We start from the raw sequence: 144,179 nt of genomic DNA on the forward strand, positions 1-144,179 counted from the left end.
TTTAATCAGGTGGCTCGCACTTTTACAGTAGTGTAGTTGTAGATTTAGATTTAGTGTAGTGTAGTTTTAGAGTACATGAGGACAGCATCGGATCCGATACCTCATGCTGGTATCGGTGCGTCCCTGTTTGTAATAATGGATTTTCCATTCTCTATTAGATTATTGGCATACATATGTTCTTTAATGCAGACGAGTATCTGTTTATAACGTTAAACAGATCCAGACTTTTGACCAGAGGGTCAGTGGTATGATGATTTTATTTGTGCATAGGAAATGCTGTTAGGGAAAGTAGAGTGAATGTTATTCCTTATCTACAACACATCTCAGTGCATTTAAATGATACATCTGAATTGAGTAACTGCTGCTGCATTGTACTTTCCAACTCATGCATGTTGCACTTGCCCATTCAAGAAGAGAAACTTTCTGCCTTGCCTTAGCACACGAACAAGCTGCAAAACGATTCAATTAAAGTCTGTCACAGTGTTTCTGTCACCTGCTGCTGTTTGATTTTCAGCTCGTAGAGCGTCAACGCCAAACCTACTGCCTCATATGCCGCCGACACAAAAGTGGCACAACAGCACAACCAAATGGAGCACTGCCATGGAAAACACCTGCACTGACGCAATGGATCGTCATACAAGGGTTCATATGCTATCTCACAAAAAGTTGTTCAGCAACGGAAGCGATCAGTGTGCCTAGGCAACAAAACTAGGTGGGTAGGTTTAGGAAAATATTGTGGTTTGTGTTCGAATAAGTATATTTGCAACATAAAATACTTGCATTTGTAACGTAACTTATGTAGCTGCAGGACATGAACAGTAGTTGAATGAAATGTTCAGCAAACTGTGATTTATTGTGGTTCCTCCCTTTCAAATCACATGTGTGAATATGTGCCAGTGGCAACATGAAATGACATGCATATTCATTATAGAATTGTTTAGGCGATCAACAGATGCAACCACTTCTAAAGATATGATAAATGCCAATAGAGTGCTGCAGGGACGACGTATTTTTGTTGGCCAACTCCGGAAGTTAATATCACACTGGTTCCCTCAACAAAAAGTATTTGGGACTTTTTCATTGGATTTTGAAATATGTTGAACCTCAAGATAAAGATAATCTTCACAAATGAAGACCACTTTTAGGATTTTTGCAGACTAGTCAGCATGTTGATGTTTTGTATACTTTAGCCACTTGTCAGCAATTGCCTTTTTTAAGACACGTAAAACCTAAAAAAGGTATTTACTAATGTAGCCCTGTCAATTTATGGTGGCTTAGTTATAGGGCTCTGATGTCAATGAGAACTCCACCCGCATTTTAAGAAAATGTAGTGGATGATAGCCTGGGAGCTACTGACACAGCAGTCTCCCTCTGGTTGCTGTTCTGGTATAAATCAAAAGATTGCTGGGATTTGGCGTCACATTTCAATTCTATATCAAACTAAAGACCCCTCACTGTAGCTACAACCACGCAGGCTTCACACGTAGCAGTAATGCTTCCTGTGCACTTTAACTAACCATCCAATGTAATGGCACTAATATTGCAACCGTTCCCATCCACCTGTTACTGCATCAGCTAATGACAAGGTCCCATGGGTTCAACTTAAGGAAAGGTTCATTCCGCACGCCTACCCCAGAAACCCGAGCCCTGAATTTTAAGTCCACCGAGGGAGGCTTTCAACCCAAAGCGGTCCAAAAAGGATCTACAGCTCTTAAACTGATTTCAAGCTCTGAGGAGGAGCCCAGCTTACTCGCCAACCCTCAACACTTCCACTACCCACTGGCCTGTCTTGCAGTCAACATTCCTGACTGCTGAATATATTTAAGGTGATTATTTGCACATTGCGTTGGTTATTAGTGTATCTGTTTACTTGGCATATTTTCAGCCAAGGCTCTGAAAAGAATGGTGACATTGTGACACTTTTATTTGCATTGTGGCGATAAAGGCTTTACGGCTCTTCATTAAAGGCAATTTGCAAACCATTTTGGAATGTTTTTCAGTCCATAATGTAAATCGAATTAGTTTAGCTGCAGTTGTGACCACTGTGTGAGTGCTGCACTGGACTGATTTAATTATGTTATTGTCAATATTGTTTTAAATTAACACCTGTTAGATTTAAAACAGGGAATAATCAGCCAACTAGATAAGATCAGAAGAAACTCAAGCTGCGGACAGTTTTAAAGATGACTAGAGAAATCCTATCCTTGGACAGCAAGCACTGTAACGTTTAGTAGGCTGGCCAGAACACAGCCAGAGTGTGTTTTACATTAGGAAATAAAAGAGTGATACTGTGCTTGAACCTGGCAAGTAGTAACCTTTATGGTGGTACGAGAGGCGGTTGATGTCAAACTCACACAGCCGTTTTTCATTCTTTTAACTTTTTCATCTTTCAGTCAAGCTTGCTCTCAGGAGATTATGTTTTTTTCTCACCATTTCCATGACGTAAAACCTCTATCACCTGACATTTGTGAAGGAGTCAGTTTTCTGAAAACATTCCCATCCAACAAACAACATACCTTGCATTTGATGACCGGTTAGCATGTGTACTCAAGCACTTACGAGCATATCTCCTCTTTTATTTGCAAAATGAGAAAGGTGGGAGAGGTGGGGAATTGGATTCCTCCAACCCTGCTGTTCTTAGTCAGTGCGGCTGTAGACAGCTGGGCGCCCACTACAGTTAAGATCAGAGGCCTTGATAACCTGGGCCCTGATTTATGGAGAGCAAGCGGCCTCTGCAATCACCTAATGAGGTAGAGAACGCAGAGTGTTTACATGTTTATTAGATAGCCAAAACCAGCTGGGGACACTACCTTCCTCCACCTCTCTCTCGCTCTCGCTCTCTATCCCTCTATCTCTCTATTTATCTTTCTATCTATATTTCTATCTATGACAACCATGATCTTTCATCATTTTGTTGATGGTCATAACAAAACAATTTTGTACAAATATTTGCAAAATGCAGCAAAAAGTTATGAAATGTATCAATATTGCTCCACATAGGTGAAAAGGGCTAATTTAAACCACTTTTCCCCCTATTGCTTGTATTTAGTCCAATATGTAGTTCAGTATTTAGTTTAATAATATCTGCCCTTTACCTCAGAGCAAAATGAATATAAAAAAAACTAGAGCCTAGAGGTCTTTTAATACAAAATGTACACAGAGTACAGACAAAGGATACACACAGACACCTTTTTGAAAGAGAGTTAACATTACTTAAAGTTATAAATGATCGCATGCTGAAACAGTTCAGGCCATCACATTGATTTGGACAAAAACAGAGAAGCAAACTGTGAGGAGTGAATGCATTTGTTTCATGTTAATATGTAACAAACTATGCGAAAACAAATATACTTTGATTTAATACTTTTATACATATCAAAAATGAAATGTTATGTCTATTAAAACCTACTATGATGTTTTTCTCACTTTTTTAGACATTATACTGTCTTTTTCATGATTTCATTCAACATACTATACTAAGACTATTTGCGAGACGGTTTAGTATGACATTTTTTGACATTCTATACTATGACTTTTTATGACTTTTTTCACTTTACTATACTATGATTTTTTTAAAATATACTATACTATGAATTATTTTGTATTTTTTTCGACATGCTACACTGACTATTTCCGATATGCTATGTACTATGACTTTTTATGAATATTGTCAACATACTATACTATGATTTTTTTCTATAAAATAAAATTTCAACATGATATACTATGACCTTTTTTGACATATTTCACAATGAAATTTCATGACTTTTTTAATTATACCTTACTATGACTTTTTTTCAACATACTATATTATGGCTTTTTATGATTTGTTCGACATTATATACAATTCATTTTTTATGACTTTATCCGACATACGTATGACTATTTTTCCACATATTATAAAATAGCTTTTTAAAGTTTTTTTTTGTCAAAATATACTACGACTTTTTCATCATGTTATATAAAGCTTTTTATTATATTTTCAACACACTCTACTATGACTTTTTATGATTTATTTTGACAAACTATGCTATTACTTATTATACCATACTTTACCATGATTTTTGGGATGTTTTTCACAATTCTATACTGTGGCTTTGTTACTATTTGTTTGACATATTAGACTTTTTAAGGAATTTTTACAACAGAATACTATGGCCTTTTTGTGCCTGTTTTAGAAATACTATACTATATTCTTTGTATAAACTAAACCTTTTTTTGTCAAACTATGATATTAATTTATTTAGACTTTGTGTTGCACATCCACTGCATTTCCTGTCCAGTGCCCCACCCTCTCACCTTAAACCTCCAGCACACAGCCCCCCCCCCCCCCCCCCCCCCCCCCCCCTCCTCCTCCTCCAATGCTGTGCCTCAAAACAAACCAGGTGAGGAAGGAATTCAGGAAGATCAAGGAGTGAAAGGCTGAGCTTGAATCTGGGGAAAGTAGCACAGCTGTGGAAAACATCCTGCATGGTACCAGTGCCAAAAACCCTGCACGGACCTCAACAGCTACAGGCCGGTGGCACTGACATCGCACCTGATAAGACCCTTGAGAGGTTGGTCCTTGTCCATCTCTGCCCCCTGAGCCCATCAATGAACACATGCCTTCAACGCCATACAGCTCACGTTTTTGTGGAACAAGTTGGAGCATACAGGGGTGGACCACGACCTCACAGCCAGAAAACCCAGGACTACCTCACAAACCGACCACAGTATGTGAGGAAGTGGGAGTGGGAGTCTGGCTCCCTTCCTTTTCACCCTTTACACTTAAGCCTTAACACACAACTCTGCTAACAGTCACCTACAAAAGTTCTCTGATGACTCTGCAATCGTTGGCCTCATCTCAGACAGGGATAACAGGAAATAGAGAGAACTGACCCAGGACTTTGAGGGGTGGTGCCAGTGGAACCAATACACAATGAACTGGACTGGACAGACAAAACAAATACTCTTTACAAAAAGGGACAGAGCAGAATATCTGCTGAGGAGACTCAGGTCTTTTGGAGTGCAGGGAGCACTAGTGGGGACCTTTTTTCAACTATGTGGTGGCATCAGCAATCTTTTATGAAGTGGTTTGCTGGGGCAGCAGCATCTCGACTGCTGACAGGAAGAGACTCAACAGACTGGTTAAGAAGACCAGCTGTGTCCTGGGATGCCCTCTCGAAATTCTGTTATTATTATAATATAATTATACACTCAGGTAAAAAGTAATCCAATTGATCCCTGTATGCATATATCCACTTAAAATAAGGTAGAAGACACAACCTGTCATTATCTTTATGGTTACAAGGTAACTAGGCTGGTTTGATGTCTTTTGAGGTACAAATAACGATTCAGTTACAAAGTAAGTGGAATCTGTATTTCATGGGTTATAGGCATATAACTGATATTTAAACTGGTTAAAAAGTACTGGGTTGGTTATAATCTATACCACAGAGCAAGGTAATAATGCAGAGTCATAATGCAAAAGAGATCATTTCTATAAACCATCTGAAAATTATTATAATTACAGTATAGTTTGCCAAATATATACAACCAAACACATATTGGAAAAATAGTATTGCCTATATCCCGTAGATGTCATGCCTGATTACTAACTGCTAACACTTGTTTGGCCACAATTGTGATTATTCGGTTACATATAAGTTTCACAGAGACATACTTTTGCTATTACCACAGACATACAGTTATGTGTATTTTCATGTCTTGACTGTTCGATCCAGATAAAAGCAGCTGTAGACTATAAACTGGGTAATATGCTTTAACAGGCTGCAAACCCTCGGCAATCACTTTTTGGCAAACAATCAGTTTTTTGGCATGCCAGAGCAAGCTGTTCCTGCTGACTTACAAACACAATAAGGGATTTCCAAAAGGTAAAAGATCTTTCATGAATGTGTTGAGTGAAGCGGCACAGTGGCAGACCGACTGTGCTCGTTGGAAATAGCACAATTGTCTACGGCTAGCTAACTTGAAGACGTTTACAAAGTGATGTCGACATTCAAACAAAATCTTGTTTTAACATACAACACTGATTAAATAAAAACAAGAAAGATCAGCTGATGGCGAAATTGCGTGGGAAAACAATTCCCCTTTTTTCTACTCCTGCCAATAAATAGTAGCCGGTTAATAGAGATGCATCCATCGGCATGTAACAATGAATATGTGCTTTCTTCCTCATCAGTCCACCACAGGCTATATGATCCCTAGCAGACCCGATTGTCTGCTTCCACAACCAGACTGCACCACATACCTTTTGGCGTTCTCATTACAGGAGGTCATAAAAAGTGTCCTCATGAGGGGCTCGTCTACCTCGGGGCTTTTTATTTCAGCTACAGCAGACTGGAACTTACATGGCACTGCCGCTTATTGGCTTCATACACTGTAACTTCCACATTTAACAGTTTTATAACCACAATAAACAAGCAACTTACAGTATCTCCGCCTATCTTTGTGCTGGTAATTCACTTTGTGTGTTTATGTATGCATGCATTCATATACAGGTATAGACATTTTCAGTAAACCAGTGCTCACTGGAAATGAGATCTTATAATCCTTCCTGCTGGCAAGTCTCTTAAAAACTAAAAGGAGCAACAAGTGGTGATAAAAGCAGGTACTTGTATCATTTCACATGTATTATGACCGCTCTTTCAACAATGTTCTCTAGGTTACAGTGATAAATGATTGAATAACACGAGTGTATACACACACGACACACAGACACAAGCACAAAGTAACACACTTTCCCATCAGCATCTCTGGAATCCCTCAACACCTGGGAAAAACTCTTTGTTGTCCAAAAAAGTTAATGCATAACAGGCCGCTTTCTCTCTCTCTCTCTCTCGCACAATCATTCTCCATTTGGCCTTGTAAAACCGTTGCAAATCAAATAAGCTTTCCTTCAGGGCTTTGTAATTGTTGTTTTCGTTAGAGAAACACTGGTTGTGAGCACTATAAGAGCTTGTCTTTTAACTTGACAAAGTTTATGTGGCTGCTTGGTTCATGTTATCTGCTGCTGTGTACTGGTGGTGAACACATTGTTCATAATCCTTTGCTCTCCAAAGGAGGTTTGTAGCTCTCCCGACTGTTTTTGAGAAATTGGTGACCACGGCTGTAATATTACAGTGTCAAGGTCTTCTGACCGTTCTCTGCTTAGGCTTTTGTCAAACTTGAATTGTTGTCTGCTTCCTTTCATCCCCTGTTCTGTTGCCTGGATGTTCTGAATTTGTCCTATAAGAAGGAGGGAACATAATCAAGCACAGTGGCTTGAAAATTAACTTTTATCAAATATAGATGTTTATCTGCTTAAGCAAAGACACACAGTAACATTCAATATTTCCACAATGTTGCTGTGAGAATGGCCACTACCTCAGGTTTGGTTTCTCGGGATGTGTGCTGTATATACATGACAGAAATACCAGCATTGGACAAGCAAAGACACACATTTTGTTGCTTGAATTGTGAGGCTCCACCTGTTACCTAAGCACAACAGCTAAATTCCTTAAAGGCTTCACAAACGCACTTTAAGCAGCAACAGATTTGCATACCTGCTGGGTATACACAGTTACAGTAACACGCAGTCAATGCTGGAGGAGCTCAATCATAAGACACTGTCCTCTCGACTTCTATCTTTCCTCTACTCCTTTTCCCTTAGATGGCGACCGGCCGGCGCTCCTAACCAGCCCGACCCCAACAAATCACTCATTTTCATACAATTACCTCCCGCTCCCTTCCTGCACATGGCTGGGTGCAAGTGTCGCCCGCCTGCCTGCCATTGTGTGCTTATTTTAGATCCATTATTTGCTCTAACAAAAGTGCAATGGGCAGAGTCACTTTCACATTAATAGTTTGCACCCAGAGGGGAAGTCTTCCCCCTCATCATGGATCAAAGGTCTCCTCTATTGTATCTAACTTCCTGTTTCCCTTTTTAGCTACTGTGTGTTGTTTTTTCTCACTTTCTCAACCTGGACCGAACTACACAGGCCGTTCAGGGCATCAAATTGGACACTGCTGTGAGTGACAAGCATGACAAGGAGCCCTTTGACCCTTTCTGTGAATCACAGGTGATTTGTGGAACTAGGAGTAGGATGGAAGAGATGCGTTAAGTAAAAGATCACGCTCTTGATATCATGTGTCCACAGATGGGAGGTGAAATCTGTATTCCATTGTTGTACTGTCAGCAGAGGTGTCTGAATTTGACAAAATGCCTCATCGCCTTTCTCCGCTTCAACTCCCATGGATGGTGAATGATAGAGGGTGAGCAGGTGAGTTTACTGTGACCTCGGTCTTCCAAAAATAAGCTTTTGCAGAGTAGAATGGGTAGTTGTGCGCTCTTGACAGTGCTCTGATAATCTTACCCCATCATGACATAAAGGTAATGCCAACTGCCAAAATCTGCCTTATCTATATCACATCCACTACTTTGGATGAACTATCTAGCACAAGAAGCCGTACAGTGTAGCACACTGAGAAGACCCTTGTGTCACAAAGATAAACAAATCACATCTCACCATTGTACTGTGAACAACTGACCCAACACATGTCTCCTATGAATCGGATGGACACGTTTGTAGGGGAGATAAAAGGCAATAAATAACCAGGCAGGAAAAGGTCACCATTAGTGCCGGAGTCTAGAAACACACTTAGATGTAAAGGATAATTCCAGTTTATTCATAATAACAGGACATGACAAGAAACACAAGCAGTCAGACTATAATACAGGTTTTAAACAAACTTTAAGCAAAACTTATCAAAGTTATCAAGTCAGGTCTATTGCTTCCATAACCCGTCTCAATCCTGGACCATTACTGTAATTAGACAACTTCTTTGTGATCCGTTTACAGCATGCATCATTTTTGTCTGATGAGGAAATATTTTCAGAAAAGGACACTGCAAGCTTGGCTATTGGATGGCATCAAGGGGCCCCAGTCTTCCACGGACCCTTCAGAACCAGTCAACACTAATTTCACCAGGTTTTATCCTCAAAAAGAAGCCTTTAATAAATGGAAAATGTGGATGCACACACTCTCTGCAAACATGTTTCACACACACACACAGTCGTCCGTATCCATATACACTCACAGATGTGATCTGCAGAACACACAGCAAAGCAGTCATGCTTTCTGATTTAGTCATAAACAAATATTAGAATTGGACTGAGCAGAAGTTACAACTTGGCTCAGTGAGGAGGCATTTCTCTGAGTCCAGTGATCCTGTAATTATTGCCACGCAGAAGGTGAAAGGATTGCTGATTGCTGAGGGGGGGGACCTCTTGGTGGGGGATGGGGAGGGATATAGTAGCTGAGGCCAGTTCTGCGGCTATTGGAGTGTGTCATCATCCACCATATGACGTGTCCATGTTAATGCAGAATGTCCCCCGTGGGACAGCAAAGGGACTGAGCCCTGCAGACTTACAGAATGAGCGGTTTACTCATGATACCTTAGGTCAAATATTCTCCTCCCAGCAGTCAAAGCTTCACAGATTTCACAGAAACTGTTTCGAGAGCCACAGCTAATGCTATAATGGCAATTTAAAGTACATCACAGATTTAAAAAAAAATCTGTTGTGTGATCTGGAAAATCGGATTCCAGAGCCATGATTATGTTTGTTGGACTGATCTCGCTGACTTGCTTTTTGCACACAAAGTGTCTTTCTCTTTTCCGCTCAAGTGATGACCGCACAGCAGGCGTCATGATTTGGTGATTGGTTCCTATTGCATCACCGTAGTCAGTTGCTGGATTCGAGCAGCCAACAATGGCCTTTCTTTCAGGCGACCGAAATAAGTTTTCTGGTGTCCCTGTCCACAGCAGTATTGCTTAGCTCTCATATGGGTACTCCTGCCCGTTTAATCCAAACTGGAGACGTGCCAACTGCCATCCACTGTAGGTAATACAGTACCTCACACAACCCCAGTTCAAAACATCCAAACTGTCCCTTTCAGTTGCCCTTTAAACCAATCTACCCCTCATAAAACATTATTTTTACAAATCTTAATTTCAATTTATGTCCTTTTTTGTTGAAGCACTTCTCACACCACTTTAACTTGAACGTTGTGGTAAAGCACTTCTTGGCATTGGCCTGAAAACTTGGCTTTCAACACAGTCTAATTTTCATTACAGCGGCTATGCCCACAATGCGTCATGGACTATGCTCATCTGATAGGCTGGATCTCCATCGCGCCGTTATCTGCTGCAGTCGCCGGCGTTGAGAAGGCGAGTTCTCACTGTAGTTCTCGTCACGTCAACACAGACACAGGTCGGTTCTTTGAAACGGGCGTTCATTGCTTGCACACAGAGTGTGTCTCTGATGCTTCCACTTCTTTAGTCACGCCGTGAGGACTACGAAGCAGAGGTGCACACGGGAGACATTTGCTTTTAGGGCTTTCTGCCAGAAAGGGATTGTCTTAAACCAAATTTGATCTTTTCCTAAACCTAACCAAGTTGGTTTGTTTCCTACACCATCAACAAATTCCGTCGTATGGGTATTAAACTCATAAAATATTAGTTCTGGGGCGGAGCGTAAAGCACAAACATACTCCATGATGTAACTCAGTTTAATCACATCATATTTTAATTTGATCTTTACATCAAATATATTGTTTATTTATTTATTGCAAGGTCTTATGGAATCAATTATCAAGTATGCATCATGTACGTAATGCAAGCATCACTTGCAATATGATTATGCAGGAATATTCAAACATGTAAACTTTATAATGGTAGCTTGATAAAGATTATGCCAAACAAACAGCAGCTTGTGTAGCCATTATTTGAGATGACACCTGTACTGCTCACACTTTTATCTGGTGTTCTAGGTGTAATGGGACTACTGCAACACAGCTCTTTAGCAGGCACCATGAGCATCTTGCATGTAAAGATGGACAGGACATAATTCCAGCCCAGTATACCCATCATTCATATCATTTCTCAGTTACCACAACACCACTGAAAGGGAGATTATGGCAAATAATTCACACCTTTTTGTACACAAACTATAATAAACAGTAAGGCTAAATAAGCTGTAATGAATTCACCTGGACCTGATTTTTTTTTTTTAACCCTTTCATACGCTAGCTGTCTCTGTGCTGGACACTGCTTGCTTTTTTAGCCTCTGTGCCAAAGCCAGCATGTCATTCTTTGTTACACATGATAAGTTGTTTTAGCCACACTGGGCTCTGCCTGGAACGAGCACAGACAAATTGACTTTATCCTCTTTTGTAAAGTTCAGGGGTCTGACAGACACACAGATGAGGAGGAATATCTCTGAGCATCTGTAGGCTAAGTCAGGGACTCATGAGGCATCTCGTGGGGCAATGTTTAGAGAGTATAGAGCGGGGGTTGAGGGGCAGTGGGGGTTAGTTCTGTGTGGAATGGAGCAGACTGAAGGGGGGGCAGGTCACTGTGCCTTCAGGCAGGTGGGGGTGGGCTCAGGAGTTAATTGGTAGTTTGGGGTTTGATGGTGAACTCTGCTGACAAGTCTGTGTGGCCAGACCGAGCTGCATATTCACTGTGTCGCAGGGTATTGCGGCAACTGTCACAGCTCACCAAGCCAAAGAGATAGAAATAGAGAAAGGGGCAGTGAGGGGAGGAAAGGGGAAGATGTGGGGGTGAAAGAAGTGCAGGACTCAAGAGTAAAGATGATTCACTTCATTATTCCTCATATCATTTTTCATAAAATACGGAAAGTGTCCAACGCTAAATGCTGGCATTTGGTTTATTGTAAGTATAAACTGTAAGTATAAACAGCTATGACAGTTTCAAAGCCAGCTATAGTAAGTAGGAGAGAGGGAGCGGTGGGGCCAGAATGAGGTTCCATGGAAGCATGATGCTGGGGTGACTCAGTGAAGCCCTGGCCCTAATTGTGGCCCAGGGAAACTATTGTAGCCGGGGTGCAGGTCACCCCGGGCCCCGGGAAGGTTACGCTGGCCCTCTTAAACCTGTTGTTGCCTGGCGCTCACATAAAAATTACACCTCGTAAATATGTACAGCTAGGGAGTGTGTGAGGCAGGACGGGGTCAGTTACTTTTCTCAACCCTGCCCTTTAAACTTTCAGTCACCTTGGTCTTGTTGCTGACTGTCTGTTAGGTTGTTCTCTCACAGCCTGCGTGGCAGAATGGAGACAAACAGCTGTGTATTTACTGGCTTGTCTTATAGGCAGTTTTTTTGGCACCTAATGTTGCTCCTTGGCTCGGATTCTCTTCATATTGCCTGCCTCTCATGCTGGTGAATTTATACCAGTGGCAATGGTATAAATTCATTGCCACTGGAGGATATACAATTTTTAAGTTTTTGAGAAAAATACCATGTCAGGCTGTGGTGCCATGAAAGGAGTTCTCCACCAATTTAGCTTTGCACTTTTGTCTTTAAAATTTCAAAATGACTGCAGCAGAACCAGAGATATCATCTTTGTTTTGCTGTTAGTGCAAATACACTTCTGACTAATGTAGACAACAGTTTTAATGCTGTGTTGGCATACACAAAACATCATGTGGCAGTGTTTATAAGTCATTTACTATATTACAAGGGCATTATAAAAGTCGTTTGCACAACAGTGTGATGAAGTCTTACTGTTGTGCTGTGGTTTTATTGGATGAATTACAAATGCATTTCATGCAAAAACTTAAGAAAATCACAAAGAATATTAGTTAATCATGATGCAACAACTTCTCCCAAAATCAATTACTCTCTAAATTACTATCCAGCTATATTGAATGTATGTTATTGGATGATATTCCTAAATATCAATGTCATTTTAAGTCCAAAGGGGAAATCAGATGCCGTCCATGAAGTTTCCTCTGGCTACGGGACTGACTACTGTATGTGCATACATGTATAGCATGTGTAGAACAGGCACTCTGTAATAAGGCCTCCTTTGTTATTAAGGGTGAGTAATGGGGATACAGGCAACAGAGCGCCCAGGGGAAGGCATCAAAACCTTTGTCAGTCTGATATTGTTTTAGAACGTATTTATCCAGCTTGAGCTTCATTACTCTCTCTCTCTCTCTCTCTGTCTCTCTGTCTCTCTCTCTTCTCTGCCAATTCCCCCCTTCTTTGGTTCCCAGGGACCTATGTGGGAACAATAGATGTACAATTAACGTGGGCCAGGCACGGGAGAGCAAGCGTTTGATGTTCCTGTTGAGTGGCCTCCTTGCTGAGGGTAGAAAAGCAATGGTTGGCTGTGCACAGGCTTTACTATGTGTTTTCCTTTTTTTCTGAAGCATATTAGCTCCCAGATTATTACAATTCAGGCCATAAATAAGCTGATGGCAGCTGCAATATGCCAGAAATAATGTTTACAAAGGCAAGGCATCATTATCTCCCCAAGGACCTAAGTAGGAAGACAAGGAGTGGCAGAAAAAAAGGAAAACAAAAAATGCTTTTAGCCCCCTTTATGTTCTTTTATTCTGCTCTTCTTCACTCTCATTTCCTCATGTCCTACTTCCTCTCTCATGTAGTGTGATGTAGTCATGCCAATACCTGAGTAATGGTAACACACTAGTTCCTGGTGCATATCGGTAAAATACATCTGCACAGTGATTTGACTGGTATGTGACAACAATGAGGAGGTGATGGACCTATCCGTAGAGTGTCAAGACAACAATCTCTCCCTAAATGTGGAAACAAAGGAGATAATTGCTGATTTGATGATGGCCAAAATGTCCAGCCACCAGTTTAAATCAAACGTGTCCCTGTTGAGTTTGTGGATAACTTCAGAATCGTAGGTGTTCAGATCTCTGCTGGTCTCTAAACATCAGTTGTGTCATTGTGTCATCAAAAAGGCACAACAGAGACTATACTTTCTGCGATGCCTTAAAAAAAGATGAACGGCCTAAAAATATGTTTTTTTTAGCCCCAGGCAGTTAGAGTACTTAACAGCAAGCACTTTAAATAATACAAGGGTTTCTTTGTTATCTAAATATATGACACAAAACTTGAACTTGGAGTTGGAGTTGTAGTAATGATAAAAACAATGTAAGTGCAGTGCTCTAGACAGCCCCATGCATATGTCATGTTGGCCGTATTCTAATTAAGGAAGGAGATATTTATAGTTTACATTTCATCTACCCATTGAACATTGATTAGAAACCACGTCAACACTGGGAGAGCATGCAAAATTCACAGCTATTTGGGTCTGGCTGTAAAAGTAACCACTGAGCATTACAGTGTATCAAATCGTCACTGTCCACAGAAATATCAAATAAAAATGATCGTCGAGTCATGAATTGGTTTCGGTCAGCATCAGTATTTACATTACAACGGAGGCCAAGTTTACAGGCCTCTGCCACGAGAAGTGTGACGGGTTCAATTGACACTTCCACAAACATGTACTTATCATTACTTATCATTACTCTCATACTAGCTTCAGAAATACAAAATCAAACTTAATGGGTAATTGTTCAAGTATAAATTTAAATGAACTGAAATTTAGCAGCTCTTCCTGAACGGGGATGTGTGTCGTCGCTTGAGCTGCTGCAACAATGCAAAGATGCAATTTGGGCAAAAGAGAAAAACACAACGCCAGTGTGTATGTGTGTATCATATGTGTGTATAATAAGCACAACTCTCTTACACGCGCACACAAACTTGTGCAGAACACACTTGCACACAAAGAAATCATGAAAGAAACATGACGCGTAGACTTTCGACACAGTGGTGGCAGGTGCTTGTTCTACATGTAGTTGTAATGTCAGTGTCTTTGATCAGTGGGACTGCTGATGGAGGTGAAGGTTTCTCATACAGAGATACGGGGGAGAAGAGAGACACCGTGTCACATGAAAGCTTGTTGCTTTTTTGGGAAAGCAAATTGGATGGAGTGAATACTGAAGTGTGAAGTAATGGTGAGGGTGTTGAATCTTCTCAGGCAAAGCAAATGTGAATCTGCATTGATGCTACCACTCTTGATTATGTGGTATCAATCTTCTCATCTAAATTGAATAAGATTCTTCCATTTGTTATAAGCAACGGAACAGATATTGTGGGGAGAGAAAAGGGGATCGGATATGGTGAAACAAAAACATATGTTGATGCGTCACCGTGTCCTTGGAGCGCTGGAGAAAGAAAATAGAGAATAATTGAAAATAACTTGTCTGTTGCTTTGTAGCTCGTAGCATCAACATAGCATAACTCAGAAAGCAAATGAGTGAATTTCCCAAAATGTCGAACTATCCTTATAAGTCGGGAAAAGATTGTGGTTTGGGTTATATTTTGAAAACATCGACGCATTAGTGTGAACTTCTTCAATATTCAACCAAGACCTCATTCTTTTCCCAAACTTAAACAAATGATATGAGTTAGCAAAGCACAACCATACATTGTTAGTCGTGCTTTAGTGTTCATGAGCAGATATTGTAGAAGAAGACATTATCAATGCTTAAGGACATTGACCGGTTGGCAGATACAGCACTTCAGTATAAAGATTTGTTGTTACCAGTTCACAGATTTGTTTAAATTATCAATTAAAAAATGTAATCCAAGTGACAATGTGCCCTATAAAACATACGTGTGAATGCAAATTATTTGTATATCAATGTAATTCAGGAGCTTCATGGCTAAGGTGAGATACCTTCTCCATTGTACATCCAGAAATGTACAACTTTACAATGTTAACCCATAAAAAAGAGGAAAGGGATTACTTTAAAAGATATGATTTTTTTTTTAAAACACACAAATGCACACAAAAAGTGGAATTTCATGGATGGAGGTGGAAGGATTTTTTTCCCCTTTTTTTCTGCTGCGGTCAATGTCTTTAAGAGTGTCTAAGACTTTCCATTTGGCTGTCACTTTAGATCTGCTTCTTTTCTCCTAAGAACTCATCTACTCCTCTTGGCAGCTAATGGAGGTGGTGTGGATGTGTGGCACTAAGATGGCATATAGGGAGGGTGGCCATTGCGTCAGCATGGAGGAATACCTTCCAGTGATGGCTTTCAGTATCACAGGTACAGGAGGGGATTTTTACAGGTGGTGAAAAATCAAAAGATACATCTATCTTTAAATGAGGGTAGCAATGTAGCAACGTTGTTGAATACTTTAAGCATGTAAACAGTTACACCTGTGCATCAAATGACAACCATCTATATAATGGTTTAGTTGCTCTGACAAGGTTTTTATTATTTATGTTTTGTTGGAAGCAGAGGTAAGAGAGATAAAGCTGTTTGATCCTGTAAAACAAACAAACTCTGATAGAACGACAACAGTACCGAAGAGTGGTGAAATTTATCGGTGGTGCCTAAACAAATTGCCAAGATGGAAAAAACTCCAATATACTCTGCATCGGATTTAATGAAACGGATACCTCTCATGGAATTGCTGCCAGCTGCAGAGCACCATTTAGAGCTGAGAGGGAGAGAGAGGATAAATCAGAAGTCAAATGCCAATACGCCATCGGCCAATTCTCTCAACCTGATGAAACACAAGAATAATCAGATTTGGAGACGCTTTTTGGTAGTGGAAGTTCCTGGGGAGTGGGAGAGTTGGGTGATGATGTGAGCAGAACGGACAGAACAAGGAGCGCTTTTTTCTGACTGATTGACAGTCCCAAACAAGGCTGTTCTATTGATGGGGGGAATGGGGCAGGGGAGGAGGGGGGGGGGGGGCACTGGATCTTGTCCCCAGACGTGATCCCAGCAGCTTGAAGAGAAAACACAGAAGAGATAAAATGTTCTTTGTGGAGGGCTGAGGAAGCGTTGGTTGATTTGTGGGTCAGATAAGGCGAGAGAAATTGAGAGGCTGACGGACAAATTAGTCTTGTTATATAAGGTTCATGTGCCTCTTTGTTTGCTTTTTTTGTCCACAAGGTCAACTGAATGTGTGTTTGTGCCCATTTATGTTCTTCCTCTGTAGTAATTTTGTTTACATGCATTATTATAGCAATTAACTAAGGAGTTTCTTGGTGTATTTGTGTGTGTGTGTGTGTTGTGTGTGTGTGTGTGTGTGTGTGTGTGTGTGTGTGTGTGTGTGTGTGTGTGTGTGTGTGTGTGCCTGCAAACACATGCGTGCAATAGTTCTCTGTATGTGGTTGTTCATCATGGTGACAAACGTGTTGTCTGTGTTGCCTGTCGCAGGTATTTCATCACCTTGTTCATCACTTAACACAGACGTGGACAGAGAAGCTTGAAAACAACAGCAACATATAGCTTCTTCTCTGTCGAGCCGAACACGAGACATCTCGGCTGTTGTTACATTTCACAAACTCTGCATTTTCACTCTTATCGCACACTTGCCATCACGTGGTCAGCTGCTGACTGTTTGCATACATCTTACAATGACATGCATTTATCTGTTAAGACTAAATGAAACTTGAGACTTGTCCTGAACGGGGTATGTAACAGTTGAGGACATGATTCATCCATCACAGGCAGAGCATGTTTAGACAGGAGAGTTTGTTACACCAGTCATAATATTCTCTGAATGCAATGAAGTTATTATCATGCGATATTTGTCATAATTACCTAGCAAATATTTGCATTTAAAACAATGAAAATAAACCTACACCTACAGTGAAGATAAATAGATACCCCCCCCCCCCCCCCCCCCCCCTCCCCCCCTTCCCCTAAAAGAAGACCAAATATATGAACCTATACATTAAGACAATGGATGATGTTTAATTAGTTTTTCTTGATTAAAGCATATTAGATTCATGCATTAAACAGACTTACATCAAGTATCTGCAAATGCATGAATAAAACAGCTGTTGTTTACTTATGAACAAGTTTATGATCCCAAAATAGTTTTCACACTTTTCTCTAAATTAATTATTTCCAATAAAAACAATTTAAACCTGGACTTTGGGTAGAATTACAATTTGATTTGTTCAAAGACCTTGTATATTTTCTGGGTTAATTATTAGGCTCCAACTTTTCGTTCCATGAATGCTTTTATCAAATTACTTCCATGTTTTTTTATTTTTCTGGAGTTATTATTTTTGCTTAAGTTGAACTGAAGGCTGTTACACCTCGTCTTCTGATAGCTTGGTAGTGATTGCTATTGTTACTGGACAGGAGCCCTCCTGTGACAATGCAAACACACTGTCAACACAGTGACAACGTCAAACTGTGACGGGGGGCTTTCAGATTACGTCAACGGGCCGGTTGTTTGTGTGACTCTTACTGATCCATGCTCCTCAGCTCTCTGAAGGAGAGAGCAGCAGTAGCAGCGGAGAGAGAGGGCGGGGGACAGCAGGCTAATGTAATGTGGAAAACACCGGTGTATTTGCAATAACGGACGTCAATTTGCTGAGATGATTTTCTTGTCTTTCGCAGTAGATCTCTGATGTTGTGTATTTTGTCCGGGTGTTTGGATTTCCAAATGTTAGTGTGTTTGTGTCTTTGTGTGTGTGTGTGTGTGTGTGTGTCTGTGTGTGTGCGTGTATTTGTGCGTGTGTGTGTGTGGGGGGGGGGGGGGGGGGAGCATGTCAGCCATACAGTATATCATGCTATAGCAGCGCCATGAAGGCAGCACGCACCCGGCACTGTGTTTCCATGGAGCAGAGACAGACAGCAGGCCTGAGCTCGATAGAGTAAGAACATCTAAACTAACCGTTTAAGGGTGTTTGCAGGACAGCAGGCATGTATTCTATATTTCATTCTTATGATTTAAAAGACTTAATAAAAATAACTTATTTCAGAATATTCAGAAGTGATTGTTGCATGCATACGACTGCAAACGCGCCGTTTTTTAATCGTTATTCACTATTAATTCAACTTGAATTATTATTATTTGAAATACAGTACATTTATTTTTATATTTAGCATATTCTTAAACTGCACTCATGGTTTGTAAAAATGGTCTAAAAAGTTGTTTTGCAAATTGACGTCATATATTTTCAAATAAAAAATCCAAGACAAGAAAATTTACGGTAAATCACCTACTTTTCCTAGTCATAGTTATTCCACTAACCTAAAGTAAAGAAGAAAATAAAGGCGTTTTTTTCTCTACTCTATTTTTTATATTATGTCAACATTTATATTTTTGAAATGATGTGGCCTTTACTTTAATTGTATTATTATTATTATTATTATTATTATTATTATTATTATTATTATTATTATTATTATTATTATTATATTAAAACTATAAGTGTGTCCTGCAGTTCCCTAGCGCCATGCAGTGGTGGGGGAAATATTTTCAATACGATTTCATCCTGTTGGATTCCTTGTTTTCCCACTTAAAGTCAATTGATAGCCCTACAAATATGAATACATCCAATTCTATTTCAAACTATTTGTTTTTAGTTTTGTCTTTTGTTAATTTGAATTATCATACAGTTATAAAATATAGCTATTATCCTCCGACTTTAAAGGACTCTAGATGCATCTTGTCAAAAAGAAAATGAACTTTTGTTCGAGTCAACTTTGATGTCAAGAATCAAAGGCATTTTAGCACAAAATCCGTTTCAGGAGGAAAAGCCTAATAGCCTAATTGGGTCTATCAAGTAGCCTAAAATTGATAGAATAACATCCCCTCGCGCAGTTCAAAGAATGCCCAAAGAAAACTGTGACACTCTTTTTTCTTTTCTTTTTTTGGTCTAATGACCCCAGCAATTTTCTTTCACCCCGACTCGTTTGCCGGCAAGGGGAGGAAATATTACATGGGACCATGTGAGGATGGTTTTTCTTTGAAACTGTTTCTGCAGGTCGCTCCTGAGGGGAGTTTGAAAACATGTCAGCCCTAATTAGCGCTTCAGACATCACACTCGTGTCCAGCAGTTTTTTCCTGCTTGACAACAGAATATTACAATTATCTTTTTTTTTTTTTAAATGGAAAATGAATCCGTTAAAAAGAGATCATTTCTGAACACGATTTCTAACGTGATTTTACAAGCACGTCTATTTTAGTATTGTTTTATTATTTATTTAGCTTGGTTTAAAAAAAACAATTTGTAAATGTTGTTAGATACGTTTTTAATGCATTTAATTATTATACGTCTTAAATGTCTATTGCTACACATTTTCTGAATATAATTTGAATCTTCTAAAAACGTAATCTAAAATATTTGACGAAGTTTCACACCGTAAAAACAAAAATGTCGCCATGTATGAGAGTGAAAATGACGGAGCTAAGCTAAATTAAATATTTCCCCGCCGATCATTTAGAAGAAGAGAGAGAGAGAGAGAGTAGAGTTGCGTCGCTCTTTATTTCTGCCGTATCTGAAGGTGTTTAACAAGTTGTCTTTATTTCTATCGTTTATGTAAATAATTTCACACACCATGCTTGCCCACACTAAAATATCATTAAAATGATTCTAAATATTATTATTGATCCAAATATTTTTTGAATTAAAAATCTTTAACAAGCATGTTAGTTGTAAAGCCGACATTTATAAAAGTGTTTTCTGATTCATATCCAGGCAGATTTAACATCACTTAATTCTCAGCAAAACACAATATTTCAATACCAGCTCTATATCGCTTAGAACAAATAAAACCACCATTCCTGCTGTATTTTTCACTTCTTGTTCATGCATGCAAAATGTTATTCCTAGGAAAATGGAATAGACTAGTGTCATGGCCATTTCAATCACATTACATCAGTGATGATACCAGTATCATAGCAATCATTTACCCGAGTTCCCTATTAATCACCTTCCATTAGTGTCTTTTACTGGGCGTTCAGAGGACTTGCAGTCCATGTTCCATGATAAACGAGGCATCAAGCCAACCACAAAAATACTATAACTAACTGCCTTTTGTTCTTGTGTCACTCAAGAGTATTTTTCATTTGGTTTCAGAACACAGGCATCAATTAAAATATGTTTTCCCACCATCAGGATTGGACACGGTACGGTGTCCCATGGGATCCTGAAGGGTGGTGTAGGCAGAGGGACGGAAAGGGGAGAAGGGAGACTCATGTGCAACACTTTAAAAGAGGAGGGTTCTCCATCTTGCTTCGTCAGGGGGCCTGCTGACATGGGGAAACATCTGCTGCGTCGAAATAGAGACTGATGACTCAAATCATATGCTGTCAGAGGGTCTGCCGGCTTAGCTGGGTAATGTAATGGTGGAGACTATGGATAGACCGCATCCGTCTGACCCCGTGGCCCAAAAGGTATGGGCTCAAAACATACGAAATATAACCTTTCCTCGTTCATACGCTGGTAAAAAACGATCTGGCACATCAGAGTGTTTGTGTGTAAAGATAAACTGCATTGGTTCACTGAAAGTTGATCCGCACATGTCAAAGTGTACCTCACCTTGCGTGCTCGCAGGGACGACCACAACAAAAACACATATCAGCAAGGTTGTTTGTTGTCTGTCTCTAATAATCAGCCTCTCTGCCATTTGATCTGGCAGCTGAGAAGTCTGTCTCTGTCTACTGCATGTTCCTTGTTGTGTTGGTCCACTTGAGTGAAAATGGAATTTACTCTGCAACAGCAGCTCGCTGATGCTTTTATGATTAGGACAACTAAATTAGAACCAGAGAGAGCAAAGCAGCACAAAGACAGACAGAAACCGCTCGAGCGGCCAAGCGAGGATCACTTCTGCCTGCTACCTTTTCTCGTATTGACGCACACAGAGCCAATAAAACCTTGCTTCAAAAAAGATGAATGTTGTCATTGTTATTGTAATGATAATCACCATACACGGTGCTCATGGCACGAGGAAGCACACCGTCCCTTGATAGCCTGTCGGTTGTTCTGATCATCAATGCAGACAGGCACATTGGACCGAAGAATGTTTCAGTACATTTCTCAACCATAATAGTGTTGATTTACATGCAATTGCGGATCCTCCATGTGAATAACAAAAGAAAGCTGAAAAGCATGCAGAGAAAGCGGAATGTGTGCTTATGTTCTCGGTTTCAGTCATGCCAGTAAGCTGATTTATCTTACCATAAGAGGCAGATCTTGAGAATATGCAAGGGGAGAAAGATAATGGATCATTATTATGTGTCCCTCACTCTCCTATCTCTCTAATGACTGCAGGGCTTTGCGATTCTGGCTTTGATTTGGATCCCATTCTCCAATGTGACTTGAGTGGACTAGCTGAGCTAAGACACAATTTTCAGGAGATTGCAGAGTAAGTGCCTTTGGCAAGACCTTTTTATTTATATGGCACTTGACTTCCTCTATCTCTCTCTCCTGTTCAGTAGAAAGAGAGCAAGAAGGGGAGAGGAGGAGAGTTTTTCTATACGTTATTGATTGGGTTTTAAGGGATGAAAACCGCTGTGGAATGCAGGTCGAAACAAATATTAATAGTAAAAGCAGTTTGCAATAATGTCTTCAGTGATCCTCTAAAAGTAGAAAGTGTATAGTTAGTGTGGTGTTCATAGGCAGGTGACTGAATGTGTTCGGTTTCTTCCCTCATACTGGCCCCACCTATCAGACTATCAAGTCCAAACTTGTGATTTCTGCTATTTCTTAATGACGCTCAATTGTTTGAAATGTGATGAAATAGCAGAAGGACGTGGGAAGAAATACATTCTTATCCTCTTACAGATGGTATTTTACTCCAGATTTCCCAAAAAATAAAATAGAATAAAAGTAAAATTCAACACGAAAAAAAAAGACTTGACAAACAGCCTCCTGTCTGAATATTCTACAGAGATTTGACGGATTTCTTTCACTGTCACTGTCTTTACTTTTACATGACTATCACCCAAATGGCACTTCTGGGACGACTGTGGCTAAGTGGATAGCAGGGCCGTCTTTCAATCAGAGGGTCGGCGGTTCAATCTCCGGCTCTGCTAGTCGCATGTCGATGTGTCCTTGAGCAAGACACTTAACCCCAAAATTGCTCCCGTAGCTGTGCCTACGGTGTAGAAATGTGATAGACTCTGAATTGTAAGTCGCTTTGGATAAAAGCGTCTGCTAAATAACTGTAATGTAATGTAATGTAATGTAACTTCTATGTATTTGTATTAGTTTTTCCCCCTATCGCTATTTATATGTCTTACTGTCACATGTGTGTCCTAAATGCCTCCTTAGAACAAAGTGAATTCAATGATTAATAATTAATTTGACTGGTCACAAGTTAATTAAAAAAGAGGATGGGAAAGTGATCAAATTAATGTTATATTAAAGCTTCAGTCATAAGTGTAGCACGTGAACTATTCCAATATGCAGATGCTTGTTCATCTGTTGACTAACAACTCTCCCTTGTGGGCATGGAGGACATTGCACGAGTAAGGAAGAGTTTGAAAATCACCTTCACCTTCTGTCCTCTCTTTAATTAAACGGCATTCTGTCTCTCCCATGCAAGTTCCATCTCAGCTTATATGTATGTAATGATTAAACAAAATAATAAGCTATGATCACAAGCAGAACAATTCAACAACAGGCTGTTGTTTAACACAACACTGCAATTGCTAGCCATCACAAACAGGAGTGTATAATTACCTGCAAGAGTGGCAGTTTTCCGTCAGCGCATGTTGCATTGAAATTCACTGTGATTAGGTCACAGGTGTGCCGTCGGAGGGTGTTTTACAGCCGGCAAACATGTCTCAGCCAATCACAGCAGCAGACTGGCTCCTCTTAATAATTAGGTCAAGTAATGAATTAAATAATGTACCGATGAGCCTGGAGAGGCCGTGCTTTACATCTCAGAGGCGTTGATAGGCCTCATCATGATGCCAAGCGAGGGTGGAAAGTGTGCGATGGCTTATTGGTTTTCGGAATCAGCAGAAACACTCCAGTATCAAAGAATATATATGACAACAATGTTTTATTATGAATCAATAATTATATTTTATTCTGAATACAAGATGCATAGCAAGCCTGAATATGTAGATATTTTGTTTTAGAATATTAATATTTATGTCCTTTCATTAACAGCAGTGCTACTGGGTAAGTGATGTATTGACTCATGATGAAGAGCTGTTACAAGCTTACAGTTAAGCTTCTACTACTGTCAGCTTTCTAACAGCCTTATGAGGAAAATATGACTAAGCCAAATCACATGGCTAAATATGCTAAAGCCACACCGACACACATCGGTTTGCTACTTGTTTCCCTGCCATCTAAGGACAGGCTTACTGCTCAATTAGTTTTACAATAGTAATCAAGATCAGAAAGACAATCTTGCATTGTTTCAGACTTTACAGTACTCGCCTGCATGGCATGTTAAGAGTTATTAAGAAGGTATTCAACTCAAAAAGTACTGAGTTTAAGCATTGTCTCTCCAGCAGACAGATGTACCAAACAAATCATCTTGCAGTATACGCAGTGGAAAGCCACATTTCCAATAGAATTTCCAAAATAACTTCAAACTAACTATATAATATGCAGTTTCATCAAAAGATGTTTTTTTTCTGTTTAAAACTTTCCTAATTAGGACTTTCAAGTCCCATTTTGATCTTTCAACTCTCCAAATTAAAATTCTAATTAGAGGTAAACTTTTATCAAATACTATAATGAGTCAGTGAAGAATCGGTGGGAGATTCAAACGTGGCCAACTAATATGTGACAAGAATACTATTAGACACTCAGTGAATCTAGTACACCAGTAGACTCCTTATCACATATCTGTGTCACTGATTACAATGAAATAATTCCGGTTCATTAACATGTTTTGCTATACGCTGAGAAACATTCCCCTGATTCACAAAATTCCAGTCCTCATCCATGGTTTCCTTCTAGACCTACGTTCCCCACTCAGCCTTCCTTGCTTGAGGCATAAAGTCATCAAGGATTAATGTCCTTCAAACTTTTATATCCAACATAAATGAAGATTGTTTTCTCTCTTGCGTTTTGATGTGTGCAGAAGAGGGGCGCACAGGGACCGCTTTGAAGTCCGCAGAGCTTTTATCTTCCTCTGTTTACATTGGCTAAAGTGTTAAGTGGAGTTCTCGTTTGGCTTGAAGGATGTAATACCCTGCAATGAGAGATTTACAGGAAGGGGAATCGCAAACTCTGTGTGCTCCTTTCGGCGGCCCCCTTCTAACAAAAACTATTTATGCAAATGCGGAGGCTGTGGATGTAAAGCACTCCCAGACAAAATCAGATGTTTCCGACCAGGCTGCCGTGCTGAGTTGGCAGATGTTCTGTCGCTTCAGCAGGGACCCTTTAAACAAAAGCTGTCGATGGCTCTCTGCGTTGAGTGTAAGCTGCGCCAAGAGCTGCATTTCCTTGGAGCCCATCTGGAAGATGGCGGAGGATTTGTTTGGCTGGAGCTGGCCTTGCACTGGAGCACCAGGAAAATGTGGGTACTGATTGAAGCGAGTACTGATGACCGCATAACTGCAACTGACCTCCTCTGTTTATTATTATTATTATCATTTACATAGACAGACAGTGGTACTGTTAGACCACATTTAAATTGGGGGGGGATTAGCCTGTTTTTGATCACCCAGACATCGACAGTAATTGTGATGTCTTTTTGGAAAGAATCTGTCAAGTTTTAGAAATTGTATTTTGTGTTTTTGAACTAAATAATTATTTTCACTTTAATATGTTGGGCTGGTGGCAAAAGTCTATAGGCGACAAAGATAAAGGCGGCCCCTTAAAGAACAATAATAATAGAGTTGTTTTAGTTGTAATTGCATGGGAGTTGATCTATTGGATGGAGGCTCATGTGGAGCACAGCTGCAGATTGAGATCATTCCGCCTCTCCAGAACCACCACACCTCCACCGTACAACTGTAACATTCTCTGCAAATGCAAACTTGCAAAATTTTACGTTATATCAAAATGTAATCACTATAAGAGTACATCAAATTAACACAAATAATTAATCCTTTAAAACATATGTACATTAGTGCCAAAAGAAACGAGATATAGGCTTGTGATGTGTTTATCTATTTGCCAATCATATCTGATTGGAGTAAACCAGTTAACACACAGTTCTCAGTGTGTGCATCTGTCCCATTGACATATTAAGCATGGCAAACCTGGCGAGAAAGCAATTCATGAACTTGTCACGTCAAATTAAAGCAGGAGCTCTCAGTCCTTTAACCTCCCAAACTCACGGCTTGCACATCAGATGGTGATGACCCTGACCTGTACCACCCACAGCTCTCACAGAGCGCCTGAACCCTTGCTGACCTGGCTGGCATATCAGGGTTGAGGCAGAGATATAGGACCTACCACGTTGTCCATCCCCCCCCCATATGACCGCCGCCATGACAGACACCAGACAGTGTGTGTGTACGTGTGTGTGTGTGTGTGTGCTGTATGTCCCCTTTCCCTCTCTCTTTGAAGTTCAGAAAAAACCAGCAGCGTTCACCACCATCCACAAAGCGGTGTGAAGCTACAGCCCCCAGCTGCCTCTACTTCAGAGGGAGAGGGCATGTCAAAACAGCACATGGATCTGCCCTGCCAAAGTCACGCCTGCAAGTGGAGCACTCTCATGGGTCATCTGGAGTGACAGAAGGGCCCTGATCCTTCACACACCTCTGCTCTGTTTTGGGCCGAGGGGGGACAGGATGGTTGATTCTGTGAAGATCTGCACTCACAGCAGCATTTGAATTACGCCAAACATGTTACTGTGTTTCGTGAAGTATACCTGATGATCAGCCCTTTTTGGTGAGATTAGAGGTGTTCCACTCGTCAAATATAATCATTTTGCAGTATTTCCAGCTAGTGAGTGAGCTCTGGCCTTTGTGTTGCTTTCAATTCTGCTCTTTTTGTGTATCGATTACATTCGCTCTTATAGTAGATCTACGAATATAATTGAGAATTAGTTATTGTAAATTAGAGTTGTTGGCATAATGCTTTAGAATCTGTTGATCTGGTATTGTCTAAATATGACTCTAAAAAACATTTCCATTACATGTCACCATTCAGTTAAAAGAGGCCATTTCGCTCTCTTACGGGGGGCTTTTTTGAACAACCTTGTCGTCTTGCAGGGTGCACTATTGGCAGAAAAGCGACATAAAACGTCATTGACTTCTAATTGTGTTTGCGCTAATGTTACGTCAGGCCAGACCCTGGCCTCCTTCGTCCAGCCTGTAGTCCATTTGGCTGCAGCAATGCACTTGGCAAGCAAGGCAACAGGTGAATGGCCATGGTCTAATAGGCCAGCTGTGGAAAACACATTGCAGTCAATTAAGGGTCCACTGCCTCCAGTTGTGATGGCCATTAGACAGCCCCACCACAACAAGTGACTCTTCAGCTACCCAGTCCTTTTAATTCATGGTGTCCTCGAACTGCCCGGTCCCTCAAAGACTGACTTTTGTGTCGTTTTCTTGTCCACCAGGCTTTTCTAGGTTCTATTAAAATGCAGTTTTCCACTCAAGGATTTTATGTGACCCTGATGGTCAAATATAACCTCCTTCACCTACCTCTTTATCTCTGTTGTCCTCACATATTCTAACTCGCCCACTTCACCACACAAAAGCAGCATAGCTCTTACTTCCCCTCAAGAGGACAACCTTTAGAATGATTACATACACACAATAAACTAATTTAGTGCATAACATTTCTTTGGCAAATGCATTTACTATATTTCATGTCTAGTCCTTCACAATGCCCTACCCTTTAACACACATGCACACACACACACACACACACACACACAAACGTAACGGGCAGTTGACTCTCCTAAATTTGAGGCTGTCCTTAATTGGACTAATATCAAAATCGTGCAAAAGAGACATGAGTCAGTACGTCCTACAAGTTTATGAAATCAAACTTGAAACATGCCGCTGTGGCGTGGAGCTTGCAGCAGGCTTCAGTTCTCCTCATTGTGATTACAGTGGGACGGTAATGTGGCACTCCTGTTTGCATGAGTGAGCCCACCACATCTTATGTAACTAGACTACCTTGTTGAACAGGAAGGACAACAGCCGGGTGATACAGTTGTCACTCAGAAGTATGATTCATTATTTTGATTAGCTTCAAAGAACCAGTCAGTAAAGGTCAGGTTATCATTCAGTCATACTCACAATGACAGAAGAAATGCTTGTTATGGCACAGCCTGAGATGTAATCTCTTTGTATGTTGTGATATGAAAAGTGTGTGAAAACTATGATTCACATCTATTCACAGCACAGAGTAATAAAAGGCTTATCTTCACGGCTCGATAGATTATGAGTATTCCTGAGGCAAACTGCATTCACAGCATTTTGTCTTTGAGCTGTCGAGCTCCAGCCTTTACAGCTGAAGTGATCTACATCATCACTTATCTAATCACGGAGAAATATCGAGAGAATTTTGAGGGAATTCAAAATAAATATTGAACTCATCTGATTTGTGTGTGTGTGTGTGTGTTTCTAATACTTTTGATTAGCCTTTTAATATACTGTATGTACTTTGCAAGTTGATTATCAGTATCAAGTATTCAGATCCTATACTTAAGTAAAAGTATACCTCGCTTCACAAATACTCTTTTACGAGGAAAGGCCCGGAAAATGTACATGATACTTATGCGAGTACATAATTGTTTTGTTAGTCAAACCAATTTTAACTGAATATTTTTATTTTTTATATTTAGTTTATAGAAATGCATCATATTTTATAAGATCATTTATGTTATATTATCTATGTCATATGTTTTGGATGACATTTTAACCTGAACAATAGATACATGTGGTGCAGTAAAAAGTACATTTGTACTGAAGTGCATTACTTGAGTATATACTGATACTGCATACTGATTATCAGTATTTGATTACCCAAATAAACAAAATGAAATAAGAACATAGCTTTCTGTGGTTTAAAGTATTTTGGATCAAAACACAACACAACATCATTTTCAGGAGTTTTAATAATTTACTAAAAAAGAGTGTAAAAGTAACAGATCTCTCCCACTAAAGTGGATCTGTTTGATATTCAAAGTGATGACAGATGTAACATTGTTTTGCAAACTTGCCCTCGTCTGTACATTTGTGTACACTTACTTGGCAATTCAACCTCTTGGCTGTAATTAAATGACTTTTGTACTGTATACTGTATATCAAAAAAAAGCTCAGCAAAAACAAAATAATACTTTGATATGAATCACATGAAAGTAAACCAACCAGCATGAAATGTACAGCTTTAAGAAAATTCCCCAAAACACAGCTGAAAAGTGTATATACAAACATGCTAGAAATCTAACAAAGAGCAGACTGGGTGAAGCTGAAGAGACGGGCCTTTCTATTGGTTTGCTTGACATCATTTCGGAGAGCCAATGAAATAAAGCATCGTTCTTAAATATTTAATAACCTTGCAATGTTCAAATACCATGGTCTTCTACTGCCTATTTCAAGTTTTTTTTTAGCAGAGGAGGAACACTTTATAAATATAGAGTATACTGTATCTCCTGCATCAATTAGTTTAATTTAAACTCATTAAATAAAAAGGTAAAATGTTCAGTATCTGTAGAAAGTAAAAAAAAAAAAGATAAATGTTCATACTGTGTCCACTTTTAAAGAGATGGTTGTTTCCATCGTCCTCATCATTAAGTGCCTGCTTGGAAGAGGTAATATATATATATATATGTATATTCATATATATATATTTATATATTTATATCAAATTCTATGACATGATATAATTTGTATAAATATGGCATCTTTACAATTGCATTAAAATTACATTTTCTTTTTTTTTTTCAGATCCCAAGACAATTAACAGTCAATTGGGAAAAAGGCCTTGTTTAAGTTTCTCCTTTTCTTGTTTTAAATATTAAAAATAAGTCTCAATTCTTTGCAAATGTTTGTCTTACATTATAAACAACACTTCTGTCCTAACTGGTCAAATATTTTCCATTGTGTTCATATCCACAACACTTTGGAAGGTGAGGAAAAAGTGCCCCTTTCAGAGTAAAAGTAGAAGTTTTCATCAACCGACTGCAAGTCCCGAGAAGCTCAACAGTGCAGTTCTATACAAAAATGTAAAAGCGCCATTGATGTAACAAAGCCATGTGTTTGTGTAGTCATGTCACTTTGCTGGTTGTACAATATGGAGTTATGTGGCCCTGCACAGACGTCCCTTTTCACAGGTGAAGGTGTAAAGAGAATCGTAAACAGCTTCTCTGTAACTATCCGATGCTTCTTCAAATGCCACTGAGAGGTGTAGCCCGAGTGGGACATAATGCTATTTTGATCAGGAAAAAGTAACTGTGATATGTCAATAAAATGGGCATAGATCCATCTGTTCTCCCTCTCAGGAAGTACCATAACTGACACAGGACCAGTTGTGAAGGTACAAACTGTACTGGGTTTGCCGGGTGTCGTGGTTTAACACGTTACGTTATTATTCAGAGCATTTCTCTCTTCTTATTAATTACATTCCAGGCATGGGAGAGTCTGACTTGCCCTGTCTTTTATTCAGCCATTAAATCCATGTCAACCCGAAGCAACAAAAGAGCTCTGGTGCTCTCTGGTGCCCAGAAGGAGGAAGCGTAGGCACAGAGGAAATGAAGGAAACCATCAGCCCCCCCCCCCCCCCTAGAGTCGTCCTTGAAGTCTCACACAGTTAAAGCATGTTCAGGATGGCGTTGTACATTTGGATCAGTACAGCCAAGTGGACAGGCAGGCAGGACTGGCGGTCATGGGTGGCAGGGGTACACGTCAGCCAGGAGAGGGCGTTGTACTGCTCCAATACAAACCTGTGTTTGAAAAATAAACAATTTTAGCAACAATTTCTGACTTTTTAGAGATATTTAAATTATAAATATTGCAACGGTTTATCCGTCAATTTACATTGATTTCCTTCATCATAATAGTATACATAAAAAATGGGTTTTTCACTCCCAATATTGATATTGAACATTTATTAAAGGTTCACTATTCAACATTCTGAACATTAATATAGCAGCAAACAACTATTTGCTGTGTAAATATAATGTCTATCTGAGCAAAGAATGAAGCTGCTCACCCTCTTGTGTGTGTGTCGTAAGCCGAGCTTCTCTGTGCTTTGTTCACAGTTAGCGCTGTTAGCATCGTTAGCTGTGAGTTGCCCACCTTAACCGTCGCAATATTGAGAGCCGTCGAGAGGCAAGTAAAATACTCTCAATTTCACATTTAGCACTTTTCCAAGTATTGATATTATCAAAATATTCTATTTTGATAATATCTTTATTAATAATCAATTATTAATGAGAAATTCAAATTGAATCAAGACCATTGAAACAATAAATACAGGTTTTTGTAATGTTATGTGAAACCATTATTATCATCTTTTTTCAGTTATGATACATACGCAAATTATGATACGCTATTACTGATAAACAAACAACTTTAACACATGAATCTGTTCTTCGCACACATTGCAATGTCAAGAAAAAGTATTTGTCGTTACTGAGGTAATACATGTTACTTAATGAAAATGTAACACTTACTCATAAAGAACAGATTTTTTGAATACATAGTTGAATAAGACCATGGGCGAACGGCTTTGAAGGCTTTGTACTCACCCTCCAGTATCTGCTTTCTATACAGCAGGTGATAAAGACATCTAAAGGGTCAACATGTGTTATGTATTTACCTGAGCACATCCGAGGTGGTCTTTGAGTCTAAGGGGTGAGGGGACCTCTTTGTCTTGTCGGACACCAACTCATCTGTTTGAGCTATGGAGATGTGGTGGTGGAGGGAGGCCTGAAGTAAAGAAACAAAGGGCACCATGTCAAATGTTGAAGCATTCCTGGCTATACAGTATTGAGCAGCTGTGTGTGCATCTTTAAAGTTTAATCACACAATTAAAAGTATTTCTGGACAAATTCGTCTTTCTCTGTATGTCTTTCTCTCAAATGAAATAGTCTTTGTCTCTTTAACCCACACATACACGCACACACACATCCACGCACACACACGCGCACACACACCCACACACACATGCAGTGTTTTGAGTACCTTGAGGAAGAGTGGACACTGGCTCTCAGCATGCGGACAGGAGGCCCAGAACCAATGAGGAAGTCCATTTGCTTGTGCAGTGGAGACGTAGTAGCCCAGAGCCAGCGGCTGCTGCTTCAGCTCTTCTGGTGGACTGTCCCTGGACAGCAAGCGCTCTCCCTGGTTCTATGCACACAGGTGAAGGCCAGTTATTAATTACAAACCTTTATTGTGATCCTTTCAAATCCTCGGACATTTTATTCTTCCATCTACATCTTTCAATTCTAAGGCTTCGCACCGGCATGAGTGGTTTGTATTCCTTTAACTCCTTTAACAAAAACATGTCATTTTCATGAAAAGAGTACTGACAATACCCTTTTTTATGTTGTAATAAAAGAGACATCTGTAGTTCAGCAATTGCCATCTGCTAATGATTTGGTTTCCAATGTTCTGAGCTGTGCTTAAACGCAGAATTGCATGCAATCCTTGTAGATCAGAAGATATATAGTATACTGTAAGTATAGTTTAAGTTATACATAAAGCTCCTAAAGCACCATTTAAAGAGTAAAAATAGTAATTTCAACCAACAAATATCTCATGAGCTGATATTTTTTTCCCATCGAGTGAAAGTTTTTTGCAAAATAACTCCCTACATGTTTGCATTTTTAGCCTGCAGGTCAATGCGGTAATGACATACACAGCTAACATAAGTATGCGTACCAGTTACTTTGACCTATAACATGTTATTGTACAGCTACACACTGCTCCCACAGTTTGTCAGTACTCAATGAAATATTGTGTAGTACAGGTTGTCAACATGTCTCTTCTCCTGTGCCTCCAAGACAAATTCCTGTGCATCTATTATACTTGGCAAAACGATAATTCTGATTCTTGCTCGATAAATAGTTAAGTGTCAGTCAGCAAGGACTGCAGTAAAGAAGCTGCCATACCTCAAAGTACAAAATCTGAACCTGAGGTATGCATCATAGTTCCCATAAAATATTTATGTAATTAACAGTTGTACATAGCAATCAAAATACTTATTATACTGTACATGATATACTCTATAGGTGATATATGTTTTTTCATTGTATAGGTATTTCGAGGTTGCCTAGCTAGATTTATTACATCTGATTACACCCTGTATGCTTCCTGTGCAAAGTCAAATCAGTACACAGCCTTCCTTCCCTCTTCAAAATCAATGTCTACGTTGTAGGGTGTAAATACAGCAGCATGTTTTTTTTCCACATGCAGAGTATGTCATTATTTTCCTTTGTAAGAGGGATCATTTGCAACAGCTCAAGTCCCTTTAGGATGATTTCTCTCCACCGGCTCATGACTCACCTTGGTGTGCTGGAAATGTGATCCCATTCCCATCCCGGACGGAGAGCCTGGCGAGGGCACAGGAGAGGTGTTGGGGGACGGGTGGAGGTTGCCTGTGATCAGCATCATGTCATGGCCAATGTCGTTCTCCAGTTCATCAGGAAAGGGCAGATCGAACATGTCGTCTGAGGGGAGAAAACAAGAGATAAAAGCAATGTCAGCACAGCCCCAATGAGCTTTAGCTTGGGTAATTAACATCAACACATCTCCAGTTTGTTGTCATTCCACACCAACACAGTTAATATTCCCACAAAGGGACAAGGCTAAATGGAACTTCGTCATGTTTTGCACAAGCCATTTGTGACTGTGGGGGAGAGATGTTTTAGCACAAAGATGCCACCTGTTGGTACAAAATAATATCTAAATCATTTTAAACAAGGGGTTATTTGCATTTGTCTCAAGACAAAATAGGAAATGTTACAATAATAACACGGTATGACTGTTATTTTGCTAGTTATTACCATTATTGTCCTCAGTAGGGTAGGAGCTGGGTGCCAGCTGGGTGGTGGCAGAAGTTGGGAAGACTAGGATGTGTGTACAGGAAGCATCCTGAGGTGTGTTCAGCTGCGACGTCTGCAAGTTCAGAGCAGTGCTGCGTCCGAACACTGAGCCCATGGTGACCGCATCTGAAGGCAGAGAGAAACACAGCAAAGGAGAGGTGTCTATTTGTACAAGGTCTTAAAAATACAGCATGTTTTTAAATCAGCTGTAAAAAAAATACAAATGTAACGGCCTAATATCACATTAATATACTACTCATTTACAGTTTTTCTCATCTGCACAATATGTAGAACATTTTGTACCTAATTTGTGGGTTTAGGTTTTTTTGTAAACTAAGCAATTCTAGTGCACTGCAATATCTGATATTGTTCTTTTATAACCATAAAGATCCTCATCATTAAATCACAGTTTCACAGAGTGGACAGGCTACTAACCAGGCATGATCACAAAGGAGCCCTGTGGCTCCATGGCTACCAGGCAGGCACTGAGGATGCTGGGGGAGTCCGCAGCTGAGATCCCACACATTCGACAGGCCTCCTTCAGCTGGCGCCCGATTGAATGGAGGGAATGCTCCCCGAGGAGTGAGCTCCAGTCTGGTTGAGAGAGAGAGGGTGGGAGAAACATGTGCAAATGAGAAAAAATAAATAAAAGCAGGGATATTTAGCGATATGAAATGTGTTTTAGTATATCACTCTCCAAATAACAAACAGGTATTCATTACATCTTCATCAGTCTCATCAGTAAGTTTTATTCATCAGAGCCCGGTTTCTTCTGCACGGACGTCACTCACCTTTCAGCTCTCCGTGCCCGAGTCTGCCTAATCGACCGATCACAATCCTCCATGGCAGTGAGGTCATCTGGATGATGCCAATGCACCATTCCCACAGCTTCTGCAGTCCCATCTTTCTGGCTGAAACCTTGGGACGTCGCGCTCTGAAGTGAAAAACAAACAAAACAATGAAATACGTCGAGAGATCGGCGCACTATCTAACAGTAACAAAAGAAGAACTATTAAAAAGGACAACTGTGCAGAGAATCAGGCCCATAAACCACTTTCCCACACCTGTTGGGAACATCAATGTTGATAATACTGGTCTCCAGGAGCTCCCCCTGCTGGTCAGTGCAGGACACAAGGATCCAGCGCTGGTCATGTGATAGGCAGTATCCGACAAAGAGCACATTGTATTTGGGAGGGAGCTCTGCCCATATCTCCCCTGATTCTGGCTGCTTGGAACGGGTCGGACCAAGGATGAAGGGGGGAGTGTACAGCTGCAGTGGGCTGGGATGCTGGAGGAGGAAATTCAGATTTCAAGAAAGGAAAGAGGATTCATATATGCATGTGCAAGTATATAACACTCATTTTCAGTGTATACTATGACACAAGTTGCTCAATTCGCATGCCTACCTCTGGACCTTTAAGCACGGAGTTAACAGTTGACACTGGACCAAAGCCAGTCAGGGACTTGATGTGCGTTAGTTGGGGCAGCAGACGTCTGCATTGGGAATAGCAGGAGAAGGACAGGGAGCGCAAATGTTGCAGGTAGAAATGGCTCTCCCCACTGGCCGGCTGGAGAAGGTACTGGCACGGCACCACCTAAGCAAGATGGAAAGAAAAGATGATGATCACAAGAGCAAGAGTGAATTCTATTTGATTCTGTTCAGCATAAATCTCTGACTTCTTACCTGTAGCACCAGTGCAGGTCTCATTGTCTCAGGCAAAGTCTGTAGCATCTCTGTGTAGCAGCGAAGTAGACCTAGTAGCCAAATGCTACTGGCTTCCACTTCGTCACCCTCTTCTTCCTCTCCCCCTTCATTTCTCGCTCCGTTTGAGCTAAGAAAAGCATCCACTATGTAAATAACAATAGCTGGTGGGTTTGCGAGGCTGTCCATTGTGTCGGCCACAGTGGGGATGCCGATCCTTGCCTGCTCAGCCGTGCTGAGAAAGCAAGAGAAGAAAGAAGTTGTGCTTTTATTAAAATAGTTGAAATGTGTGGGGCACAAATCGAGTCATTTTCTCATTAATTTGGGTCTTACAGTTCAGGGTTTTCTGCTGGTGTGTTGGCTGGTGTAGCGGCACTGGAAGGCCCTTTAGAGTCGCTGGGTGCACCTTGGGTTGTCTCCCCTGTCTGGTTTGAGGTTGCTGCAGTCGGGGTCGAAGCATTTCCTGTACTGACAGCCGATGGAGCTTGTTCACCTTCAGGGCCCCAAGCTTGAGGCTGCCCAGAAGAGGCAGGCTGGGTTGAAGAAGTGGGGTTTAAAGGAGGCTGAACTGTGGGAGGCAACAGAAGACTGCTGTCCAAAGCAAGGGCTGACAGCTGGGGACCTGCAAGAAGGAAAATAATCATTCCAAAAAACTGATTTCAAAAATAGGATAGAGTGCAATAGAAGTGCCTGAATGATATTTTATTAATTATATTAGATTAGTCCGTTTGAATATTCTTACCAAGCTGCTGCTTGCAGGCATAAGCGTAGAGTTTAAGTTTGCTGAGGTTGTCGGTGTGCTGCTGTCCAGCCCAGGGTCCGGTCACCCACTGGTCCACATCCAGCTCCTCCAGCTTTTCTGGTTCTACTTCTTCTCCCACATGCACAAGGCCGTCCCTGGACACCTTGGCAAGAGGACGGTGCTTCCCTAGGCGGCACGTCTGGAAACGGAGTCAAAGCTTCTGTTAATTCCCTCATTAGAAACACTTATGACATCATATTACAATATGTGTTGAAATTCTACAATACTTCTGATTCAGATTTCAATCTCTTACCTCATAAACAGAGCTAAGCTCCTGGAAGAAGGCGCGGGCCGCAGCCAGCAGAGAAGGGCTACTGGGACACAGCACCACATACGCCACATCCCGCTGACCCCCATACGGCTCCAGCAGCAACTTCTCCCAGAAAGGTAACGCCAAAGGGGACAATGCCAAGAAGTCCCTGTCCTTGTCATAGCCCAGTAACACTGTAGGGATGGGCAAGGGCTCTGGAGACTCCTCCGAACCTTGGACAAATAGAAAAAGTAACATTTTAAGTTAGTTACAGTCAAATTATGACTTTTCTGTGCATTCCAGACTACCACTTTAGAGGTTTATAGCATGACAGGTAGCATCCAGTAAACAACAAAGAATGTGTTGACTCACCGTAGGAGCCTCTCCCGGCCATTTTATGGAACTGCTGCCAGGTGAGTGGACCCTGAACATGCTGGATGTTTTCCCAGGTCCGTCCTGTTCTCTTCTTCTGGATCGCATCCTGCAAGAAAGGCTGCAGAGATAGCAGCATACGGACCATGTCCTGGGACGACAACATGTTCATGTCCACCACTGTGGAGATTGGCAGACACACAAACAAAAAGGATAAACAGATGCACACACATGTTAAGTTAACATGATTCCATACACAACAAAAACAAATGAACACACACAAAACACATCTATACATAGATTAGATAACACAAAGGCAGCTGGACATACATTAAAATACTATTCTCACTAAAGATCTGTGAAGTAGGGCTGTATTTAAGAGAGTTGATCACACAATGTTATCCCGAGGATGCATTCAATTATTTGTATGTTGTATATTTTTCAAACCCCTTCTTACCATTTGTATGAGGCCAGGAGTGAAGAGCTGTACTTCTGACAACAGCTGCATCTACTTTTCCTCCTGTGGGGTTATCCACATACTGCAACCCCTGCTCCAAGGCATTGTAACAGTCCACGCAGGCATCACTCCCATCCGCCCACTGCTTTTCAGACATCCAGCTTTGGAGCAGTGCTCCCTTGCGGCCATGGCAGGAACAGCTGAGGGGGAGATGCAGTGATGCCAGGGAGGAAATAGGCTGGGAACAGTGCTCCTGCAGAAGGACCATGACTAACGGAGAGGCGGGGGCTGCGTCCTGTGCACGCTTGGCCCTGGGGTCACCCATAGTTGGATCCCGCCGGCAAAGAGCCAGCTTTCTCTCGGCCGCCCGGCCGACCTCAGAAGTCCGGCCGTAAATATCCAGCTCATCCTCCAGGAAGAGGCCCGTGCCATGGGCCAGCCGCCTGTTCACAATGGCACTGAAGCCACACATACAGCGGTACTGATCTTCACAAGTGGAATCAGGGATATACACCCCCACATCTGCTCCTTTGACATTCATATTGCAGGCACAGATACAGCAGCTGTCAAAGTTGCGATCCTTGAAGACGTTGAGTACGGAGTCTGAGAGCAGGAGGATAGCATACAGGCTGTGGGCCTCAGGCAGGGAGGGTCCTGGCCGAGCTAGGGGATCTACAGAGCTAAGAGGCAGGCTGGTGGAGGGCGTGGAGACCGGTGAGCTGAGCTCAGTACCATCTTGCTTCACTGAACCCTGCCCAGAGCTCGCAGCGTTAATACCCCTTGGCGTACGAGGGGTTCGCGGAGTGGGCACAGAGAAGCGGGGAGTGGCAGGAGATGGGAGGATGCCGGCGATGGTGCTCACAGAGGCAGTGGTGGCACTCATCTGGCCGTACTCTTGATCTGTGAGGGCGTTGACACTTGGCATGTTTCTGGAAAACACACACATTGAAGGAAAGACAAACATGATTACTTCAGATGTCTGGGCAGCAGCTCTAAGAGGCTGCTCCTTACATCCAAACAGAGCATCCTTAGAGAGCAGCACTCTTTCTAGTGACGATAAAAAGCTAACCTCACATAGTACTCCTTTAGAAACCATAAACCCCAGCACAACACTCTTTTTTATACAATAATAGCACAATTACCTTTATGGACATTGAAGATCGGTTAGTCATAAAAGCTTGTCACAGCTGACTACTCACGTGTATCCATCTCTGATGAAAGTGGTATTCTGGGAATGCATGACCGGGAAATGCTCCATTTTGGGCAAGAGGGCCCACGACGGACGATAGTAGCATTGCTCGGTAATCTTGAGTTGTGGTAGAGTCTGGCTGGGTAAGCAGGCGAGTGGCGCAAACATGGAGGAGCCTATCTGTGGCTGGACAGAGACGATATGAGTGGAAAATATAATTGAATCAATCAGCAACATAGACAAAAAAGTAAAAGAGCATAAGAGTCTAACATTTGTTTAATGTCAACAACTCCACTACCATAATAATACTGCAGTCAGTACAGATGTCTGTCTCACAACACAAGCTACAGGTATCAGTGAAACAATTCCAACAAGATGTGTGAGCATGATCAGCTGCTCAGGAGCTGACTGCCAGTCAGTCAACAAGTCCTTGTATCGACTTCCCCTTGATGAGAGTTTTAAATAGATGAAAGTAATTAATGAAAGTAATGAACTAGTCAAAGTCCTTATTATCATAGAAAAGTGTAATTTCCTCTGTTCACACTTGACGATGTTGCTGTATGGGCTGTTAATTGGGGATCGATCCACCTCTCCTCACCTTGAGATCCTCCTGCCTGGGACTGGCCATGCCCTCCTCAATCTCCATCCTATATTCAGTAAAGTGGGCGGAGGCTAAAGGCAGCAGGTGGTCAGCCGCTCCGCTGGGTGCAGGGGGCTCTTGGCTCGGAGTGTCACGATACATCATGATGGGAGAGAAGGCTGGGTGCTGCTCTAAGGACGGTGGGGTGGGAAACATTCTCTGGAGGTCTGCTACTGCTGAAAGGAGACAGATATGGAAAAGAGATGGAGAGGGGAGGAGGAGGAGGAGGAGAGGGAGGAAAGTAGTTTACAAAGGTGTAATGGGACAAAACATAAAAAAACTGTAGTTAGATAGAAATGTATTTCACTAAATACTCGTCGAAGTGACTCACTTGATGGATAAGGTACAGCAACTCTCCCTTCTTTCCCCAGAGGACGATCTTCTGTTGATACTGGTAGCTTGGTTGAGTGCTGGTTGGGGTAAACAGTTATGTGTAAAAACTAATTATTACACATAATAATGGAGGATCAGCTTTAATTGATAACATTTTTTCAGCCTCAGAATATTTAAGCATAAAACATAATGAGATAAATATACTGATATCTAATATCAGTGCCTGTGTTTCCAATAAATCATTTGAGTCAGACAGAATATCTGACATGCTGTTCGTTAAAAGAAAAAATACATATATGTCAGACTATAGTACATAAACCATGATGCCTCACCCCCAACTCTTCCTCATCTTCATCAAATATGTTGTCGAGATCAGAGATGTTGACCACCAGATCTTTCTCTCTGGTCAGAGAAGGGTTGCCTTTGGCAGCTGCATCGTCCTGACCTGATTCATCTACAACAACACACGAACAACTTTAGGTCAATGCTTTCAAATTGCCCATCACTAATTGCACTGTGAAATATCAGGATAGTGTAGAATATGTATATGATGTTGATGGCGGCGCTCATGTCCCACCTGACTTTGGAGCCGAGTTAAAAATGGACATAGCATCATTCCCATCAGGCAGTGCTCCATTGCTGGTGATTTCTTCTCCCTTGTGAATAAAAAAGGAAATAAGAATATTCTCAGATGAAGTCCAGCTGCATTGTGTTTTTAAAACTCTTTAAAACTGTGTCCTACCTTGGCCTTCTTGCTGGGTCCTTGACCCTTTAACCTCTTGGAAGAGGAGAAAGTGTACTCAATGTCTCCTTCCTTAAAATCGTAAGGATCGTCCCCAGGCTCCCGCAGTGCCTCCACACCTGAATGCTGGGACAGCCCCAAAGTGTGGATGTGGTCCCTCACCCTCTCATCCGAGATCTTAAATCTCTTGTGAGTCTGTGTATATAGTCTGGAGGAGAAAAAGAGACAAATGCAATCAAGCAATGTGTAGTAGTAGTTCTTTCTTTCTGTCTAACTTGGTTTCTTTTTTGGTCTCGTATCTTATCTCGTAAATAACTCTTCTCATATCTAATCAATGCTTTCATTGGATATGTCAATCCCCCAGTTTTTACGGTTGATGTTTTGTGTCTAGTATGATTCTGGCTCAGGCAGCAATATCCAATGTTTCCAGAAGCCTAGAATCTCTTTATCTGTATTCTAAGTTCATCTTTGCTCTTCCTCTCCCAACTTTTTGTTTTGCAAACACTGCTGTGGTTTCTCTCTCCTACCTCTTTAGCAGAGCTCCTTCAGTGGCTGTCTCTGTCTTCACTTCCTCTAATTTATCAGTGGGGATTTCACAGGGTCTGCAGTCAGTCTTATCAGTCCTCGGAGTCCTGAAGCCTCTCCACCAGCCGGCCCCGTTCTTCCTCTGCCTCAGCAGAGCTGTATACACTGCTGTCTCGCTGGTAATCAACCCCAGCCCTAAAGCCCCATCGTGACAGACAGGAATATCCACAGGCCCATCCAGGACGTCTGGGTCCTGCACTCGGGGATGTGGGCTGAGTGTGGGCGGAAGTGGAGACATTGGCGAATGGAGAAGGGAATCAGGGGCTTTTCTGCCATTGGAGAGAGGTTTGGGATACTTGCAGCTTGGCAGAGCAGCCAGAGGCTCCATGGAAGGCTCCAGAGCCACAAGACCCCCAAGGTGAGGCCCTCCTGGTGAGTCTTGTTCCAGAGGGGTCTCCTGAGTGACGGATAGACGATGGTGGAAGGGGATCATGGCTGGCCTCTTGGACTGTTTGTCAGCCTTTTCTGTCTTGTCACTGGTCTTGTGTTTGGGCAGGGAGGGAGGGTATAATGACGGGCCGGAGGACTGAGTGGGGTTGGCACTATTCTGGGGGTTGGCAGTGGATGTGGTGGTCAGATTCAACTTCTGCTGCTTCAGCCTGCAACAAAGTCAAGGTTGAAGAAAAATGAATTTAAAAAAACGAGTGAAAACCTGCTTTAAGTTAATTGTCACAGAGATCACACTGCATAGTATGGTATAAATATAATGCTGGTATTGAACAGCTTGGATGTTGCTCTGTGGTACCTGGAGCAGCTGCAGGACGCTCTCGCTCCCAGATCGTTAAAGTCCCACGTGGTTACTCCATTAGGCACTTCTTTCTTAAGCGATATGTCAGTTGGCGGATTCAATCTGCGGGGAACAAAAAGATCCATGAGGGCGCCAGATCAACTGCATTGCTGCACCTCCACAGTGATCACACCAAACATTGGAAACAAAACTCAGCGATGGTTGAACTTACACATGCTGAGGCTGGTTGAGATAGCACTCCCTCCAGGCCTGATGGACTACCTGACAGGTTAGCTTCTTCCCAGAATGCTTTGGGCTGATGCTGGCGACCCCCATGCTGTTGTCTGGCGTGGGGACACTGGAGATGGAGGTCACAAAGCCGCTGTCCGCTGAAACGATTAGGGTGGAACAGATGTTGAAATGCAGGACTAAGCATGGGATCATTTTGTATGTCATTTCCTGTATGAAGGTGCTTCTGTGTGTGTTTTACCTGAGCAGGGCTGCTGCGGTGACGTTGGCGGTGTGAGCGGCACGCTGCAGTGGTTTGGCTCCCTGCTGAGGCCCTGAGCTGCAGCAACAGGTGGAGACTGCTCCAGTGGTAGGTCCCCCTGGGCTATCAGCACTAAAGCAGCTGGGTAGGTCATCCTCACTCCTCCTAAGAAGACGAAAAGGAGAAGGGGATTAGTCACCGTTATGAAACAAAAGGGTGGCAGCTACTCATTTTTACCGGCAAGGTTTATTGAGCACCATTTGTTGGAGTCAGTTAAAACAACAGCTAGTTTTTAAGCATTTTTATTAAGCTATACCCCTTAAATAATGATTATGCCTAAAATATATTGAGCAACTAATCATTCATTAATATTTTGCTGAAGAAAAGGATATAAGAATCTATATACTTTATGCAATCTACTTGCTCCTTATCCATTAATGTATTCACACACGGTCACTGCTCATATAAAACACATCATCCTGAATCCCTCCACACTCGCTTTGTCACTATCGTTTCAGGCAGCAAAGACTAGATAGACTTTCCGTCTTATATGTAAAAGCTATTGGTATCCATATGAGGTTTGATTATAATCAGGTCAAACCAACACGGTGGGATCAGACTGATTAGGCAAAGCTGTTAGAGTAACTCCCCGGGAGGGGGGGGGGGGGGGTTTGCCTCGACTTCCCTATCTTTCCATTCGGTCTGTCCTGCTCTCTCCTCCCTTTCAGTCATTTCCCTTTTTCCACTCTTGAGATGTGATAAACGACTGTGAGGATCATTGCAGCCAAAGTACACTTCAATAGCACCCCGTCCACTAATACCTCAGCTCAAACTGCCCGGGAGACAGCACGGAGACGGAGGCTCTGCGCACTCTTTTAAATCCAGCAAACGTGTTGATTTTTTTCCATACCTACGATGACCTCCACTGCCGCGTGACAGTTGCGATCATAGGCCTGGCTTGCTTCTTCTTTTGCCTTTTCTCCACTTCCCTCTTTCTGCGGAAGTACCACGGGGTAGAAGTAGCTCCACTCCTCCATCAGCTTCCGTGTCGCTGGGTCACTCATCTTGAAGGCCTGACCTGTTAGAGTGCCGCTCAGACCGTACGGACTCAGGATAACTGCAGGTGGATAAAACAGATCGTAAGAAGGGAAAACAGGGTGTAGGGCTGAACTCTACCAAAGAAATTCTAAGTCGATTAACATACATAAGATGTTGTCGACTAATCAATTAGTCGATTTAATCGACAATTCTGTAAAACCGAGTTTCTCCACAAAGAATCACACAATAGCACCTCTTTAATTCTTGTGTTTACCAGAGATTACAACATTACACATCAGGTTTTGTAAGTTATGGCATGTTGTATTATTATAACCCATGTCTGGTTGTACTTCATTGAAGCGCACGCTTACTCATCATACTTTTTGTTTTGTTCCGTGTACATAATAAGAATAAAAAAACAATAGCCTTCTGCCATTACCTTGTATAGGTGTGCTGGAGGTCTGTGCGAGGTGGATGTGGTGCTCTGTGACGTGGTATGCAGGCTGGTGCTGGGCGATCTCCACACTCGTGCACACGTTGCTCTCCCCGTGGAGGAAGAAGGAGAAGGAGCACGATAGGTGTTCACTGGAGACAGGAGACAGAAAATGGTTTCGACCGTGAGCCCACAGACAGTACAGGAATGTAGTGGTGTATATCTTCTCTGTGTGCATCAGTGAGCTGATCATAGAAAGATGTGAACAATATCTTTCACACCATGAAAAATGTTATTAATTGGCATTATGAGTTTGCAGTGTAAAACAGAATCTCGTTGTCCAATTACATGAACATTTCCGCACAACTGTTAACATAATTGAATCGAGATGTAAATGTAATCAAAATCACATTTAATTATGTTAAATGCGAGATTAACCCATAAATCACATCTATTGCAACACAAACGTACAACGCGGATGTGCTGATCTTTCGGGCAGCGGCATGACAGACGATGAGCGCTTTTCTCCAAACAGCAATTTAGAGAACAACACTCGCAATGTGACTTTGCAAGAGCCTCGCTAAGCTCTACCTACATTGATCATCTTCATCATTTCCCACACGGGCTCCTTATTGCAGGTATAAATCCTCATTTGCTTATGACTGATTGTGGCGACTACATGTTTACATATGCAGCGCTCTCTTTATTACACAGCCCAGGCATAGTTCATCAGGCATTGCTCCTTTTTTTTTTAATCTCAGAGGAGGAATTGTTGGGGCCTTATTGCAATCTACATACCAGTGGGCGGGCTGGACATCATTAACAACCAAGACGGCTTCACTGATGTATATTTTTAATCTATAAAGCTCCTTACCACCTTGGTTTGTATATATATCAGACTGAGAATAAAGTCAGCATGTACTGTAATCTCTTTGTGATTACCATGCAATATCTCCTTTGCCCTGAGGGAGCTGGACCTCCATTTGAGCTGTAATGGATCATCAAATTCAATAAAATGGCCAGTTCCACACAGTCACTCATGGGCAGAACTAAACACAGTCTTGAGGGAGCCAAATATCTTTTGATGTTGGCCGTGGCAGCCTCCAGATGGCGCCGAGTGTACCCAAAGAGAGAAGAAGAGGCCAATTTCCCTGCTCCATAAACATTCCTGATGCTCCCGGAGAATAAATACACCCTCATATCTGGTGGTTTAAACACAATCGTGCACAATCACAGGAGGAGGAGCAGAGCTAAAGTGCATACATAGCATACACAAGCACAAGTCGCCTTCGCACCTATACAGGCACACAGCAGCGCTAGTCTATCATTTCCACAATTCACATCTGTACAATGCATGAGTCAAAATGCTTTCAATTCCGCTGCTCTCCAACCTTGTCCTCGGTGCATCATTACACATATGAAGAGCTATATATAGCTGCATGGGGAAGCTCAGGGGAACAGCTGCAAGTCAAGAGTACCACCAGTCCAGCTAACTGACATGCCCTCATGCAACCGTCAATGAGTCTATTGAAAAGCATAAAGATAAATGCTCCAATTGTCTTCTGTGTTTGCAGTGATTCTTCATGAAGTCATTTACTTATATTGATAGACACGGCTAATGGCACTTAAGACAAATAAGCTAGGAAGTCTTTTTATGGGTTTTTTCATAGGGTGATTGATTGATTGATAAATTGTATGTATTTTCCCGTGTTACACTTTCTGCTCTGGCTGCCCTGTACAGATTAAATAAGGCTCTGAAATGAAGCATCCATTAGAATTTATTTCCCTCTTGTGATGATAATTCTGTTTATATATTTTTATGAGATGTGTGAGGACTGATCGGGACTGATGCGAGTACAAAAACATGACTCCCTCAAGACCCCTCGTAAAAAACGGCAGCTCTTGCCAAATACCGGGGAATCGCTGTCGAAAATCATCTGTTGTCTCTTTGTATCGTTGTCTCTTTCTCCGTCATGGAATCAGACAGCAAAGCAGAAGAATTAGTGGCTCAACACTTTTGATATTTCAGGAAGTATTGTGTGCCGATAAAGAATTGTTCACCTTGGTGCTCTCAATTAAATCTACCTGATACATTATAAAGCAGAGGCCAAAGAAGGCCACTGACGAATATGATATCATTTTCAATTAAATATTGTGTACAGAGAGGCAATCGGTCTTCATTAACTAATGTGCAACTATTATGACCGAAGACCTATTATAGCTGCAATAAAGTGCAATTAAATGTGATTCAGGGAAAAGCACAACTATAAAAAGAGCATCAAACTGTAGGCTGACGGCTGGTAGATTGATGCTCCCTGTCCTTTTACAAAGGGCATTTTTCTGCACAGTAAGCGGGTGTGAGTGTGTGGACACACAGGGCTTCTTGCATCCTCGGGGGACATTTGTGCACTCGGCAAGCGTGCGTGCAAGTGTGTGTTTTTTTTTTTTTTTATATATATATGTGTGTGAGTACAGTGGACAGAGATGTGAGGCAGCTGTGTGTGCTGGGCTGCATGAGTACAGGTATTAATAAATGAAGAGGAGTGATGGCTGAGACTCGCCTCAGGGCTGACAGTACTGGAGAGATATAGAGAGAGGAGAGAGAGAGAGACAGAGGGAGAGAGGGAGGGAAGAGGGGGTGTGTGGTGGGGGATTGAGAAAAAGAAGTGAGTGAGAGGAGGAAGAGCAGGGCAGAAAGAAAGACGGCAATAGAAAACGATGGAGACAGAGTGAGCACTAGAGGTAGAGCAATTAAAGAAATTCATGAACAAGAGAGGAAAAGGGGAAAATAGAAGGATAGAGAGGAAATTAGGAAGACAAGGAAGGGAAGATAAAGTGTACAATGAGGAGTGAGAGCAAAACGAGTGTGAGAGAAAGAGGAGGAGGTGAATAATTCAGTGCCACGCACTACAATTGCTGCACACATATCGATGAGATCAGAGTTTTAATGGGTGGCTACTGAGCACACTTTTATGGTGAAATCAATCAGGGAATGTAGATCCGGAGAACACACACACAGTGTACGTCTGTGTGTCTATTTCATTTGGCTCCATATGTACGGTAAGCCAAGTATATGCCAGCGTTAACAGCAAAAAAAAAAAAACAGTAAAATATATGATATCATATGTGTGCGAATGTGTATATATGGTATGCATGCAGAGGGAAGACAACATGTGACAACAGACATTATGTGCATCGCATGAATGCCACTGAAAAAAAAGGTAAAGGGATTGTGTTGGTTTCATGTGACAACATGTGTCTTTGCTCCTCATCACAGCACCACCAGCCAGCCAGGCAGCCAGCAGGGGAGCTGCTTAATGTCCGACATGCATCATGGACTTGACACACATGCATCTGTGTGTACAATCACATGCACACGAAATAGGAATGGTTATCTCGGTTGTGGGGGCGCTCTCATGTCTAACCCCGTGGGAGTAAAACATAAAACAAGATTAGATTAGAGTTGGAAAGCAATAAACAGTTCAAAAGAAATGTGCACACAAAGCTTTTTTTCCCCCACTGTTAGAGGCATCTAAAGCCTATGATGTGATACCTTTGTTGAGATATCATTAACAGTCATGTGCACTAAGCAGGCATGATAGCATTTTCTTAAGACTCTCAAATCTGGGGGATTAATCTCCTTAATCTGTACCTTCAATGCTCTGTCTGCCACCACAGCAGCACTATTATGAGTTATCTTCATCTTTCTAGCTGCCTAACTCTTCCTACATGTTCTGAACAGATCTCTTGGGAACACAAGAAAGTCAACACTGCTCTGGTGGACCGATGTAGAGGATGTTTACCCTCTTATAAGATTTTATGAGCAGCATGTACACATACTCTGTCCACATGCTCTAAAAGTCCTTCCACTGCACCGGCACAATGTCTTTATTCCATACAAACTAATCCAACCAAAACACCAGTACTGTCAGACACGCAGGTGTGTGCGCATGTTCCTGCACGCACCCATTACACCCCAGTATTAACACGAGCATAAGGGGGATGCAGTTAGCTTGATGTATTATTCAGTGGCTCCCAGTGGGTGCTTTTAGCCAGTGTTGCTATCACAATGATTGTGCTCAAATACTGCTCCAACTATGTATATGGATTCATAATGAAAAGGTGCTCAAGGACACAAACTGTGCACACACACACACACACACACACACGCACACACACACACACACACACACACACACATCGCCTTCTCCATGGGCGCAAGAAGCAAAGAAAACAAAAAAAAATCAGTCTATCGCAGTCGAAATTAGATTTTTTTGTTAGTCCTGAAAAACAGCAAAAAATAACTGAATACTGGCTTTTACCTTCATGTCTGTGGTCCTAATTAAAAAAACGAGGGAAAGGGTCTGTTGGAAGGATGTTGCTGTGATGCATCACCATCCTCTCTATCGATCCGTGTGTTTTTTCTCTCTTTCTCTTCCTTTTCTCTCTCGCCCTCTCCCCTCCCAGTGGTTTTACCTTTACACGCCTCACGTGTCCTCTGCTTTCCGTCTCTAGAGAGACTCCAGACAACATGTAGAACAACATGTTTCAAAGGAGAAAATGCAAATTATTCAGTAATCCAAATATTTATCAAGGGTGAACGAAGGGATGCCACCCCTGAACTTTCACCTTAAAAGCACAAATAAATGACTTAAATAACACTGAACTAAACAGGACATCAGATACTGTCTCAGTCTTCTGGTGCATTAACATTTGAATGCATTAACATTTGAATGGCTCCAGTGCAAAGTTGTCAATCAATGAGTCTGCATAGATCTCATCTCTCTCTCTAAAAGCTGTTTACTGACGGAAGCACATATTATAGTAACCGTCAAATTCATAAATGACTGCAAAAGTGGTGCTATAGTTTTTATTGTTATTTTGCCATACACACAAATACAGAAACACACCTATTTCAGTGTTATTTACATAGTAGTGGCTTTGAGGTGGTTCCTTTGAAAAAAATGCCAAGACAGAGAGTTTTCTTCTGAAGAGAACCTCCACCTGAACACATGTTCGCCTCCTATTGCTCTGCAGAAACCAGTGAACTAGGAAGAGTTCCATCGACTTCCATTAAAAACATTACAACATCTTGAAGTTTCTCGCTCTAAAGTTTGCAGAAGTAGTTGATTGCAAAGCAAAAGTCTGGACGGCGGAATAATAAAGAGCAAGAGGAAGAATGAACGGGATGTCTTCTCCTTAAGGGTGCTACTAAAACGTATTTACTGACTGAAGTATTGAAAAACTAATTAAAAATGACTCACTCAACACTCTCTAAATCCTTGTGCTCTAAATCCAAACCCTGAGCCTTTTGTCACACCTGGTCTTTATAAGCCAGTCAATACTCAAGAAGAGTATTTTAGTCAGTCCACCATTCATTCAGTCAGTCACCTTCAAGTAATCACCTGGCTCGCAAGTGAACCAGTAGACGATCCAACACATCTAGGATCTTACACCATTTACCCATCAACTATTTCACATATTTACACTGATAATCTTTTTCTGTAATGAAAGTGAAAATTTGTTTAAAAAAACGATAACGATATATCAAAATTAAGCATTTTTTTCAGGTAATTCAATGAATAAATTGTCTTTTTGAAATAACCACGTGGTAACGTCGATTTTTGTTTGCTCCTGTGTGAACTAAATACTTGACTAAGTACTGACTATTTCCTCATTTTATTAGGAACTTTAGTGCAAAGATGATTAGATTGCCTGATGAATTTGAATTAGTAGTGCTTATTAATTCAGACAAAATATTGTGCATCACGACATCTCGATATATGATTTCATCACAATATGATTCAATTGAAAGAGGATGAATTATCATATTGAATTATCACCCAGCCCTTAAAACCATTCAATTTTTAAAAAAAGAATGTAATCTATCAAACTATTTCTAAAGCATTAACATCATTTCACATTAACATGTTTTGGCAGAAGCATGTGACTTTCTTTCTCTCACTTATTGCAAACTGGGAGTTCAAGTTTTTTTTAAGCCCCTGAAAGCACCGGGGGAAAGATTTAACCAAACATACCAATTATATATTGTTTAGTTTTTTACTTGTTGTTTGTTCTCGCCTGTCTGTTTATGATTAAACTTGATTAAATTACATTTATTTTCATATTAGGGAGGACTTTGTACAGATCCCCCCTGGCTCCCTTCCTCCCCAGCACATATATATCTATTCACTGCACTATTTTAATTGTACAAATGAATAAAAGTAAACTATCTTGGCATCAGTTAAAGTATCGCACAGGTCTAATCAGAGATGCACAGAGTGTTGGTAAAATGTGAAAGTGGTATGAGAAAAGAATGTTTTTAAAATATATATATTTTTGTTGTTGTTGTTTATATTTCTGGAGATTATGTGACCTTGTGATATGGCCTAACAGCAAATCTTTGTTGCCTAGGAGATGGCTAATTTTTCAATGTCATTGGTCCCTGGGGAGGAGAGGAGAGGAGAGGAGAGGAGAAGAGAGAGGAGAGGAGAGGAGAGGAGAGGAGAGAGGAGAGGAGAGGAGAGGAGAGGAGAAGAGAGAGGAGAGGAGAGGAGAGAGGAGAGGAGAGGAGAGGAGAGGAGAGGAGAAGAGAGAGGAGAGGAGAGGAGAGAGGAGAGGAGAGGAGAGGAGAGGAGAGAGGAGAGGAGTATTCTCGCAGGTCAAGTAAGGATTTCAGAGCTTTTTTTTTTTTAAAGTAGTTTAAATATAGAGCAACTTGCTTCTGTTTCATGGTCTAGCACCAGAGGACAGCTCTATTACACAGTAAAATGTATTAATATATTATTTATGCATGAGTATATGGTCATTAATGCCAATGAAAGCACCTAGATTAACAAATATACTGTGTAGTGGATTTGGCATGCATAGAATTGACTGAACTAACGAGAGAGAGACGGTCCATTCATCCGTCTATAGTAATGATTAATTTACGACCCCCCACCTCCCCACCACACACACCGAGCCTCCTCCCTGCTCTTCCTCTCTCTCTCGTGCCTCTTCTTTCACTCTCTGTATCCCTGTAACTCGCCCTCTTGCTCCCCTCAGCGTCTGATGCAATCCGTTACCAACCCAGAGTGCCTTCCTCTCATTCAGACACAAAGAGAGCACGAGTGTTGTGCTGAGAGAGGAGGAGGGGGACTGGGAGGAGGAGGGTGGTTAGGATGTGTCCTGGATGTGCCAATCCTCACTGTGCCCCTGGGACACATACGAGATAAACACCAGATAAGCCTGACAAAGGTGGTGGCGCTAAGGCACAGGAGTTGGCACGGGTAAGGGGGCATGGATATTAGCACTGAAGCGCCCCCTATTGGGGATAAAAGGCACAGTGTGGGAGTGAAGAAGAGACAAAGGAGCTGGCTACAGCTGAGGCAGGAGGTCAGTGTATGCCTAACTGAGCAATGTTCCCTCATGGCATGAAGATACTGACGGCCAGGGATCTGCAAGGGGTCCTTAAGGCTCACACTGTCAATTGTGGGGCAACACTGCTATTCTGGGAATGAGGGATGGTGTGTGTGTGCGTGTGTGTGTGTGTGTGTGTGTGTGTGTGTGTGTGTGTGTGTGTGTGTGGCCATGTAGGACAGCATGTGTGTTTGCAATGTGTGTTGGAAGCAAGCAGTGGGAAGGAAAAATGCCATGGATCCCTTAGACAATGTGACACATGCAACACCTGCACAGTGCAAGCATGCACCAGCATGGCTAGTGCTGCAGACATCTGCATACGATTTGTGCTCTATGTGCTTGAGAAAGATGCTCCCTTTCTCCCCTTCTCCCTCTGTCTCTCCTTCCAGGATGCTCAATAATTTACAGACAGAACAAGTCAGGATTGGCTCAGCAGGGGGCGTAGCAGCTGACAACATAATCATATAGAGCTGTCAAATGAGGATTTACATGATGCACAAAAGAGACACGCTTACATCTAAATCTCTGCACTGAAACACTGAGTGTAATTTCAGTAAAAGACATATGTTTGCATGCAGTATGTATGCGCACACACACACAACCACCACTTACCACACTAACGTAATTTACTGGTCAGTGACTCTATATGCTTCACTACCAGTCGGTAGCTTATAATGTTGGTTATATCTGGTCGTAATGTGTTTTTCCTCTTTTCTCTTCAAAGCAAAGTCTAAGCCTTTTCAGTCTGAGAATTATATTTGATTATCACCATGTGAGGCCAGAGGGTGAGAGATACAATGTGAGAAGTTTGGTGTCCATGTAGAGTGTTTTTAGGGTAAAATGTCCATTTGATTCACATCCTTTCCACTGTCAACAAACCATTCAGCGAGCCCTCGGGCCCTGCATGGAAGCACCTTTTTTTCCCCTTTAATTTACAAGAGTGCTTTTAGGTACAACAAATGTCACAGTCACGTCAGGCTTTCTATACGTATGCAATACAAGTGACACACACTCTCTTGAGATGACACACGGTGCGCCTCACTGAGGGACTTCCACCTGCTCTGAACAACTAAACCTGAGTTTGCTACAGCGCATCACAGCAGACTGCACTTGTGTCAGCAAGAGTTTTCTGTGCATCTCTCTAATTTGCACCACATCTGAATGACAATTGCAATTCACGGCTGTCTAGTTAAAAAACTACAACCATGAATAAAAGGATGTTTTTATTGTGTTTGCTCCCTCTAAGCGGTATACTAACAGATTTCTAAAATAAGCAATTTGACAGCTTAGCGGTTTCCTGCTTGAATGCATTCAAGCACCGCAGTTAGAGATGTAAGGAATGTTGCGTCCTCACCAGCAGAAGAAGTTGAAGTGGGCAGACTATAATGGCTGAAGCAACAAGCTGAGCAACTGTCATCACACCCACCCCCTCTTTTTTACTCTGTTTCAGTCTGTCTGACTGTCTCCCACATTGCCTACACATTTACACAGTGTGACACTGACACACACACACACACACACCCTCTCTTCACCCAGAGAGACAGAGAGAGAGCTGTGAGAGCTCGACTCAGCTCGGCACTCACCTCTCACTGTCCTTTTTTTTTTTTTTTTTTTTAACAGCCTCACACCATGAGCCAGCCGTTGGAACATCAAGGAGAGGGGACTCGACAAATACTGAAATGCATGAAAGCCATTCATGCTGCCTCGCTGTGTCACACCCGGCCACACGCATGGACCTCTGTAGAGTATATTTCTCACAGATTAACATACGTGAGACCTTGTGGCACACAAAACATGCCGAAGAAGTCCAGTGACAAAATCTCAGTGAGGTTTGTGTGCAGTGAAAGTTCTTACCTGTTGCCCAACAACTTTTCTTCCAGTTCATGTGGCTTGAAGAACCACTTCCCGATCCTCACAAACCCCTTATCCATCAAACATCTGCAGCAGTAAAGAAGAAGAAGAAGAAGAAGAAGAAGAAGAAGGAGAGGAAGAAAGTTATTCATCAAACAAGGAAAAAGAGAGCCGGGAAATGGTTTAACATCTTGTATAATGCACCTCCACATATGAATCATGCAACAAGTAGTATTCTTGAGAGGCTCAGAGAGGTTTTGATTCAACCCAATGGTGATTTTGTATGCTTCTGGTGGTGTTTTATAGGATTTCATTACAATACAGACTATTTATCAATGACAGCTTCCACAATATCAGGCCTTAAAGCCTCAGCTTATATGAGTAGAAACTGTTTAACGTTGTTTTATATCTCGTTGACCTAAGATAAGTTAAATCACTTTTAGAAATCTTTTTATCTAGCGCAAAAAAATAAGCCACAACACATGCAAAAAACAGAATCATTTTGACTTTAACTTTGGCTCTTTTGCCTGTTATGGTTAGAATGGTTTTATGATTTCACTTATTATTCAAAAACTGCAGCAGACCGTCCCTCTATAGTTCAGTGCATAGCAGTGTTGTAGTCAAGGCCACCTAAACCAGAGCAAGTGGTGATCAGGACCCGAGAGTATAAGACAGAGACAACCCTTTGACGGGTTGTGACCAAGTCAATATACAAACACTATTTAATCAACTTTATTGTCCCCATAGGGACATTTGTCTTGGACTCAATGCTGCACACACGATATGAGACACAACATATCCTCTTCATCATTATAGCTGCCTCCATAGTAGTAAAAATAAAACAGACAAACAAAGCAACATGTACCAGAGCACATAACAACCACACATTAGAAGAAGCAACATATTGCACGACCCCTCGCATCATACCACGAAGCTATCGTATGACCCCTGCAGCCTCAAGCAACATTATTTACATCTTTACTGAGGTAGGCACAAATGAGTCAATACCAGACCAGTGCTGTATGTATGCATGCATGCATGTATAAGTGATGAAATGTCCTGATAAAATAATGAAAAGGCAATGCAGAGGTGACTTGTATGTGTGGGAATTTCCCTTTGTGTTGTATGAGCAATAACAGTAATGATGTTAATAAATAAATCAGGCAGTTTAGTGAGGCCCCCGCAGTTGTGGTCTTAAAACAAGAGTCCTCTTCCTCTGAGACAAGACCGAGTTAAAATGCGGATGTTTCCAAAACGAGACTGAGACAGAGACCTTCAAAAAGTGTTCTCAAGACCCAGACGGATCTTCAGTGCTATAATACTGGTGCAAAGGAAAAGGAAAGGTAATCTTCTGCTAATCTGCTTTGCCCCAAAGTGGTGTGCACTTTAACACATAGCTTTCCAAAACCCCTTTCCTCTCATCATATCAAAATTTTGATCACATCAAACAGTTCAGTCATGCTCCCTATTTGGCTATCCCACCATCTGTGCACTTCTTCACCTCGTGTCGGCCTCCTTTCAGAGACAAAACTCAGCGCTCTAAGAACTTTGACTCGTCTCTGTGTGCAGGTGCCAGTGAATTCCCTGCTGGATCCTCTGACCCGCGTCAAGGAATTACAAAAATGATTTTATGGACTCCTCTGCACTCAGCTGAGCTGAGCTATCCAAAGCTTTTAGCCTGCAGCTCTACCATCTTTGGTACAGTCTTATCGACCCCAAACAATTAATTTTAGAAGAACATTAACAAAGAAACTGTACTTAAATTGGATTGGTTACATCATGGCAGATACCCAAACCGCCTAATAAAAGGTCAGTGTGTCTGATATCAATTTGGTGTATCGGATCAATGTGCATGGTCACGTCACTGGAGCCCTTACAGAGAATATACTGTGAGGGTCAACAGTGCATTATTTCCACGGAGCAACTACCGTGAGGAAATGCTGAAGCTAATGCTGAATAGCCTCAAGATACAGCTGCTTCAAATACGGGCTCTAAAAAATGATCTTGATGATATGATATTAGGATTATGATATTAGGCTCTTAAAGGAAAATGTTGCTTCTTCTATTGCATGGCTCGTTGTAGACTCATCTATCTTAAACCTGCCTTTTTTAGGCCACATTGAGGCCTCACAAAAATCTGTTACCAAAACATAGACATAGTACCACCATATGACGTTGATACGGAGGACAAATACTTTTTACTTTACTTATCCAGCTGACAAAAAGCTACATTTGCATCCATTTGGAGTTTCCTCTCTTCATAACTCTGTTTTGGTCTCCACCGACTTGCTGACTTTGTCTGCAGTGTACGGTGTGTTTTTCAGCTATAAGCAGTGTGGAGATGAAGCTGATGAGAACAGTAACACTGAACCAAAAGAGCAGTAGAGTTGTGTGCCATAAAACCAAAAACAAGAAGCTAAACAACACTGAGGAACTGCACAATTGGGAGATAATTCTCTGTGAAATTCAGCATGTGTGCTTGATTGACAGGCGTCTCAAGCTACCACACTGGAGTGAGCTGTTCATTTTCTGGCCACAGTCGAACTCCAGCTTCAGAGCACACTTTTAGAAACCTATTAGCAAAGCCATGCCCTTGTTTTTCTCTCATTGAATTACTTCCTATAGTATAGCACTTCATATTGACAATATATATAGTTTAGGGTAATTTGACTGATCTATGTATCTTTTATTTCTGTCCCGCTCCAAACGTCACATTGACAACAATATGCTAACCTCTGAGTTCACTAAAACGTTGGAGAAATATTATGTTATTTCCTGAAAATGTCAAAAATAATAAATGTCAAAAGGAAGTCTAGTCCTCGGAGCATCGACTGACTAATTCAGCCGTCGTACAAAACCTTCCCAGTTACTACGTGACGTTGTACTCATACTCAATGTACTTTGTACAGTAGTTCTTAACATTAGTCTTCTGTAGGTTTTGTTTTTTCGCTGCTTGATTTAATGAATTATTCATGTTTTCTTTATTTGTAATTGTTTGCTTAAAACTCTATTAATTTGAAGAAAAACAAAATAGTTCTTCATTTCTGTAAATAATTAAATATTAGTAATAACAGTCTGTGACAGAGGTCAATTTTGTCTGAACGATATGAAAGAGAAAGTGGAAATGATCCATCCTGTGTTGAAATAGTGAGCTATAAAAGGAGTTAGCTTCAAGGTAATAGGAAGGTTAATTCAACCTGCCCCCTATGATGATCACTGATGCTTAACTTAATAGAGAGCAAATATGTGCCGCTTCATTTAACAGATGGCTCTGACTCAGAAAGGAGAGCTTTGGGTACTTGAGCAAGTGATTCAGCGCTCAGATTATAATTTCATTAAGGTGAAGCTGCTGGGAGAAAACTCAAACTGCCTGTCAATACGACACAAAGTTCCTTTGTTTGGCGATTTTTGTATTTAATTCAAAAGGACATTCTTGTTCATTTCAGAGACAAAAGTTACTTTCAGAGTACACATTGAATTACTGATGATGTTAATGTTTATTATACTATATAACAAATAATTAGCTAGTTCCTAAAGCCTTTTTGAGTATGCGAAAGAGTGCTAAATACATTTGACTCATTATTCTTATTGATAATATTGTGCATATGGGTGTTTTAGTCATCCCGAAGGAAAACTCACTTCCTACACATCATCATCGTCTCTCTGAATCAAACCTTTCCTGCACCGAAAACTACATCCTACTTTCAGCTATTGTAATTTTATTAAATGAGTGCAAACTGATATTTCTTTACTTACTTTAACTTCCTTATTTAGCATGTATAAACTCTTTATTAACACTATAGCACAAAATAAACCTTTGATAAATGTATTATATCACCCTATTATGCAGCTATACGCAGCTATAAAGACATTTAATGTGTTTATTAATGTACAGCATTTGTCATGTTTTATATCATTACAATTGTGTTTTCTTATATTGTCCCTCAATATCTGTTTATACAGCAGCCTCCACTTGTTGGTGCCCAGACGAGGCCTTGTAGCTTTTATTAATACATTAATAAAAATGAGATCGGCTTACAACTACATCATAGTGTGTTGTATACACATATATACATACCATTTATTATACGCTGTTTATAAATGCTAAATGGAGCTGCAAAAACTTCATAATACTGCAAGTTATATACTCCATAAAATATTTTATATTCGATATAACAATGCCAGTTATGCAACTTGTATTCATATTTTATGGACGTCGTTCTTTACCTTTCCAGCAGGTTGTGTATGGCCTTGAACAGGAGGGTCCTGCACTCGTAGGACAGCCCGCACTCCCAGAGTCCCTCCTCAGCCACTGGAAGAAAAGGAGAACACAGTCATGAAATTATAAATCTCACTATTTCATTATCTCGACAATAAAGAAAGTAATGGTATTTTCTGTGACAGCGAAACATCTGCAAGCACCAGCTTGAGGATAATAAACAACACATGATTCAGCGTTTAACTGCATGTGTTTATAGCCCACTCTGTCAAAACATGCTGCATGTGCTGATGAGAAAACCTGCACATTATATCAGAAATTACACTGGAGATGAAGTTGTCTCTGTGTGTGTGTGTGTGTGTGTGTGTGTGTGTGTGTGTGTGTGTGTGTGTGTGTGTTGGCAGAGGGTGCCTGGCTGTACAGCTGTCAGGTTGGCTGCAGCGACAGCCCAGTCAAACCCCATGCAGTTGTCAACAGCAGTTAGCTGGAGAGCGAGCGTGGCTGTATCTGTGCAGGCTGACACACATGCTTGCGTGCTCGGGTTTGTACATGCATACAGAGTTTGAACTCAACCCCCTTTATTTTCGGGGAATATACGGACAGCTGGAGACAAAACGTGGTCAGCTGCACTTTGACCAAGCTTTTGACATCTCCGCAGCCAGTTCACATGTGTCAGATGTGTTGTGAACAATTGAGCGCCCTCTTGATTTCTTTAACCCCCTCGACACCAACCCCCAATACCCTTGTCCCAAAAAGAACACACACACACACGCGCACACACACACACACACACACAGCGGCCGGTTAACAGTGTTTCTCTTTGTTCTTTGCCATATACCTGCAGGGCTCCTGGAAGAACTGGAGGATTGTGGGTGGGTGTTGTGTTTGCTTATAGGGTGGCGGCAAACAAACCAAGCATCACAGAAATACACAAGAAAAAAGCAAAGAGAGACAGAGGCAGAGGCAGATCGCCTGGGGGATGGGTGGCATAAACCCCAGTAGAGGTTTTCTCTTTCTCTTCCCTCATTTGGTGTGTGCGTGTGAGTGTGTGTGTGTATGTGTGTCTTCCTTTCTCTTTCTCTGTTGCTTTGTTGATATTTTGCTCCTGTTTTTTTTTCTTCTTCTTCTTCTTCATACCGGAGTGAATGAAATTTCCTTAGTCGCCAGAATTACCCAGTAACCATGGAAACGCTGGCGGTGAGAACATGGCGCCCTGGCATTCAATTTCAACACTGGTCCCTCCCGCCCCTCACCCTCCTCCTTCTCCTCCCTCCTCTGTTCTATTGCTTCCAACACCCCTCCACCAGCACCGCTACCTCCCCCACTCACCCCCCTCCACCCGCCCCTCATCTACTCCTGCTTCAGGGCTCAGACAGGAAGCTCACTCTAGCCAGCTCCTCTACAGAGGAGAAAGATAGAGCGAGCACCACGAGCAGAATGCCAAGTCTCCGGCAAATCCAGCTCATTAGCTCTAACTGTCTCTGTATCTCTCCCTCGCTTCAAAATCCCACAACTTTTCGTCTTCTTCCCCCACTCTGCCAATCCTCCACAGCCCGTCTTCATTTACTCTCGTCATGGCCGACTCACAGCGGGCTGGCTCTTGACCCCATGTGACTCCAAAACTGTCACTGACACCTCAAACCTCGCATCCTCCCAACACTCCCACCTATAAGTCAACAAAACTGAACCACACACACTGCAGATAAATGGACTTAAAGTAACTTTTCCACATTTGCTCCCCTAATTCCTGCATGTGGTCTTGTGGCTCCTAACAGAGCAGGTATAACGTGTTTCCCCACCAGTGGTACTGTAGCAGCACATGCTTAGGTGCCTAAGACAACATGCAATCCACATTAGACGCTCCTGTTTATAGTTTAGCTGTCAAAGAGCCAGCTCACTGCACCATATTAACACAAGGTGTGACAAATCACTCTTGCAAGCAAACAAGGGCAGGCATCCACACAAGCATGCACACACAACCTCACAGTCACACAAACATTATTAATATAGAAAATAGAGTGTGAAATTAAACAATGATCTGACACATTAAAGAGTGATATTCTGTAGGGATGCATAAGGAACACCATGAACCTGTGGTTTCATCAGCAGTCAGTCAGTGACCATCATGTTTGGAGTTTTTACTGCCTGTTAATCAGGAGGAGGAACACAGATGGCCCATGGGAAAAGTGCGCTGTAGATGCACAGCTAAGTGCAATAGGGCTTTAAAGCATCACGATCCATCATTCATCACAGTCTGAGCTACAGGGAACTGCATCATGCTTGAAAGATCTTAAAGGCGACTGGATGTAATCAGCTGAAAGCTCATCATTTTAGTTTTTTTTAATGATTTTCACTGATTAAAAGACAGCTTCTTCTTCTTCTTCTTCTTCTTCTTTTCGTTAAAAAGAAAAATACGTTCTTCCTGATTTTAAAAGTAATGATAGAAAGTGAAGAAAACATAAATGGACTGACTGATTATGCATAAGTAAAAATACATATTTTATGAAAAATGTTATCAATAACAATAACAGCAGTTAAGCAACAATGTGTGTTGCAAATATTTTTAAAATACAATTTCCACCCTCCTTTTCGCATCTTTTATTGACTTTCACCAAAATAGACTAATAAATATACATAAAAAAAATGTAAAATGTAAAAATTCTTTAAAATGATGAGCCCTAATTAAACTGCAAAATGTCAAATCTGCACCGACTTGATATCTTTATTGTGCCCACTGAATGTGGGAGCGCTCCAAAAATTAAACTCCACAGATAAAGATGTCTGGGGCTGATGTGCCGTGTTTATCCCAAACAGTCCAACAAACAGAGCATGTGCAGGTGAGTACGGTCACAGTGCATTTGTGCTTTTGCAGCGTGTGTGAATGTTTGCCTCAGATCTCTGAACATGCAATGGTACATATCAAAATTGTACCATTATGTGCATCTCACTGCATGCAGCGTGTGTGACAACTGGTTCCCAAAGTGCCTTCGTGCACGTGCAAGCTCTGGGCCTGACTTTGCGTGTGCAAGTGCTGTATGTATATTTATGTATGCGAGTGTACAGTGAGGTAACGTCCTGACAAATGCATGTTTATTTCACGCAACCTTCCTTCCCCCATCCCCGTGCCTCAATGCTCTTAACTGCTGCGCCACCCCAAACACAAACAAGCAGTGATGGAACTGGGTCGCCACGACCACTTTCTGTATTCCCACCTCTCTTTCTCTCTATCTCATCTTTCTCTGTTTTGTCCTTCTCTCTTTTCCCAGTGTGTCCAACCCCGTCTCTCTCTCTCTCTCTCACTTTGACAACTCTTCTCCGCTCTCTTTTCGCGTCCGGCGACTGTGTTGGTGTCACACCACTAGAGGGAGTGACCACTCACCACTACAATATTGTGCTAACGAACACAAAGATGGTATTGATCTGAGAGGGAGAGAAGGCGGGAGTTGAGGTGTAACAACACTCTGTCTTGAACACGATGACCCCGCTTCACAAATTTCCTTCCTCCCCTCTCTCTCTCTCTCTCATATTCATTAATTTGTCTTGGATCAATAGCAGCAGCAGTATTGGCGTCCAGTGGTGTCTCTGCAGTGTGCAGGCTATGAACTATCAGTGGGCAATTCGTGTGTATGCTTTCACACAAAACCCCACTGCCACTTTACTAATTAGCTACTCTGCTGCATGTCTGAGGAGAGGTTGTTCTGTCTTAGCTGTATGTCTGTGTGTGTGTATATATATGAGGTGTGGTGCATAGCAACGTGCCTTATGCTTGAGAGACAGACAGACGGAGAGAGAGAGAGAGAGAGACGGAGAGAGAGACAGAGATAAGGACGATGACGAGTCTGTGGAAGTGGGCGATGAGAGCAAAATTTATTTTCCTGATAATTATGAAAACATTATCTCGGCATCATATCTTCCGAAAAGTTTTATCGACATTGATTAACAACGCTATCAAACTGCAGATTTTTAGGATTTAATTACAGATCAGTTCAATCATTACCACCTTCCACGGCAATTCAGATTTTTTTGTATCTTTAGACACAGTTGCTTTCTCCACATAAAGGGGAAATTCCCACCAAGGACAGGTATGTGTGTAATATGAGCAAAACAGACTTCTAACAGGGCCAATTTCACACGCAACACTCACATGGACGTCAGAATAACAAAAAGAGAAGTGTGCAGAGGGACCCAAGAAGCCCAGGATATTACTTATAGCAGTTCACCGTCTTTGTTCAGGCTGTTAATACGGCAATAGTATGCTGTATTACTCTGGCACTGAGCCAGAGTTAATGCAGCTAGGCCAGCTGAGCCACAAAGCCCTCAATACCAAACAGAAAACGTATATATATTCTAAACTCACTCATGTAGAGACAGGGAATAAAAACATGTTGACAGTGCGGCCCGTTTTCCACTGCAGGAAGTTTGGCAAGAAATCAGGATGTTACTCGGAGAACCTCTATTATTCAGGGACTTTACATTTCCACTTGACAAATCTGCTACCAATTTGGGTTCTTTGGCTGAAGTTGTAGCTTGAAATATGGCGGGCAAACATTTTTGAATCTTTGTAGTTCCTGTAGATCCCATACGTTTAAGTTCATCAGCGTCCGTATTCTTTACACATACAGAGGTAATGAATATGTTCTCAAGAAATAAGGTGTGTAATATGCTTGTTGAAATATGTAACAGACTCTGAGATGGAAGGTTAACAATGGGACATATTTTCTTTCTTACTGTCTCACCTCATTTCAAACTGCTCTTCAGGTCATGAAACAGCAAACAGCCCAGTAGTACATGTGACAGTCACTTACACATCCTCTTGCTCTAGTGACACCGTTTCCGAAACTTTTGCGCGACACCCGTCTCTGCTATGCCTCCTAACACATCACCCACCACATAACCCAGATGGCAGTAAAGTGGAAACTCTGCAGACTTTTGAGTTGAACCGATTTCAAATCTTTTCAATCTTTAGTACTGGAAGCAAAATGACTCACATTGCCTTCATTTCAACCCGGACACAGATTAGATTTACAAATGTTGGTTGAAGTCTGGGATGTTGGCAGTGTGCTTATTGAATCCAGTTAGTCCCCTCAGGTGCAGGCATTCAAACGTGAACTTTAACTTGCTCTCTTATCAAGTCATCTCACCTAATGATGGCAATCGTATTTCAATAAAGATGGAAAGTCTCGACTTGTTAGGTAAAAGCATTATGTTAAGGGGAGAAACGGCATTGAGAGGAGGCCATGCACAATCGTACTTTAAAACTCATACGTTCCTTCATGAGTAAATGTATGTAATAGCAAATAAGTTGAACGCACACATGGCAGACACTAAGACCCAGAAAGCCCAGAAAGATGGACAGAACGAGGAGCAGTGACAGCGAGGAGGAGGAGGAGGAGGAGGAGGCTCACAGAGAGTGAAGGGATGAGGGGAAAGTCTGGAATCAATTAGGTGACTGAGCTGTAGTTGCTTGCATAGTTGTGGGAGTGAGTCAGGCAGAGAGGCAAGAGAAGGGACCAGGGTGTGAATGTTGTGCTATGAGCGTATGTATTCATATAAACACAAGCACACGAAAGCAACAGGATATGCCCACTCATCGAGTATGTGACGTAATTTTACGTGTGAGCACTGAATCAATCTACATGTTTTTGATCTTCTCTCCGACAGCTCCAACGGCGTCAAGTTGCAGCCAGAAAAAGCCCCACCTCTCCTGAGCTGAGGTCAAAGTGGAGGGTAAGAACGGGTGGCTGGCACCGACCCAGGCCATGTCAACGCAGCAGCGCTCAATATTCCCTGACACAACTTCCCCTCGTTACTTCTTTGTATGATGAATTTACAGCACTTAGTGTTATATCGCTGGCTCTGACGATGGGGGAATTTGACTTTGCGAGCACATGTTGTAGAAAGCTTACACCACGCTGAAGTTTGCAGAACAAATCTGAATTTTGCGGACGTGACAATATGCACAGAATATATATCACGTCACAACTTTAAGTGACACGCATTGTGGTTTATTCACATGGCTTCTGCCTGGTGTGAATATTAGGAGGCTAAAGCATCTCTGCTGCTGGCATGCATTAGGCATACTGATGAGAAGAGGACAGAGAGAGATGAAACGTAAACTGAGTTTGACTGTACGTGTGTCTCCTGCTTGTGTCAAATAGCAAGATTAACAGGTGATTGAAAAGAAAGTAAACACAAAGAGGCAAAAAGATAACGTGTAAAGTGACTAGGTGTAATTCTCTGAGGAGTCAGCCTCTCCGTGTGCAAACAGGAGAGGCTGTTTCACAGACAAAGATGCACATTTTACACACATTCGAAAGGGAAGCAATCATCACGGACATGCAGGAAATAAAGAGGGAAATAAATAATTGAAGCAACAAAGAAGAATCACTGAATGCATCACGTTAACACAAGAAAACACCAGCTGCCCACGGCTCAAATTTTCTCCTCAAGCCAACAAGACAGGCAGCAGATATCACTGTAGGCCAAATTCAATATGTGCTGTTCCATTTTTTAAGAGATTAAAAAAACTTTCTTCTGTATATTTCCCAGATTTGTCAGCTTCTCATTTATTTTTTTATTTGGTAAACAGAAATGACACATCAGGCGCTTTAATTTATGTAGCATCTCACCAGTCAGTCCAGTGCTGAATTGGAGTGATACTGTGTGTGATTCATTAATAAGAGCATGTTGACAGTGTCATTAATAATTCACGGGGAATTTACTGTAAAAATGCAGAGGCGATGGTGTAATTAGGGTGACTAGAGAGGATCTAGCTGGGGCTTTAATACCAACATCAAGTGCAAAGGGAGAGCACTCTGTCATATAACCTGCTATAAAAACGCATGTGTGTGTGATTGTGTGCTTAGAGGTTTCGCTACATGAGGAGAGGGATACAAGTGGAGAGGTAGTGTGAAAGAGAGGGACAAACTGAAATAGAAACAAAGTATAACAAAAATAGAAACAACAAAGAAGATAAGAGGTCTGAAAAGTCATGACAGCAAAGGTATGGATATAAAAATGGGCTCTGTATGATGCCGACAGTGTGTTGGTGCGTATGCATTGGCCTCTAACTAACCCCGACAATCATAAAAGAGACAAATGTGCAGAGAAAAGCCAACTGAATTATCCCACCACCTTACATAATGTGACACTCAGCTCATACACACGCACACACACACATATGCAAACACTAAACACACACATTTGTGATGATTGGGATGCTGCTGATGGATGGATGCTAAGTGCCAACTGTTTTCCCACAAGTCACTGGGAAATAAATAAATGAATTGGACGAGGTGTCTGGACTGTTTAGTACACATTGTCATGAAAACACATTTAGTCTCTGTGGTCTCACATAATCACAACTTGCCTCGTGGATTTCTGCACAGAATTAAAAGTAAAATGAACTCGGGAGTGTGAAAGAAACTAAACGCTGTTAGCATTAATTTCTCTGCTGAACAAGATTGAATAAATATTGATCAAGACAGCAAACATACACTTATTTACAAAGATTGTATTCCTTTAAGTTGATGTGCAGGTGTTTGACAAGTGCCTGGACCCTAATTATTATGAGTGTATTTGTTGACCATGTCATCAACAAATAAGATAATTATTAGTCAAATGTGTTGTTATTATATTCCTTTCACATTTTGAGTTGTATGGCTCTCAAACTGCACCGTGAATTAATTATCTTGTCTTCTGTTTCCTCTCATAATGAATCCTGTTTGTAAGAATAGACAGGAAGTAACAGCAACTGTTTGTTTCGGTTTACGTAGCTGAATGTGGTGAGGACGACTTGTATTTACAGTTTGCTATTAATGCCAGCAGATGTTTCTGAACAGCGGTGGTCTGAAAGTCCATCTACACCTGGACGTTATGCTTTCCACTGGGAACATGTTTTTCCCACCCACCGCTTCATGTTTTCGTAGGAACTGCAATAAGTGCATTGAGTCAAAAATATCACAACAACATTTTTTCGATTGATGAAAATGGTGGCAGATGAAAACATCTGTGTGGACCATAGAAATGACATTTCTCAAATGTTTGCCATATTTACGTCATGATTTCCATTGTTTGGTAGATTTGACCAGCGCTAGGGTCACCTCATTGTGCCCTCTTCTTCTGCAATGGCTTAATGGCACATGACTGGAGAATTAAAGACAGCAACTGCTTATCTCGATGCACCCAACTCCTAATATTTACATGACTGTAGCGACTGGAAACATGCATTAATTTGCATTTTCTCTGACTGAATTCTTGGGAATTTGTTTGAAATTTGCTGTAAATTTGAATGAAGACTTGGCTCATCAGAGAACTACAGCCTGACAACTGATCAACCACAACGCTGAGTCATATACGTAGTAGCACTCTGAAGTGCAGAGCATCCCCTTCCTTTAGATGCTGACTGAAGATAAACTAAGTGTTAAATATAGGGATGAATAAACACACAGGCTGTTCAGAGGAAAGCCAGTGACACTATTTCACAAAAATATGCTGGCAGAAAAGATTGAAAACCATCAAAAAGGAATAGACCTGAAACACTGAGAGCTCCTCCTCTTTTCCTCCCACTTTTTCTTTGTATAAGTAGTTTTATCTCCTTCTAAACAACCATGACATCGACCTGAGACTGAACTCTTCCCGTGTCTGCTCATACTGGGAAGCTATCCATGTCCTTAAAGGAAGGTGGACTCACATCATTTTCTCTCTGGCAGTGTAACCACACAGCCTCAGCTCACACCAAAGCACCACATCAGGGGAGGTTAGAGACGAATGATCAGAAACGATGCGTTTGACTCGTCGTTCCAGAGGAAGCGTGAGTGAAGCTGGAGAATTAAGAGTGACTGCGACTCAACGTGGCTTGTGTTTGCAGTCTGCAACACCATCTCAAGTGCATGATATTTTGAGTGTTGTTCAGAAGTGACGCTTCCCATGAATTCCCATTCATTCAGCTAAATAATGTGTCAAGTACCTAGTAGCGCCGTGCACAATGCCAAATATCTAGCAAATTACAGTGCTACGGTGGAAGAAAAACACTTTAGAGTAGCACTTAAGGATTTAATGTGTGTACATTTTCTGAATATTGTAGGTATAACATTGTGTTAAGCAACAGAGAAACATAATATTTTTGTCTGATTGTCAGATTGTCTGGTGAACAAAAACATAACATTTTAACATTACATTTAGAAGTTTAACAATGCACATTAAAAAGAAACACAAGCAGATTAAAATATAAGAGCGCAATATCATTAATCACTTTTGCCAGAGCAGTGTAAAAGGGCACATTTCTGTGATGTTGACCCTCATGTTAAGCCACAGATACTTGAGCACCTCATTAGAAGTGAATGGGCCTCGAGGTGGGAGGCAGGGCAGCTATTGAGAGGCTTAGCGGGACTCCACTGGGCTTCCTAACTGCCACTAGAGGGGAGAGGGGAGAAAAGAGAGAGCGAAAGAGAGAGAGACTGACAGCAAGCAAGGCTTTCTCCATCTCTCTCCTCTCCTCTCCTTCCAGGCTGCAGTTCATTCATGGCTGTGTCTGTGTCGGTCCCTGAGTCTGGTCCTTGGAGCACTTACAGTATGAGCATGCATGCATTTTTCATTGGAGTCCTGCAAAGCACTGCAGATGTAAATTATAGAACAGCAAATCACCAAACAAGTCTTTAATATCTAGTCGTCAGATATGGCCTAATTGCTCAGAAAGATGTAGAAATTAAAAGACAATCATTTAAAAAAATGCTGCATGCAGCCATAATTAAAACAAGCCACATTTGAGTGGAGTCTGGCATTACGGATCAATTGCGTACTGTTGTACGAACAAAATGTTCAACACAATCTAATAGAATGAGCACATCAGATGCTTGAACATTGATTGTTGATTCAGTTGTATCCATGTTGTCTTTCTTACCAAACAACACTTGAGTTGGTATATATATATATATATATATATATGTGTCTTATCCAAAAAGGAAAAAGACAAACAAACTAAAAGCAGTTTCCACAGCGATGTGAGGGAATCCTGCTTCACACTCAGGGATGATTATTTCTGCTTTTGGCCTCACAAGGTCTCATTATCTGGGTTTTTATGACACAATTCCTCAGACGTCTCTGGCATCTGTGCAGAAAATGTGGTTATGGAGGATCAAGAATAAACACACTGATGATGAAAGAACGGCCCATCTTAAAAAGAGTGTGGGAATTCATTTCAGTGGCACCACCAGGCAGTTATTTTAATCCCAACTGGTCACAACATTGGACTGCTAGAACTGAAAAAGTACAATCAGCAACTAAAAAGTTAAACTTCACTGAATAATCAAGCTCAAAGTTTCGCCCATTGCCATCTTGGCAGTGACGACACAGCCTAAATCAGTGCTAATCAAAAAATGGGCAAAGAGGTGGACGGTGGTGGGGCTGAGGCGGCCCGGGTGAAGACAGCTAGTGGCGAGAGACCTGAGACAGCACCCACCTGTCACGCAAAGAGGCCACGCCCCCAATTATAGCTAACTTTAAGACAAAAACGTTCTTTGTACCGGCCTGTGAACAGCTTTCTGTTTTCTGAAGCTGGACGACTACAGGGATTGACTTACTTTTGGAGCCGGCCTCAAGTGGCCATTTGAAGAACTGCAGTTTTGGGCACCAGTGCGTTGGCTTCAGTTCGTAGCACCGGAGTTTGTAGCTTGGTTTATTCACTATCGTGGCCTTTGTTTAAGTACGGTACATCTTGAAGAGCGTGACTACATTTAGACTCTGTTATGTAGCTTTAGCTAGCAGAAATGTGTTCAGAGACTTTCAGTATCAAAACAAATACATCCTCATGATTGCTAAGTGTTTTAACAAACAGCTGAAGTCCCTATATCTGGCTATTGTGGAGACATTGATTGTGTGGGTAGTGCAGCACAAAATCAGCATTTCTATGCTGCTGATAAAAACGCCAGAGGAGAAAATCAATTTGGCCGTTGTAGTCGCTTGACGCCGGCTGAGAGGCCTCACAAACTGCAGATATCAAAGGCAGCTGGCTCGTCTTCAAAAAGGAGGATCAAAGGGAACAACAACAGTATTCATTCCTTTTAATCCTCCATCATTTATTATACATATATATAGCTGAGATTTTAGAGTCATCTTCGGTGTTAAACACATTTGGTTTTAGTCTGCACATCAAAATACTTATGTCCTGAAGCAAAATCTTAAAGTCTGAAATAAGATGTGCAGGAGGGCTATTCCTATATATAAACAACAACATCTTTCATTGTTTGTTCTTCTTTTTTTTAGCTCAAAGTACTTTTTGTTTTAACAACTATCTGCTACTATTGTGTCTGTAAGGATACAGTAGAGTAATGTTTACCATTAAGTCACTCTCCCTCCCTTTACGTAAAGCTGCATAGTATCAATGTCAACTATATTTATATAGCCCAGAATAAGAAATAACTAATTTGCATCAAAGTGCTTTACAATCTCTACAACACACAGTATGACACCTGCTGTCCCTTAATTCTGATTTTTTTTTTTAAAACACCACACAAAAATCATAAAAGTGATATAGCGGACATGTTTCAAACCAAATATAATATATTTTTGCCCATATATACAGTATTCTATCTTATTGTATGCACAGAAGGTTGCATTGGTCCCACTCTGAACTATGTGTACTATCAGTTTGCTTTTAAGTTGTTATTGCATATAGAGCATTATGGGTAAGAGTTAGCTCATGAATAAATGAAAATGACTTGGAATTTAAATGTGAAATACAAATGTATAACCTCAGGCAAAATAAATATTGGCCCCACGATCTATACAGCATCTCAAACATTAATCTTCCATGCATGGAGACATATCAAAGTCTGAGGTGAAGGACTTCTGTGTATCTTTCTTTTGGTTCCAATTCACCCCATAAAAGAAGGAGAAAGGATTCCTTCTTTCTAACTTCAACATGAAGAACAGTGCATAAACAGAGTTGGTTTGTTTTTAGGCCTTCCTATAAACCTGTATTCTATATCAGCACTAGGTTGTTGATCGTCTTGAATGCCAAACAGAAATGTCATACTCTCCCTGCCTTGTACTTCCCTCCACCCTCTGTCTCAGTTTGCCCCACCCTTCAACTTTTTCACTACATTTACACCGATTCCCTTCACTTCCTAATTCCCTCTCTTCTTCTCCTCCGTCTACTTCTGCTACACTCTCTCGCCGTTGCTCTTTTAGTCCCTCAATCTCTCTCTGTGTCACACACTCTCGCACTCTCTCTCTCTCTCTAAGACACACACACACACACACACACACACACACACACACACACACACACACACACACACACACAAAGCTCTCATTCTTTCAGTTTGCAGCTTTTCTTTCAAAACCGAAAGCTTGCGAAGGAAAAAAAACGTACACCCCCACCCCTTCTCGGTGCAGCTGGGAAACTTCACCCCTACCGTCTCATCTCTCTCTCTCTCTCTCTCTCTCTCTCTAAGACACACACACACACACACACACACACACACACACGGTGCAGGGTCAGGGGGTCACAGCCCACCACGCCCTGACAACCCCACAAGGGGTGGAGAGAAAAAGAGGAGGCGGGAAGGAAATCAGAGATTCTCAGTCCTTGCCCCACAAATTTACAGACAAGTAAACATGACTGAGGCAATTTTTTCCTCGGCTCTCAATCTGCTTCCTTCAGTCCTTGTTTCCTAGCTCACTTTCCCTCCTCTCTCCGTGCATCCAGGAAAAGTCGGAGAACGGGTTTTTTCCCCCCACAAGCAAATTTTTCGTATTTGGAAGAACATCTGTGACCGCAAACTGGACATTTGTTCATCCAGCCAGAAAGTAGGCACAGCCGAAGAACACACTGATCCTTTCTAACAGATTTGAGATGAGAAGGATGTGAACTGGAAGTGACCAATTTTCAAAATAAGTGTATGATGTATTTTGCTGGCAGGATGGCAAAAAAGGAGCCTCAAAAAGAGGCATGAAGAACAATAAACCCACTGCATATCTAACTGCCCAGAGAGAAATGGCAGATGTTCTTCTCTCCCTCCAAACAAACTACTTTTTTCTCTTCTTTTTGAAGCATGAATTCCCGTCATACGCACGCTCCCTTTCCTTTCTCCCTCTCACTACATGCGTCTCTCCCTTGTCCTCCCCCCTCCCTCTTCTTCCCGCCCCTCCTCCCCTCTTTTTTCTTGCTCATGTTTTCTTTTCTTTTTTTTTGCTATCATGGAATCGCCGCTTTCCACATGTGACTCACTTTTTCACCAGCCAAAGCCAGACAGGGGGAAAAAAAGAGAAATGCTTGCGTCTTCTCTCTGCCTCTCTGACTCTGTGTCCCTCTCAGTAGGTGAAGCAGCATTCCTTTATGGGGCTCTTATAACCTCCATAGGTCTCCCTCTTTCAGTGAGGTTGTTCGCTATTGAGACATGTGTCAGCCGGGCGACCTAGTTCCCAATTCAAGGAAAAATTGGGAGGCTAATTATTCATTCCCGCTGTGTGAGTTTTGCTTCTGAGAGCTGTTCCTAAGACAAACCCTGAAGGAATAAAAAGAAGCAGTAGGCCTTGATTGGCAACCGTACACCCCCACCTTTTATTTGCCAAGGAACTGAGCGTGCTCGCAGACATTCGCCACCCTAACATCACAGAAAGCAACCCCAAAAACAAGGGAGGAGAGAAAAAAAATAAAGCACAACAAAGCCTGAAAAGAGGCGGAGTAGCAGGAGGAGGGGGAGGATGGAGAGAGGGCTGGAAGAGGCGGGTGTCAGAGGGAAGAATGAATGCCAAGTAAAAGTTGTTGACACAGAAAAGGGGCTTGAGAATCATTTTAAATCAAGGACGGACTTAGTTTTTAATAAAAATAAGATTATTAGAAGAAGATCTTCCAACATTTTCTCTCTTTAAATAGTTTAATCATTTTCAACTGATTCAATAAAGGTTTAAACCTAAGGTGTGCTTTTTATTTTATCAGTAAAGGGATACATCTCAGAGCAACATGTGGTAGAATGATATCATTGAATCAATGGAAAAGGCCAGTGATGATGAATATCTGCTTTGTTCTTGTAAATGTTAGGTTGCTGCTCTCACCCATTTCTCTAACCCCAAGAAAAATACCTTTCCACAATCACAGCAGTGTGTTTCACTTAGTCTCTTCTATTCACTTCCCGCCTGCTTTATTTTACCCTAATTGACCCGCGTGGCCCTTGTCTTGTTAATCTTTAACGCCTTTCATTCATTTCCTATTTACCGCTTTATGACTACAAGTTAAAATGCTTCCTAACTAAACCTGTGTGCACAGAAATTACCACTTTCACCCACATTATCAGGTCGGAAACACACTTCTCTGTCTACTCACTGGCACCTGTTCCGTCTGACAGTATTCAACATGCATCCTGGGAGGAAAGGATCAACGTGTTTGCACACCTCATCGTTTCTGCTGTGCATGCAGGGATCACATTGGCACAACGCTAAGCAGGGAGAGCAAATGCTGCAGAGCTTTTGGAGCATCGCCTGTGACAATCTCACTGGATGTTCTTCTTCGCTTGTTAATTTGCCATTGTATAGTACCGTTACGACGATGTCAGTAACACTGGTTGGTGGAGACGGAAGAAGACTGAAGGGGGAAAATAACAAAGAGAAGTAAAGGGGAGAGATATGGGATCATAAAACACATCATAACTCTCAACTACTTCCCAGATCTTAAAAGTTTTACATATTATGACGGCCCTGAGAATGTGTCGGCCCCAGTATAACCGTAAAGGTTGGATTTCACAGTGTGCAGTATATTCAGCTGCTCACTGTCACCATCAAAATGATCAGTTGGTTACAGCTCACGGTAGAAGAGCCGGCGCGTTAGGATCACCGGTTTGAATCCTGGCTGAGATAATCAGGGAGGTGAAACGGACACCGGACTCCATTCACTTAACAACTGCTGCTGAGATGCACTTCAGCAAAAACACTTAATCCGTCAGTGATTCGAGGAGGGCCATGAGTAGAAGATTGTGGCAGCACTGCACTGACTGGATATGATGGTGCTTTCAGGTGGATAGGTGCAAATATCTGTCGCCGTATGAGCAGGTTGCTGTAAATTGCAGAAAAAGCACATTTAAGGAATAGTTTTGACATTTTGGAACACGTTTTCATTTGCTTTCTTAATGAGAGTTAAATGAGAAAATCATTACCACTCACATTTAAAACTACAACCAGCAGAGAGTTAGTCTGGCTAGAGACGGAGTGAAATTGGCTCCGTCATACTATTCCTTTCACGAGACTTTTAAATGCTTTACTTTAAGAGGATGTACATGTTTAAATACTTGAATTTAATACTGTATCATATCTGGTGTAGTTCTGATGGTAAACGGGTAAAAAAATAAAAAATAAATAAATAAATAAAATAGTCCTTTGAAGTTTCCATCTGCTGCATCTTTTCTTTTGTAATGCGGAACATGTCTTGCTAAGTGACTGTGACAGTCCAACCTCTTTAAAAACAGGTATGCAGTGTCAGGTGCACATAATTAGAACAAATCAAACACTTCTCTGGTGTAAACAACAAACACCAGTAAAATACATGAAATGCTCCACATGTCAGGAATTCAGTCTGCTCCTGCGCACAGCAGAAGGTGCCCTGAATGAAACTTTAAGCGCCGTGCTCCGAGTGTAAAATGACATTGGTTTTGATCCAGTTTTGAATAATAAAGAGTCCCTAAAATAAACAGGATATGGACGGGAACAAGTATGTACGGCACATTATTATTAATGGAGCATCCTCGTCAGCAGATCCATAACAGTAATAACCTCAATCTAACCTGTATTTCTGAAGCAGGTGGCAAGTAGTGAAGAGAGTTTGTCTCCACAGGCCAGATTATGAGTTCACAGCCAGACGTGGACAGATGGAGGCAGAGGTTAGCCCTCCTTCGTGCGCTTTGCTTCACATACACACATTTGGCAAACGTTTTTTCACAGGACAATTACCTTGCGACCTCTGCCAGCCCACACACACACACACACACACACACACACACACACACACACACACACACACACACACACACACACACACACACACACACACACACACACACACACACACACACACACACACACACACACACACACACACACACACACACACACACACACACGGCCAATTACGGACACACACGCAAGGAATGATAACAGTCGCAGTCAAGCCACACACACAGAAAGCTGTCATGGTGTGCGCATACACACTCCACAACCCCTCCAGCTCCACAAAATATGGCAACCAGCGCTGTTTATGAAGGGCACAGCAGCACCCAGCTGCAGCTTTCTAACACAGAAGACAGACAGACTGAGATGCTCCCGTACATATTTGGAAGAGTTGTTTTGGTTTGGTTTTCTTTAAACCCAGTGCCTGAAGTCATGTCCAATTCACTCCCCCTCTCTGTTCTGTTAATTCCATTATCTCCAATTATTCATTCTCATAAGCATCGCTGCTCTAATCCACTTGTTGGTCACATATCTTTGTTGCACCAGCCAACCGCTGAGCTGATAATGGATACGCATGACATAGGTTTTTAAATCAGTCCCGTCTCGCTTGTTCTCATTTTGACTGGTAACTGTGATGACAGCAGAGACACACCGAAGGATGCTGAAAGTCATTTTAAAGTAAGATAGTGTCAAAGAGTGCTTTGCAGGTGAGTGATTTAGTAGTTTATTTAAAGATGTGGTGTTACTGAAAATCATCTCTCCATTGCCTTGCATCCCCTTGCTTCTTCGTTAGTCTTTTTTTTTTGGGGGTGGGGGTTCTTGAATTAAGTATGCACATCATTTCTCTGAGACAGTGTGGTTAAGACTCACGTCCCTGGAACAACATTCACCCCCAGCTAGGATTGATTCCAGTCACAATCTTTTTTTCGGCTGGATTTCCCCTACTTTGTATTCCTCTCAGCTTTACTACAGTTTCAAGAAAGAAAAGGAAAACTCAGGGTGGTGGAAGACTGACTCTTGGTTAAAACAAAACATATAGATATTTCTACTGGGAGCCTTATTATGCAGGAAACACATCCTCAATCTTAAATCCCAGGAATAATAACACTCATTTAATGTGATACGGGTCTGATGCACAGGATTAATACATTTCAGCAACCTCAAATGAAATGATTCTGATCATACAGCATAGATAAACACAGTGGAGTGTTAAGTGAATGGCTCTCTAACGCTTCCTCCTGCTCCTGCATTCACCTTGACCACACGCTGTTTTTGTGGCACACAGGAGCACCGCCTATGGTGTTATCAAAGTCATCAGCCCGTAGTTTTATCCGCTGCAGATATTCCTAACTAGATAACGCTACACCCACACACACTCTGCAAATCCATAATCAATTCAATTATTGTACTCTTGTCTCGTTATTAGTTGACAGTATTTGTGGATTGACAAACAAAACTGACATTTCCATTTTAGTGATCTGGCAGATGCTTTTCATTCAGATAAACTTCAGATGAGTGCAACAGCAGAATTATTTGAAATGCTTAAGTCACCACTGTAAGGGCTGCTGTAGGGTTTAATGCCTGCACAGCACATGTAACACTTATTACTGACTGAGCCTTTATTTTTGATAAAGGGAATCTGCAAATTTAATGAAAGCTTTGTTTGAGGATTGTTTTTTTTACACATTTTTGTACACTGGGAATGGAAAATAATAAAAACTGCATATCAAACTGAGCTTCTATTGCAACAGCCTATTTACTTCCTTTGACACTAAAATCGTGGGAGAAGGACAGCACGAATCAATGGTGAGAGGTTTATCAAAACTAGACCATTTTGTAAGCAAGTAAAGAGTGAGATATGATTCAGAAATAGGTTTTGAAGTTGTTATGGAGACGAGGTAATGACTCATGCTCATCTAACTCAGGTGGGAACGTGAGTCCTCCGTAGGGAGGAAAGGAGGCAGCAAGGCCACTGCAAGGAGAGGGATAAATAATTGGACAATTGTATCAGAACAGAGAGCGTGGACAGAAGTCTAGGTCATGGCCTGAAAGTACAGTATGAGTTTTGTTTTTAAAGTCAGTACAGCAGGAGCAATGCGACAAGAGATATGTAGGAACACTAAGGACAAGTCTGGCTGCAGCTGGATGAGATGCAGGGACTTTAAATGTTCTAATGTGGTTGTGGATAGTCTCATTTGGGAGATATGTTTGGTTCCAATCATGGCTATGATGTTGGACTCGACAGTTGTTATCGAAGTCACTGCAGTGTTGTCAGTATTGACGGGGAAGTCTTGCATAGGTTTTGCCAAAGAAAAACAGCAGCACAGTCTTGTCAAGGTTGAGCTAAAGGTGGTGGACAAGCATCCCGACTGGAGATGTCAGGGAGGCAGGAACAGACGAACACTGCTCGGCTTAGATGAAACTTTACCAGTCCCCGTGTGTCACACTCCCAGCTGTCAGAGGATGGAAAGTAAAAGGCAGAGTGTCGCTGGTCTCAGAGCAGCAGGAAAAGCTATGTGATATGAAGCAAGAGCCAAAGACTAGAGACTAGAAAGAGAAGAGGCGGAGGCCCAGGAGTGAACCCTGGGGAACTCCAGCGGAGGTGATGAGCACTGGATAGTCTGCAGTCTGAGCTCAATGATTTGGAAATAGAACAACTATTAACAGATGATATAAACAGATGAAGCATATGAAAAATAGGAAGTAATGAAGAAAATGTATTTTTCGCTTTTTCCAACAGTGATTTTTCATTCACATTTAAATCTTGAATCTTGTTGATTTTTTTAAGTTATTGCTTTTATATATATGGTGCTTATTTTTATTTTTTTACTGACAATGGAGTTACGTTAAATGGTGATTGCATCACATCTCCAATACAACAGATTATACATATATGTCCAATACAGATAAAAGACAAATATTCAATGGATACCACAAAGAGACTCGTGACAAAATCCAGGCAGTTATAACTACAACAAAAAGATCCTAGAATTCCTTGTAACATCATTTTACAAGATGTCATTCTAGGTGTAAAGGTATATTTAGTCAATGGACACTCCATCCTAAGATCAGTTGAAAACTCTGACCTTTTGTCTACTTTGTGATATAACAAGACACTTACTTGACTCCCTCTAGAAACAATCACTAAAACTAGTGTTCACACTGCAAAAAAACACTCAGATACCTAATTGCAATACTTATGTATTCACTCAACTCATTTACTTCCATTTTTTATAGTAAAGGAATTTGAGAACATTAATTAAATAATTAATAAAAACAGAAAATCTGTGTGTTTCTTAGTTTCTTAGTGTATTTGTGTGTGTGTGTGTGTGTGTGTGTGTGTGTGTGTGTGTGCGCATATTTATATTTATGTCTCATGTCCAAAATATGTTACTTTGTGTCTGGCTGTGCCGGCAACATGCTGACGACTCAGCCGATTCAACACATTAATCCTGTTTCCTCTCAAACTGTACTTAACCCACACACACTGCCGTCTGATTTCAAGACAGCAAGCCACAGTGACTGAACCACTTATCACTGAACCAAAGACAATATCAGAGAGTGCTTGAGTACAGTGAGAGAGGAGCAGCGAGGTAACACTAGATCATAGCTGCTCATACTGCTGGCACGATCTCAATGGCATGATTTATTTAGACTAGAACAGTTCTACACGGCTACCACACTGTAGGATTCATGGCTTCTCCATCACGACAGCCACCATAATCATTCGATTTTATTGTGGTTATTTCCTCTATTTGTGGCAGTGTTTGTGATGAAATCAAAATGAACTCAGTGGAGTCAGCCAAAGATCAAATGGCCCACTTGGTGCCAATGAAAAGCGGGTAGTTCGCAGGACTTCCAGATCAAGGCTTTGTCTCTCTAAGGATGAGCTTTTAGTAATGGCCAGCAGCTGCCAAGCCATTGAAACAGAATAGTTCAGCGATGCATTTGATTGGACGGCTAAAAAAGTCGGGCGGGTTTCGAATGTAGCTTGATATGGAGCTGTGGCTCCACACACAACTCCCTTGTCGCGAAAGGTTGCAGATCGATTGATTGATGCGTGTCATGATATTATAGGCTGAAATCGGTCGGTGCTAATTAACGTAAGCAAGCGTCATATTTTACAGGAAGAAAAGATGACAGGATTCTGATATAAAAACACGAAGAAATGTATTTTTGTAAATTTGCATTTTATGTTTAATAGGTGCACAATATGACCAGTAATATGACCAACAGTGCTTAAAGGGCATTTTTCATTTAATCCCGACTGAGGGACCTAATTGGAGCCGATTTAAATAATATGTCTCTGCACACCCTCTCTCTCCCACATGAACTAAGTTTACCCCTAATCCCACCTGTTGGAGTGCAGCCTGTTCATGAATGTGAGACTCCTCTCAGTTGTACAGGTCACAACACTGTTTATATTATTCATATCTGTCTAATAGCTGCTGGCGGGCATACTGAAGACTAATGAATGCACTTTAAATATAATGAGGTTGTGTTTTTCTACATTGAATTACTAAAAAAACATAAGCGGCAGGAGGGGACTTTCCTGAGTTGGTGTATTTCTTTAGTTCAACAATTTTGACACTTTTAATGTGTGTTGTGATTATGATAAATAGCAATTTAAGCGGCTTGTTTTTTCAGCTGACTGTAAAATTGTACGGGCTGTCTTTTTGTGATTGTTGTGTCGGGATGTTAGGCAACATCCTCGCCTTTACAATTACATGGCAAACACACCTCTGACAATTCCCCCCATTCACTGCTCGGTTGGCAGACAAGCCTCAGCCAGCTAATTTAAAACATGCCAATTTACACCGCTTTAATATTTTCTATTTGATTCAAAACATGGTTATCCTGCTGATCATTCACACTAAATGTGCCTGACAAGCTGACAGCTTCAGCTGCTCAGGCAGATGTGTGTAAATCAGCATTTCTGATTGGATGAGTAAGAATAAAAACACGACAATCTCTTATATGAATATGACGTATATTAGCAATAACAGTTGTTCCTTTGTTACAACTGGCTTCTCCTTTTGATTTGATCAACACACAACAATGAAAATCACCTGATTCTGATTGTTAGATTCTATATATTTAATGGGAACAATATTGGGGAAGACAGTGACTGTGAGTGCTTATTGTTTTAAAGAGGAGGAGAAAGGGAATATTTTACATTATGGTGAGTCGACTACTGTATTTAACAAGCATTTTGGATGAGAATGTGACAGCCCAATGTAAACTCAGAACACTTTTTAGGCAAAACTGAAGAGCAACCAGTGGCGGAAGAAGTACTCAGACCCTGTAAAAGTGTCAATACAACAAGTATAAAAAAACACAAGTATGTTTAAGCGAAAGTCCTGCATTTAAATTCAAACCATTATTTGAATTAAGCCATTTGAGAAATGTAGAGGTGTTAACAAATCACAGACATCTAAAATGTGACAAGGAGCCGTAAGACACTGCGTTTTGGTCAAAGAACCACTAGTTTAATCTTTAATAGCTTATTGTATTTTAAAAGAGTACCATGCGTCATTAAGTAAAATCTTAATCTGAAAAGTAACTATGGTTGTCAAATAACTGTAGTGGAGTAAAAAAGTACCATATTTCTCTCTGTAGGTAGAAGTAAAAGTTGCATAAAATGTTCTTCCTGTAAGTCTATAATATTTAACAAGTGCCTCAAAAACATACACCAGTAGAGGAGAAGTACACGACAGTCCCCACAGAGGACAGTCAGGACTGAGCCGGAGCCGAGTGAATCTGAATACCATGACACCACTTGAACTGAACCTTTTGTCAAAATAGTAGAAAAATATTTTGTGATGTAAAAACTATTTTTCACATTATGCCAACGCTGCATTCAAACTGACGATTGGATCTCTCATATGGCATGTCTGCTTTCACACACAGCATCTAAGGTTACTTAGCTCATGTCGATATATTTTTTTCGTGCAACGACCAAAGGGAAAAATCACAGGAGGAACAGACTGACACGGGGAGAGAGACAAAAGAGGAAGAAGTCAAGGCGACATGAGGGAGAGAAATCTAACACATAGAACATTCCCACAGCGAATAGAACTTCAGGTGTGTGGCTCCTTAAGACTCGTTAAAACACAGATAGCCCCTGTGTTACAACTGATTCTAATTCGGAGGAAATCCAGCTTTAATTAACAATTATCAACTTCTTCTCACACCCCAAATGCTATTTTCACTGCTTAATAGGGACTGTACAGGGAGACCTGTGAGGTTTTACATTAGAAGTAAATAAGTCTTATTATCATAATTGTATGCAGCATGTGTGCGTGTGTGTATTTGATAGTAATCCTCCTGAAGAGTCCCTCCTCACCAACATAGGCTCTCCATAGCAGCCCAGTATGATATTAAATTACTGGTAATAGTCTTTGAATTCAAACACTGGAATGTCCATTAGTCATAATTTGAGATTCTCAAAACATTCGGCCATTTTTCAAACCAAAAATATCAAACACGCGTCTCAATAGAGAATTTAATTGGACTTTTGAACCGTTGATCTGGCAAAATAAGACATCCGATGACATCAACTTAAACTCCAGGAGATTGTGGAATCGATTTTTTCACAATTTTCTGATATTTCATGAATAGATTCATCGATAAAGTAATCAGCAAATTATGAAAATACACCCGCAGCGGTGACAAGGACAAAATGTACAAAGGTCAGAGCATTCAAATTGATTTGTTTCTTGTTATAAATAATATTCCCCCAAAAGAATTTGACTTGACCTAGAGTAATACATAATGTTTAAAATGAGCATTAGCAGAGTACATCTCCACGACCTGCAAAGATATAGAAACAAATCCTTCAGACCGACACATCTTCAACCCTAAATTATCAAGAGCTGTAAAATATAATGAGAGTATTACTAACTTTATTAGATCTCAGTGTGCTACTCAAAGGGAGTTATATTTGACAGTTTAGGCTGCCAGCTGTGACAGTTTACGAATTGGTGAGGTAATGCTAAAATCTCATACTGCCACATGCTTGTTATGTGGCTTCTTGTGATACATTTTTTGGCTCTGGATGCCCAATTCCTGCCACTCTGTGCTCATCACACTGACTCTGTGTGTGTTTTGTGATCGCTATCATCCTCTGTGGTTCTTTTAAGATCAGTGAGCATTGACAGAATCAAATGATCAAAAAGGAGTCGGATGACGTTGGCTTTTACATGATTAGAGACATAGTTTGGATGTTTGGCGGTTTTTGGGTGAAGCAAAGAATTAAGTTAGACTAGCGTCTGTTATTGATGCAGAGAAAGCTCAATTGAAATGTACATCGTATCTTTCTCTATTAGACATCCTGGTGCAGTCTGAGTAACGGGCTCTCCCCAACAGCAGTACGAACATCTGTCAAATATCTGCTGCAGTGCCTGTGAGGCCTTTTCACATCAAGTCAGCTTTAAGAGGTAAGGACTGAAATTCTCACTATTGCTTCAACCTCTCCATCCAATATTCCTGCTTTTTTTGCCCCCTCCTGACTGTTGTTCTGCTAAACCAAACCCAATATATTCCCTCTTCCGTTTCCTCCTCTCCCTGTCTTCCAGAGGCGTAGTCGATATGTTGGACTTCTACACACGTGCGCAGTGAGATAATGAAAATGTTTCTATAAATAGGGACAATAGTGCTGACAGTAGCACTCTCTCAAGTGAGATATCTCAGTGTAATTTTCACTAACACATTCGCACACACACACACACACACACACACTGTAAATACTGGTGCTGAAAATCTCCTCCTATTGCTGTGTGCTTCATCATAGTGATAGTCCTGAAGCAGCGTATAAACACTTGAGTTGCAAAGCAAACACAATTTAGATCTGTGCTATACGAGGCTCAAATATAGGACTAGATCAATGCGCCCTACACATCTTAAACAAACTGCACGCAGCTTGAATCTGCAGCAGACTAAACAGCTTGAATCTACATAATACTGAGCACTGCTCCGTGTTAGACACCACAGCTCCTGTATAACATGCAGGCGCTTTGTTATACTATAAAACACTAAATATATTTGCCACTGACTCACGCAACTCAAACTCATGTTGTACATCTTCACACAACACATATTTCACTACTTCAGACACTCTGCTAAAACTGCAGGGCGACTGTATTCCGCGTAATCACTCAGTCGATATAATCCAACGCAGCATAGTAAAAAGCAACCATAAAATCAAACAGTCTGTACAAGCCTCTAACCTAAACTTTCAGGTGATAAACAGAAGCTGAAGAGAAGACGAACGGGAGGAGAAATAACTGAGACGGATAGAAAAGCTCTATCATTCTCTTTCTCACCTTCCAGCTCATGATGAATGACGTCGGAGAGGTTGGGCTCTTCGCCCCACCAGAAGATCCACAGCTCCTTGGCGTCGGGCTTGATTTTGCGTCGCCATACACACAGCAGGTTGGCCTGCACGCAGCGCATGAAGCTGCGCAGAACCGGGTCGTCCTGGGCCGGGGCCGAGATCACCGGCCCGTACTCCCCGCTGCCACGGAAGCTGTAGCAACGCCATTTAATGCCCGTCAACTCCGCCTGTGGCCGGAGGAAGAGGAGAGAGAGAGAGAGATGATTAAAGCGGTAAACGGTCCATTAAACAACCTTAAAAATATAATACAGCATAAACTAATAAAGTCATTTCACTGTCTTTACTCCAATCATGGTTACGTGTAATGTAAATGTTGAAATAATTAGTTGATTCGTTGATAATAAGCAATCATTTTGACAATCTATTTCTCTCATTTATGCCTCTCCAATGTGCGGCTTTTATCTGTTTCATATAATTGTACATTTAATATCTTTTTTATCTTTTGTACTGTACTTTTGTGACATTTTACAAACCAAACAATTGATTGATCAACCAAGAAAAGAATCAGTATATATTTTCATACTGAAAATAATCTTTAGCTGTGACCATGAATGTCATATATAATTGTAATGAATTATTGTTAATCAAGAACTTCAAGAAGCGTGTTTCACTTCACATCCAGTAGATGGAAAAGAAAAGAAAAACAACCGCTACGCATAAATCCATAAAGTGAAAGCAGCCTTATTAGTGCCGTGTTAACCTTGAAGTACTGCACTTCAGCAAACATAGATTTCTCTCACATGAAAGAGAGCAGCAGACAATACTGATTCAATCAATAGCTGCACTGAGTCGGTCCAATTATGTTATATTTTCCCGGGCTCCCTGTTTACACGGCTATGATCCCCGTGTAAATGTTTCAACATATTTAACATCTCCCTGTTGTGTTGTTATTTAACTGAAACCTTCACTCACTGCTGCTGATGCTGTAAAGATCCGATAAAGTGTGAGGAGAGAAGAGGTGGAGAGTACCGGCGAGACATAAAAAAGGTGGCCTTGAGTGAAATGCAGGGAATGAACTGCTACAGGAGGGAGAGCGTTGTAATATAGTAATAGAAGGGCGTTACAGAGAGTGAGACGTGAGGAGAGGAGAACATGTTGGGGTCAATGACTGGAGCCCGGCCCAACAACTGACATCTTCTCCATTTACTCTCATGGGATGATAGGCGTTTATGTTGACTATTGCAGACTTGGGCATGTAGGCGCTCTGCCGTGACACATTTAGTGATGAGCCAAACTTCTACTTCCATGATTTTACATTTTGTAAATGAGCATAAATATGCAAACAAGCAAACACACACACACACACGCATACACCTACACACCCGTCAGTGCCCCTTGTGATGCTCATGTGTGCTTTGGAAACTCTTTTTCATGTTTGTTTGTGTCCTTGTGTTTGTATTTCTGCATGAATGAGTGGAGAGCACAAAAGGCATTGTTGAACAGGACAGAGATTTGGCAGGCAGGGGGGGGGGGGGGGGGGGGGGGGGGGATCTCTCGGTGCGTCGCGCTGCCCTCCTCTCCTGTGTTCACCCAGCTGTGAGGATCATGTTTGGCATACTGGCTCGGGCGCCAAGACACCCAAGACCAGCTGAGAGAGAGAGACGAAAAAATAAATACTGACCCATTTTTTAACACAGGGACAGGTAAAAAGGAGCAGCTCAAAGATAATTAAAGCCTGCAGTGTCTTTGAGTGGGTGAAGAAAAGTAGGCTCCACAGCTTTGATGCTCGGAGAGAGAGAGAGAGAGAGAGAGAGAGAGAGAGAGAGAGAGAGAGAAACACGAGAAACACGCTCGTGTGTGTTTTCAGTGTTTGTACGCAGGGTCATGTCCGAGTCAAGAATCCAGCCAAAACCATGCTTTTGAGGAAGCCTGTGCGTGTACTGAAAACACACACTACAGCATCTTATAAGTGAGTGTATACACCGAGGTATGCACATGACCCCCAGGAACACCCTCCTGACTGCAGAATGGACCCATAATTACAAGCATGTCCCCCCCCCCCCCCCCCCCCCCCTCCTGTAATGACAGTGTGTGTAATGGGAGATATAAACATTGGCGCTGTGATAAGCCAAGCCCTAAAATTAGCCATGACAAGGTCAAGGATGCTGTTTCTCCCAAAGCAAAAAGAGGAAGACATCTGCTTGCGCTGCCTCGTCACTCCCAGTCAATGTCAAAAGTTCCTCCGCTGTTTGACACAGCTGTCTGCTGCTACTGAATCAGGAGCGGAGACGAAGGCGGCGAGGAGAAGTGAAATGTCAAAAAAATATATTCACAATAAAGGCGTACCAGTTGTTGGTTTTATAGGGCAACACATGCTCTCTGCTGAATTGGTTGTTAAAGATCCCCTCTAGACATGTTTTTAACATAAAAATACACTGCTTGGTTTCATCAGCTCTGGGAGGCTGCACTCGGGCACATTGATGCTTTCAGCTAAATGCTAACATGAATGACAATGCTGCTGCGTAGCAGGTGTAATGTTTACAACGCTTACCAGCCGAGTGTAACACGTTAGCCAGTTAACACTAACTTAGCACAGAGTACAGCTAAGGCTGATGGGAATGTCATTGATCTTGCTGGTCATAAACATCAGGATTTTTGGACAAATTGAAATTTTGACCAGATGATGATTAAGAGATCATCCGTGCAATAATGCCACCAATGTGGAAGAGAAAAAGTCAGGGCATCAACAAAGTCAGTAAGGTGCATCTTCTGGGGACCATAAATCTCGGTACACAATTTTACAGCAATCAAAGTTATTTCAGTCTTGGACCAAAGACTGATCAACCAACCTGCAGACATTACCTTCCTGTTTGTAGCCATGCCGCTAGCAAAATTCATTCAATTACTTTTCCTCTTTCTCCCTCATTGAAATATCCAGAATCTATGAATACCGTACGGAAATATTTTTGTTTGAAAGTGTTTAACTGCTTGACTATTATGTCTCCTGCTTCTTCAATGAAAAGTCAATTCATAGTGTGTGTGTTTGTGCGTGCGTGAGTGTTGGTGTGCGTGCACTGCTGCATCACACGTATGTTACATACCAAATCAATATCAAACTAACTGTAATGTCAGAGATGTAAGGTGAGCACAGAGAAACTGATACCAGCCTTCTCGCATCACACTGCACATACATAATTCTTCACAGTGAAGGTCAAACATTCATATGCAGTTACAATAACCAAAACACATTTTTGAGTGGAGGATGGCTTGAAGGCAAAAACCTGTTCACTTTCTAGTGCAGAAATATGGCCTACAGTACAGGTGTATTATTCCTCCAATAACAAGTCGTATTTCCAGGCGATGTATTGTGCTAAATGGCCACAGGCCGCACTATGTCTTTCAAACACAGGTGCTTTGTATTTGTTGGCCATGTGTAAACCACTAACCTAACACCCTGCTGAACTCCTGGGGAGGATTAGCTGTGGCACAGTTGCAGGAAGAGGAGCAGGGCTACAGTCACATGCTCCCATGCAGATCCAAACACATGCCTGCACACAAACACTGACACTGACACACACACACAGCAGCTGTGATGATGCGCAGACCAGAAGTGCTCAAAGACACTGACATGCATCAGGAGGCAGACAGATCACTGACGTCCAGTTATTTGTCATTGATGACAGCTAAAATCTGCCTACATGCCACCACGTGTATGGAGACTGTGGCGTCGCAGTAATACCAGTGTTAAGAAAACAGCTAAGTCTTACATTTGTATGAATAAATTATCACTTGTAACAAAAACAATCTGTCACGCATGTCGTTATCATCTCTGCAACTTTGGTGACAGTTCCTGTCCCACAAATAAAAAGAAGCTTTAATATTTGTTTTTAGTTCTTTCAATATTATTCATGAAAGACACAGTGTGGGTGAATGTTGCTGAAGTGCCGCTTAGATTATTTAGATGTAATACATTTAGTGTGCACGTGTCTGCCAATCGGACCATAAATTATACCAAGCACTCGGCTTATAAGTGGTGTTTTAGGTAGGAAATGCAGCAATATTGTAATAGCATAGTGGAGAGGGTTAGGCAACTAAAAAAAAAATATTTTTGTGTCACGAGCGGTGGTGATGTGCGTTTGGTGGAACAGTGACTATATGTACGTTGAACAAGCAGACAAAAAGGAGAGCAAATGTGTACCCAAAGCGGCAAATTCCTTACAATCCTTCAAAGCGCCAAAGAGCAAAACAGCGATTATTCTAGGCAGAGGTCTCCGTCTCTTTTAAAAACTACCACTGGGGTAAAAAGGGGAAGAGGTCAAGGAAAAAGAAGCTGGATTTTGTTTCACTGTCAATAAAGCCGGCACTTCTCCGAGCCCCCTTGTACTGTTGGTTAGCTGGTTCAATTTCTGATTGAGTGCAGGACCGAAAACAAGAGCTTTTCCTCCCTTTTGCTAAGACGGACCAAAGCTTTGACCTCACTCTCACCTCTATTATCTTTCTCGTCTCCACTCTCCCTCTCATCTCTCAGCACTCTCTCACTGTCACGGATGCCTATTGAATACACCCAGGAGTATCTCACGCTCTCCCTCTTTACTTTGTGTTATTCCTCTCTTTATGTCCAGTAAACAGAGAAAATATAAACAGCCAACCTGATGTTTCCTGAATATTTCTGTGTTAGCACAGAGGAGGTAGACATGTGTGCTCCATTTGTAGTATTCTATTAAAACCCCTTTTTTTCCTTTCTGGCAGTAGAGCGGATTCTCTATTACTTTAGAAGCTTTTGTATTCTTTGAACATTGATTTCAAATGGCAACCTAAACTTAAAACCAGAGAGTTCAAAATAATTTCCTGTATATAAAGTGAATTTAGCCCCAGCGTGGAAAAAAAACATAATCTGTATCCCAACCAGAGGTCAACCTCAGTGCACCAGACATGTGCTTGTAATCAAGAGGAAATATGGAAGTCGGAAGCTTTAATCTCTGGCATACGTTGCACTGGATAAACCATGTGACTTCAACCGAAAAGAGAATCAAAAAGGTTAGTCATACTGCAGGTCTAAAAGACTGTACGCCGCATATTGTTTAAAGCCCGGGAGCTTTGCAATGCATGAGGAAACCGACGCTACTTAGATAGCAACGAGGAAACGAGAGGAAAACACACTTGACATGCACTTTGCATGAATGCTCCTGCAGACTGAAGATATTTTCTCTCCTGTTCTTTCTCAACAAAAAAGAAAAAAAACAAAAAAAAAAAAAACTTGTGGGACCTTTTGAACGGACCTCTTAAACTTCCCAACATGCAGCTGAATGTATGTTTGTGTTGGACTTTCTCCACACAGACAAGGCTCAGCAGCTGCCCGTGACAGAGACAGGCGTGTAATGACAGCACATCTAAACATGACTCTGTGCTTGTAGAGCGCTTCCTTTCACTTTCACGACAAATTACTTTTTGATTATACTTCCATAAATACGTTAAGCTCACTAAAAGAGAACTCACAAATAATGTTTACAGAAGACGTGAAGAAAAAACTGTATTTAATCTGGTTTATGCAGATATTTGAGCTTTATTAAGGACAATTTCCTTTCAGAACTGTAGCTGATGTGAACATTTTCATCTAAGTGGAGTCTAGTGCTATATCAAAGCTTGACAGAGAGCGTATGAGAGCGTCATCTAAGAGAGATTCCGCTTCTTTAGGAATCTCACACCGGTGTAAGAGCCTCGCTGTATGATAGCCTGACAAAGGAGGCTCTTTAGGCAATTGAGACAGCTTGTATCAGCAGTTTTACCCACTCCGTCACAAGTGAAACACTTATTCTGTCAGAGTGGCATAGCTTTCTCATCAACGTCAAATCAGTTTAGACGCTTGACAAGCTGCCAATATTTGGGGTGGGTTTTTGTGAGAGCTGAGAGAGTCTTCTGATAAGACTCGACGTCTTTATCAGACACATGCAACACCATCTCTCTTTATTTCAACGTCAAAGAACAGGCTGTAATTGATTTATTTCCAACAGACACAGAGAGACTGTGAGAGACCGAATACAACTTATTTGAAGTTTCAGCAGAAACACTTTTGTTTATAGTGACAATCTTTAAAATATTCATAAAATCAAATATCAGTCTTTGATACTATTTATGGTCTGCATTTGTAAACAATGTATTAGCATTCTGCATTTGCCTTAAAAGTGTTTTTTTATTGTTAGTGGCGGTTAAAGCTTATATTGTGAAGCAGTCACAGGAAATGAAATGGGTTCGTGCTGTAATTTCTTTTTTTCTGTTGTGTAGAAAATGCTTACAGCGTGATGGAAAAGACAAGATATTGACTGAGCAAAAGGAGTTTGTTTGGCTGCACTGTAAACAGATACCACAGATTGCTCCTCTGTTGTATTCCTGATGAAGTAGCTGCTCAAAGAGCTTTCTGTAGTACTAAACCACACCTGTTGTTCCCACTAGACTCCTCCAACCAGGACTGAAATATTAAGGATTTTAACAACTTTTCTTGAACGCATCAGAGCTGGCAGGGTTAATGAAAAATCAAAGTGGGCAAAGCACCTCTGAACAAAGACAATGAAGGTGGCTGTGCTGCTAAGTCAGCAGCGAGAAGTCACCAGTTAGAAGAGCCAGTGGCAGAAATCAGAACAGGCAACGACTCCCCCTTCATCAATTAACCCGCTGAAATCAAATTAACCCACAAGGAGTCGTGCTCCCCTCTGGCATTTTCCACCACAAATGAAGAGCGATGCACATTACTGCACTTGTCTGGGAGCGAGAGCAAACCGAAGCACCAAACAGGTGTAGGAAAGAAGGCCTCTGGGGCTGCAGGCACTAAACAGATGCTTTTCCTCTGCCTTCTGCGCGCCACCTTTTCAAGTCCCTACAAAACAAGGGACCGTCATTTGATCTGTGTTCTTCTGCCGTATAGCATCCAGCCCTGGGAGGTGAGCGAAGCCTAGCGACCTAATTAGAGCAGCGCGAGTCCCCAGGGCTGAGTGACGGATAGACCTGCCAATCACGCTGCAGAAAGCCTCCGTCAAAGCCATGACTTCTCACCTGACACAAAGAGAGGCGGGAGGCGACAGCGACGGAAGACCAATAAAGGACAGCGAGACATTGTGTACAGTGCACTGCAGCATCCGAAAGCGCTGACAAGATCCCCAGCCAAATAAAACAACACAAAGCTGCAGCGTCAGGCTGCTTTTTAAAGCGTTTTGGGACGGGCTAAAGCAGTGGCCCTGCTTAGCCTAAATTATTAACATGCAGATAAATAAACCAGCCTCTGCTTTACTCGTGTCTCTGGTGTAACTTAATCAACCGTGACAAGCCACGGGGAGCTAGAAATGAGTGAAAGACACAAAGACGGAAAAACTGAGAATCACGAAGAAGGGAAAACACAAGACCGAGAAAAAAAAAAGTAAAAACAGTTGCTAGGCAACATACAACATCTATAGGAATTCATCAAGGTATTCAATTTTAGAGATTTTTGGCTCCAGGGTTACAGTGGAAATATAATATTTCAAGCACTTCTGTGGTTTACTTTACTCTAAAAATCACAAAGGGAGCGCACTGAACTACTCAGGATGTTGCCTCTCCTGAGCACAACTACACCTCCGTTTGTTCCCCGACAGCTGGAATTTATAAGCCCAAATTTGGCTGAAGATATCGTCGAGCACGTCATACATGCGTCAGGAAAGTCCTGGGATTACCAGAAGCAAAGATATGACCATTGCCGTACAGGATTACTCACAGAGTTCCTTTAGTGAGAGAATGAGAGAACTCAATGCAGTAATTGCACAATTAGCATGGGGGCTTCTGAAATGCCTACAAGTAGTTAATAGTCTGATTGTTCCTGAAATTGGGCAAATGGAGCAGAAGCGGTATGAAAAAATATCTAATTTGGCTTGTAATTTCGTGCATTGATTTTTTCCACAGGGATGCCGTTTCAGATCAAATGACAGCCCTGCATACATCAGCATGACTTCTCCTGGTGTCATTACACACCAGATAAACAAAATATAAAGGAGACAAACTGGAAAGCAGTGTCTGCCTGTGTGTGTGTGGACGTCGGCAAGCCATTACCTTCAGCGTAGGTCACACCTGAACAGGTTCCAACCTGCAACTCACCTAGCTGCTGTCTGTAATCCGTTTGCTTACTATGTGGGAGGGGAAGCCAATCACAGCTTTAACACTAAAAGTCCACTGCCCCTTCTGCTAACGTGTTCAGCACATACAGTACATTATGTAATGCAACTCAAGTCCTCCTCTGCTGTCTATTCACTCTTTACAACAGATGCAACGCTACCATGGCATGTTCATATCTCTGCCACCACCACCACCACCACCATTGCCTAAAACACTTAGCCATGCGGCTCCATGCTCACTCAGTCATGCCTGCTAAATACTCTCCATCAAACCCGTTGTGTCTCACTTCTATACTGCAAAGTCCATTTATTCTACGAGGCGAGCCAGGGCTGAAATTGAGCTGTACAAATTTTCATTAGCATCTGAAAAATCATGGGTGTCTACCTAATTCAAGATGAGAGAGAGAGCCGTTTGGCAGGACAGGGCGAATCAATGCGCCACAAACGGCTGTGAATCAACAGTCTACACATAATGTGTTTGTTCTCATCAAGTACCGGTCTGATTGGTCGCAGATAATCTCTCAATGGAACATGAACACATGATAATTAGAATTTACAACAGCACAGCAGCCAACATTAATGTTTTCTCTCTCCCTTGTTTTTTGCAGCTCTAAAAAGACCCCCTTTAACCAAAGTGTGCTTTAACTGCAATTGAATCCCAGCCAACCATGTTATTGGCAAAGCTGTCTGGCTTGCAGAAAATATTTGCCCAGCTACAAGCAGGTCAGTATCTACCTTTAAAGAAATTCTCTTTGTCAAGGTGTCTGCAGTCAGGTGAAGAGATTGCATACAGACCATGTGATGGCACAGAGAGCAGCAGCAGCAGCAGCGAACACAAGCTTTATCCGTTTCTGGAATTTATTTAGCAATCAGACAACAGGCATCAAGGTCATATCAGAGGCAGCGTCGCTGCAGCAGCATCCGAAATGTAACAGTTTGAAGAAAGGTGCTGTTAATCCATTGGGCGGAAAGACCAGCAATTAGGAGATGAAATGTGTCTCGCTGCAGAACAACTATATTCAGCAGTGGTGAAACATATTTACTAAAGTATTTAAGAACAATTCTGATGTACTAAACAATATTTATTCAATTTTTTATGCTGCTTTAATACCTTAATAGGAACATATTGCTACTAATATAGTAGTAGTAGTAATACAGTCCAGATAATCGGGTTTAATGAGTTCATTCATTCTCCTGAGTCAAGTGTAATTTGTTTTTTTATTGAAAGAGCAGCGATCTCTCTCATTGACTTCTCGGAAATTCTTGAAACCGGTTCTACAGGAAACTGCTTTAAATGACTCTCAATAGATAATAAATGTTTGCTATTAAGATGGCTTTTCTTTGCAGCACAAAACATATAAATGGTCATCACCCTTTACCTTGACCTGCTACAGCAATGGACTGCAGCTCACAAGTTAATGCACAGGTATCATTATATGAAGGGACGATTCTGAATAATGAGTGCTTTTATTTTTTTATATCAAAGTACATTTTGGTGATAATACTTATTCACGTTTTTTTGGGTGGAGGACTTTAACTTGTGATGAAGTATCTGTATCATGTGGTGTTGTTACTTTTACTTGTTTTAAGGATCTACTTCTTCCACCACAGAGATTCAGCATTTACAAACACAATAGCAGCAACACTGTGACAAGGATGTGTTTAAAATCTGTGTCTCTAGCAGCCCATCGGTCCATATGCCGGCTAAATAGCTGACTTTCCAGCAATCCCAAGCACTTGGTGGCACCGGCTACCGACCATTCCTACCAATCCTCCTTTCCCACTCAGCCTTCTGTCGCCCTGCACACATGCAGGAGCACCAGCGGGCGCTAAGAATAGATCACAGCTGGCACTGCAGGGCTTACATATTTTACACTCAAGCCACCGTGCTCCAAAATACTCCTGCCCATCCCGTCCCATTTCCAGCTCCGGGACCAGCGGTGGTTCCCTCCCTCCCTGTCCTGCCTTTGAACCATTCTTCACCTCTGCGGCGGAGCCCTGACAAGCCCTACTGCTCAGATAAGACCCATGACTACACACTCTGGAAGAACTGAATAAGAAAAGAGATGTGTAGTAAAAACAGAGACACAAGTGAGCAATCCTTGTTCGCAAATCATTCTGTTATGGCAGCAAACTATTTGAGGAGCCCGTGTGTCTGTGTCTGAAATACAGAATGCCATGTTCACACAGGTGGGCCACTGCCGGGTTGAGTCCTGTTGCGATGACAAGAGATTCCCACAGCAGCGACAGGGGAAGATTAGTGGGCGGCGCCACAAACGGTCTCAAGGTGAAGCCAGTGCGAGCTGTCAAAACTGCAAGCAAGCGGAGCCAAAAGCACTGGTTGGGCGTAGGGGGTGGACCGCTGAGTGAGAAGCAACCAGATGGAGCCGCTCCACAGGGCACGCAGCAGAAGATAGGGGGGTGATGCTTTGGAAACCTGGACCGATCCTCTCCTTGTGTAAGAGGACGCTGGCATGTGCTTAGATATCTCAATATGAACTGCACAGACGGCTGCTTCTTTACAAATACTCCATGGAGGAATATACATTCACCTTTTTATTGTGTGAACAGATTGTAACGAAACTTAAGAAGTGAAACCTTCCCTGACTTCTGCTGATGCCGACGCTTATGCGCTCTACTTTCTTCAGTTGCCCTACAGCGCCAACAGTGTGTCTTGAGTGGATAATGTCAGCTAATTCATCCACCCATCCGGGGCTGATCCGGCTGCTAACATTACAAAACAACCAATGCCAGATCTGTGTAGCGTAGCTAAGCTAGCTGGCTAGCAGCAATCTACCTCATATCATAGAGCCTGTAGTCCAAATAAAATATAGGAAGATTACAGATATGTATGTCACGTCGCTGTTTTGTGGCATCTTAGCCTTTATTATTATTTAAATAATAGAAAATTCCCCCAAAAAGGTTTTTAGTTTTTTTTATGACAATTTTTTGACAATAACAAAAATATAGAATATCGTCTGCCTTATCTTTTCAATATGAATGATGCTAATTGCAGACCATTTGTATTGAAAAAAAAATCCCAATACAACTGCTTGTGTTTAGTAGCCTGACAGATAGTAGATACAAAAACATCTAATCATGATATTTGGGGCGAATACACAATAACATATAAGAATACTTCAAAATGGTCTATTAAAAGTGTTCTATTATAGTATTTTGACATTTCACAGTTAAAGAATAAACTCTACTGGGAAAAAGAAACGTCATGGCAACAAGGTTTCTAAATTACCGTGTGTCACATTTCTGTTTTGCAGAGTCTTGGTACTCATCAACATTTGCCCTGATATCGATATATCAGCAATATAGCCAATATATCAGCAATAATTACATGTAACTTACCATTGATTTAGCGGGCAGGGTCTCTCTTAAAATTAATTTGAGAACTTTGGCTTCTTTTGTAGTGATTTCATCAAAGTAAGATGTTAAAAACAACATTGTTTTGGTATCCATACCAACACAATACCCAGCCCTGTATAATCTCCAACTTGATTTGATTCTATGGCCGAGCAAATGATGACCCACACTTCATCCGACCACCGCCTCTTTCTCATCCCTAAGCATCCCTGCAATGCCCACCACCATTAATAACGAGGATATGCAAACAGCCTATATTACAAAGGCACCGTCCCTGATTACCTGCCTCTTCTTACAAGGCACGGCCACTCACCTGCCATAAATCAAGACACTGCCGTTATTGCTATTCTCCCTGCCTCATCTCTAAGCACTCTATTTCCATAACAGACAGTAGCGACATTATTATACATGCAAGATCTCTATTGGAATACAGTTTGGCTAATGAGCACCTCTTAGTTGATCACATTGAGGACACTTAATTACCAGCGTTGAGGGGACTGAGCATATCCTTTGATTAAGGGTGCTGCATTCTACCTATGTTTGTACAAGGACTGCCTCCTTGGGATATAGGATGCATCCCAAATAAAGGAGATGAAACACGCAAGTGTCTGTGGAAGATTTAGTGTGTGCATGTGTGTTGCATTTGTGATACATATGTTTGTGGGTGCATGTGGGTGTTTATTTTTTTCCGTGTTGGTGAATGTATCTATGTGTGTGTGTGTGTGTGTACTCGTCTGTGTGTGCATAATGTGATGGGTGTTTGAAGTTTGTCTCCCGAGTCTGGATGGTTTACAGTGTTTACACACACAGACACACACTGAGGCTTCCTGCGTCGTGAGGCTCTAGACTGTCTCCTTGCATTTCATATGCAGGCTGGGGCTCTGGCTGGTGTCGGCATCATAAGAACTGGCCCAGTCCACAGAAAGATGACTGTTTTCTCTCTCTCTCTCTCTCTCTCTCTCTCTCTCTCTCTCTCTCTCTCTCTCTCTCTCTCTCTCTCTCTCTCTCTCTCTCTCTCTCTCTCTCTCTCTCTCACCGTTTCTCTCACAAATAGGCTGAGGCTAGCAGTCAGGAAATGCACATCAGTCATAATACTTTCCTAAAATGAAAACAGATTCGGCTGCAGTCTCACTCACTCCTTTGCCTGAAAACATTCCTCCGTTTCTCCTCCCGTCCTCCACCCTTCCCTCCTCCGTTCGCCACTTCAACTTAGCACACCAGGATCTTTTCTCCCACTTACAAGGGTCCCGTTTGCTTTCTGTCACAGACGGATGATCACCAGCAACACAAGACAGTTGTTTTGTGGGTTGCGTGATGGCAGCGATCTCAAGTATGTGACACCGGTCTCACAGAGCGCATGACAGTAATCTGTTGTGCCGCCATAAAGTCCCACAGTATGGGCACTTATGTTTTCTAAAAGGTACTTTTTATTGATGCGGGTTGAAATAACAGCCGGTAAATGTGTGTGGGGGACGAGGTTAGTGCATGTTGGAATGCTGTTTAACATGCTGTCAGACCAGAGCGGTCACCGGCTAGCCATGAGGCCTTTATGTAAGAAGATAGACAGCCTGACCTGGAGGAAAAGGTTGCGAAGTATCTCACATTAGAAGTCGTATTCTTGGCATTTGTGGAACTCTAAATGTCCAAGTTATGCTTGCAACTGATGAATATTAGCGTTATCTCTTTTTGTTTTACCTATTAATTCCTTTTCTTTTTATAAAATGTCAAAGATGTCAAAGATGACATCCTCAAATCGCTGAAACAAAACCGCAAAAGATTTTCCATTTTCAATGATTACAGAGAAAAGCATGAAATGTTTTGCATTTTTCCTTGACTAAAAAGCTCCAATTGTTAATAGATTATCAAAATTGTTGTCGGCCAATTTTCTGTTGAATAACTAATCAATCAATCAACTAATTGTTTGCGCTCTAAACCAAGTAGGAACCAATGCATGCAGAAAATCCTAACTGAGCAATTGTTCATATAAAACACATATTTTTCAAAGTCGTCTTTCGCTGGATCAATACTCACACCTGATTCCAGTGATAGAAACAGCACTTTAGCCTCCACTTCTTAACCTCTTCATGCACAAATGTCTCATTTTCAACATCAGGATGCAATCTGCATCCCTCTGTCTGTCTCCCCTCTCTCTTTGTCTCAGTCATATCCTCTAACCAGGACACTCGGCATGTCATTAGTGTTTTGTTCCGTCTTGGACTTCCCTGTAGGAGCCCCGCCAGTGAGCAACCGCTGTGGCACTAGCCAGTCATAAATATTCTCAACAAGCCAGCTGATGGATGGTCTCTTTCTCCCTCAGTTTGAAAGGGATGTTCACGGGGACCAGCACGACGGCCAACAACGCCACGGCGAGCGAACGAAAGCGTGTTCCGCGAGGGAATAACCTCGAACTGAGACGTTTTCAACTGTAACATGTCAGACTGGGGGGGAATTTAAGACGTCTGACACTGGAGCGCCGTTACATTTACTTCAACACTTACTTCAACACCAGGAAGATGTGCCAGTGAGTTGTTTGAAAGAGATTTCTGCAAGCAGTGTGATAACTGCAAAGTTTCTTTCTCTTCCCTTATGCACCAAAACATCTGAATCCATACCATGAGACATGTGTTTTTCTGTAGCTTTGGTGTAACCTGTGTAGTGCAACAGGGGTCGGCCGCTGGAGCTGGTGGACAACCTGCACGATCACCTAAAAAAGCCCTCAGGACCCCTATGTTGTTGTGGTTCTCAGCAGCCTGTGCCTGTCTACCGCATGCCTTTCCACTCGGCTGCCTGTTGTAGTAGGACAGTTAACTCGCTGATTGCAGGATGAAAACTGTGAAAACACACTGTTCAATCTCCTCCGCCCTCAAAAACCAGTGACTACCGCGAAAATTATGCTGCCTGTGGAGTCGAAAAAAAAAACACCTTTTTATTCATTTAAACGGAGTGTGAAAGTGTTGTTTCCGCTGTGTGCGTGATACATGCCGCTGTCTGTCAAAATCTTATTAACCTTCCTTTTCTCCGGGAGACGTTATTATTGCATCGGTTTGGATCTGAAAATGTTGCTTTTGTGTTGCTACTCAGTTCACATTCACACAAAATGATCCCTAATCTTCCCATTAAAGCCTGGTGAGATAATTGTGTAGATCAGCACATTAAACTATTATTCACTGAAGATCAGAAAACCCTCTTCTTCTTTTTTTTTTAAATTCTCTGGCTTTAGACATATTGAAGAGAGGTACCAGCCCCTATTCTTTCCAAGTAAGTTGCTTGGCAATGCAACAGAGTTCCAGCTAAATTGACAGTGAAATGATTATTTAAAAGGGGAGTGAGGATGAGGGCCAGAGCACACTGTGCTCTATAGATGGAGAGAAATGAGTGTTAACTCTATTGTTTATCTGCTAAGCCCATGCCAAATACAAGTGGTCCGTTTGTTTTGGTAGCATTTCAACATTGCATTTCAGGCGCTATGAGATATCTTTTGAATCATGATAATAGTGTTATTGTTTTTAACCGGAGGCGTCTCATTCTAAACAGGCTTCAGAGGTAAGACGTGGTGCATTTCCTCGGACCATTAACCCGTGTTAATGATTACCTCATAACAACACCAGCTATTGGTTCGCCTTTGCACAGCAGACGCACACTTACGCGTGCCTCCCGCGGTACTGCGACTTGTCAATCACAACTGGCTCGCGTGTCTGTGACAAGCATGCTTTATGGGTGTACCGTACCAGAGAGAAGATGTTGGAGTGGCAGTCCTCAAGGCTTGCCCCGTTAGCCACCCAATTCGCTGTTGTAGTCATAATCGTCCGCCGGTGGGGTCGTCAGCGCTGGGCATGTCGAAATCCAACATCGGTATATAAACACCGAGCAGGGCTGACAAATCGGTTTCCGTGCGAGTCCGCCAAAACAAGCAGGCGTATAACCTCACAAGAGGTCCAGATAATAGACTCGGGATGTTCGGGCAGAGGAATGGGCGTATTCAAAAAGAGAAGTGCAGAACGCATCCACCAAAGCCCCCAGCGGATATAATGTTGCAATGTAAATCCAAGCGTGTGCGGGGATCAAAACATTGTTACAAACCAGGTCAGGCGATTCCAAACGTGATCATTGTCAAAGGCGGGGGAGCACAGCAATGTATCCATCTCAATCCACGCACCGAGGAAGATCAGCCTGTTTCCATGTCAGTCTTTCCGCTGATAGTTTCAGCATTAAATGAGCATAATCCATGAGGAAACGACTCCTTTTCCTCCGCACCCCCCCACCCCAAAGAAAAAATGCGAAATTAGGAGTCAAAACTTCTTTAGAAATAATATCACACGTTCAGCAGCTGTGCACGAACCGATCCGGCGAACTTAAAAGCCGAGACGTTACATGCAGGATATCTGATTCCTGTCTTGCTCCGCAAGCTGATGCACCACTTGTGATAGTTTTCGAGAATTGCATGAGCTATTTATAGCCTTCTTTCTTACCACAACCGTTCCTCTCACAATGTAACCCAGTCCGCCTCGCGCAAACAGGCGCTGTGAGCTGGAATGTTTGAATCCCTCTGTTGCTCTTCAATTAAAACGGACCGCAGACGAGGTGGTCGCTGGAGGAAAAGAGAAAAGAAAAAGAAAAAGCCCCCGGTGCTCCTCCGTGGCAGGGCGGACAAAGTCGAGCGAGCTCCCAGTAACCTCGAATCATGAGTCAAAGCGTTCAGACAAGAAAAAAACTATTCTTACACTCCACCGCCAGGAAAACGACAAGCAGGCTTCTGTAGACACGAGCTTTGAAAAAAAATCCTTCCTTCCTTTCAGTTTTATATCATTACGAAACGTCCTCTCGCGCCCACAGCAGCCTCAATCTTGCACACACACACACACACACACACACACACACAAAAAAAAAAATCTTTTGTTTTTTTTAAATGCACAGTTCAAGCAAAAGTGACAGTCCTTGTCTGGCGCCGATCATTGACATGAAGAATATGTTGCACGCTGCAGATCTCTTTATAAACCACCGCGACATTTAAAAGCGAATCCTCCCTCCTTGCTCGAAAAATGATGTGATGATGATTGAATTAAATCCTCCGACGTGTGCACGGTTTCCCTCAGCGGCGACTCCTTTGCGCCGTGGTTTATCTCTCGGAGCGTGTTGTTATATTGGTAGATAAGTGTGCGTGTAACCCGAGTGTGTCATCCTCCTCGGTGTCTGTTTGCTTTGCGCGAAGCGCCGCTGTAGCAGTTTTTCGCGCACGATTGTCCAGCCCACCGAGCATTGTAATGTAATGGCGGTCGGAAGCGTACTACAGAGACTCGCCTTCCCATTTGGCCAAGTTTGTGCTCACGTGATCAAAGTCTGGGATTACAGTACTGTTCAGTATCTTTGATATGAGACTGGATATCTGCCTGTCGCGCGCGCTGACAGTCAGCACCTCCTTTTTTTTTATTGAGACACGCTTTGTTGTTAGACGAACCTTTGCTGTTTCTGTTCGTCTGTCTGTTAAAGGAGATTATTTTTATGTGATGGGTTTTTTTTCATCGCTGTATGGTGTCTCTTTGTGATGCATTGGTTACATAATGTAACTGTGTTCACAGAGGATGTGACAGAATAGAGGTCATAATGACTCTTTCATGAGAGGCTTCTATGCAGGTTAGTCTCACCAAATTCTCCTTTATTAAGCTTTTTGAGGAAAAATCACAGATAATGAATCCATACGAATACTATTTTAAATAAAGCATTGATTATCCTGCGCGTTATCCAAACTATCCATGAATCCAGGTTGTATTCATATCCATAGATTTTAGAAATATTGCGGTCATGATGAGGTCCTGTAACGATATCACCCGATTACAGAGACCTTATTTATTTACAAATTTTGTTGGTTTAAAGTTGACAAAATTTAAATACACAAAAAAATACTCCACCCGAAGGTTGCTAGCCCCACTGGAGACTTGACCATCGCGTCCTCAATGGAAACTAGGGTGCTGATCATATCCGAACTTCCTACTATCCATTGTTATATTTACGTATTGTTGGAGGTTTTGTTTACACTATAAAAGCTTCAGTGGCTCTTTCTGTTCTCCAAGATTGCAGGTGGTGCCCTTTGAGGCTGAAGAACAAAAGATTATTATGAATGCAGCCCCAGTTTCCTGAGGTAGACAGAGGAGGCCATCCAGGAGTCAGTGCATCAAATATTTGTGTTGTTATCAACCATCTATTTTATCATAAATATGTGCTACATATGCTTGGATCTTTTTTATGTTTGGACTAAAAATGTAACCGGATTTGCTGGTTTTATTCGACCAATAAGTGAATGTTTTCCTGAGCTCTGGAGGCTGCTTTATCTCAAATATCATTTTAGTCATGAATAAAGAAGAAAATGAATGGTCCAATTGCTAAAAACATCAGCACATGAGGTCTTTAACATATCAAATAGTATAGTACATTGTCCCTCAAAGAAAACACATCACATTGAATTGAATGGACTTTTTTCCGTTGCAGTCATAAAAGTGCAATGCTTTTTTTAAATGCCCAAATTACCAAACCCTTTATCCCTTTATCAGGCTCTTGTCCCAGGGATTTATTTTGCATGTCACTGTGACTGTATGAAGACTCAGCTGAGACCATGTTTAAATAACTTATAAACAGTTACACAAGAAGTTTCATTTCTCTGCCAGGTTTTCCACTAAGCCTTGACATTTGACTTAACCGCTATTATTTAACCACAAGATCCACTTTAATCAGCTAAATACATAACACAGGAGTTTTATTTATATGTTGCAGCATTGGGAGTTTCACATTTTCTCAGAGAGACATTTGAACATCCCACCATCATGTGTATAAATGGCTGCATAGTGGCACGAGTTTGATTTCTGCTTCATAATTTACAGCCAGTCAGGCTGAATTTCTACATGGAAGAGATGTTACCTCTAAGTGTAAATCTAAGAGAGCTATTTATAGACTGCTGTGGATTCTTTTTGCTGCCATGCATCTCTGGAAAACATCACCATAGGCCTACTGATGTATAAAAGCCATTATGATACAAGCACGATTCTGTCAATAATCACTTTATACAGCTTTACGCATGGGAGGAAGCAGCTTGCATATGGTACATATTGCCACAGAGAGGGAGCCTTTCAGTCCACTGATTCCTCTTATATCTGAAAAGCAGGGGAGGAAGATATGAATCAGATGGATGAGCGAGGGCTTAGCCTGGCAGTTATTGATCCCGTTGCTCCAGGAATGATCCAGAACTCATTCGGAGACTTTTTTCCCCCCCTTTTGTTCAATACATTCTTTAAAGGCTTTCAAAAGACTGGCACACACGGTTTGGCACACTTGGCGTGGAGCTGATAGGATGAGATGCTATCAGTTTGAAAAAATCTATTTCACTATGCCACATATTTCCCCTCATCAGGCCCCCGCTGACTTGATCTGTGTGAGAGGAGAAAAGATGCATTACGGTTCTGATTAAAGATAATGTGTTTGTCTAGACAATGTGTTTAGTCTTGTTCGAGATGGAGTGGATGATTATTTGTGTGTGTGACTCTGTTAAAGAATGTGTGGCTATTTCATTTAGTCTCCCATCATGTAAACGGACAAGGTGCAGTAAACTGTGAACGTACACTCACATGAATATATGCAAACCTATATTCACGTCTTTTTGCAACACATAAAATGTTATTTACGGGTTTAATAGTTCTCCTTTAAATGTTTCACCTCGTGTCAATTGTTGAATAAACCTATGAATCAGAATTGAAACTGGATTCTAATATAAGTGACAAAAAAAATGAACTCTCTAAAGATTTCATGCCAGTTTATTAGAGGATCTGAAAACTTTATTACAAATCTTAAATATGTATCTATAGTATCAAATACTCATGACTAAAGTTTGGAAAACATTGTAATCTGCTTAATCAGGAGCCATACGTTTACTAAGTGGATATTTGCACAACATTGCTAGTAGAGTCAAGAGTGACAGACACATCAGAACTGTCTCTTAATTGAAATGCAGCATTATGCAAATGTGTCTGGGAAGATATTACAGTGCAATCCACAAAATAGCATTGGTTAGGTTAGCATAATTAGATATTTAATGCTATTAACTCTGTCACACATATTTCTCCATTTAAATGAAGTAATACCTACATTTACAAAGGATTGAGTTGAAAAATAAATTAATTTATGTTACAGTCTGTGATGATACAGTGACTTCCAGTTTACACGGTTGTTTGCTTTTTTGGGGCAAGGCTACAGATGTCCTTACTTTATTAATAAAACACTAGTCTAAAACTATACAGCTAGTAGCTGCTATGAACTTACACACAAACTTAGTCATGAATTCATGAATAGCTGGTGGAAATCAATCAGGACTATCTGCATGTCTATGACCAGATTTGATTGACAGCACACCACAACTGTTGACATTTTGATTCAAATGTTGATCCTGATTGGTGCATGAATATGTATGTAACAGAGCCCCGCCCACTTGAAACTGGTGTAAAGAGAACAGAAGAAAATAAATCTTTAATGGAAAATAACCCAAATCTGTCAGAAAATGTGCCCTTGAAGGTTCCCATTGTTTTCCTAGTAAGAGGTTGAGAAAATAAAATTTTCATGGCCTTTCATACATTACAAATAGGTCGTGGTGACAAACACTCCTTCCACATGTTGTTCTGCATGTTTTGCATACAGCTAACTGCTCATTATTAATGTAGAACGAGCAAATTGCAAGGGATACTATATGGACATGGAAGGGTATTTATCGTTCATACCCAGAGAGGATTGTGTTTTTTTTTAGGAACAAGCAGTAGCCTCGCAGTATCTTCATTAGTGATTGATGGATCACCGTGTGCTAAGTTAACACGCACCTAGCAGCAAATTCTCTCCATAAAATCAGATGAGAGTTTCTCCTCTCTCCGCGGCTCCAATACCTCTCTGGCATTTCCTGGAGCGCAGAGAGTCTGGCTGAGAAGAATAGATGGTGTGCATTATAATGAACATGGGCTGACACTGCCCCATCCATCATTCCACCCAGGAAAATTATAGCAGTGCCAGAGAGAGAGAGAGAAGGAGAGAGGGCGAGAGACTGTAAATCACAGGACGTCTATAGGTCTAACTCTTCTTAATGTCATACGCTCATTGTTGTGGTTTTCTAGCTGTCCACTCCACTTCTGATTTTGCCCTCAGAAGGATACTGTCGAACCGTTTGTCTGCCTGTCAGTTTACTGTATACCCACTGCAACTGTCCAAATGTCTGTTACCTTAAATATACCTCTGTCTGTTTCAACTACTCAAATGCTTGTTTTGTGTCTGTCTACCTTATATTCCTGTAACTGAGTCTGCAACTACAGATTATTTTCATTATTGATTTTTTTTATGATTAATTAGTCTACAAAATGGCAGGACAACAGTCCAAAACCAAACAGCAAATCCTTCAATTGAAGAAGCTGGAACCAGTGTTGGTTTGGCATTTTGCTAGAAAAATATCTAGTCGACTATTAGAATTCATTTTCCCCAGAGGATGAATCCTAATGACTTCGAGGAACCCCCTCACTTGTCTTCTAGTGCCACCAGCAGGAGGAAAAGTTAGTTTGTATTGAAGTATCTCAACCTATCCTTGATGGTTTGGCACAAGATTTTGCAGACGCGTTCATGGTCCTCAGAGGATGAATCCTACACTGACTTTGGTGATCAGTCTCACTTTTCCTTCAGCGCCGTCATGAGGTCGGCATTTTTGTTTTTTATTTAAATATCTTGGATGTATTGCTGTAAAATATGGTAGCCATGGTCTCCAGAGCATGAATTGTACCATCTTTGATTACCTGACCTTTCATGTATTGCAGGTCAACATTTCCTTTTGTCTAATACTTTGGTTTGTGACCAAATACCTGCCAAACCAGTGACGTTCCATCAGCCTTAGCTGTACTTTGTGTTCAGGGCTAATTAGCTAATGTTAGCATGCTAAGACGATGACATATTTTGATATATTTATTTTGCCTGTCCTGTCTTGTGATGATAGATGTGTCCTCCCTCTATACTTTGCTACTAATGACAATAGCTACTGTCCGTCTGTCAGCAAAGGATGCACTCTATTGACCATGAGCCCCTCTCCCCTGTGAGCCCACTACATCAATTATAATTCATCCTAATACTGGTTCCGTCTCGTGTGATTTATGCATATTTCTCAACATGCCAAAGACTTGTCATAAACACTGAGACACAATTGAATTACACTGAGCACTCTTGTACTTTCGAATTAGTCCGGTTGTATGAAAGGATACACTGCGAGGTGACGTATGCGTACCTGTCTGTGTGTGTGTGTCTCTGCGTCTGCCTGTGTGTGCAGGTTCATTTATGATCTCGAATGATTCACTCAAGCACTGTGAAGACTGTTGTAATGGTGTTTCCGCAGCATATTGATTTCACGGTGAGCAGACGATGTCTTTGTAGGATTACTCGAGAGAAGGGAAATTAGATGTTATCTGACAACAACAGAAGATGGGGGGGGGGGGGTCATATGGTTTGTTATCTGATTTTGAAATTATGTCAAGCTGTCAAACTACATACACAGATATGTGTGCTGCATATGTGTGCCTCCTCTTACGCTGCTGATGAGGATGATAACTGCAGAAATACTGCAACTAGTAAATCAAGTGCAAGAAAAAAATATAGATTTTAATTTAAATTGCAAATGGCAGTTTACAGTTATGCAAGGTAGGAGATAGCCTGAAGGTTAGAGCAAGGCCTTTAATCCCCTGTTGCCCCAGTAAACCTCAGTGGCCACTATAGAAACCTGGTAGTATTGCATATTTCAACCTGCAAGTAGAAGAATGTAGCCCAAGCCTGCATGCTGCGCTTTCATGTAGAAATATTACCACAGATAGTGTGCTTTAAGTGACCAGCCAGCATTTCCACTTGGCTGCATCCTCTGATGCCACCTGAACAGAATTCAGTAGGAGCCTTCAAGCTCCTCATACATAATGTATCGCTGAAGGTCTGCTCAGTTTTCATGTTCACCTAATTCATTTCACAAAGAGAGAGAGGGAGATGGAGCTCTCTGTCAGCATACAGAGCACGCAGCCTCTCTCACGCTGTACGCTGTCAAATCAGGAATCACCACTTCATCACTGACAGCTTCTTTGTCGAAACAAGCGCTGTCGCATTGCTCTTTGTTTACCTTATTGAAATCTTTATCAAGACAATGCATATTGATCCACATGAGTCAAAATTAATCATGGAGTAACTCTGTCGATATGAAGGTCCTGGTTTTGCAATATATGCTGTATTGTGCGGTTGTCTAAATCATCTTAAATGTACCATACAAGTTTTTAAAAATGATATTAGTTATATTTTTTATTTGATTTAACTTATTTCTATGTCTGTATTTTTAGCTTAAATATTGTATTTATCATCTTGTAACTAATTGTATGTTGCTTGTCTTTAATTTCTAAAGATACCATTTCAAAATAAATCACTAACTACAATACCAATAATGTCCTATAGTGCTAATTTCAACCCCCTCCAGTGTAAAGAACTTGATCAAATCCACATAACAGCAGAATTCAGCAGAATTCGCCATGCTCTTTGTCTTCACGTTTCACAGACACAAACTGCTATTTATTAGGTTAATGTTCAGTGACATGGCTCTGGCCTTGCCCTTCATTTTTTATGTGGCTTTGCCTTATTTCTTTTGTGGTTGTCTTTTGTTTCTCTTTTGCTCAAAGCATAAAATCATTCATGAAAATCAATCCAAACATAGCCCGCTCTTCTGTTTCTCAAAACGTAGCCTTCTGCTGACCTCAATAAATCGACAAGTGAGCATTAAACATTTCAGTTAGTGGCCTTAAAGTGGCCTTTACGCAAACATATCCTTCACTAAAGGGGGGCACTGAGAGCTCTGTGTGAGAGAGAGAGAGAGAGAGAGAGAGAGAGAGAGAGAGAGAGAGAGAGAGAGTATATATATATAGACAGGAAGAGGAGCATTGTGCAACCACCATTGTAGCTAATGAAATATTTATATATATACATATATGTATATATATATATGTATATATATATATATATCCCTGTTGAACATCAGCATGTTGGGATTGTCATTGTAAGCATGTTAGCATGCTGACTTTTAGCATTTAGCTCGAAGAAGCTAGCATGGCTGTCGACTCTTGTCTTGTTTACTTTCTGGTAAAGTTTATTCGGTGATTCTCGGCCAAGGACCCGTGCAGAGCCACATCGATCTAGTCGCTTACTTGCAGTATTCATTCACGGCAGCTAGTGCTTTGCCTCCCGTCCAATCCTCTCCAGTATCTTCTGCTCTCAGGCAGCAGATATTATCTTATCTCAATTTGTAATCCACACATAGCACAAAAGCAGTGAAGAAATCAGAGCTCTGTTTCCTCTTTTGAATCACCTTTTAGCACCTGTTCCCATAGAGGGGCAGGTGCCTTTGAAGGGGCAGGTGCTTGAGAGAAACAATGGAGTCTAAAGACTCAGAGCCAAGAAGGTTACCCCCCAAGGGGGACCAACAGGTTCTGTGTTTTAGGAAAGAGAGGAAAAAGACAAGTTCATTGCCAAAACTGGATCACATTTTGTTTGTTGGTATAAAACGTTGAGCAGCATAGAACGCTCTACATGTTAATCGTGTAATCTTAAATAAAAACATAACAGCAAGGAAGTCTGGAAAGCCAAACAAGGCAACTCAAATGAGTTCCAGGTACAAGCCAAGCTCCTCCACTTTGTACTTATATGGACCTTACAGTTAAAGCAAGAAAAGAGGATTACAACCGACATTGTGACGATTAATTAAGGCATGACGAGTTTCTCTGCAAGACATTTTAACACAACAGAATAATGCATGTAAACCCAAAGGGAAATATTACTTTTTTGGAGCAACTTCTCTATATTTGACATGATGTATTAAGCAGACCTTTTATTGGACCCTTCATGCTCAGTTTATAGTACAAATAATCCAGTTTTGTGTTAAAATAAATTTCCATTTCATTATACTGTGGAAAATATACAACTCTTTTTTAATTCAAATTATATTATGCTTTGTAATGCTATTACACACCTTTTGAAAATGAGTTAGTCCAGTGTGTGCACAGTTTGGGGATTTCTTATCTGAAATGAACACATTGAAAACTACAATTCACCCCCAAAACTGTATATAAAATAAAGCAAGAGTGACACATATTTGTGTTCGTTTGTCCTGAGAGAAGACTGTTTTTTTCTGCAATGGCTGTATGGATATCAGTGTGGGGGTGGGGGCAATTGAAGGGCTGGGAATTCCTGAAAAAAAAAAAAAAAGCGTTGAGACGAGTGAGAAGGAGAGAGGGAGGTCTTTTGGCCACTTGTGGCCTTCACAACCCAGGCACAAATCATAGAGGGACATGGCAATCTGAGTGACAGATGAACAAAGGCCCCATTTTCCAGCCCCCTGCGAACAGGCCCATCCATCACGGGAGGGGAGATTTATTCAATTCATCAGCTTTTTGTCTCCTTGGGCCCCCTAACGCCACCTGATATTGCTCAAGGGGGACTTATAAATGTTTGTGGAGTTGATCTGAGCCGGCTTGCTCGACACTGAATTAAAACATTACTTTAAGCAGTAAAGGCTGGTTTTGCCAACAGCCTGCCTGCCAATCTTGATGATGAATTCTGAAGAAAATGTTTGCCAAAGGCAGCGAACAATAACGTAAACTGAAGTTTGCAAAGTGAGAAGAGCTTTGGCTGGTGGTTAAAGAAAATACAGGCCCTGTAACTGTTTCCCAGAGAAGTCTTTTCATGAGAAAACTGCATCACTGCAAGGCTTCAACTTTTATTTAGATATTATCAAAGCACAGACGATAGTGAGCAGCTTCAGGCCTCATGAGACTGTCAAGTTGACACAATGAGTGATCTATATTACTTTGGTCAACAAGAGAATGTTGGCTTTCAAATATGTCAGAAATATTAATGCAATTGGCAAGCCATCCACAGAGTCTCTCAATTAATCCAAACTTATATCTTATCTTTTTATTTTCAAATCTACTTACATGCACTAAAGCCTATAACTGAGGTTTGAGTCACAAAGCTTGTGCTGGAGGCTAAAGTGAGGGGTGCAATGCACTGGGGTCATAAGTATGAATGTACTCTATAGTGAAACTGTTCTTTCAAGGCAGCATGGCTTCAGTCCTTCAAGAGGATAGGTGGAGCACAGCACAGACACAACGGTAGTGATGACCTCTAGTGGCCATTACAAGACCTGAACACAGGATTTGTCTGAAAGGTTGTGCAAGGAGAAGCTTTTACATACATTTGATTATTTCTAATTTAAAAACAGAAATACAATTTAATTTGAAAAATACCTTTAAGGCTGCTTTATGCATGATTAGTATGTGCCATCGTCAAGATGACAAACCCTCGACATGCTATAAAGTTACAGAGAGTACCTTCCATGAATACATGCATTTGTGATACTTTGTTTACATAAAGACAACCGTTTTGCCTGTCAAAAGTACCCAAAAGACAATAGTTAACATATGAGCGCAAGTACAACGCTTTTAAACACGTAAAAACTTAGGCTATATATACACACACACTACTTCCAGAAAACTGACTTGAGTCAAGAACAACTGAAACAAATAGTCTGCATTACTAACTCACTTTACTGCATTACCAACGCACAGGTCCACTGAAATAATTACAGCAAAATACAAGCCAAAAACTCCCATTTACCACTCACATTCTGCTCGCCTGCGCTTTCTGCAAAGCATCTTTGTCAGAGATCAGTAAAGAGAACAATCACATAAAGTCCATGTCAAAAACATAAAGAGAGACTCCTTGAGAATAGTTTCTCCACAAAAGTTTTATTTTTAAGCATAATCCGCCTTCTGAGGCTGATAGTGAATCCTGCCTCCTCTCCAGAAACACATGTAGTAGGCCACGCTCAGAGAGCCCACTACAGACACCAGCAGGACGACCACTACCAGGACGATTTTCCACACTGCCGATCCTCCTTTTGGATCTAACAGGGAACACAAATCTGTGAATGTAGCTAGTCTGTAATGAGCAGTTTCAAAAGAGACGGACGCTCTGGATTATAAATGCATTACCGTCAACTTGTTCCGTCATAGCATATGGTTCTGGAGTCGTCAGCAAGTTCTGGTCCTCCTCAGTCACCACTTCAATAACCTCTGGTGGGCTCTCGGGCCAGATCCTCTCATTTACTGTTACAAATTGTTCATCAGTGTCTTCTTCATACTGTGGATTATCCTCAGTGATAACCCACTGGCCATGGATGTATCGAGGAATGCCTGGAGATGGTAAGATGTCAGGAGTGCAGGAGACGGAAGGAAAACTTTCAGCAAGAGCCTTCACACACAAAAAAAAATCAAGCAAATTGATCAAATGAAGATAAATATTATTGTCTTCTTACCTGCCCGAGCAGTTGTTGAGGCCAAAAGAGCCACGAACACACGAATAAGCAGAGACATGACTGCGCCCACAGCTGCTCGTGTTTCCTTAGCCCTTTAAGTGGGCTCTTCATTTACAGCATTGGCATCAGCTGTGGCCTCCTGACTCAATCAAGATAAATAACTGCAACCTCTCAATTCACTTCAGGTCTGATGTGCCTTTGAGTGCTTCCAGTTCATTGGTTGAACAGCCCCTTTGGATTACGCCTCTTTCATCTGAATGCAGCGGTTACTCAGGAAGTGGAAACCGTGCCTGCACAAAGAGCAAGTTGCTGTGCTGCCACTTGAAATCACACGGTGGGAAAGGTGTCCTCATAGGAAGGCCTTGAAGCAGACTGCGTGTAGATAATGCCACGGTGTCTTTCATTAAACTGAGCTGTCAATCATTACTTCCTAAAGCTGCAAAGTGGCTCTGCATTTATTGTCGTTATTTGTAATGTAGAACATACTCGCAGGAATGATACACAAAAAAAACACAAGCCAATAGACTTTACAAGAACTCCACACAAAGTGATACCATGGTATTTTAAACTTTGATTTAGTCCAAGACAGATTTATATTTTGTGTTTCTCCAGTGTGTCAGACGTTCTTACAGAACCATTGTAATGAATGGAGCTTCAGCTTTCAACAGCTGCTTTCACACAAAAAACAGTTTGAGGTTTGATCTTTTTTTTTCAGTTAAGGCTGAAAATGTGACTCATAAAACCCACTTCCGAAAAACACTGCCACATGAGAAAAACATTGAAAAAAATAAACCGTTCATTTTGTGTGTGCATCAATGAAAAATACAATGAAGTCCTGTGTACAATCTGAAGTGTTACAATTGAACATGAATAAATGGATTTTCCCAAGGGATGCACCAATATGCTTATCAAAGCAGGAGCAGCACATTAATAAGATGATGGGTGCATTACATGTAAAGGGTCCCAGTCATGTTACCATACACATTGAATCACTGGCTTACTGGGACACGTAAAGAAACCATCTGGACTCGTGTGCTTTCCCTGCGATGACAAGTCAAGTTACCCGACATAAATAAAGGTCTGTACCCTTAAACTTACAGAAGGAAAAAGTAAACTTGAGTGAATGAACTGGAGCCTTAAGCACAATCTTTCAAATTTAAAAAAAAACATTGTGCATTGTGTGTCCTGATCCGGTCATCAAATATTATTGAACTACAGCAAGTCAAAACATTGTTGGTGCACCCCGAGTTACAAATCACAGTCTCTTTTTTTCAGCATTTCTCTCTCTACGATAAACTGAACAGCATCCCTCACAGCAAAGAGAACATTGTGCGACACAAAAGAAGTTATTGCTCGAGTTGTACACTTGTTTACACCGACAGAAAAAAAATGACAACGATAACCATTCCCAATACAGCAAGCTCCTCTTTCTCTAATGTTCATGTTACATTTGGTATCCCTTCTTATATTATTTAACCACATTTTAATTGTAATTTGAGAAGCTCACATGTGTACACAACATCTTCCCAGGTTTCCTTTTGCATAGTTCAGCATGAGATACAGTATATGACTTGGCTCCTCAAAGAAAAGAAATAATAAAGACGTATAGAATCTGCATATTGCTAAAAGAATCCCTTAAACCCGTTTCTGCATCGGCACTGACCTCCACATGTATTTGAGAAGTTCAACGCTAGTACGTACAACATACAAGTATGTTTCAAAGCTGCTTTAAACTAGTTACAGATGTTGAATGTTTTCACACTACAGAAGTTACAGCATTGTACATCAAGACTGTCTGACTACAGACTTATTGAGCAACAGTTTAGATATTGGTGAGAAATAATTCAAATACTTGTGGAGTTCAACTTGAATATTCTTAGTTTAAGATAACCATATACCATTCAGAATAATATGGATTGTAACCATGGTGTAAAAAAAATGCTCCCAGTGCAAACATTGGCTCCCAACACCAACAGTCAGGTCAAATGAAACAGTGAAAAGTGCATAAGACACTTGAAACATGTATTTAAAGTAAGAGACACCTTTGTTTTCAGAAAGAAACAGTCAAAGACGAACTTTAAGGAAGTCAAGAATAAGAGGGACATTAAAGCAAACTGGCTTTTTTGGCATCACAGTACCACTGAATATGGCTAATAAAACACAGCAAGTGTGGATTTGTATTTAAATCCTCGACATCTGGACATGAGGTGAGTTTATAACTCTGAACCATGAGGGCAACCCTGGATCTCTGTAAAGAGGATCACAGGAATATAACAGCACACTGTGTCCCTGCCGAAGAATACTTTAAGAAGAATTTCACTGCGAATATTTAAAAATAATTCATGCTGTTACATTCCTGTTCAAGCTTTTGTTTGGTGTCGCTATCAAGATTGCCCTTTGAGGTTCAAGTTAAGGATCCCAAAAGATATTTCATGAAGCAGGAATTCCCTTTCAACTTACTTATATGAATGTAAATTATGTAATTTCTTACTAAAAATCTATTTTATTATATGCATTTGTGGCCAACTGGGGAGTCTTGCTCCATGAAATTCTTCTTCAGCATTCTTTAGTGCTTCACATTGGTGGACAACAAGAACAGGTCTACGTGGGCTGGAGTGGTTTCTAGTATCAGCGGGGTGGACGATCCGTCCTCATTTCTGCTTCTCGTCCTCGTGGTAGATCTTCCGAATGCTCGAATCGAGCAGGTAGTCCACTGACCTACAGCGTACGAGAAGGGAAACATTGTGATGTCAGACACAAGCATTTCTGAATCCATTTCATGAAAGCAGAAGTGATCTATGAAAACTTCTTCTCGCCCAACAACAGCAACTGTAGCAACTTTTAAAGTTGTATATGTCACTACTATGTTGTTGTCCTTGTTTGTGGCTCGATAACTCAGTCACTGCATTAGAATGAGTAGAATAAACTTTATAGATTGTTACTTAACAGACATTTATTTATTGAAAGTCTTCATAAATCTGCTCTTATTCTACATTTTTCTTATCGTCAACAGATTCCATGAAAGCACCGAAACACTGTGCTCAGTTCAAACCCACTTTTTCCGACTTAAGACATAAAAATGTCTGACAAATATACAGTGTCAGGCATTTCTAAAAAAACAGCTGAGCACTGTAGTTTTCACTGAGCACTGTATATTTTCTGGTTTGCCTCCATCAACCCTCGCACAGAAAGGACTCATTAACGAGGGTGGTGACGAGTCGGCAGCAAAATGATTGGCACTCGGCAGAAAAATCGATCTGAACTGTAGAACAAACAGTTGTCAAAGAAGGCAGAATCCATTATATGCGACAGTACCCACCCCTTGCACTTGAATTTAAGTCCCTGCCTCAGATAACCGGTAGCCAAAGCTAACACATCTCTTTCATATCATCTGCTCAGCTCTGTAAAGTACAGGTAGCATCAACCCATCTCCAGCCATGTCTGTTTCTCCCTCCTTTCTTTCTCACTAATATTGTTAACTAATACTCAAATTAAATCTAACACAATGAGCCACATACATGATCCACATGAACGTGTGCCCACCTGTCTATAGGAGTAATGATGAAGGGGATTGTAGAGAGGCCGATAGCTGTCGTGGTCCACTTGCGGACGGGCAGGGGCCACTTCGTTGTCTTGCCCAGCAGGTGCAGTGACGCGGCGCACACTCGGTTAATGGTGAAGCCCGGTATGATCACAGAGGCGAGGGCCTGCCACACAAACGTGTCCACCACTGCCGCCGCTACCCGCGTCGTCTTCCCCGGGTTGTCGCCGTGGGCCTTGAGGAAGAGTTGCAGCATAAGAACATCTTGAAACAGCAGAAGGATATCCAATAACACATGAAGAACGTAAAATACGTATACCTTTATGTAATCTTGAACTAAAATAATGTTGACCTAATATTTATTCATACTTCTTTCTCATTCCATAATAATCTAAATGTGACAAATCAATGAAGATAACACACACAAATGGTGAATCTTACCGCAGCTGCTTTCTTCCCTTTGTCCACAGCATCAGCAGTAACGTACACGGTGGCCACAGCGTAGCTGCCCCAAACAAAGCTCACTGGGACCAGAGCACGGAAGGCCTCCCCGACCTCGTTGGCATAGCCTGTGTGGGCACACATGCAAAGATACACATAAGACTTCAACCTTTTTAGTCTCCTCTTATTTCATCGTAACTTCAGTTAATCACCCCGCTAACAGGTGTTAACCCTCAGGTCTATAAAAACACATTAGTCCCATACGTTTATGAAAAGCCAACTGTGCCATCATATACAACAACGCAGCGCATTAAACACGCAGAAGCTCAGCTTTTCAGTAATGTCACATTTGGGAGCACTCCAAATTCCAGCACATATCCTGCAAGATACAAGAAGATTGTAAAAACTTCAACTTTATCTCCGACATTGAGTCGGTGAAAATGGAGAGCAACATTTGGAAAACCATGCAATACCCATTCCACAAGGGTTGAATGACTCAGACACCTTTGATACCTTATTATGAAGTCACCTGTGCCCCACTACAGTAAACGTAAACCTCTGGTGAAATGAACTCCGGTCACACGGGAAGTATTATCTTTGGTTCAATGGTGACAGAACTATCAGTGTGTGGTGGAGACAAATACCGTGGCCACTGTATTTGCTGCTTCTTAGTCTTAATTCTCCGCTCAAGGCAATCAAATCAAGATGACATTACGATTAGTGGATTATTAGATAAATATGATTTTTTTATCTTCGGTTTCAACTAAGATAATCACTGTGCACTACAGCATCATTAGGTGCTTGAGAGTTATCACCATTCAGTCACAGCGGTCCACCACAATCACTGGCCAGATGTTACCTTACATAAAAAATGATCCCAATGAGTTCCATGCAATGTGATCTATCTGAATTTGGGGGAAGGAAACACTGGTGATGAGTGTTTGAGTGAATGAGTTGAGGTGTTGGCGCCAGGAGAGAAAAAGGCTTAATTGGTGTAATGTCATTGAAATTCGGACTTTAATAAGAGATGCAGGAGTGAATGATGCTTCCGCAGCTTCAGTAAGAGAGCAAATCACATGACAGCTTTTGTCTCTAAGCGGTGGTCAAAGACCTTTTCAATTCTAAAAAATGAATCGTTTAGGGCTGAGCTTTACTCCCAACAATGATTATGAACTCCAAACTCAGCACTGCTAAGAACCACAAGAACATATTCAGGACACCGACTGACTCAGTAAAGCGGGAGAGATGAAGTACAAGTAAATCACAAGTGCGATATGCGTTTGTTATTCTAAATTTGAATAACATGAAGTCGGTATTTGCATCTAACCCAACATCCCAAACCAGATCTGTATATCTCAGCTGTCGGCACTATGAGCAAAGAACAAGAGAATAAAATCTAGAAATCTTGTTCCAAGTTATTTACATATGATGCGCTCTTGATATATTTGAACCTGAAAACTGGGAACAATTTACAGGAAAAACAAGATGAGAGCCTAGTAGTTGTTGCTCATATCCATAACTGTTGGTACAGCACTTTAACACAAAAGGACATTTCGACATGTCACAGCGGGAAAAGCTGATTTCCATTTCAGGGTCCTGGTACTGTGCATGCTGGCACACTGTCACGACTTACTGGGACACTTATCCTTAATGTTACTCCTGTGCTTTTCCTGCAAGCACTGGAGGAGGACAAGTAAAAATGTCTGCTGCTAAAAAAAGACAACAAGACAACTTTATGGAGCTCTACGCTGCTAGCTTTAATACTACAAAGTAACGACTGAATCTGGAGCTCCAGAAGCCCCTGTGAGCATAAGATGATAGGAGCTGTATAATAAAACCTGATAACAACAGCCCAGATAAGATTAGCTTCCAGCAAGGCACACAGTTATGATAACACAAATGCCCTGCCCTGGCATAATGGGCTGGGGTTCAAATGATGATCTGTAAGCAAAAACATTTTTGTGATTAACTATTTTATATGTCTGTGTCAGCGAATATGTGGTCTGTGCCCAAACACAGTTCAGTTTGAGAAAACAGTCACAATTCAGGTTAAATCCATTGCTTATTGCATATCCATCATCACAGTTTTTCCACAGTAGTAAAAAAAGTATTCTTGGCAAAAAAAGTACCAATTCCAAGGGAAAAAATGTAATATTCAGAGTATTATATTAATGTTAAATATCTGTCTAATAATGCTGCATGAAATTTGACAACTCCATGAATTTAACTATTATTTTTAAATGTTCAAGGCTCATTTTCAGACCAAAACCATATAAATATGAACACTTTCACATTCCTGTCCATGCATGTCAATAGAGATACGTAACTGCACAGACAGGATTAAAGATGTGAGCAAATAGATTATGATATTTCGATGAGGATAAACAGATTCACATGACTGCTGGCCAATGAAGGCTGTGGAGGAGCAGGAGATTAGGGCATGTTCACCAGGAGAACTGCTGCTGCAGTATGAATGAATGACCGTCAGTACTGTACCCGCCCCTCTCAGCTAATAATAGTGTAACCAATGTAAGTAACCAATGTAAGTAACCGCCCCCCCCCCCCCCAGTGTTTCAATTGGAGAACCACAGCAACGAAAACAGGAAGTTGTACTTTCCACAGGAATAGTATCAGATTTCAGTCTGGGCATGCCTGCGGGCGTTTCTTTGTGGTTGTGTGAGTCAATCTGCCTCACCTTGCTCAACAGCAACCTTTATTGAGACAGACCTGAGTTACAGACCTGAGTTACAGACACAACTCTAACGCTATAGATTACAGTTAAATAAGTTATGGAAACAAAGCACGAACAACGGTGTTGACGTCCAGCCTTTGGACGTCGTCCATTGCGTCCTGTGGTCATAAAAGTGACCTTGCTATAAATAGATTTTTAACAGAGGTTATAGCCAGCTATGCTAACTTTTAGCAGGCTAGCATCTGACATGCAGCTCCAGGGTCATGACGGCTCCAGTGTAACGTTAAATGTCTGTCCTACACTGTTCATTACAGTGGAAAAATTATACAAATATACCAATACATACCTAGGAAGCGGACCCATGTATCACGATATATGTCGACCGCTTTGCTCGTTTTTTCTTCAATGGGATCCATGCCTTCCTTCCTTCAATCCATCCCCCAGTGCTGTAACGTTACTATATAAACTCGGTGAGGGCTGAGAAACCCGACACACGTCAGGGACCTTGAAGGGGGCGCGGTCTTACCTCAACAGCAGCCAGCGTGAAGGGGGCGTGGTCTAAACCCGACACACAGCAGGGACCATGAAGGGGGCGCGGTCTTACCTCTACAGCAGCCACCGTGAAGGGGGCGTGGTCTAAACGTTCTCCACAGCTGCTCAGCACATACGTAATACATTGTATTGTATTTATTTTTTATTTGATATGGACCCATGTGTCTGAAATAAAGTTTAATTTAAATATATTTATTTTCAGTCTCTCTCAAAACACACAGTAGTTAAACGTAACTACATATAAAGTACTCATTTAGTAGTACTCAGTACTCAGTACTAATTTCAGGTACTTTTACTTAACTTGAGCATTTCAATTTTACGCTACTTTACACTACTACATTTCAGAGGGAAATATTCTAGGCCTACTTGCTCCACTACACTTATCTGACAGACTTTGTTTAGCATTTTAGCATTATAAACTGCATTTGTGCCTCTTTCTTGAATCTGTGTTTTGCCCCTGCGCCCTGTCTAGTTTTGATATTGTGCTTTCATGGTGCATATTCCTAAATAACATTGTTTTTTAATTCAATCAGCAAAAAAATCTGAATCACAGAAAACCTATAGGGTGGGGTAGTATTCCAGCAGCAGGTGTACTGGTTGGTTTCTGGGGCTCTGGGCACAATTTAATGAAGCTTTTATGTGTCAACTACTGCTGTGTGCATATATGGGTATTAAACAGAATACAATATATGCACAATGCAAAGTGCATGGGAGGGTCAATGTGGGTCAATATAGGCCCACAGTTCAATTTTGCCCCAGGGCCATGCAAATGGTGCATACTTCCAATTTAATAAATCAATTGATTCATTCTCACTATTGACACTATCCAAAACGACGATCGTACAGTACATCCAATTAAAAGCGTGCATTATGATTGACACTCACACGGACCAATAGCGGCGAGCCATGCAACACAGTCAACCAATGGGAAGGAAGCTGACGATTCAGTGGGCGGAGTTTATACCAACGATGGCCGCCACCAGTAGTAGCGACAATTACTGGGAGCCGAGATCACCATTCAGACGGAAAACAATGTCTTTTAAATCGTACTGGATTCTCGCTTTCCTTATTTTTGCCTCGAGCCGGTGTTCTGCCGACGATGATCACGAAATGGAAGAGTTTTTGAAGCGGGAGTATTCGCTTTCCAAGCCGTACCAAGGTAACGCTATCTCACCCGTTATACACCCCATAAACGGTCACAGTGGGGCAGGCTGAGGGACAGATGTTTCCAGAAGAAGCTACGTGTATTTCTATCTTGCTGCTGTAACATTCAGCCTGTTATACTGTTAACCTTATATATATTTATATATGTATATATACCATATTCAATACCTTACATGGTGCTTCATTAAAGACCGTCTAGTTGTACCTTTCCTCCCTCAAACAGACGTTTTGTTTAGTAGCAGAGGGTCACTGCTCTCTATTGTGCGGTGTCATCTTTGTTCATGCTGGTTTGTGTGCTCAGGTGTGGGCTCCTTAGGCTCCTCGCACTGGGAGCTGATGGGAGATGCCATGGTGACCACCGACCAGGTGCGGCTCACACCTGACAAGCAGAGCAGGCAGGGGGCAGTATGGAGCCGCCTTGTGAGTATACAAATACTGGTAAATGTGGTGTGCTATGACAGTGTTGTATTTGTATTTCAATAAACAAAGTTTTGCTATTATACTCAGAGCCAGGAGACACAGGATGCAGATGAGAGGGAGGGTTAGACCCCTCAAATACTAGATGAAGTAAAAAAACAGGCTTGTACATTTAAATGCAAGTTTATTTTAGGTGTTTCTAGTATTTATTCTACCCTTATCATTATAAATGCCAATAAACATAGTAAACATAGCAAGTTATCAAAGGGTTGTAAATATGAACAAGATTTGTACAGATTAAGTATGGGTTTGGTGTCGGATGATGTTTTAGCATCTGGTTTTTGCTTTCAGACAGTCTGACATCATCTTTGATAATCTAACCCTGTCTGATCTTATCTCGAACTAACCACAATAAACACCCTCTGCTGCTGCCCATGACTGTGGTTGGGCAAAAACACCTCATGTCTCTAATATGCCACTATGATTTGTGTTTCCTCTTGCCTCGGCCTCAACCCAACCATTAGTCTACGTGACACAGCGCTACAAATAAAAAAACAAATTACAGTAAAACCAGGCTTCTATTTACTCTTTGGTCATCAGGTTATTTTGGTCTCGTATGTTTCTTGCCAAGTCGTTGGAGCATCACTATGTGTTTTTATTTAACCCGTGTGTGTTTCCAGCCTTGCCATCTGACGGACTGGGAGATGCAGGTGCACTTTAAGATTCACGGGCAAGGAAAGAAGAACCTGAATGGTGATGGACTGGCCATCTGGTACACTAAGGAACGTGTGCAGAAAGGTGAGCGCTGTAGGACGTCTTACTTCATCTCAACCCATTAAAAAACAACAACTCAACACTCTGTCCTCTTATTATTTTACAGGTCCTGTGTTTGGAAATATAGACAACTTCACTGGCTTGGGTGTGTTTGTGGACACGTATCCCAATGAGGAGAAACATCTGGAGGTATGATGGAGGGGCACTGCTTACACCTCAGGTGGACAAGTGTCTCTTGCAAATGTGTGTAAAAGGGCTGTCTTTGTTTTCTTTTGTGCAACCATTTGAGTCAGGCGCAGAAGAAAAGATATACTCCTCGCACACAGGTAACCAGTTTTTAGATGATCCCAATCCTACAGCCTCTGTTGGTCCTTAAGCATGCTTCTCTGACTTCAAACATACCCTTATTTTTGAAACAATACCGACATGTTTTTGTCGTTGTAGACCTTATAACAAATAAAGCATGTGTCATTCAAGTGAAACAGTCGATGCAAGTTTGTAAAAAAATAACGTAGAGCATCTTTTCTTTCTTCAGCCTCAGCCTGCATGACCTAATTGTAAAAGCGTCACCGCGGTGTCAGCACACGATGAGGGACTAGTTTAAGTCCGGAGTATTTCCTAATTTCTCTCTTTCTTTCTTTCTCTCTCTCTCTCTCTCTCTCTCTCTCTCTCTCTCTCTCTCTCTTCCTCCCACAAGAGGATCTTCCCCTTCGTCCTGGCCATGGTCGGGAACGGCAGCATCAGCTACGACCACGAGCGGGACGGTCGGCCCACGGAGGTGGGCGGCTGCAACGCCATGGTGCGCAACCTCAAACACGACACCTTCCTCTTCATCCGATACGTCCGCCGAAGGCTCACGGTGAGAGACTCTGTCCGTCTGCAATCATCCACGATAATAACAGTGCCGAGCACACTGCTCATCACTGCCACGGTCCAACCTGTTATTTGTATACGCTGGGTGCACTGAGTTTGACCCGCTAATATTTGTTTAAGCCACCTTTTTTTAAATGCTAAGTCCATGTCCAAGATTTTTAAGGGGTTTCTACATTTTCATATGAATCAGTAAACCTGCTGCCCGGGGATTTACATTCAGTGACCGTCTTAAAGTCCCTGAATTGCTTCTGTTCTTCAGGTGATGATAGACATCGACGGACAACATGAGTGGAGGGACTGCCTTGACATACCCGGGGTGCGGCTTCCCCAAGGCTATTATTTTGGAGCGACAGCCGTCACGGGAGACCTCTCAGGTGAAGCGCGTTCACTGTCCCAAAAACAAACTGCTCCTCAAGTACAGATAATCAGATCTAAATGATGTAGTGTTAACTATAATCATATTTTATTATTCTCAATGTGCAGATAACCATGATATCATTTCCCTGAAACTCTACCAACTGACGGTATTGCGGAGTCCAAAGGAAGAGGAGGAGGAGGAGGATGAAGAGGAGGAGATAACTATACCCAGCGTGGATAACTTTGAGCTACTCAAACGTAAGAAAATTACTTCCTTCCCCTCTCTCCTTCTGTCTTTTCTGCTGCTTGTCACTCTTTCCTTCACTGTCATCTCTCCGTCCACCTGCTTTATTTCTCATTTCCTTCCTTCCTTCCCTTTCGAATGCCCTGACTGTCGTTCCTCTCTTCCAGTGGGTGAGAGTGAAGAGGGGATGAGTGGAATAGCCATTTTCTTCACCGCGCTCTTGTCCATGCTGGGTTTCATCTTCCTCATCGTCATCGGCCTGGTGGTTTACGGCCACTGGAACGACAGCCGACGCAAGCGCTTCTACTGAGAGAGGACAAACGCACGAAGAAAAAAAGATGGAGGAGGAGATTGCGAGGACTGCTGTGGTCCGTGGACCCAACCGCACTGAGACAAAGAGTGAGACCCTGCTGTGGGTCAGTAGAGCGCAGCAGGTTGCTCTATCCTGACGGGAGACGGAGTAGATGTATAACCGGATACAAAGAGCCATTGTCCAACTTTGCCATTGGTAGTGATGAAGCAGTAGGAGGACTTTATTTCTGTCCACAGCCCACACCGACACACACCGACTCGGCCTTACCATCTCCACTTCTGTACTTGTTACCCAGCAGACGTGCAGTATGACGACTGATGAGCAGCTACTGTTTTCTGGCACCGTTTTCTGCATTTGACAAATTTCATGGCTTTGAGAAATATAAATATATAAGTATCCAGTGTTTTCCTACTCTGCACTACGACTTGAAGCACTAACCAAATAGCAGTAAAAGCTAATATTGCCATCCTTACTGTTGCTCCTTAAAGATGCATCTCTACTCTTCTTTGCTTTAGGAAAACCATACCTGTGCTTTTTACCTACTCATCATTTTGACCATATATATATATATATATATATATACTATATAGTATGCTGTATATTCTCACCCTGTAGTTGTAGTATGCATGACATTTGTTGAGGTTATTCTTTATGAGCCGTGCTTGGTTTACATTGAAAACTGACCAGTCTCATTGATGCATGTGTTGATTTGTGTGTTTCGGGAAAATATTTAATATCGGTTCCCTTCCCCCAGATGTTAGTGTGTGTATTTGAGAAGAAAAAAAAATCAGTTTAGAGCAAACTCTTTAAAATATACATTTAAATGCCAGGAACGAACTTTGCACTGAAGAGAATTTTAACGACTACTCATTTATTGGGACTATTTCCCCTTTTTTGAAGACACTTTTTACTTTGCACATCGGACACTAAAATGACTTTTTGGTCCACCTGTGTGTCTGTGCGTCATGCGACGTATATGCTTTCGCAGAACCGAACAAACATGCTGGTTGGGCCTCAGGCGGCCTCGTCTGGATGGAGCTGCTGTTGACCCGGACCAGTTATTCTTCTTTATGTTGTGGAAATGGTCACAGGCCTCATGTCAACATCAGATGTGTCTCTAGGTGGTGCTTTGTTTACAATTGTGCAATGACTGAGGACTTCCTTTTCCCCCCTACTTTATTTATATTCTGTATGTTTGTATGAAACCCGTGTGCCTCATGTATCCATCCAGTGTCTTTGTCCTGAATTATTTCTATCGCCTCATTAAAGACCAAACAAGACCGACGTGGATATCGTTCATGACCTCTTGCAGGAAGTGGGTTATATATGTAATGTTTGGCAACAACATACAGTTCAGAGTAAACAGCCCATTGTTGAAACCTCATTTAAGCTTTCAGTATGTTTGAGCTACAACATCCTCATTTATGGAAATGTTTACAACAGCATACCAGGGCGGAGCAAAAGGCAACGAGGATAAAACGGATTAAGTTTTGAGACAAGAAATACAAGCGTCGGTCAGTTAAGTGCCAAGCTTTGTTTTATTAAAAAAATAAAATACAAATGATGACCCAACGAGTACACAGCAGACTTCCTACTAAAACAAAGGATTTTAAAGCAATCGGTGTTTTACAGTTTTCTCTTTTACCACTTTACGCTTGTTTAAGAAGATATAAACAAAACAATTAACTCGGATGTTTCTCATCTTGGCAAAAGAAAATAGCTCAACCATCGCATCTCATCCGTTGGTATTAATCTATGTTTGAGACAAAAACAAGTTGTTTGACAGAAACAATGACAAATGTGTCTAACTTAAGGCGACTGTGTTCCATGTTGAGGTCTTTCATATGTATAATATACAAAAGTTTTGACATTGATGGCGCTGTAACAACCGAGGATTAAAAAAAGGCAACAGTCAGTGAAAATTCATCACGAATGAAAGAACAAAGCCGTCGCTTTAACTGAGAAAACCGACACGTTGAATTAGTGCAACAAAGATGAGGGATGGAAAAGTGACAGAAACGGATTAAAGATGAACATGAATTATTCCAAAAGGAAAACAATATATTCAACTTTTTCCCCCCTGGTTTAAATATCTCATTAATGTGGTTTATCCATACATCAGGAGTAGAAAGGGTTAGTGGTCCAGGATGCAGGCAGGAAAAAGCCAAAAAGAGAATAATATATATAAACTAGAAAGGCTTCTTAACTCAAGCCCCTCAGCTGACACTGAAGCCTACGTCCTCACATCATTGCAGGTAGAATTACAAGTTTTTTTGTTTTGTTTTTACAAGTTTTCTTAAACAAATACATGTACGCACACCAACCAAAGTAGATTACAGTGCAGTGCCACAAGTACTCAGTTATATTGCTTGTACTGGAGACCACAGACACACAGAGAGAGAGAGAAAGGGGTCGCAGCATATAAACAGTAGGTTGATGTTGTTGCATAGCCTAGTTGAGTAAAGTACAATAGACTACAGAGATGCAGAAATAACAGCAGAAAACGATTAACATGAAAGAACTGCTTTGGTTTTTATGAGACTGGTGGTGTTCATTCTGTACTGTAGCGCTGCTTGTTAATAAAAGACAACCCTGAGAGTGGGAAACCAAATCGTGACGATCTGTGGAGCACGGAGATGGCAGATTATTCTGTCCACACTTCTTCTGCATGAGTGGATGAGCCCAAATGCGTTTCTGTTACCAAGACGGAGCCCGGCGGAGGGTGAAGTCACTGTCCAAATGTAAAAACTCTCCGTCACAACCACACATGCAGTTACATAAGAAAGGATCGTTAGCATTAAGGAGGAGGGGGGAGGGGGTGTCAAATCGTGCACCTCCAGTTGACGAAACAAAAAAAAGGCAACGATAAAGCCTATTACACAAACATACACAGTCGTATACAATCAGCTATTGGTAAATATGAGCTCCACCACAACATTGAAATATCATCCAAACCCTCCGCCAAAAAAAAAAAAAAACCTGACCATGTTCACATAGTGGATCTCGGCAACTTGTGGCTTTTAGTGAAGAACACAGAGGAGAAGAATCACAGATGGATGCGTGATGACCGGTATAGCCCTTAATCTCTGTAAACGTGTGGAAACCAGAGAGGCATAGTAGTTGTTTGGCAATGGGAAAACTATGGACCTCCAGTTCACTCATGCACAAAACAACCCCGAATATTGCGTCTACATATGTACAGAAATAAGCTAAATGCACCTTAGCAAGAAGGTTACAAAGCAACCTCTTGTTGGAGTTCACTTTTGTCCTCCAGACACAAAACAGGATGAATCACAACAAAACGATAGAAAACAAAAACAATATTTTTTTTCTTTCAAGCCAGTTAACATCACAAACTAATTGGGACCAGATCCGGAGCACAAAAACAGGAGCGCAAAATCTGGTCTCGACTAATTCCATCAGTGCCACAACCAACCAACTACGCACACAGTATTTTAAAGTCAACAAACAAAAGAACAAAACAGCCTCAGATACAAAAACCAATGCAAGTAAAACTCTACACAACAGAGGACAGTTCGACTCGTGTGGCTTTCAGCATCTTTAAACCACATCCTCTTCTCATGAAGCGAGCGCACTTCCTCGGAACGAGCTCAGATGCTACTTTCTGTTACCACAGAAGCACAACCATGCTAGTAACAACACAACTATTACCATTTAACGAGAACCTACATCTACTCTAATAAGGCGGCAGCACGTCTGTTTAATGTGCAGCTCCATAAGCAGGACTTTAGCGCTGTAGAGGCAGCTTGAGGTGTGTTGGTCTCGTATTACCTCTGCTAATGGGTGTGCAGTCATGCTCACAGTGTAACAGCTCCTCTGAAAAGGTCGTTGTCATGTCGGTTTGGCTTCACATCTAAGCACCTGCTCCACTACGACAACACAAAAGGGCCGCTAAAAGCATGTTTGATTAGGCCCATTTAATAAACATGAAACAAAATCTTCTTCCAATTGAAGCCTTTAGGCCGCCGTGTATTCATTTCTGTTTCACTCTCTACTGACATTGTGGGTGCACTGGCCCCTCTTGTATTGTTTTCCTACACTTGAGCCACAGCAGTGTGTGGTATGCAGCTTAAATGGAAGAGTCACAACCATAAACGTGTGCAGAACCCAGTGTCCTCCTGTTACGAGGTCAACGGTCTCATTTTAATACCTGAAATAATTTCTTGGAAATGTATGATAAGTGTGAAGCAGAACGACTGACCCGAGTCTTTTACACTGTGCCCATTTCGACACGCAGCATCAGAGCAAACAAATAAAACGTTGGACATTGTTCCGCAACTAAATTCTCGATGAAACATTCGCCGATTTGTCGTCTCTTGCGCAGACTTTTATCTCACAATTTTCTTTTGCGGCGGTTTTTCCCGTCTCACCACCAGTTTGACTGCCATCCTTTTGAATACATGCCGTGCGACACATTGGGGGCAAAATGACATGCAACACAGAGAAGCAGGCAGTTAATCACAATAGATCCTGCAGCTGTGCCAACACCGACTGGATTGCAGAGCCTGCTTTCACCTCGACTTGCTAATGCACCCTCTCCCTCTGCTGCCAATGGAAAATACCACCGCAGATCCCTCACACGTAGTCCGCAGATGAGCAAAGCAAAGCAGCCCAACTACTAGAAAAATACTAATGAACTCAAAATATGAACACAGAAAATTCATGCCTCATGCAAAATACCGGTGCTTTTAATAGTTAATCCACCTCAGTGCTGAGCAAGTACGACAACCAGATGCTACAGCACTATAAAGATATACAAAGCACACAAGACTCAACCCTTCCTTACAGACTAGTACCCCCTCCCCCCCACCCACCCCCGCCAGGAGCTTTGTTAACAGTGACACCTGCGGCCTTTATTGATGCAAAGCTGGTTATGAAATGAAAAAAAAAAAAAGCAAGTACATCCTGCGTTATGAACTATATTACTACTTATGTTTAGAATGAGAAAAAATGCTGCCGCTACACACTCTGACATAACACAGTAACTAAAACACACACAGAGCCACAGGGCTTTTTATTAGTTACAAAAATTGGTGGCATGGCCCTCTTGGCTGCTACGATGAATTTAATGCAGCCAGAAACCCAAAGTGGGGAGATGCGGTGCGCACAGTCGATAAATCACTAATCCTTCCTCACCTACAGTCATGCTAATTGGTGACCACAGAGCTGTGGAGGCCACAATATGGATATCAAAAAGAAAGAAAGAGCTGGTGGGGGAGGAGACAAAACAGAACTCATCTCCCTCTGCCGTTTGTGGGTGAATAGTCTCCCCCACTCTTGATCCCACAGACGTCACACCAGACGCTCGGTGCAGTGACCTCAGAGCTGACATCATAATGCAGCTGTGCCCTAGATTTCACAGCGCACACAGCTTTGGGTAAAAAAGGGGAAATGTGTGTTCCAGTCGTCATTTCAGTTCTCAAGAGGCTTGTTTGTTTTGACTCCTCTGCCTTCGGAAGTCACAGGGGAGAAAGGGGAGAAATGTCGTTGACCGTGTTGGTATGCTCCCAGCTGACCGTCCCACCGGAGGTAAAATGTCAGATGGCCGGAAATGTTATGACCGAGGATAAGAGACGGAAACATGACAGCAGTGCCCAGGGAGAGGGTGGGAGCAAGAGTCCATTCTGGTTTCAGTCACAATCAATTGTTGTCGTCTCGCTACCCATGACGCTCTCTAATTTAGCACTACGGAAAAAAAAACATACCAAATGTGTTTGCTGGTTTCCCCACTTAAAGAAAAGCAAAACAAAACAAAACAAACAAAAAAAAAGAGTTTGTCCACACAATGTTATTCGTGTTTCCTCATCAGGAGCCGTTAAGGATTAGTTATCATCACGTGACGCCTGTGTGTTAGTTCGTTGATGATGATGACGTCACGCTGCGTGAAGCAGGAAGCCACGCCGGTCGGCTGGTTAAGTTACGCCGTGGATCACACCACGTGGTCTCCCGTGCTGGTGCCGGCGGTCTGGCTGGGCAGCTCAGAGGTGTGCTCCTTCTGCCTGAAGGTCTGCTGCTGGCGCCCGGAGCAGCAGTCCTGACCGGTGGCCTTGCACATCCGGTGCTCCTCGTCGCTCTCCTCCTCCTCGAGCCCCGAGCCCTCGTCCACCTCCAGCTGGCAGATGCACACCTCGATCCCAGAGTCGCCGGTTACGTGGCGACGTCGAGGGACGAGCTCCTCGTCCTCCTCCTCATCCTCCTCCTCATCCTCCTCCGCCGCCACCATCAGTGAAGCCTCCACGTTCTCCTCTGCCAGACATTGTGCTTGGATCGACATCGCCACTGCTTCCTGTTCTGAGGATGAGCCCGAGGCCTGACTGTGCACCCTCAGGTCTGCCTCAGGCGGGGGCTGTGGCACCGAGGCGTCCGGCTGAACCACCTGAGGAAGGAGTGCTGGAGTAGTCTCGGGGGGGTTTTCAGAGTAAGGAGGAGGTGGTGTCGGGGGGTGACCTACGACCTCTTCATAGTCCGGAAGCTTGCAGTCGTTCCAGAACCCTGAAAGTCCACAAATACAAACAGCTTTAGCTTTCAAACAATCCTCCCTATAAAAAGGCAGTTGTGCATCCATGTAGAGCTGCAACAATAAGTCGTTTTTTATAAATTACGTCAGGTATTGGAAAAATAAGCCTAGAACAATGTTCCCCATGACGTCCTATTGGAAGAGCTCCAAGAGCATATGATAGAGTTGTGTTCCCATTCTTGACTTTAAGTCAAACATGTTCACTGTGGGCCTGTGACTCTTACCAAGCAAACACCTTGTCCCACTCCTGTTTGTGATATTAGGGAACACAATATCAACTTTCAGCCAATGTCAGGAGTGAGATTAGGGAGGCATCTCTGCTCTCTGATGCCCTTCTGACAATGTGAGACTATGATCTTTAATATACACTCAGGCCATTTGCAGAGGAGTATGCTTCTATTCTTACACCACCACAACCCAGTGTGTAACTCCTAGTCTGGCCCTCTTCAAAGACTACTCACTTAGATTGAGCGGTGGAGGGGTAATGAAGGAGCTGGAGGCTCCTTGGTAGGCCATGAGGCTGATCTCACGTTGACGTTGCTCCTGCTGAAGACGCATCTTAACCCTCCGGTGTCGGTAGGCACAGCAGCAGCTAAGCATGATGATAAGGGTCCATACCAACCAGAACCCTATGAGTGGGGAGGGGGGGCAGACTCAATGTAATCTTATCATCATGCACAGGTAACTTGTGAACCGAGCCAGGCTTTCCCTGAGGCAAAGGGCGATAAGTCCATGAAACTTTAGAGTTAAATCTCCAACATCTGAATTAAATGGACAATAGGAATGGGATACAAACAAAAACACATGGGATTTATATGAATAAAGAATTGGGAAAAGAAAAAGTAACTTACACCAGAGCTCGTAGTAGTAGGTGCAGCATTCTGTCTCTCCACAGCAGTACCCCATCTCACAGCGGTACTGCTCATTGTTTACCCCGAAACAGAACTCCTTCCCCTTAAAATACACACAAGAGGTACACAACGTGAAAGTCAACATTCAATCACACAAGTCAACAAGAAACTGCTTAGCAAGCCGTTGATAGGCTGACCTATTTCTAGAATATATTTAACCGTGGTAATTTACTACGTTTGCACGTCCGTGCTAATTGTCTGTATAAAAGGAAAATATTTACATTCAGATGTTTTAATATATTGCAGAGGGAATGCCAGCAGTCACTGCTAAATGTGTGCAATTATCAATAACATTAAAAGTGGTTTTAAGAGTAACCTGTAGCAATAAAACAATGACGCTGACGTCAATGTTACTGCCAAACAAGGTCAACAAATCTGCAGATAAAATGCTAAATTGTGATGGTTAATCTCGTTATCAATTTACTTTTGACTTAAGTTTAAATAGTGGTTCTTTTTAGGGACTCAAACTGGTCAAACTGGGGCTAACTGGCTTGTCCCGCTGGCTAACATCAACCACTATGAATAAAACACGTCCATTTCAACGGGGTACCAGTTAGCAGTGGCTAACGTTAACACACTTGGTTCAAACTTGTCAAAATCGAGGCAATAAAACACACTCGTGCATCTTACAGCTACAACCTAAAAATAGTCCAGCAAGTCAACTGTCGAAATATAAATTAAAACTTTGACTTAATGACGTCATCCGTGAACCAGTGCCCAGTTTCCTTTGTGGAGGAGACAAAAAAAAGGGATCGGAAGGAGGCCTTCACCCACCCTAGAAGCAGCGGCGTCGGCTGAGAGCGTTAGCCGACCCCGGGTGCGCTAGCGACGGGCTTACCTGCACCAGACAGGTCCCGGTACAAAGAAGACCTACAATGGATCCCAGTGCTTTCTGCGGCATCTTTCTGGGTTGTCGGCCGTTAACACGACGGGAATCATATAGCAGTCGGTCGAATCGTTGACTATTGAGGTGACTGTTGCAGGTTAACCGTTCAGCCGCACTCGGACATGTTTTTGTTGTTCCTTGACTCGGAATCAGTAGTAGTAACATGAAACGCAGTCGCCTTTTGAACACTAGAGGGCGCTGTGTATGCGTCTGTGAAACCCATGAATTTATGAGGAAAACATATAAATTCACTTTCACACAGTTCAATTCTTCCTGTTCTTTTAATGGCGAATTGCAACCGGAAGGCGCGTTAAAGTCTTGTAATTAGTCCTGTGTCGATAGGTGAAGACATTACTGTTCAATGCAGAAGATTACTTATTTACTTATTTATAATACTTGTTTTATATGTTGTTTTTTACTATGTCTCTTGTTTGCACTACCCACTATGCTGCTGTAATCCTGTACATTTCTCCACTGCGGGACTAATAACGGATTATCTTATCTTGTCTTATTTTATCTTATCTTAAATTGGCTGAACAAAACTACATAATATGCGATTAAGGTGCTTTATAAGGTCAATAGGTAAATCACGTATAGGTAAATAGTAAAACAATAAATCAATAAAAATAAATAATTTCCACAGTAAGACCAAATAAAAAGTGCAAAGGTTATTTCTGTATTTATCAAGAAGTCATACAAATACTTAAAGGGTCTTATTTAGCATGGTGCATTTTTGGTCCTGAGAGATGCTGTCACGTTGTTTACGCTGACGTCACAGTTGTTTCACCAAGAAGCATGGTTTGAAAGATGCTAATCCACTTTAGTCTGAGCAGGCGGCCACTAAACCCAACACCACACCTGAAGAAAACATGGTGAGTTATAGCGGTTCACAGCCGGGGCTGCTTTGGAATCAATCAATTAAATATCATGGATATTTTACTCTGTATTTTGATTGAATGATAGTTGTAGCTAACATTGCATGACAGACAGTGAATGTTGTGTTAAAATTCATATTAATATTATTGTGTACTTTAGTATGGTGATGCTTTGACAACAAAGGCAATTAGCTATAGTTTGAATAGAAAACTACTACATTAGTTTTGTGTCACTGTTTAGTTATTAAGGTGAAAATGTCAACAATAGGTTAATACTGATGCTGTCGGTGATAATATGAGTTGTCACTGAAAATAGCAATTTCAAATTCGAATAGTTTTAATCTAAACTATGTTTTATTCTCATTTTGGGATTATTCACTCTCAACAATACAGGCTTAACAGTAGTTATAGAATGCTTTACAGGAGAAAGAAACTAGATATTACTGGAGACAGATAAGACAATATGTAAAAACAAGAAGACAAACCACAGATTCTAAAGCTACAAAATCAAGAAAATGCCAAAGAAAACAAAATCTGTTTAAAGTCAGTTGTTTCTACATTTGGCACAGTGCACATGTTCCATGTCACAGAGTTCAGAGACAGCATTGTCATCTTAACAGAGCACACCTCAAGGTAAATGGCTTGAGCCAAAGCCTTTCTTACCACCCTGTGTACACAACCCATTCACCGTGCACATGTCTTAATCTTGGCCAACGAGGGCTTTTGGCCTGATACATGTGTAGGTCGGCTAACAGCTAAGTCCTCACGCCCTAGATGGTTCTTGGTGTGGGGTGAGCATTAAACCTCCTGTACACGCTACGTTTCCTCTGCCAACCCCTGGCGCCATGTTGGTATGTGAGGATCGGTGCTTTACCCGATGCAGCTGAGGTCATGTAACAACAAAACGAGAAAGTGCTTGCAGGTTTCCCCATGTCATCTTTAAACCTGCCGGTCCATTGAAGTCCATCACCTCTAATATGCACTCTGATCCACCTGAAGGGCCTGTTGTCTATACTTCGGAGGCTGAAGCAGTCTCCAGAACAGGAGGTGCGCTTACTGTTGCTTGGCTTGGACAACGCTGGCAAGACCACTCTGCTGAAACAGCTGGCAGCAGAAGATATCAGCCACATCACCCCCACACAAGTACAAATTACACACACACATACACACACACACACACACATTTCTTCCTTTTCCAGTCGCCAGATTTTGTAATCAGGCTTTAATTCGCCTGTGTAAAATCTATCTATGATCTATGTCATTATTCAACAGGGCTTCAATATCAAGAGTGTTCAATCATCTGGCTTCAAGTTGAATGTTTGGGACATTGGAGGTCAGCGCAAGATCCGCCCCTACTGGAGGAATTATTTTGAGAACACAGATGTATTGGTAGGCTGTCTGTGGTTTACTTAAACTGGTTGTTACAATAGCCAGAATTAAACAAATTCAGCATCTATCATCCATGTTATGAACCATTTTGCTAATATCTATGACTGTGTGGTTTGCAGATCTATGTGATTGACAGCTCAGACAATAAAAGGTTGGAAGAGACAAGCCTGGTGAGCTACACATTACCGTTTCTTTAAAGGAGTGCAATGATGAGACATTTTTAGTGTGAATAATAATACAAATATTGTCATTGAGACTCAATTTTAACCATATTTTCTGATGGTGTTGGGTGCAATTAAAGCCGAAAAGTCAATATAATCTAGTTTTTGACTCCAATACACATATATCACTGACAACCCTTGTGTGTCTGTTCCTCCAGGAGCTGTCTGAGTTGCTGGAGGAGGAAGACCTCGCTGCTGTGCCACTGCTAATCTTTGCCAATAAGCAGGACCTGATGACAGCCACCCCGGCGTCTGAGCTGGCAGAGAGTCTCCATCTGCACACTATCCGGGATCGTATGTGGCAGGTCCAGGCCTGCTCAGCAGTGACTGCTGAGGGAGTGCAGGTAACTACAGTACACACAGTTTGCAAACACAGCAAGAGTTGAGACAGCATTAATATTGCTTCCGTACATGTCACATTAAAACCTCCTGTGTTCATATAACTGACTAGCCAGCAGCAACTTTGCAGTTACTTTCTGTTGTTTTCAGCCTACTCTGGGAGTTGAACTGAGAACAGGATTTCTCCCTACTCAAATTATACATGCTATTTATAAGATTGCCTGGATTAAAGGTCCGAAGTTAAGCACGTTTCTAACAACCAAAGAGGCTTTGCTGTTGTGTCTCCACCGTATATATATAGAAATGTCTGTATAGAAACAACATCATCCCATCTGCCAGTTATCAAATTGTTTACCGTCTTATTTCCTGACAAATTTTCGTGGCCTGAAAATCAGCAACAAACCCTGGTTTGTAAACATGTTTTTAAGCTGCGGCTCACATGGATTACACCTCACTAATTTTAACAGCACAAACGCATTGTCTGCTTCTTTCCAGGATGGCATGACCTGGGTTTGCAGAAATATAAGGTTTCGAAAGAAATAATTCAGGAAGCAAAAGATCCGTGAACAACTACAGTTGCACTTTGAGTTTTACCTACGCTGTCACTTTTTTGTCTGGGACAATAATCATTTTTTATATGAACCACTTTTGTCTGTCTGTCTTCACTTGTCAGTGTAAAAACTAAGTAGATGTTTTTTAAGATAGTGATGTAAACTTCTTAACCTTGTCAATGCATATCTTGTAATGTATATACTGTAAAAGTTTTATTTAAACTGCTGGTTCTGCATACAGTTATTTTTGTAATGTTGTACTTGGTATGTAGAATACAATTCTGTATTTTGCATGCTGGATTCATGACTGATATATGACTGTGAGTCTCTGTACTTAAAGCTAGAGGGCGGCCTTGCGCTTGTGTTGTCTCTCAAAAACCAAACGTCTAATTATTAAATCTACTACTGGCCATGAATGTTGTGGCATCCCGTGTCATATTTGATTTGTTCATTTCATAATCACCAATCCTTTCTCCAGTCAATATAGTATGCTCTATTGCCAACCACAAAGTCTAGTCTTGAGGTATAAGGCCATAAACAAGGCAGTATTTAGTGATGCTTCAACATTTTGCCAATTCACACGTTCACAGAGCTGCTTATGGCCTCACTCCGTTCTGCTTAGGTACAGAAAAAAGTCTGTACCATGAACAAAATGACCATAAAGCATGGCCACTTACAAATGCACACAGGTGACGGACCTCAATACTTCTCCCTTGCATACACAATAAACCATACAGAAACACCTCGGTCATTCAATTACTCAGCTGCTCACCTTGTTCACCGTGATTTACCACAAGGCAATTGCATATTCTGTCTATTCTTTCAGTTTTGTCTTTTGCAGCACTTTTGCCACAAACCCCACTAATCTGAACTGGCCGAGTGCGCCGCTGTGGTCCTATAGGGCATTTACATACAAACCTTTTCCAGGACTAATAGCTCTCCAATACAATTTGCATTTATATAGCCCCCTTCATACCAACATGATTTGGCGCCTTTACCCATGATAAAAATAAACCTCCTCCTTTGGCCTTGAGTTACTGCCCTGCTGCTGCTGGTGAGTGTGTTCGCGTGTGTCCCTCTATGTATGTAAGGTTGGTTGATTTTAATATGTCAGAGTTGCTCGATCCTCCGATGGAGTCGGAAACAAGTGTGGAATGCCTCATGACGATTCAATATGGGCTTCGGCCTCATGTGGTAGTGTGTTATCGGCAATACGGTAAACTTGAATATTGTTGATACCGCGGTGTCGAACACCAGACTCAAGAGTCACAAGGTAAATATTAAGCCACAACATATTTTCATACCGACCGTTATTCAGTTGAAGCTACTTTCAATTTGCTCGTGCAAATGCGTCCAACACTTTTTCAAGGCTCTATGGAGCATACAGCAAAAGAGAGAAAAAAGTAATGAATAAGGAAATGAAACCCTACCATGTGAGACTGAGGATAAAATGCTCCGTCTCTTCCCTTGGAGTGCTTAATCATTAACATCTAATCCGTGTGATTATCGCTCAGCCTGTAAGAAATATACCCAATTACACATAGAAGTACTCTGATAAATCTTTCCAATTTTATCTACCAATAGTGTGTGCATCACATGGCAAACGGTGTGAAGTGCCTTTAAATCCCAAATGAATAAAATTGGATTTAGCAAATAGAAGAGTGGATTGGAGCAACCAGTCCTCGTTACCTCTGGCTCTATCGTCAGCGAGGTGAGGGGCAGTCAGGCCTGCAAAGGGCCATAAATCATGGGACTTTCCCAGCTACTCAGGCCCGCACACCGGCCTCCCACACAGGGGAAACGAAGGGCAGAGAGTCTGATTGACTCTCAGGGCCAGAGAGAGAGAAAATGGGGGGGGGGGGGGGGGGGGGGCGAGGTCCTGTGACTTAATTAAAGTGTTGTGTATCTCACACACTGTAACTACAGCTCGGTCACTTTGGTGCTACAGCAGCAAGGTGAGATATATCAGTGCTGAGATTCAGTTTTCCGACCTCAACCACTTCCGAAGAAAATTGCATCGTGCTTTTAAGTTGTGTGCAGCTAATGTCATAAAGAACTATATATTTTCAGACCCGTAGTTGAGCCAAAGGTAAACATGTACATGCACTTTGTGTGGCCTCTCATATATAGTTAACCACGCTGACCAGTGATTACGTGATTCTGTGATACAATATATTACAAGGCAGACATCTACAATACACTAATACATCTGTACTACTGAGGAGGAAAACACGCCCTAAACATGAAGTGCTTCTACAACAGGAATACATTTAGCGTTAGCTTAGATCTCAGCTAATTTAACAGGGGAATGCATGTACGCATGTATGTTTGTACCATGATTTAAATGTCTTCTTCTTCCTCTTTCGGCTGTTCCCGTTCGAGGTCGACACAGTGGATCACCATGTTTAAAATGTAAATACAGTCCCAAAAACATTGGGACATTTCCAGAAAAAAATATCTGTAATAAAAGGGAAATATCTGATTCTGGCATCTCTCATATGAGGATTTGCTGCTTTTCTCTCTTTCGCTCATTTGATTGAAAATTGAAAATCTTTTGGTTGAGAATTTGTGAGGGACATTTAATAAACCATACAATTTATCCATTAATCAAGAAGATAATTGGCAGATCAATCAATAATGAAAATAATGAGTTCCTTCCCTAATCACGCATGATACTATTGTTAACTGTGTAGCAATAATATCTTGCAAGAGAACATACATTACTGAATATTTATTACACCCCTATTCAACCCCCCAAAAAAGATAACGCATTATCTAAACTGTAATGTAAAGGAGCATAAATAGTGGAATTGCTGCAGCTGAATCACTCAGATGCATCTTTACCGTAACAGCAACAGCCCTCTGCCTGGAGTTGTAATGTTAAAGTGTTCTTCTGCTCACCCCTCAAATTAAACTCCCATGTACCTTGTAAGCTGCGACAACCAAAATGAATCTGGCTCATCCCTCCAGTAACAATTACAGTGTTGGGGATAGTTTGTTCGGCCAGCACAGCGTCCCTCCTGCCTCATTCCCAGGCCAATCCTTTATGATTAAGCAGATAAGTGCTGGTACTGGATGATAAAACAAACAACAAATGTCCACATTCCTCTCATAGCTCCTTTGATGTGTGTGTGCCTCTCCGGGGCTCTTACCTCTCCAAGCCCCCTTTGCTATAATCCAACTGCAGAGTCATAAACAGCGAGGGATGGGGACTATAAAAATGATCGGGAGGCTCTATCAGCTGGGGGACGGAAGTTCACACCTCGGAGCGGGTCATTCTCAGAGTGCGAGGGGGTCGGCCTGGTAGGGGGTCCAGGGCTCTGTTTGATGAGACAGGAAGCAGAAAGGGAGAGACGTCAGGGTGAAGCAGGAGGTTGTGTGGTAGTACAGTGAGTGGTATGCTACCACAAATTTTGACTGACTTCACATTTAGCTAATTCAGCAGGTAGAGTACTGGGGTCAGGATCTGGGAAACGTCCTGTTTCAGATTGTGCTTCTGGACTTTGGGGTTTTATTACAAAACGTATATGATCAAATCTGGGAGTCCATAAATTATGCTTTTTTTGTTTTTTTATTTTTAAAACAGGGTTACAGTGTGATATTCAAGATGCTAAGAGAACATAGCATGATGAAGAGCTCCAATATCTGTTACAGAACAATGATTTTTACTCACTAATCAAGTCCTTGTCACTCCTTTTGTGTTAAAGTACTTTCAATACAAATCACTGCAATTGGAAACCAATCATGTCCACTAGATAATAACATGGGTTAACTGTAAGGAACATGAATCAATAACTGACTGACTGGTGTCTCACTCTTCACTATAGCACGAGGTCAGAGGTCATACTCTTGACCCCTCACCGACCCTTGACTCCAACTGCGCTGGGAGGAAATAACACTTTCCATCGTCCGAAGCGTTCGTAGATTGACTGATTGCTCTTATCATTTGACGGATCTGGTCCAATTCTCTTTTCTCTGTTTCTCCCCCACACTCCTTGTCCCTCCCCGGCACTCATAATAACACTTTTTATCACCTCTCGCTGAAACAGAGACCCAGCGCCATCCGTCATTACAGCACACACTGACAGCTCCTCACACATGCATGGATTTTTACATTTGACTCAATCCAGAGGCTTACTTTACTGTAACCGATTCAATATTCCTCAAATGAGCCGACCGATCTATATACACGCCACAGTGGATGGGATGATCTATAGCACAGCCTTAATAGATTTCCCAGGCTTCAGAGACTGGCTAGTTTAGGGGACAGGGCATAATTTGTGCAATAAAAACATAATTATTCATTTGACTTGCTTGATAATTTATGTTCTTAGGCATTACAGCTAAAATGTATGTGTGTGTGTGTGTGTGTGAATTCTGTGTGTGCGCATGTTGTGTGCGCTCAGGATTGGGCGGCACCATATTGATGAATCCATTCATAAGTTTGTGTGTTCTTAAATTATTAACTACTACCTTGTCTAGTGATTACTAAATCGAGTTAACCACCATTAAAACGTGAGTATTAGCAATAGTAAAGACTTACTCAGTTGCTTGGAAATGCTGTAACTTCGTCTAATAGAAAGCTACATTACTGCGAAGAATAACAGTTATAGTGGGTTTATATGACTAACCAGACAATCCTTTCTAAACGTAGGTCTGAATCTGTTTTGTTTATATATCCACACAAATATGTGTGTGAGTCGGTAGTATTCATGTAATTCAGAGTGATAGGGAAATATCCGCTTCAGATAATGTTAACCTAACCAACATTTAGTCTAATGCTGCCAAAACATTTTCTAATTTGAGCTATTTGTAAGTTTACATCCATCTTAAACAGCATTTTGATCAAGTGAAGTCCCCCTTGTATTCATGTAGTTGGTTTAGATAAGAGTGATCGGGAAAATATCTGATTAAGCTAACGTTAACCTAACCAACGTTTAGGCTAATGCTGGTAAAACATTAATTAATTTTAGTTTTTTTGTAAGTTTACATCCATATTAAACAGCTTTTAGATCAAGAGAACTACCCTGAACAACAAGCGAGTAGTATTCATGTAGTTAGCTTAAAGTGATAGGGAAATATCTGATTAAGCTAACGCTGACCTAGCTGTGGTATTTGGCCATTAAAGCTAACGATGCCATAACATTTTCCACTTATCCACTAGGCATTTGTAAGTTTACATCTTTATTAAACAGCATTTTGAGTAAGTGTCAGATCAGTTATATCGTCCATATTACTTCTTTCACTCGTCAGTCTAAACACGTGATAAACTAGCACATCAGTTCTGACAGTTGGTTCAGTAACACAGTATCTGGCAGTAACAACTAATCTCTATGCGAGAACTAGTTTCTTTGGTGCAACCCTTTTAAATGTAGTGGTATAAAGTAAATGCAAATATCCACTTAGTCAACACTAACGTTATAACTAGGCTAATTTATGAACAGCTAGAGCAACCACTTCTCGGACTAGATGCAGTTTAACAAATTGAGAGATATCAAAACACAAACAGCTTAAGTGTTACCTTATCTTTAAATAAAAATAATCTGTATTGCCTGCAGCAGTATAAGTAAAACGTTCATGTTCATGATGTTGCTTAAATAAATTACAGCAGAACAGTGGTGTGTATTTGTGCACACATCTCTGCACTGTTGTGTCTGACAAACTGTGAGTGTGTTTGTGTTTGTGTGTGTGTGTGTGTGTGTGTGTGTGTGTGTGTGTGTGTGTGTGTGTGCCATCAGAGAGGCAGTAGAGAAAAGGGAAATACTGTTTGTTTTTATTTTGTTTATATCTCTCTGCCTTTTATGGCCTACGCTGAAGCTCTGCGAGTGCCAGAGAGGGTAAAAGAGAGGGAGAGAAAGAGAGTATTCTCAATTTCCTTCTAAAAAGAAAATTCATTTGCAGTTGCTAATGTAATGTCACCGTTGTGTTTACTGAGCGTGGATGATGTATAGGGGATGTTGCATTGAGTGAGACTGCTTAATGATGCATAGAATTAAGTCTGTGGCTTTCAGCTGAGCTCCCCTCTCTCTCTCATACTCTCCCTTTTCCTCCCTCCCCTTCTCTCTCTCATTCTCACTCAGACTCCCCATTCCCTTCCTCTTCTCTTCCCTCCCTTTTACCTCTCTCTTCGTTTAATCCCCACCCTCCTCCTCCTCCTCCTCCTCCACCTCCTCCTCCTCACCACCACCACACCAACCTCTCTCTCTTTCCCTCTCAGATGCAGGCTGTCTTGGACTGTTGGCCACACGTTGCTCTGTGCTCCGTTGCCTAACTCCATCAATCACTACGAAGGGGAGAGAAGAGTGTGTAGAGGGAGGGTGGGATAAAAAAAAATAAAAAAAAGAATAGAAATAAGATATGGTTGGGAAAAAAATGAACGGGATGAAAACACACATTGGGTATAGACATCGCACAGTTTTAAAAAGCTGGAGGGAAGGAATCAAACGAGTGGGAAGAACACCTCTTCCATTTAATGATCTGCTGTGCACGATGGCAGTCCAAATAATATCCTGAATACTGTGTGAATATGCTGATGCAATTGTGTTATTACCGGCTCTAACTATGATTGTAAGTGTATTGGGTCCAGGGACGATGATGATAATGATGATGATCATGATGATGTGATTTTAGTGCTTATGCTAACGGTTATTACCTGAGCGAGATGACTATCTGAGTGGGATGAGAGTTGAGTGGGAGGATTGAGTTGCAAGACAAAGAATAAAGATGTTTTTTTAGGTTAAATGTATTCCTTAAATTCAGATCAGAAAAGTGATGGTGACTGAAATACACCTGATTCTTTTTGTTGTCCTGATATCAATGTCCGTTTAGGCTACATGCTTACAATTGCCTGCTGAAACTGAAATGTTAATTAAAGGAAATAGCTTTGGTTGATTCTGTGTTCACTCTTCTGTTTAAAGCATTAGAAACCAAACCAAAGGGGTTTTTTTAACGGACATCTCTGAGAGTTAAAGCAGGATTGGAAGTATTTTAGTACAGTCCATATATATAGGTATTTAAATAACAGGGCCATAGTGGTCCGACAATTCACCTGTAATATTAAACGTGAAGCACTGAGTGTATTTTCACATTGTCCTTAATTTAGCCAACAGACAATACAAATATATGGAGTAGGATTTCATATTTGTAAGGATAATATGTTTGTGTACAAATGCAATTCAACCAATCAAAGGGTAAATGAAGTCCCCTGAACATCTCACTCATTTTACAAACTTACTGCAAACTAAACGAATAACAATATGAAGCTCTTCCTCCATATGAAGAATAGTTCATTATATTATTATAATTATGATGCGTTAAGTTTAACTGGATCATTTTGACACATTTTTTCTTGAATCACTATTTAAACATTTACAAATACAAAGAGAGAAATAAAGTATGCATGTATTCTGTCATATTTAAAGGTTTAATATGAAGGAATAAAAAAAACATTGAATACAATTTGTTTAATGAATATAGGCTCACCTGTTTGTGGACAGCCGTGTCCGTATACTTCATATTTCGGCTTTTTCATGGTCTTCGCTTGGCTCATTAGTTCCTCTTTTGGGATATTAGTGCTACATCATACGCTGATATTTTGGACAAAAGTTGGCCTCCAACTCTGTGCAACACTTTTGGGGGAGTCCATTTTCTGTTTTAACAAATCCAGGTCCACCAGAAATATGTTTTCCAGTTTGGTGTGGATGAACTTGATTGGCCCTGACCCTTATCCATCAGCTGTGTGATACATTTGAATGCACTAATGCCCCCCATGGCTCAATGTGAGAATCTTCTCAGTAGAGAAGAAGCAGTCATAGCAGCATATTAATGCCCGTGGTTTTTGAGTGAGATGTCCAACAAACCCAAATAGGACCTAACAGTCAGGTGTCAAAACTTTGATTTGTTCAATTGAGACTGCATGGGATCAGACTTGTCCGCCCAGAGTTGGTCTGTTACAAAACATACAAAAACATTTCAGCTGTCTTGACAGTGTTTTGTTTGCGTGTTGATTTTACAGTTTCTCTCTCACATCCTACTCCTTCATCTCTCTCTCTCTCTCTCTCTCTCTCTCTCCCCCTCTCTCTCACTCACTCCATTGCTCTGTTGTGATCTAGCTGTCCACCCCATTCATCATCCCGCCACTCTCCCTCGCACAGAATTATTATTTCTTTGATGTGTTACTAGTTGAAAACAAATCCATTTTTCTGGCCATCAATTTATCATTTGGAATGGGGAGTCACACTCGAGTTGTAGGGGCAACCCCATTTTCCCAATTCTAACTTGCACTATGTGTGCGTGTTTGTGTGAGCGTGTGTGTTGTTACGTGTCTGTGTTTGTGTGTTTATTCTGTGCGTGTGAAATGCATGTATCATGTTTAGATGACAGCTTTCTCTACATGTGAGATGCAGGATGAGACAAATCAGAGGTAAATAGAAGTGATGGGAGGAAGCAGTAGTTTGGGAAAGTGAGTGAGGATGAGAGAAAGGAGTGTGTGTGTGTGTGTGTGTGTGTGTGTGTGTGTGTGTGTGTGTGTGTGTGTGTGTGTGTGTGTGTGTGTGAGAGAGAGAGAGAGAGAGAGGGCTTCCCTCTTCCTCCAGTCACCCTCCTTCACCTAACGTCTGTGATAATTTATCACTCCTCCTAGCTTGGCTGACAAACTATTTGCAGGAAAATGAGTTTTTCCGCCACGGATTTGTCCTCTGGGAATAGAAGGGGAGCTGCTGTGTTTTTATTCCCCCCCCCCCCCCCCCACACACACACACACACATACAGATATATGGTTGTTCTCGTGCACTCGTGCGCGGGCGCACACACACACACACACACACACACACTAACACACCCACACACACATGGATTGAGGTCTCCAGTATTTATTGGGGGGAGGGGGAGGTGGTTAAGATAAATGAGGTAAATTAATAGAGTTACTGAGGGAAAGGATCTGCTTCCGCACCAGCAGATCTGCAACTGACACACAAGAGATGAGCACATACACCCTCTTTCCTCTCCTCCCCCCTCACACACCCCCTCTATTCCTCCCTCCTTTACCTGCCAGGCCCTCTCTACCTCTCTCTCTCACTTTGCTCTCCGGTCCTCCTGATCCCTCTGTTGCCCTCCCACAGATGACAAATGTAACACTCAGACAAACAGCGATCAGGGCCATACAGCATAATGTCAGCTTAGATCAACACTGGGACAAAAGCAAATATCACAGCATCAACACTGCATTACAAGCACTCTGCCTGAGTGTGTGTGTGTGTGTGTTAGTGTGTGTGTGTGTGTGTTAATGTGTGTGTGCCGGTATTACGGCGGCTGACCCGGGTCACTGGATTCCAATCTCACTTTCAACCTCATCAACCAAGCTATTGACAATGTGCTTGACGGAGAATTACACGACAGTAAAGGCCTAATTACATTGCTATTACCCAGGGCTGTCCATAATCGTCAACACGACGCATCAGTGGGACATCGCAGCAGTAAATCTGCAGGCGCTCTCTCTCTCTCTCTCCCTGTCTCTCTTAATGCCTGTTACCAAATACAGTGTTAACATTTCTTTCCACTTTATCGTCTGTTGACAGCAGAGACAGCCAAATATACTGAAGCCAGTCACACTTACATTATATCAGTCTAATAAATATGAAATGAAATATGTGACAATAGATGCATGCCTAACTACCCGCTTCTATTCTACACACCTCCCTAGCTTGACAATAAAAAAGTTTCACACCGTAGCGGCTATATGTGTGGCTTTATTTAGGCAGAGAGCTGCTTTGAGCTAATTGGTAACATACTAGCAATGCCAATGCTAACATGCTGATGTTTAGCAGATATAGTTTTAATCGTGTTATCTTGGTTCGCATGTGCCAGTTAGCACTAAAACACAAAGTGCATCTGAGGCAGATGGGAACGCTAGAAGTTTTAAAGGTACATAGTCATAAAAGTATTGGATAAATTACAATTGTGACATGATGATGGCGTTGGATGAAAAATCAAAGTTCTTACAATTCTGGGTCTCTTCAGCAAGTAAAAAGCTGACAAGATGACACAAAGTGTTTTGGTTTCCTTGCTGACATTCACTCAGCCTGCTTAGTTGTGCTTTGATATTTTCTGCACTCCAGCTGCATTCTGCTGTTTGGATAAAGAGGCTCTTTTGCCATCCACTTGATTAACTCGGTGCTCTCTACTTGTAAGACGGCACCTGAGTTCTCATGAGGACTTTCATCTCCACACGCCTCAATAACACCACGGCCAACTGGCACGTATGTGATGCCCGTCTCCCTGGAGACCGACTCTGACTGACAGGCATGAGGACGAGGTCCACTCTGATGGACCGCTCTGATCATCAAAGTCTACTGCAATCACCAGTGTGTGTCGATGGGGGTGCGTGTGTGTGTGTGTGTGTGTGTGTGAGTGTTTGTGGCCTTTATCACCCACATTGAATTCATTCATATAAATCACTAAGGTTGGGGACCTCTTTTACTGTTACACTATTTTAGGAGACGTTAAGGAAGGGAGAGGGTCAGGAACGGAGACTGAGCAGATTAAAACTTCGATTGAAGAGTTCACATCTGACCACCGGTCCAAATTGCATGTGGGCTAAACACAACTAAACACAGCTCACAGGCTGAGCCCCGCTGTTGCTAATGGCCATTACTGCCTGTATGCCATTGTAGGCCTCACAATAGCAATCACGCTGGGATTTTGTGTGGAGCTTGCTGGCAACAGTTATTAGCCCCCCACCCCCCCCAAAAAAAAAAAATACTTAAAGGGGGAGCAGTCAAGAGAAGAACAAGAAGATTTGGGGTCCTGCACAGGGGGGGGACGTCAGCAGGAGGGACAGTGGGGAGGGGGCAGGCTGTGGGGTCAGAGGGCAACACCAAAGCGGAAATGGGAGGCACACGGGGAACAATGGACGGGGCTGGACTAAGACAGACAAAGCTGGAGGGATGCACAAAACACAGGAAGATGAGGAGAAAAAGATGAGGGCTCAGAATGGAGAGGAGCCCAAACAGATGGTAAAGGCTGGTCGCAGAGAAAGAGGGCGGCACTGAAAGGACGAAGGTGGAACAAGCTGAAAAGCTATTGGCAACACATGCATCATGACAGTATACACCTATGACTGAATACCATATGGTAACAAATAGGCAACACATAGACCACCATCTATGCAGAAGAGAATCAAGAATCATCATATCACCTTATCCTTAGCTTACTATTAAGTTAATAGTAGTATGGACTTAACTTCTAGTTCTCATGGTGACATACTGGGACACTTAAGGTCCTCAAAAAGTCCTTAAAATAATATTTAATTTAACCCACAAATGAAATACAAAGACATCTGAGTAAATAAACATAAAGTATGATTGGCATTCTCCCTTATATTTGCAAAAAAGACCCATATTATTATTGTGAATGTCTAAATTAACCAGGAACAGGGCAGAACACATTTCGCCACTTGTGAGCTGGCAAGACCGTCGCCTATAATGGGATCATCAATAGTGAGGTGTTTCTGCAGCTATTATGACCTAATTACGGGCTCATCTCGACTCGCTGGCCACAGAGGAGACGTGCGCTCGCTGGGCTAGATTTATAAAAGTTGTCATTAAGTGGGTGCTTTTTCCCCCCCGAAAAGCATTCATCTTTACGGGAGCGCGCAGGGGAGCAGGAGGCGACGCATCAGTGCGGGAGCGCGCACTGCGAGTCCAACAGTCACACCTCTCTTAGTTTGAGTGAGGGATGGAGGATGAGAGAGGATGCGCTGCTGGTGAACGGAGAAGGACAAATTTGACTTTTATAAAACTCTCGGAGGGTTTTTATGTGTGTGTCAATCATAGTTTATCTTCAACAGGTTTCGCTTTAATATCCTCCAGGTGCACTCGTTCATAAGGGCTTTGGACCATATTACTTTCCATGTTATTATATATATAATTGTTTTTGGCCTGTAAAGTTTAATATAGTTTCTGCTATAAAATACATGTCCTGAATTATAGACGTGCAGAATTATCTATAAGCTGTTTTTTGCGGAAGTCAAAATAAAATTCAAGGCATTTTTTAATCGTGTCCAATTTATTTTGTGCTGTGTGGCATCCAAGCAGTTACCTTTAGCAAAGTACACCAAACAGAAAACATATATTATGCATGTCTTATCTCTGCAGTCGGAAGTGTTCGCCCTGACCTTTTACCCTCACCTCTTGTTGCCACCTGTCGCCGCAGGTCACGCTGCTTTTTTTTTTTTTGTAGCGGACACACAAACTTTGATCGGGGAAGTAAATCCGGAGATACACCCGTCAAGAAGACCCGGAGACAAGAAAGAACAACGGAACAAACATTGCATATTTTCCTCTTTTCATCCTTAGTATAAGGTCGCCTTGTTCCTGTAACTTCCGGGAGGAACATCCTAACGAGGAAGCAAACTCAGTTGTTCTCCTTAAAGTGAGAATGTGTTCCACTGACATGATCAGGCACTTTTAATAACGCAGTTTCTAACATGTAAATTCAACCTGCAGCCGAAACAGTTCGACAGAAAATCAGCAGCACATCAAGAGGAAAAATGATACTGCAGATTTGAATCGGTGAGTGTGTTAAAGGTTTTATGAAGTCTGGCCTTGAATCTTTCTGACACATAATTGTAACTATAGTGGGATTGCACTGACACGATGGGGCGTTGCGGAAAACATCAAATAGCTTGCACAATCACGTCTGACGAGGTATGAATGTATAAGGGAATTATAAAATTGAAACAAATTAAATATAATGTGCCAGCCTGTGCACATGCAAAAGATTTTAGCACAGCACTGTTGTACCTTTTAAAGTTATATTCTGAATTTCTTTCCCAAGTTGCACCTTGTCAGCATTAACAACGCATTTTCTTGAGCTCTTCACATCTCTCACTAGGCCTATACGTGGGTAAAATATTTTTAACATATCTGTTTATTAGGACAAATATGGGAAAGTTGATATTTGCACACAAACAAATGCAGTTTCTTTAATAAACTGTACAATGGCTTTAGTTTTAAATTGAGACACGGTATATGTTTGCACATTTGTTTCGTTCGAAATGAACTATTTCAATATTCATCGACAATATTTGCAATAATTGTAACGAAAATGTATTTGTCTTCTTGGA

General features: G+C 41.7%; 5 protein-coding genes across 7 annotated transcripts; 2 read left to right on the plus strand and 3 right to left on the minus strand.

The window, feature by feature from the left end:
* Positions 1-28,616: 28,616 nt before the first annotated feature.
* Positions 28,617-97,781, minus strand: LOC142945182 (mediator of RNA polymerase II transcription subunit 13-like). Of its 2 annotated transcripts, none has more exons than XM_076086614.1 (31): positions 96,310-97,781; positions 81,061-81,298; positions 56,806-56,890; positions 52,582-52,665; positions 43,333-43,478; positions 42,766-42,972; positions 41,856-42,020; positions 41,598-41,754; positions 41,384-41,488; positions 40,581-41,237; positions 40,054-40,261; positions 39,889-39,967; positions 39,644-39,765; positions 39,310-39,388; positions 38,937-39,151; positions 38,349-38,524; positions 37,150-38,078; positions 36,693-36,872; positions 36,324-36,553; positions 36,011-36,209; positions 35,602-35,890; positions 35,251-35,503; positions 34,973-35,161; positions 34,631-34,854; positions 34,358-34,500; positions 34,002-34,160; positions 33,528-33,692; positions 33,028-33,191; positions 31,705-31,869; positions 31,340-31,449; positions 28,617-30,461 (listed from the first exon to the last, which is right to left on the minus strand). In XM_076086614.1, the coding sequence occupies exons 1-31, from the start codon at positions 96,379-96,381 to the stop codon at positions 30,329-30,331; spliced, it is 6,327 nt and encodes a 2,108-aa protein (XP_075942729.1). In that variant the 5' UTR covers positions 96,382-97,781; the 3' UTR covers positions 28,617-30,328. The 2 variants fall into 2 exon arrangements, with proteins under 2 accessions (XP_075942729.1, XP_075942721.1); XM_076086606.1 differs by having other exon boundaries at positions 38,937-39,154.
* A 10,634-nt stretch (positions 97,782-108,415) lies between these two features.
* mtfp1 (mitochondrial fission process 1) lies at positions 108,416-115,110 on the minus strand. Its single transcript, XM_076099758.1, has 4 exons — positions 114,999-115,110; positions 111,961-112,088; positions 111,522-111,754; positions 108,416-110,696 (listed from the first exon to the last, which is right to left on the minus strand). Exons 1-4 carry the CDS (start codon positions 115,066-115,068, stop codon positions 110,630-110,632), a joined length of 498 nt encoding a protein of 165 aa, XP_075955873.1. The 5' UTR covers positions 115,069-115,110; the 3' UTR covers positions 108,416-110,629.
* Positions 115,111-116,166: 1,056 nt separating this feature from the next.
* Positions 116,167-120,630, plus strand: lman2la (lectin, mannose-binding 2-like a). Of its 2 annotated transcripts, XM_076086623.1 has the most exons (9): positions 116,167-116,363; positions 116,670-116,788; positions 117,466-117,583; positions 117,666-117,748; positions 117,853-117,885; positions 118,257-118,418; positions 118,692-118,806; positions 118,916-119,047; positions 119,201-120,630. In XM_076086623.1, the coding sequence occupies exons 1-9, from the start codon at positions 116,174-116,176 to the stop codon at positions 119,341-119,343; spliced, it is 1,095 nt and encodes a 364-aa protein (XP_075942738.1). In that variant the 5' UTR covers positions 116,167-116,173; the 3' UTR covers positions 119,344-120,630. The 2 variants fall into 2 exon arrangements, with proteins under 2 accessions (XP_075942738.1, XP_075942745.1); XM_076086630.1 differs by lacking the exon at positions 117,853-117,885.
* Positions 120,631-120,860: 230 nt separating this feature from the next.
* wbp1 (WW domain binding protein 1) lies at positions 120,861-127,846 on the minus strand. Its single transcript, XM_076086635.1, has 4 exons — positions 127,634-127,846; positions 126,736-126,838; positions 126,346-126,513; positions 120,861-125,859 (listed from the first exon to the last, which is right to left on the minus strand). Exons 1-4 carry the CDS (start codon positions 127,844-127,846, stop codon positions 125,297-125,299), a joined length of 1,047 nt encoding a protein of 348 aa, XP_075942750.1. The 3' UTR covers positions 120,861-125,296.
* Positions 127,847-129,401: 1,555 nt separating this feature from the next.
* Positions 129,402-131,048, plus strand: LOC142948215 (ADP-ribosylation factor-like protein 3). The gene is made up of 6 exons (XM_076090083.1): positions 129,402-129,407; positions 129,556-129,699; positions 129,829-129,945; positions 130,065-130,115; positions 130,325-130,510; positions 131,001-131,048. Exons 1-6 carry the CDS (start codon positions 129,402-129,404, stop codon positions 131,046-131,048), a joined length of 552 nt encoding a protein of 183 aa, XP_075946198.1.
* Positions 131,049-144,179: the final 13,131 nt, after the last annotated feature.

The sequence above is a fragment of the Anarhichas minor genome, unplaced genomic scaffold (genome assembly GCF_050575085.1).
Source record: "Anarhichas minor isolate MPS153535 unplaced genomic scaffold, ASM5057508v1 ptg000002l, whole genome shotgun sequence".
NCBI classification, from domain to species: Eukaryota; Metazoa; Chordata; class Actinopteri; order Perciformes; family Anarhichadidae; genus Anarhichas; species Anarhichas minor.

Excerpts from the sequence above, each read along its gene's own strand:
- wbp1 (XM_076086635.1), bottom strand. The coding sequence starts at position 127,846 with ATGTTACTACTACTGATTCCGAGTCAAGGAACAACAAAAACATGTCCG. Across the intron at positions 126,514-126,735 it reads CTACTACTACGAGCTCTGGT|GGTTCTGGTTGGTATGGACC; the intron begins GTAAGTTACTTT and ends CCCCACTCATAG. Across the intron at positions 125,860-126,345 it reads CCCTCCACCGCTCAATCTAA|GGTTCTGGAACGACTGCAAG; the intron begins GTGAGTAGTCTT and ends GTGGACTTTCAG.
- lman2la (XM_076086623.1), top strand. The coding sequence starts at position 116,174 with ATGGCCGCCACCAGTAGTAGCGACAATTACTGGGAGCCGAGATCACCA. Across the intron at positions 117,886-118,256 it reads GATATACTCCTCGCACACAG|AGGATCTTCCCCTTCGTCCT; the intron begins GTAACCAGTTTT and ends TCCTCCCACAAG. Across the intron at positions 118,419-118,691 it reads ACGTCCGCCGAAGGCTCACG|GTGATGATAGACATCGACGG; the intron begins GTGAGAGACTCT and ends TCTGTTCTTCAG.
- LOC142948215 (XM_076090083.1), top strand. Across the intron at positions 129,700-129,828 it reads GCCACATCACCCCCACACAA|GGCTTCAATATCAAGAGTGT; the intron begins GTACAAATTACA and ends ATTATTCAACAG. Across the intron at positions 129,946-130,064 it reads TTGAGAACACAGATGTATTG|ATCTATGTGATTGACAGCTC; the intron begins GTAGGCTGTCTG and ends TGTGGTTTGCAG.
- mtfp1 (XM_076099758.1), bottom strand. The coding sequence starts at position 115,068 with ATGGATCCCATTGAAGAAAAAACGAGCAAAGCGGTCGACATATATCGT. Across the intron at positions 112,089-114,998 it reads TACATGGGTCCGCTTCCTAG|GCTATGCCAACGAGGTCGGG; the intron begins GTATGTATTGGT and ends GTGCCCACACAG. Across the intron at positions 111,755-111,960 it reads AAGGGAAGAAAGCAGCTGCG|GCCCACGGCGACAACCCGGG; the intron begins GTAAGATTCACC and ends CTCTTCCTCAAG.
- LOC142945182 (XM_076086606.1), bottom strand. The coding sequence starts at position 96,381 with ATGACTACAACAGCGAATTGGGTGGCTAACGGGGCAAGCCTTGAGGAC. Across the intron at positions 39,155-39,309 it reads TGCTGTACCTTATCCATCAA|CAGTAGCAGACCTCCAGAGA; the intron begins GTGAGTCACTTC and ends GTCTCCTTTCAG. Across the intron at positions 38,079-38,348 it reads TTCATCAGAGATGGATACAC|AAACATGCCAAGTGTCAACG; the intron begins GTGAGTAGTCAG and ends TGTGTTTTCCAG.